Source organism: Brachyistius frenatus, unplaced genomic scaffold (assembly GCF_029030835.1).
Source record: "Brachyistius frenatus isolate BFR_SWC_R1_liver_20210118 unplaced genomic scaffold, ASM2903083v1 Contig_39, whole genome shotgun sequence".
NCBI lineage: Eukaryota > Metazoa > Chordata > Actinopteri > Embiotocidae > Brachyistius > Brachyistius frenatus.
This window is the reverse complement of record NW_027210638.1, coordinates 3,130,219-3,272,251: the sequence shown is the minus strand read 5'-3', so window position 1 is coordinate 3,272,251 and position 142,033 is coordinate 3,130,219. Positions and strand designations below refer to the sequence as shown.

At 40.0% G+C, this 142,033-nt stretch overlaps 11 protein-coding genes across 18 annotated transcripts; 7 read left to right on the top strand and 4 right to left on the bottom strand.

Moving 5' to 3' along the window:
* Nucleotides 1-36,273: 36,273 nt before the first annotated feature.
* arsa (arylsulfatase A) lies at nt 36,274-40,084 on the top strand. Its single transcript, XM_069702058.1, has 8 exons — nt 36,274-36,576; nt 37,263-37,503; nt 37,619-37,837; nt 37,942-38,111; nt 38,434-38,558; nt 38,934-39,061; nt 39,150-39,252; nt 39,362-40,084. Exons 1-8 carry the CDS (start codon nt 36,356-36,358, stop codon nt 39,655-39,657), a joined length of 1,503 nt encoding a protein of 500 aa, XP_069558159.1. The 5' UTR covers nt 36,274-36,355; the 3' UTR covers nt 39,658-40,084.
* mapk8ip2 (mitogen-activated protein kinase 8 interacting protein 2) lies at nt 40,078-68,555 on the bottom strand. Of its 3 annotated transcripts, none has more exons than XM_069702055.1 (14): nt 68,067-68,555; nt 56,381-56,486; nt 49,785-50,024; nt 49,593-49,671; nt 48,999-49,202; nt 46,298-48,551; nt 45,952-46,160; nt 45,242-45,317; nt 44,330-44,502; nt 44,130-44,239; nt 43,879-44,001; nt 43,677-43,747; nt 43,488-43,586; nt 40,078-42,669 (listed from the first exon to the last, which is right to left on the bottom strand). In XM_069702055.1, exons 1-14 carry the CDS (start codon nt 68,129-68,131, stop codon nt 42,597-42,599), a joined length of 3,882 nt encoding a protein of 1,293 aa, XP_069558156.1. In that variant the 5' UTR covers nt 68,132-68,555; the 3' UTR covers nt 40,078-42,596. The 3 variants fall into 3 exon arrangements, with proteins under 3 accessions (XP_069558156.1, XP_069558157.1, XP_069558158.1); XM_069702056.1 differs by having other exon boundaries at nt 49,101-49,202; XM_069702057.1 differs by lacking the exon at nt 48,999-49,202.
* Nucleotides 68,556-70,377: 1,822 nt separating this feature from the next.
* On the bottom strand, nt 70,378-74,298 carry LOC138622904 (zona pellucida sperm-binding protein 3-like). Its single transcript, XM_069702054.1, has 8 exons — nt 73,831-74,298; nt 73,589-73,707; nt 71,638-71,741; nt 71,358-71,535; nt 71,121-71,238; nt 70,945-71,027; nt 70,694-70,863; nt 70,378-70,498 (listed from the first exon to the last, which is right to left on the bottom strand). Exons 1-8 carry the CDS (start codon nt 74,278-74,280, stop codon nt 70,434-70,436), a joined length of 1,287 nt encoding a protein of 428 aa, XP_069558155.1. The 5' UTR covers nt 74,281-74,298; the 3' UTR covers nt 70,378-70,433.
* A 1,825-nt stretch (nt 74,299-76,123) lies between these two features.
* Nucleotides 76,124-78,550, top strand: LOC138622903 (zona pellucida sperm-binding protein 4-like). The gene is made up of 8 exons (XM_069702053.1): nt 76,124-76,630; nt 76,732-76,916; nt 77,002-77,099; nt 77,272-77,429; nt 77,509-77,701; nt 77,783-77,972; nt 78,074-78,149; nt 78,384-78,550. Exons 1-8 carry the CDS (start codon nt 76,150-76,152, stop codon nt 78,467-78,469), a joined length of 1,467 nt encoding a protein of 488 aa, XP_069558154.1. The 5' UTR covers nt 76,124-76,149; the 3' UTR covers nt 78,470-78,550.
* Nucleotides 78,551-79,816: 1,266 nt separating this feature from the next.
* Nucleotides 79,817-87,751, top strand: chkb (choline kinase beta). Its single transcript, XM_069702052.1, has 11 exons — nt 79,817-80,362; nt 80,934-81,042; nt 81,259-81,372; nt 81,883-82,016; nt 82,105-82,209; nt 83,506-83,564; nt 84,609-84,696; nt 84,852-84,960; nt 85,785-85,885; nt 85,985-86,066; nt 86,218-87,751. The coding sequence occupies exons 1-11, from the start codon at nt 79,848-79,850 to the stop codon at nt 86,272-86,274; spliced, it is 1,473 nt and encodes a 490-aa protein (XP_069558153.1). The 5' UTR covers nt 79,817-79,847; the 3' UTR covers nt 86,275-87,751.
* Nucleotides 87,752-87,964: 213 nt separating this feature from the next.
* Nucleotides 87,965-93,137, top strand: LOC138622790 (kelch-like protein 42). Of its 2 annotated transcripts, none has more exons than XM_069701843.1 (9): nt 87,965-88,085; nt 88,233-89,175; nt 89,273-89,461; nt 89,560-89,744; nt 89,837-90,188; nt 90,312-90,457; nt 90,589-90,743; nt 90,958-91,115; nt 92,506-93,137. In XM_069701843.1, the coding sequence occupies exons 2-9, from the start codon at nt 88,924-88,926 to the stop codon at nt 92,686-92,688; spliced, it is 1,620 nt and encodes a 539-aa protein (XP_069557944.1). In that variant the 5' UTR covers nt 87,965-88,085; nt 88,233-88,923; the 3' UTR covers nt 92,689-93,137. The 2 variants fall into 2 exon arrangements, with proteins under 2 accessions (XP_069557944.1, XP_069557943.1); XM_069701842.1 differs by having other exon boundaries at nt 90,312-90,481.
* Nucleotides 93,138-93,448: 311 nt separating this feature from the next.
* On the top strand, nt 93,449-101,260 carry cpt1b (carnitine palmitoyltransferase 1B (muscle)). Of its 2 annotated transcripts, none has more exons than XM_069702048.1 (19): nt 93,449-93,592; nt 95,363-95,515; nt 95,719-95,858; nt 96,057-96,228; nt 96,409-96,510; nt 97,002-97,139; nt 97,228-97,305; nt 97,560-97,667; nt 97,797-97,842; nt 98,050-98,245; nt 98,331-98,516; nt 98,610-98,715; nt 98,802-98,918; nt 99,041-99,205; nt 99,320-99,454; nt 99,939-100,091; nt 100,194-100,307; nt 100,420-100,512; nt 100,637-101,260. In XM_069702048.1, the coding sequence occupies exons 2-19, from the start codon at nt 95,375-95,377 to the stop codon at nt 100,769-100,771; spliced, it is 2,325 nt and encodes a 774-aa protein (XP_069558149.1). In that variant the 5' UTR covers nt 93,449-93,592; nt 95,363-95,374; the 3' UTR covers nt 100,772-101,260. The 2 variants fall into 2 exon arrangements, with proteins under 2 accessions (XP_069558149.1, XP_069558148.1); XM_069702047.1 differs by having other exon boundaries at nt 97,758-97,842.
* An 84-nt stretch (nt 101,261-101,344) lies between these two features.
* On the bottom strand, nt 101,345-110,493 carry sephs1 (selenophosphate synthetase 1). 2 transcript variants are annotated; one of them, XM_069702051.1, is made up of 10 exons: nt 110,469-110,493; nt 108,162-108,284; nt 107,957-108,053; nt 106,544-106,647; nt 106,233-106,340; nt 105,288-105,442; nt 105,103-105,193; nt 104,904-105,003; nt 104,029-104,241; nt 101,345-102,618 (listed from the first exon to the last, which is right to left on the bottom strand). In XM_069702051.1, exons 2-10 carry the CDS (start codon nt 108,255-108,257, stop codon nt 102,404-102,406), a joined length of 1,179 nt encoding a protein of 392 aa, XP_069558152.1. In that variant the 5' UTR covers nt 108,258-108,284; nt 110,469-110,493; the 3' UTR covers nt 101,345-102,403. The 2 variants fall into 2 exon arrangements, with proteins under 2 accessions (XP_069558152.1, XP_069558150.1); XM_069702049.1 differs by lacking the exon at nt 110,469-110,493 and adding an exon at nt 108,634-109,723.
* Nucleotides 110,494-111,116: 623 nt separating this feature from the next.
* On the bottom strand, nt 111,117-116,233 carry bend7 (BEN domain containing 7). Its single transcript, XM_069702046.1, has 10 exons — nt 115,895-116,233; nt 115,265-115,342; nt 114,826-115,179; nt 114,478-114,594; nt 114,045-114,397; nt 113,272-113,379; nt 112,984-113,101; nt 112,778-112,891; nt 112,432-112,473; nt 111,117-111,981 (listed from the first exon to the last, which is right to left on the bottom strand). The coding sequence occupies exons 1-10, from the start codon at nt 115,956-115,958 to the stop codon at nt 111,923-111,925; spliced, it is 1,407 nt and encodes a 468-aa protein (XP_069558147.1). The 5' UTR covers nt 115,959-116,233; the 3' UTR covers nt 111,117-111,922.
* Nucleotides 116,234-117,519: 1,286 nt separating this feature from the next.
* Nucleotides 117,520-123,886, top strand: prpf18 (PRP18 pre-mRNA processing factor 18 homolog (yeast)). Of its 2 annotated transcripts, XM_069702063.1 has the most exons (11): nt 117,520-117,695; nt 118,287-118,364; nt 118,613-118,639; nt 119,844-119,945; nt 120,036-120,149; nt 120,538-120,684; nt 120,863-120,931; nt 121,230-121,370; nt 121,464-121,535; nt 122,627-122,782; nt 123,409-123,886. In XM_069702063.1, the coding sequence occupies exons 1-11, from the start codon at nt 117,630-117,632 to the stop codon at nt 123,487-123,489; spliced, it is 1,053 nt and encodes a 350-aa protein (XP_069558164.1). In that variant the 5' UTR covers nt 117,520-117,629; the 3' UTR covers nt 123,490-123,886. The 2 variants fall into 2 exon arrangements, with proteins under 2 accessions (XP_069558164.1, XP_069558165.1); XM_069702064.1 differs by lacking the exon at nt 118,613-118,639.
* A 3,668-nt stretch (nt 123,887-127,554) lies between these two features.
* Nucleotides 127,555-136,432, top strand: LOC138622908 (uncharacterized). 2 transcript variants are annotated; one of them, XM_069702060.1, is made up of 5 exons: nt 127,555-128,247; nt 130,845-131,021; nt 132,669-132,878; nt 134,646-134,826; nt 135,367-136,432. In XM_069702060.1, the coding sequence occupies exons 1-5, from the start codon at nt 127,762-127,764 to the stop codon at nt 135,543-135,545; spliced, it is 1,233 nt and encodes a 410-aa protein (XP_069558161.1). In that variant the 5' UTR covers nt 127,555-127,761; the 3' UTR covers nt 135,546-136,432. The 2 variants fall into 2 exon arrangements, with proteins under 2 accessions (XP_069558161.1, XP_069558160.1); XM_069702059.1 differs by having other exon boundaries at nt 127,557-128,247; nt 134,646-134,859.
* Nucleotides 136,433-142,033: the final 5,601 nt, after the last annotated feature.

Below are 142,033 nucleotides of genomic sequence, written 5' to 3'. Positions count from 1 at the left end.
TGTATATTTTCTGAAATATTCCTGTGATGATGTTACTTTGCTAAAGTGCATTTGGCATTCAGTGGTAGTGCACTGTCCAATGATCCCATTAAAACTCCCTAAAACCTAGGATTTAAAGATACACGCTGCGGTTTTGTTGCAGTGATCGATAGAGCCATTAAATTTCCTCTCAGTGCACAGTTTACATCTTTAAACTCAGCAGTGAACTATATTCCCTCTTTCAAGTAATATTTAATAGTGACATTATTTTTCTTCATGCGTGTTAAAGTATATCATTTAGAAATGATAATGATTATTCATTGATTGGATTATTTGGCAGGAATACTTGAATGAATTTACTGTCAATGCAGAAGATTAGGGACGTGCAGTGTAACTGATAATCTGTTATACATTTGCCATGAAACCCAGTTGTGCCACAGGAGCTTCTTACTGTCTAATGAGATTAAGTTACAGGTGTGTTTGCTGACCACCTACAGATTGTAAAACAAGCACACCTCTCTGCCATTCAAAAAAAAAAAACCACAGTCATTGCTTCTCTGCTAACTGGGTCAGTCATGTTAATGAACACAGAGTTGTTGGCTAGCTCTCTGAAGCTCATGCTATTGCTGTGCTGCTAACGTGCTGCTTCTGTGCAAACAGTGTCAGATCCAGCGAGTATTTTGTATTTTATTGTCAATTCTAAGGATATTGTATACGTTTTATGTTCATCAGATAATGTGAAGGTTATTTACTGTGGAAGACTCCATGTCATGTAACTTGGCATGTACATTTTTTAAAACTTCTAATGATCTTTGATATTTGCCATGATCACAACTGACAGGGTTTACAAACCATTCTATTAGCGTATGGAAAAACATCTACTGTATTTCATGTGATGATTAACGTCTCTGAGTAACAATTCCAATTAATTAGCATAATACATTCAAGTCAAAACAACATACAGTGCACCAACAAGAGACAAAACCATACATATTAGTCATGGTTTAGATTTCACACCACTGACATCATCTATCAGAATTTGTGCACAAAATAATAAATAAATCCAATGTGAGGCATCTACAAAGTGAGATTTCATTGTTATTCTGAACATCAAACTGTTGTACTCACTCTGTGAAGCGCAGGCTACTATTTCACTGGAGGTTTGGAGGCACTGTGCAGTGTCCCCACAGGCTTCATGACATCTCTGCAGCTGATTTTCATACTTGCATCCAGAGGTGAACGTGACGCATCTGAGGATATCTTGACCCTATAAAGTAGGGAACACATTTAACCAAGCTTATGTCATTTACACTATTGCAATGATTGAAAAGATAGAAGAGAAATGATCAACGTTTTAGTAACTAATTCAGTGTATGGCTGTGACCTTTGGCCAAAGTTTTCACCTGACCGAGGTACTGCTATATTCTTCGGTATTAGAGATTTCTCTTCTTTCAGATACGTCATATCAAAGAAACCACAGGCGTAAATAATTAATCAATTTATTAATTTCACTGCTCTGTTAAGCTGCCAGTTGGCTATGCCAGTGAGCCAGCATGCACAATACCTGTTACACCAAAACTAAATGCAATACAGCCTTCATTATTGTTATTAATTACACCTGGTTTTGACTTTGAAGAAAGTTTGTCTACTGTTTAAGTACAACAATATAATAGGAGCTAAATAAAATGTTCTCTCTCATTTTTCACTGTAGCTACAGGGCACTTATTAAATAAATTAACGTTAGGTGATCCTTCACAGATTGAAACAATTTAGCTGAATCATGTTTCTTTTTCTACGACAGCATTTATAAAACTGTTAGCTAACCGGGAAACATTTATTTTGAAAATCTTATGCTCAGTTCGTGCAGGGAGGATGAAAAAGAACTGTTTGACATGCAGAGAACCCTCACTTCTTAAACAATCAAACACTTTTGGGGATGATTTGGAAAACCAACTTGTGCCTGGCCTTATTGGCCAACATCAGGGGCAGAGCTCACTGATTCCCACGTGACCGAAAAGGAGCAAATCTCTGCAGCCAGCTTCTAAAAGTTTGGTAAAAAGCTTCACAAAAGAGTTGAGGCTGTTATAGCAGCATATTAACATCCATGAGTTTGAACGACAAGTTTAACAATGCATTTGTTGATGTATTGTATAGCTATAGTGTTTTTGCAATATTGGAAAAAAAATGTGTCCTCGCCCATATGTTAACAATGCTTTACTTTAGCAATTAAAATGAATATGAAAAAAATAGAATTAGTTTAAATTGTAATATTTATTGTACTTACAAACACGCAACTTAAAAGCTGTTTAAGAATGCCTGTTTTATTTTTCAGTATTCCTTTCACCACATTTCAACACTTATGGTGCAGAAATGTTAAAGGGCCTCAACAAATATCTTCTCATTCATACTGATTAGGGTATCGTTGAAAACATTAGTCTCAGAGTGCTACAGTATTGATGAGTTTGACATGAAAAAATAGTAAGAAAAGTGAATCTTTGCATCCACACTTGCCTTAGCATACTATTTTCCCTCTGGTTGAAGGTAGTTCCCATTAAAAATTCATAAATGCAACTTTCACCTTAAGAAGTGGAATAATCTGTATACAGTACACCCCTGCAGCTGAAGTCATTTATCTCCTCCTCCTTCAAACTTCTCTTAGATCAAAGAGACCAACTTAGAAAAACACAAATGTAGCTGCTAGCCTGCAAACAATATCCCTGAGGGCACTGTAGTGTATTAAGTTGAGTGCTAAGTGTGTGTTTGTGTATGAATATGAGACTGTGTGCATTTAAGAGAGCAACAGACTAAAACTAGAGAACACATGCTGGGCAGAGGATGAATTTTTGCATTTTAAGTTGATGCCAAAGTCAACAAGTACCAGGTGTCACCTGAATACCTTTTAAAAAACATTACAAAAACAAGAAGAAGGAGCCATCACAGTCTCCCTATCATCAAATGGTCTGTACTTATTAAGCACCTTTCCACCAGTTTTTGCAGTCTCACTCAAAGTTCTTTACAATTTGCCTCCTATTCACCCTCCCCACCACACACACACACACACACACACACACACACACACACACACACACACACACACACACACACACACACACAGTTTCCATTGGGAGCAACTTGTTATTTAGTGTCTTGCCAAAAGATACTTCAGCATGTGAACTGGAAGAAGCGAGGATTGAACCATCAACCTTACAATTAGTAGGCAACCCACTCTTCCAGCTGAGCCACAGCCACCTTGTATTCACACTGTGAATACACAAGCTGAGACAGTGTTATTATTATCTTAAGCAGCATCACCCTGTACAAAACAATGCACCCCGGTCCACACATGCAGAAGGAAAGGCCAATGCCATTCCCTTAATTCCTGTCTACCCGAGCAGAACAATGAGAACGACTGACCTTGACAAAGACGATGTGAACATAGGGTTATTGGGGGGTCACATGTAAAAGATGGGCTTGATTCTGCCTGAGATTATAATTCCCCTTGGGTCTGAAGGCAGCCTGAGGTGGGCTATGGGAGAATATGATGCCATTTAAAAACTATAATGACAAGACACACAATGCCCCCTCAAACAGCTCATAGCGACTGAAATGATTGAAATGCACTGTGTCATATATTAGCCTATCAGGCCTTTAGTACTCAGCCAAGCTCTGGCTCCATAAAGCAGCAGAGGGGAGAGGTTGGCTCTCTGAGTGGTTTGCTGCTAACCAGTGAGTCAGTATATGGAGACAGATGGCTGTGAAGGCCCTCTGTTAGCCTTGGCGACAGAGCCTCAACAATAGATCTGCGATGTGGCAAGCTGGTTCTCTGCTGTTCGCTTCAACAAATGGGACTACTAACACAAACACAGATACAAACATTCTTCTGTGGTGCCTTGGCAGGGGCAAACCCACTGGGCAGTCCCATAGTCCACCTCCACACCCCACTGCTGCCTTTCGCCTCTTCTCCTAAGTCCTCTCTGCTGGACTGTTGCCCAGCAAGCACTGCCAAAGCCTTTTTGAAGCAATAGCAAGAGACAGAAGAGGCAGCAGTATGAGGATGAAGTTAGGTGGCTGTGGCAAATAGGTCCCAAGAAGGGAGTTAATAGTGTAAAACCCAATCTATAGAGTTGCATAGATGAAGGAAGGAGATGGGCTTGATCAAAACACAAGAACTCAATAAATTGGATGAATTAATTGGATTAATTATCCATGCTACCGTTTGTTAGTTTAGATGAGTTTAGACAGGAGAACATATGGCATTATTTATGGCCTGCATTTTGGAAATCAATTTGTCATTTTCTGTGAAGTGAATTACTGCTCGAACAAACAAAGCCTGCTGTGATATCACAGTCACTGACTTCTAATGCACCTGTATGAGTTCCAAGAAGCAGGTTTTACTGATCTAGAAAAACGATAGTGAACAAACTCTCGGCCTGCAGGTGTTTTTACATTAGTAATCTTTCCAATTGAAGCTAAAAGTCAGGTTTGTTTTACAGTCGTGTTTTACAAAACAGTATTAACTACTTCTAATTGCTACATTTAAAAGACAATATATATATTAATAGTTTTAACACAGCCTTTAGGAAAATTGAAAAGCGTATTTTTAAAGATAAACATAAAAACAGGTTTCAATCCTGTGATATTTTAACAGAGGAGCTACCCTTTAATTACTTTGGATTATAGCCTGTTGCTTTAATTTGTGCACTGTCAAATTATGGTAAATGGTCTGTACTTATATAGCATTTTATCACCTTGGCGGTCTTTAAAACCTTTCCTGTTTGCCTCTGATTCACCCAATCACACACATATTCACACACCAATGACGGCAAAGCTGCCATGCAAAGTGCTCACCTGCCATCGGGAGCAACTTGGGGTTCAGTGTCTCCCCCAGGGGCACTTCAGCATGTGGCCATGAGGATCAAACTGCCAACCTTTTGATTAGTGGGCTCCCAGCTCTACCATCTTTTTAGAACATAACAGTTATTTCAGGTGGACTACTACAGCTGTATAGCATATTTACTCAAGTTTATTAAGGATTATTCTCTTTACAAGTTCTTTAAATGAAGTGGGATCGCTGTTATTTATTTATCTGTGAGCACATGAGAAGGATAGTGTTAGTGGTGAGTGTCTATGCAAAGGATATTGATCAGTTGTTGCCATCTCGATAGAAACAAGCATAGGCAAGATAACGAGACACATTGATCACAGCAAACAGGCGAAACCCAATATCACATGACATCCTCCCTCTGTGATGTTTATATTCCACGCACAGCCACTGAAGAGACAGACACAGAGAAAGAATTAATGAATGGAGAAGGAGACAGAGAGCGTGACGACAGACCAGCATGCAGATTAGGAAGAGAAAGGTGGAAAAACAGAGAGAAATAGTTGACTTGCACCTGGCAGGGAGAGATTGATTAATTGTTTGTGAAGATGGAGAAAAATTGAAGACTTAGTGGAAAGGAAACAGAGGAATAAAAAGACGGATAAGATGATTGCTTGACTGATGGTGCTCTGGGTATGTAGTTGTAGGTACAGCTAGGAGGCTGATAAATATGAAAAATGTGTTGCTTAAAGTTTAGAAAATAGCAGAAGGCTGAAGGATGGGATGTAGGAGAATGAGAGACAAGCAGGAGAGAAAGTGAGGGTTCTGGGAAGGAAGCAGAACGAACCAAATCACAGAGTTCATCTCCTGGCTTTAAACCAATCCATGTGTCTTCCTCCGTTAATCCATCATCAACTGTTCTCACATCCCTGCTGCCACACTGTAATGTGTGTAGTCCTTGGTGAATAAACAGCCTGATAAATGAAGGTCGAACCCGGACAGAGTGTCCACTCTCACAACTGTTGCTGTGTGGCCCTCAGGTCCGAGTTAACCATTTACTGACTATCTGCAGTGTGGGATTTGAAGTCAATGTTTGAAGAGACACATTTTGTCCCATCTGTAGAGTCACTTCATTTCATATTTATATGTTTGGATTAATTCATGTAAAACAGATTCTGCTTTGTGTCCACCTTGTCTCAGACACACTGCAGTGTTTATGATAGTCAGTTTTGATAGGTCTGAACAGCTGGTGGTGTAAATAAATTGGATCACACTTTGTTTCACGGTGTGTTTGTGCCTGAGTGTGTTGTGCAGAGACAGATAGCTGGTGGTGCTGTGTGGCTCAGGGTTCAGCCATGCAGAACATAGAAACAGTAATCAAACAGAAAGGCAAAAACAAACCACCATGACTGGCTACACCTGCTATCACACATTTGACTGGGCTTCAGTCTGCAACCCACATCAAGGATTTGCTATGCAAATAGATGTAGCACCCTGGGAATATGGTTAGCCATTAGTGAAGGACACCCATTTAAGAGATTGTGGGGTTTGGAAATACCACAGAGCTTCCCAAAGAGACTTTTGACAATTCAGAGCTGTATGTCAGACAAGATAGACAGACAATATTAAGTTATGTGTCCAATTAAACGGAATGAGGAAATGCTATGTGTTTAGTTAATTGTTTTATAAACATTTAGTCCAATGCCAAATTCAGGATTTTCTCCTTTGATTTTTGGGAATGCAATCAAACTATTCAAACATGTGGCTCAAGTAAAGACATTTTACCATACTGAACTTTTCCCAATTACATTTCATGTCACTTTTTTCAAAGCAAATAGCAACTACATTATAGCATTGGAAAAGTTGATGGAATATACATGAAGCTCAAACTTTATGGAGCTTGAATTCAATGTGTTGAATTTCATGTCTTTAATCCTACAAATATTTGTTACATAGAAGCAAATGAATGGCTTAAAGGATAAATGATGAACACAAAACCCCTCTGAGCCTTACTGCAGTTAAATATTTATTTGTACTGGTACGTTTGGAGAAAATTCTACATTATGTACTGAGCTGAATTCTTTTATGCACAAACAGCTCTGTTGTTTCAACCATGTTTACTGTTGCACAGTTTGTCTGAAAAAAAAAAAAAAAACGCCACCACCACTGGAAGAGCTGAACCAAACCAACTCTGACACGGCTGTCACTAAAGCCAATAAACAAGGCTAATATCATGCTAACACATCCACAACAACACATTCAAATTCAGTTACAGATGCGAGCATACACGCACGCGGACGAGCGCATGCATGCGCGCACGCACACGCACAGTCTCCCTTTCTACACCAGTGATAATTGCTGATTAGCCTTATCAGCATCATCAGTCTTCAACGTATCACTGAGGGGTAGATTACACAGACAACCATACCCATGATGATGATAATGGATGGAGAGTACTCATCATCACCCATGAAACAGATTCTGATTACTGTCATCATTAGTTATGATGACTCAGACTGATTAATAATTTAAATAATCAAGTTGATCAGTCTAGTTAGATTACGATTCTTATCAAATATATTCCCTTTGACGAAAAATGTTTTTCTTTTGTTCCAAGTGTTGACAACATATTAGAATTAGAAAATTTCCGTTATCTTGAGTTTTAATATGTTTGAAGCAAATTCAAAATGTGGTTTCAGTTTAAACTCAAATCACCTTTTCTAATTACGATTTTAGAAGACACCATTACTTTTAATGAGTCCTTTTGTGAAGAAAATGTGTATGTGCATGCTTATGTGTAAGTGTGTTTTGTTCCTCCACTGACAGATTGTTTAACTAGCGGAGCCAAATGAGGAGCCTCCTCATTAGCCTCATTACGCTGAACCCTTGTTTTGTTAATTGACATAAAAACAAGCACTTGCTCATGAAAGAGAACCTGCCAGTAATCTACTGTCTCCACCCCGTTTGCTGGCCTGCTATTCAGTATATGTATGGGTGTGTATATTTTGTGAATCAGAGCCAACAGATCATTCAAGCTTTGAATGGATTCTTCATTCATCCCAAATTTGTTGAGCTTCCTTGCACTTCATTCATGATTACATCTACACAAAAGGCAATGATTTCCTGAAAACTTTAGGAAAGAATCAAAGAGTAAAGTATTGGACAGATGACGGCATAAGTTAAAATGATACTTGATAAAGGATGAACCAAATTCCTGGATGGCAGACAGTGATCCCAGACCATTAAACACTGAATGCAAGTATCTTATATAACCACAGTACTGGCAGAAATAGACAATAATACAGAGAAGTGAGCAAAAATGAACATTTCAGCCATTGTAAAAAGGAGAGTTGTTATATATTGCATGTCGTGGGTCAATATATCAAATAGTCTTTTTTCTTGATTTACCCACTTGGGAGCATCTTATTCTACTGAACATAAGAGGAAAGCATGCCTGCTGGTAACCATGGAGACCCCACAACATTTCTGAGCGCGACAGAGCTTTTATCAGACATTTTCGCATACAGTGCAAATGACTCCCTGCTTTGCAATTCTTTCTCTCTCTCACACACACACACACACACACACACACACACACACACACACACACACACACACACACACACACACACACACACACACACACACACACACACACACTGAGGTACAACAGATCTCAACTATGAGCATAATATGCAACTGATTAAGGTACTGATTTCCATTTGGAAATCAGGTGATATTATTTGCAGTACAAATAAACCTGCTGTGAGCACTGTGCATACACCCATACTGTAGATACAGTACTGTATAGTCTGATGAAGAAAACATATTTTAAACACACTTACTAATCTTTGATATACAGTTTATATATATATATATATATATATATATATATAGCATTTACATACTGTCTCATCGCTACCTTTTGGTCCTCTGCACAAATGTTCAACGCTGCCATTGTTCTTCGTTGTCTTACTTTCCCAGACCCACTTTCTTTGTCTGTGAGCTCACCGCATACCAATGTACCATAAAACACTCTACTGCAGCAAACTTTTGAAGAGGACTTTGAATGATTTCTCCAACAAGACACACATTCAGAGACACATGGGCACAGGCTGGACTGAATACCCTCCCTGGGACTTCTAACAGCAGTGTTTGATTTGTTGTGATGGTGACAAATACATAGAAAAAAGCCCTGGAGAGAGAAGAGATTTTAGTGGGAAATGTTTAATCTCTTTCACACGTTGTGCCAGATGACAGTGCACAAAGGCGCGCACACACACACACACACACACACACACACACACACACACACACACACACACACACACACACACACACACACACACACACACACACACACACACACACACACACACACACACACACACACACACACAAAGCTCATGCTCAGAAATTGATGTGAACAGGAAGTGAAATGGCAATTTCTCCAAAATATATAGTGATTGAACATGGAATGATTTATTATCGTCCATCCTGACTTGGGTAAAAAAAAAAAAAGGTGACTTTGTGCAACTGGATAAAGAAAATGTGATGGAAGAATGTCACGTTGTGCTAGCTGGTGTTTGACTGACATTTCCTAAGCCTCTCCAGAACATACAAACAAAGCAACCCTTCGGCAATATCGACCGACACGTACACATACACAGACAAAGACAGACATGCAAACCCAGAGACACACATAAACACAATGACACGAAAGTCCTGCGTGATAAGGAGGGTGAGTGACTGGCTAAAGAATGTTTTTGCCTGACATCTGAAGAGATTTCTCAGAAAGGGGGCGATAAAGACAGCGAGAGAGAGCTCAACCGGTCTGTTTGTCTGAACAAACAGAGCAGATCGATGAGTCCCAGTTTGTTTATCCACCTAAAAAAATGCTCCTGTAAGAGTTGTAATTGCACATAGGAATACTTCTCTTTAAATACTACACTTAACTACAATTTGCATGGATAGTTGTAGGCATATTTGACAACAGAAACTAATAATCTCGCAGTTTGATCTTTTGATCCAAAACAATTCCAAAATACGACGTTAGAAAAGTCTTCATGTTGACTAGCTACCACATTGAAATGCTGCTAAGGTGTTAAGGCACTGTTAGTAACAAGAATATATATTGGCACTTTGAAAAGACTCCAAACAAAATTACCATTAGAGAGCAATTCAAATGAGTTTATTTTGATGATACCACTTGCATTGTCATTATGCTAAATTTGCATTAATGAATTTACTACTTGTTCCACCCCTGAAAAATGTTGGCAAGAGAATCTGGTATTAAATAAAAGTTAAAAAAAAAAAAATCAAACAAAAACATTTACTTTGGTGGTTCTTATCTCTCGAAGGGTGTTGATTGTCCGAACATCATCTGAGTGGCCCAGAGGTTCAGATGTATACCATTTAGTTGCTACATATGTAGTGCAAATATGGCTGTGGACCATTGTAACATATCAAGAAGAAGATGAATTAAAAAAAAATCTGTACATGAAAATTAGGTACAAAAGGGCAAAGCAATAACTCTTTGGTGCTGCTAACACACAGTCAAGTGAATAATGTGTCTCCAACATGCACTGCTCTGGCAGCAACCTACTGAAACATTAAGCAGAGTTATCTAACGGAAGAATTATGGAGTTGTTGTGGCAGCTTTGGGTAATCTTGTCCTACCAAGTGTCCATCTTTTGTTACATCTCTAGGGAAATGGATATCAAGCTCTGAATCATCCCAGCAGGTCCTGTTACATAGACAGATAAACCTGTCCTCTGACATCTCCCCTGTGTATCTGTGTGTACGTGTGTTTGTGCTGGTGGGTTGAAAATGTCTGCATAATGCTGTATGCTCTTATGGCTGCCAAGCATTCAGATTACTGTCTGCATTTGTGCACGAGTCCTGTATATACAAATTTAAAATAATGTATATGTACATATGTAGTATAGTGTGTGTACCTTTATTACTTATGTTGTGGGAATAGGTATGTGTTTAAGGCAGGCCTTCTACCTTTTTTCCTCCGATAGCTACTTTGAAAAAATGAAAACTTACTCATGGAGCTCTTGGACACTGTAGTAGTTATTTACATCACTGAGCTCCACCAAAGCAGCGGATTAAGCCTCTTCTATGTAATCAATACCAAAATCATAATGAACACACACATATTTAACGGGAGTTATTGGTTGGAGATCCCTGGTTAAAGGTAATTACACTTTGTGTCACATTGCGTGGAGTCGCCTCCCTTCTCGGGAAAGAAACAATGTCCCTATAGCATAAGTAATACAATTTTAGATTTAAGACTTGATTAGGTTTAGGTTATGGTATGGTTAGTTTTAGCATAAGTTTGGGGGAAGAGTTAGAATTAGGCAAGTTGTGGTTATGGTTGAAGTAAAGATAAGTCTGAATGTAAGTCAACGTCCTCTGAAGTGATGAAAACAATTGTGCGTGCGTGTGTTCATTTATCCCCTTGGTTGTCGTCGGCAGAACCCCTATCTGAATCTTCATGCTGGTGAATAAGCTTAATAAAGTCACTGGTCCTAGCAGTCCAGCTCATCAAAGACTACCAATTACCATCCACAATACAAAGCCTGTACTGAGGTAAATGGATGTGTAGTTCTGCTTCATATCCTTTCAGCCAGGGATTGCTGGTGGAATTGTGCACTGATGAGTCTAACTGGGCTTTGATTAACCTGACTGGACTTTAGTAATGAAAGAGACAAAGTAATAGTTGAAACCTCATTGAGATAAACACTACATTAAAGATGTCAGTACGTTTTCTGTATTTGTAGAGTCGATTGCGCACCTGTGACAAACACACGTATTTATACACAGTAATTAAATAAACACTCATGCGCAAAATATTGCTATGGAAGGCCAAAGTAGGGAGGGATACAATACCTCAAGGTCTCTTATCCTCTTCTGCTCTTTTTCTGTGTCTTGCTTCTTGCTGCAGAGCTTTCACCAGGTCGCTATGGAAACTTAGGTTTTCTGCCAAAATCACTTTCAATGCACCAGATCTGACATTCTTCCCTTCTCTATTTCCTCATTTTCTCTCTCATCCCTCTGCCTTCCCTCCCTGTTCTCACCTCTCTGTAACTCACCTGGTTGTCAGAGAGTGAGAAGCCTATCAGTAATCGACCTGAAAGTCTGGCTGGCACTCAGTTGAGCTCACGTAGTCCTCAATATTGATCTTCCTTACCCATCTACCGATCTCACAAAGTGGATTAACTGTTTGTTCGTGTGTTGACTGCCTGTTGTTTAATGAAGAGATTTAAGATACATTCTTTCCTGGCAAAATACATATTCAAAAATCTTGTCAATGGCATTTTTTGTAGAATTTTGATAAAATTATGTCTACTGTATCCACTTTTATCTAAGTAATCACAAATGAACTTTATTCAGAGAAAAACATGCTCATACAAACAGACTTACACCACAAACAGACATAAATGTCTTTCTCCCAACTCACATACAATATACAAAGAGCGTATGTTTGATTCCTTTTAGGTGTTTAATTACCTGTGTTAATAAGTGTAATTGTGTCAGATATTTGGGGATTAGAATTCCAATCAAAGTGTGATTATTAAGGCGTTTCTGCTCACTGGTTTTCTGACTGTCGAGGGTCTTTAGTCCAATAGGGAAATCAAATTGCTCCCTGGAAACCAAGCAACCTTAACATCACTGACAATATTGGGACAAAGTATAACTTTTATTTACTGCACTAATACAGCTCAATGGAACTCAGAAAAATATCACAATGTTGAAAACTAGCCACTTTTGATTATGTGTGGTCCATGTAGACACAAAGAATGTGTCTTTGCATTTGCAATTGTTAATCTGTGCACTACAGATAAATTGTTTTAGCACTAGGCAGCAAAAAAAAAAGCTGACTACCGGTTTGCATTCACATTTGCTCAGCCACTCAGCCATTTAAGGGTGGACCAATCACCGATTAGTGTTGGTGATTAGGTGCGATGACACCGAAGTCAAGTGTTTGGTTCTAAATGTAGTTCCAGCAATGGCAGAGTTTTGGCGTGCATATGGTGGTCAATGTCGACTGTCAAAGGGGGCTCCCATAATTTCAAAATTAACACAAGGTCCATGGTCACTAGGATGTAATGACTGGAAACAATTTCCTATTGAGCTTACCAACACTAATATATTTACGCAATGAATTTGGTTCTGGTAACACCTGGCTATAGAAAAGCCACATTAAATACAAGCCGAAATCAATCTCTTTCTTGTTGTGTTAATACACATTGAAATTCATATTGTAAATACACACGCTCTAATCTGTGTTCCCTTTTTGACATATACTTGCAAATGACAATTAAATTGAATTTCTTGGATTTAACAAGGTGATGTTAATGGTGATGTGGTTTTGTGAGAAAAAAAAAATACATTCGTCACCTTGCTCAAAACAACTACATGGCTACAAAGAACAGCATAGTAAAAGGAAATGGAAAATAAATCAAAAGCTCTGTGCAACAAAAAAGAACTCCAGATGAAATTATAATGACTTTGACTAACACAATTGCTCAATCCTCACCAAAGTTTACATATTTTTTTCTTATAAACCCACAAAATATCTCTGCAGCTCCCACAAGTCACATCACCAAGTATAATTAGTCCTATCTGAGTATAGAAGTTCTGAAAGTTTTAACAGAAAAAACTTTTCAGTGGCCATTGTGCTCTGACCTCAATGTCCAGGGCTGTCACTTAACAACAAATGCTGTACAGGACATTTAGAGGACAGAATCAGACTGAAGGACACACTTAATAAAAGACACAACAAGCGCTGACCTACACATGCACCAAAACTTTTTCAAGGAACATCTGTTCCGAAAGAAAACTACAGACTGAGGTCAATGGCAAGACAGACTGACTGAATGCACACACAGAATCGCACCAAAGTGTGTGCATATGATCCTCTTATATATAAGTATGTATGTATATATATATATATATATATATATATATATATATATATAAATGCACATAAGAGGATCATATACATTCACTTTCAAAAGCTCTAACTCTTACAGCAGCCACTCTAACTACATGTGTTACATATACCCTTACAAACAATTGGCTTGAATTCTGATTCATAACCTTTACCCCATGGGAAACCATTTTGCTAATGAGGTCTGGAAAATCACCCTTAACATGCAATAATATTTCTTGGTTTTCTATTGTAGTATGGCAGGGTGACTTCACAAGGACGAGTCCTCTCTCTCTCTCTCTCCATCTGTCCTGTCCTGTCCACTGTCTCCCATCTCTATTGCTTTGTCTTGTTTTTTTTCCCTTTTCTCCCTCATACACACACAAAGAATCGCACCAAAGTGTGGTGCCAGGAACTAATTACTCATCCTATAAGCCTTCCTAGTTTGGTGGTGTTGTGCCTCTGAGAGTTAGGAGAAGACAGCGATCTGCTGCCTCTATCGGGATTGTCTGGACCCCTGCCTGGCGACGAGATGAAAGGCTGAGACCTCTGCATGCATATGTCTGTCCAGTGGCCAAAGCAGACACAAACAATGAGGTCACAACTTGGGCCCAGATCTGATAAAGACAAATGCATCTGAGAGGTGACACTAATTAATCAGGATGGTGGGATTGTGTTTGCTGTGCCCAAAAATACAATTCAGAGCCTTTTATCAGTCTCAGATTGTGAACATTTATTCAAAATTCAGTGAACCAAAAACCACTGCAAAAGCAAATACATGTAGATAAAGTTATAAAAACAAAAAGTGTTGAAAACAGCCTTTTAAAAGAATTGAAGGAAATCTAGAGATTATCGCCCCATGAGACAACACTAAGCATCACTGAGTCATCCAAAGACACAGACACATTTATTATTATTATTATTATTATTATTTATTATTATTATTATTTATTTTCGCAGAGAAACTTTTTGCAGAGAAACCTGAAGAAAAAAAAAAATCCATATCGGAAGGCCAGAAGAGCAATAATGAGTTTCTCTGTTTTCTTTGTTTTGGGCCAACAGCTGAATCGTGAGCAGAGTGCGTGTGCTACCAGGCCACAGTGCGGAGAAAAAGGAACAGCACGGATGAGACACATTTTTACTGCAGAGGACAAGACTTCAAAGACAAATCCTTAGAACTCAGCTTCAACACTGTTAATTAAGGTAATTTTATTTTGAATAAAACAAAATGATTCAATCAGAAAGACAATGCAATCTTCAAATTCCTATTTCTATAGTCATTTTCTTCCATTTATAAATGGCTGAGCATTGTTAATATTGTTGATCTTTAAAGTGTAACAACCATGTTGTTTTATACGCACTCACAGGGTTCTTGCGATTGCATTTACTTCAATCTGTGGTTGTTTGTGGGCACATTCATACACAACTGCTGTCCGTCTGCCTGCCTGTACTTCTGTCCGTTTCTATAGGTTCCTGCCTATCCTCTCCATCCGACGGGTTTGATGTCCGTGTTGCAACCTCAAAGACAAACACTTTCTATCCCATTTCTATGGGTAAAAATCTCAGGAGCAGAAACTGTGAGAATCAGAATTACCTTGTTCAACTTCACTGCAGCATGTAAATTGCAGCCCCTCAATCAATGTCCAACTGTGCCTTTTTTTCATACCCGAGCCCAACAACACCGAGACCAGTTACTTCTTTTTGCATGTAAACAGCAGGTTATCGCTGGTACGGAGCCCTCTATCAGCCGAGAGCTCAGCTTCTCACTGATTAAAATGGAGCTAATTAATAGAGTTAACCACTGAATGCTTGGGGCTGCTAATAAGACTTCAACAGATTGATGAAAAAGTTAACCGTTTAAAACAACAGTGATTAGACATTGTAGCCTTAATTTTGTACATAAAGCCTGATTGAGACTTCAACACTACAACTCAGTCATTCTAAGCAAAGGTGCAGCAGGTTCACTGAGTCAAACATGACATGCAAAAGGTTTTAGCAGTACATTATAAGATAATCCTCCTCACCTACAGGTCTATTCGTGATGTGGTAAAACATCAGAATAAAACTGGTCAAAGGAAGATTCATCTAATTCATCCTGGTCGTACACCGTTGAGTCAAAATGAAAATATCAGATAAATTGAAGCTGTAGAGTTGGAGATGTTTTGCCACTCATACAAAAGTGGCTTTCATGTCCAAACTGAGGATGCTCAGGTGCGTGGATAATTTTATTTGGACTTGACAAACCAGCCAGGGACAAACAACAACTCCTCAACAACCCTGTGTTATGCAGAAGAAGAAGAGGCAGGGCAACAACCACTCACACACTGCCACTCGTAGATCGGAGGTCTCCGTGCGAATAACTGTACGAACCTTGAGGAAAAACTCAGCCCTGCTATCTACCATGGAGTTTGTGTCTGTCTATGGTGTTGTGCCTGCACTACATGTTGCAGAGATATTCCAGTGAACAAACCGCTGAGGCTCAGAGGTGTGTGAAATGCCATTACATACTGCAGCAGGGTGATAGAGCACCAGCCGGTCTTTTTGCCTGGCCCAACTTATGTTGTGCTGGTGTCACGGCAGGGAGTGCAAGCACCTGCATGAAATAAAGCCAAGGTTGTGCTTTTCAGCTCTACCAGCACAGGCAGATGGCTCAGCTGCTCCTAAACTTACCATGGACATTAGGCACAGTCACATTTTACACAATCTATAAGGTTGGTGGCTCCACTGGGGTCAGTGGGTAGAACATCACAGCCAATTAGGGGCTTCCTCCGCCAAGTCTATCACATATATAGGACTTAAAAATCACAGATTCATCTCAGAGGGATTTAAAACCTGAATAGATTACAAGCAACATGCATCCTTTTTTTTTGTTTTTTTTTTATTTAGACCCCGTGTGCTCTTAAACCTTAAACCTAAAAAATAACCTTTCTTCTTTCATGTTTCTGATATATATATATTGATATATATAGATACCATGTCTGGTACAGACATCCCTGATCTCTGAATCCAGTTAAAAAGGCTAAATTTGGCTTTGATACTGTGGACACTGGAAGTTAGTTTTAAATGCCAATACTTAGAAACTACAGATTGCCACAAGCTCAATATGGATTATATATCAATATATTGATATATATATCAATATATTGATATATATATTGATATATATATATTGATATATAATCCATATTGAGCTTGTGGCAGATAAAATCTGTAGTTTCTAAGTATTGGCATTTAAAACTAACTTCCAGTGTCCACAGTATCAAAGCCAAATTTAGCCTTTTTAACTGGATTCAGAGATCAGGGATGTCTGTACCAGACATGGTCTGGGGTGCCCCAAGGGTCTGCTCTTAAACCTATAATAATTTTGCTACTGTTAGGCTTTTTTATTTTTATTTTATTATATCTCAAAAGCTTTATGCCATTAAATGCAAGGATGTCTGGGATTCAACCAATGTAAAAGACTAAATGCATGAAAGCCATGACAGATTGGACCCTGCGTCTTTTCAATGTGCTGAAAAATAAACATTTATAAGAGCTGCATAACTCTCTCTGCAAGTGGATCTTAGAATTAAATGTAAACCCTTAGTTATTACATAGGTCTTTCTTTCTTTCTATGGTGAGGGTCAGGGTTAATTCTGAATTTTTGTGTCCATCTAGAGAGCTGCAGATTGATCAACGAGAGCTGTTTGGGTGTTCCCAGGGCCCAGCTCAAAAATTAAGGGAGACTGAAATGTCTGTATATCCCTCATAATTTTTTTTGAATATTTCACCTTTGTCTATTTTTGTTTAAATATCATTTCCTAAAAACAGCAACGGTGCTTTACTCAAGTGCATTTTTGAGGTCATACAAAATGTTAAATGCTGGATCTGTCCAAGCAGAAGGAGGGACACAGCCCAGACACATAAGTGAAAGAGATGAAGAGACCAAATGACAGTGAAAATGAGAGGGACAGCAAAGCTGGTGGCAAAGTCAACACTGTCATTAGAGTGACGATTACATCAGCAGCAGGGGTGAACCAGGGAGCAGAGACACTAAACACCGCAGAACACAGCCAGGAGGCTCTGACGCGACCTTCATGAATTAACCACTCAGTACTCGCACGACCCTGCAAAGCTAACGGTTAAACTGAAAATGGCATTATAATGACTTTGATAGGTAACAGTGGAATCAAGATACAAAAAATTCTGTAATTTCTGATATATTGCTATATTATGTGACTGAGACGGTAGAGTGGGTTGTTCCCTAATTGTAAGGTTCACAGGTTTAAATAAGACAGGGTTCATCGTTGGCATCTGATCTGGAGCCCGTGATTCTAATTCTATGAATCTGATAAATGTCATACGTGTAGGGGTGTACTTATTTTTACAATGTGACTGATCGGTTTACCTTTTTTATATAATGAAAATGACTATGAAAAGTCATTGTTATGCATCAGTAGTTTAAGCATATAATTAATTGTATCTTTAGGCAGCGTTTCAAATGAATGTGTTTGCTTTTTCAAATATGTTGAAAAAGACAAAGATTTCTATGGGAAAAGGAAAACGGGACGATAGGTACATTTGATAAAGATGTAGTTTGTCATTTCCATTGTGTGTTTCTTTATGCTTGCACCACATTACATTTCAGTAAAAAACGCACGTATTGCATTTAACTGACAGCTGGAATTACTAATTACTTTGAAGACTGAGATTCAAATAATATGGTACATAAAAACAATGAAAAGGGCCATTCTGCTGCTTATAGAAATGAGCACTTTTTACTTTCAATACATTTTACTGGTTACAGTTCTGTAATCTTTCTGAATTGAGGGATTACATGTATAATTTATGCGGAGTATCAAGTATTTTTACATTGTTGTACTGTTTAAGTAAACAATCTGCATACTTCATGGTGTATAGATTGTATTTACCGCATCATGATGTACTGCTATTCTAATAATACATGTTACATTTTTTTAAATAACGAAATGAAAAATCTGAACTCTTATATACAATATAAGAGCTAGCCTAGTTCTTATGAAAACATCACATTGAAGTACATTTTCCATAAACACATTTTTAAAAGTTGCCCTTGAACATTCCATAAAACTTTTAAGAAGATAAATCAAAGTGCACTTACAGTTTGTTTTCAGGTGTAATACCAAAGCTGCATGACGTCCTGAACAACTATGGATGCCCCAACACCTCAGCACAATGCTGCTTGACTCATTTCAGTGCTCATTTACTGCAGGCCAAAACCACGTCAAACAAAGCCTCAATGTAGTGGACGGACGGACGGATGGACGGACAAATACACACACACACACACACACACACACACACACACACACACACACACACACACACACACACACACACACACACACACACACACACACACACACACACACACACACACACACACACACACACACACACACACACACACACACACACACACACAGCTTAACCTCCTACAGTGATTGACCAGAAGTTCACTGACCTCAGCGCTGGTGTTTGTGCACTTCTCCATCCCGTGTTTGTAACATCAGTGAGTGAGGTGTAAGAGAGACAGAAACAGGGGGGCCTGAAAGTGACAGATGAAACTAACTCTTGCCTCAAAGTGCTACACTCATCCTAGATTGGGGGGAGGGGGAGAGGGGTTAACCACAAACCGTCAATCATTCTCTGCTCCCCCAATAGGCATATTTCTGTCAGTGAGAGATGAAGGGGAGGCAGCTTCAGAATTCACCTCGAGTCTTCATGTCTACAGGGAGAAACTCCATGTCAGATGGAGGGAGAAATTCTTCTTTGAGAAGTCAAAATGCTTGTTGTTGAGCTGAGAAAATAGACAGAAAAAAAGGATGTGAAATAAAGCTTGTGCATATTCATGGTACTCAACTCTTCTCCAGAGAGGACGGTTTGTCATATTGTTCAGACATTCAATAATTTTACCCCATGAATTAGCTTTGTTTTCTGTAATTGCTTGGCAACTGAGAATAAGAAGGTTGTAGAAACTACAAAAAGTTACAACAGTGGAGATGGAAGTAAAACACAAGTAAGAGGAATGTATGTACATATTTGAATAAGTGGCAGCAGCTTCAAAAGTAATTTATTTGTTACACTTTATAACCGCTGATGAGTGTGTGCGTGCATGTGTGTCTACAAATATATGAAGGCCTATCTGTATCATGCACTGGGGCATGATCATTTCCTTAATCATGGAAGGATTCTCAGAGGAAGAGACTTTAATATAACCAATTACTCTGGCTTCCACATTAACGATGACAGATATTAGTTTGGGAGGTAGCAAAAGCTGCAAAGACATCCTCCTTTATTGAGATACAAAACTATTGAATACCGAACACACTGCAGGATGTCCTCATTAATTTAGCTTTTTTTTTAATTTTGGGGGGAAAATGATTGGGCTCTTTCTTGCAGAGTTAAATGCGAAGATAAACACCACTCTCATTTTTGTAAATGTAAAGTTACAGCTAGACGATGGTTAGCTTAGCTCAGAGGTTCTCAAACTGTTCAGACCATGGAGCACTACGTACCACTGCAGATCCAAAAATATATATCTAAAAAAATATATATATATACTTATTTAACCATGTAATGGCATCAGAAATGCTAAATAACAACAACATGGGCTACTGTTTTGAAAACAAAGACTCCCTTTACACCTATTTCTATTAAAAAAAAAAAAAAAGGTGCCACTTGGTGGCTCAACTGCAACTGTTCTTGTCAGGTCCAGTCTTGTCTCCTGACTCAACTGTTTGGAAATTGACACTATCTTTAAATGCCACTCATCCTACTGCTGAAAATAAATGAATGAGGAGTTTGCATCAGTAGGCGTCAAGCTAATGTTTGTGTTATGCTGTGTCAGATGTGATGTGACGTTACCCCGCGTGGCTAAACAGTGGCAACCTTTTTTCGAAAACATTTGAATGATCATAACATCATTGAAATGTGATGTGTTTCTGTAATAACCATTGCGTGCGATGAAAGCAAATAAGGGGATTTCCCAAAATGTCAAATCTTTTGCTCAAAGATATGAAGTAGATTAAAGTTGCTCTCTTAAAACATAGCTTAAGCCACATTCTTGTATGACACCGACAAAAATTAAACCTATATTTCAAATCACATACCTACAGTATATTGCTATTTTGAGAGCATAAGTACCATCACGCTGTCAAGTTTGTACACATGCAGTATACTGTGATGGTGAACTAAAAACCATTCACATTTTCAGTAGGAAATCCTGAACACTTCTGGTTGCCATCATAGTCACTGTACTAGTATCGGATAAAAGTCATCAACATGCATAGCATGGAGAGCATGAAAACGTGTTAATTTCTAGGTCAAACAACCAAATAAAGCCGGCAGATGTGTTGGCAGGTGATGCATGCAAATGTAATTTCTGGTAATTGCACAACTGCCGTGTGCGATTTAAGACAACATTACACTATCAAAATGTATGCACAACACAAGTAAGTGTTATAGCAGACAAGTGTAAAAACAGAAGTAGGAGAATTGAGACACTGCCTCAGTTCATCTGAGGTTGCCCAGTGTTTAAGGGGAAACACCCACAGGGGATGCCGCTGTGCAATTTTCTTTTGTGTGTGTCGTTATTATAGACACCGTTAATTTCACATATGCTTTTAATTGCCAGACATTTTCTATGTGCAGTTGCCTCCAAGCATTCCAAGTAACATCTTGTTGGTCTGGTGTGAGATTTAACAAGCTGTCTTTAGGCTTGCGAGTGACCACGGAGATGAAGAGTTATTAGCGTTTCTCTGTCTGTATCTCCTCAGTTCTTCAGGGAAAATGTCATTAGCATTTCTCCCCGTGTCTGACAGGGAGTCAAAAGAGCATCTGCCTCTGTTCTGCTGGGATCACGTCCTCTACCACTCATTCCTCGAGGCCCTCAATATTACTGGGCCATTGCTTGACCTGACTGCCATTCATTAGGGCGATCACAAACATAGAGGTTCTCTGCTTTATTTCAGTGGCATAACATGTGGGTCAACGACAGCCCTTTGTAGTTAGGGGACTTGCGATATTTGTGGGACAGATGTACAGATCTAAAGGCTTTTGATCACCTTCATGGCTACACTGCCAGCACCCTGAGAACCTTTTGCTGAGAACAGAGAGATGGATTCAGGCCTGATATGACTCAGTCGCTTGTCCCTATGCAGGAGCAGGAACACCAACTGGCAGACATCTGGACCTGCATGCACAATTATAAAGCTCTTTAGGCCCTGTAGGTTTTATAACTTTTTGAAAGTGATGTCAATTAAAGTGTTTATGGTAAGCATTATATATATAGGTATATATATATATATATATATATATATATTAAGAATTCTTTGCCCTCTCATGACTTGAGAGCAGAAGTATCTAAACTTGATTAAGAGCCAGACTAATATTGTACAGCCTCGAAAGAAAACCCAACAATGTCCCTTCTACGACTAATGTTTGTTTTACCTTGAAACAGCAAAGCAAAACAAGTAGTACCATGATTGTCAAAGCCTTTTGACTGACAGTGTAATTATTAGAAAATGAAATTCTTCCTGTGGGGATGTGCTGCTTGTTATTGAATATTTTCCACTGGCTGCAACAAAGTAGAAAGTAAACAAAGCAGTGAAAAGTTTTCAAGTTCTCATAGGTCAGAGTCAGGTCAGTCATTTCCCCATTTATTTCTGCAAAGAACAGCTAACTGTCTCCAGGCTGTAGCTTCACATTTAGTAGACAGACATCAATTTTATCCAACTCTTGGTACAAGAAAAAATAAATAAGCATCATTTAGACTGTCGTGTACTTTTGTTGCAGTAATTCATTTCCTTTGTTACAGTTGCTGCAAATAAAAATGAGACCTGAGCATTTGTCAGCATTATACACACTTCAACTGCTTAAGTTAATCTCAACTATTCTCTTTTTGCTCACTCTCACTTTGAGATTCTAACAGATGTGACACATCCGCCAAGAATTTAGCTAATTCAAAAGCTGGAACCAGCCAACCAACCACACTGTAGGCATTCAACATCTTCTGCGGCGCCCTCACTTCTAAAAGAAAGCACTTCATTTGTACAAAGTATGACAGAATAGGCCTGCATGCCAGATGTCTTTATGCACACTACAGTTAGTCAACGCCACCACTTGAGATGCAAATGCACTAAATTAAATGCCTTTTCAGAGGAAATTCCAACAATGTATTTACACAACATACGGCACAAGAAGATGCACATGCTGTAAACAAAGACGGGTTTGAATCTCACACCAGAAAAATAGCGTGTAAGGAAGCCATATTCCCCAGTTAAATGTTAGCAAGTTGTGCTTCCTTCAGCAGTACAGGAACGCCAGAATAAAACTCATGGAGCAAATTCACTGATATCCAGGTTGAAGAGAAACGCAAACACACTCTCTTACGTGCACGGGCGGGTAGGAGGGGGGGGGTCCAGTCTGTAACAGGGAGTTTGGTACGAGCGGAAAAAAGTAGGTGAGGGTAAGGGGATAACACATGCGTGTTTGTGTCCTTGTGTCTGCATCTCTAGTGCTGTGTTTGTCACTCACTGTTTCTGTCAATGTGCCCAAATGGTCCCAGCACCCCACAAATACTCTTGGCAGCTCCTTTATAGCAATGACAGCCTCATCATCTCACCTGTGACAGTGTAACCCCCCTAACAGGCACGGAGTGACTCCTGTTTGTCAGCTGCGTGTGATGCAGTGTTGTAGATGCACCTGCAGCTCTGTGCCAGTGTGATCGACCTCCGTGCTCCACGATACACTCCGGCTAATTGAAACAGATGGAGGAGTTGAGGAGGGCGAGGAGAAGCTCTAGGGGCAGCAGTGATGAAAGGAGAAAAGAGGTACAGAGCATGTTGAGGCCGCCAGGAGACAACGCAGCGAGGACCAACTCGCTTTTCCAGTCCGTGTAAACACACGGTATTTACCAACTGAGGATTCTTAACCTTGTAAAGTCTGATAAATGAATACTACATCTAATTCTAAATTGTTAAAAATTTTGACATTTATTGAACTCCGATAGAGTTTTTCTACCTGCAAATAGTTTTCTAAATGTATTGCTCTTCAGCTGATGTCAGTTGTGACTCTGTTTTTCCTCGATACTAAAAATTATGACTCAAATTGTTGAGTTTTTCTCCACTCTTATGGTTTCACCTTTTACCTGCTCCCCCATGCAGAGAATCTATCATTTGCACCAATTATGGCAGACAAGGTCATAAAATTGTTCACAAACAGCAAGAAATCCACCCTAAATTTCTATAAAGATGACATTTCAATCTTGAATTGGTTCAATTCAAGTATTAAAACAAAGAATGCCTTTTTTAAAACATTTAATGATATATTATACCTACAGTATTATATTTGATAAAAACAATTTGAACATTACAACATAATAAAGAATGGAATTGTTCCTAATTATACACTGCTTCAATGCTGCAGGTGCTAATCTTAATATATTTGTCAAAAAAAATAAAGACAAATGAATCTCATCAATCTTTCTCAAAATTAGGAAGAATAAACTTCATGATCAAAAATTGGTTAAAAAGCAACATCTACTGAGTGCATTGTAATTGTAATCCACTAGAGGAGAGTTAACATGCTCCTGGCAGTTTTTCAGCTGATAATGAAGTCTCAGAAATGTGCTTATTAAATATGATGCTAATGGCAACATGTCTGAGCTTCTTGGTACATACTGTAATAAAGATTACATTTTTTACAGTGAACATTTTCTGAAAAGGGAAATCAGATTGCATCATCTGCTGACCCAAAATTAGTTTTTTTGAAAAGTATTTTTCATCATTTTAAATTGCCCAAAAGTTCTAGTCCTCCTAAAAGAGCAACTTGGGAAATTTGTGGAGGGAAAGTCATGGAGCACCACTTCCTCTCGCTTGGTCTCTAGCTTTCTTATATATTAGTTTTCCTACTAACCTAAACAAAATCATGGCCTGGTTTGTTTTCAGTTCCTCCGCTGCTTCTTTGTTGTCCTTGATTTAATAGTAACACTTGGATATTGCATTTTTTGTGAGGGATGTATGTTTTCTTCTGGTGCTAATATTATTACACCGCTTCCTTTATTGAGGTTACTTAAATATTACAGGGTTCTGGGAAGGACATTGTTGTATTGGCATTTGTCAGTCTTTTCTACTTCTGCTGGTCTCTGTTCTGATATAGAATTATGAATATGATTACTAGTTGCCTAAAATGTACATGTAAGCAGAATTTAAACATCAATTGAAGTGTATTTTATTCCTCAATAGTATATATAGTATGTCAAAGGGCTTTACAAGCTTCTTATAAAAAAAATTAAAAAAGCAACAGCTTTTCGGCTTGTTTCAAGCTGTCCAAGAAGAAAAGAGAAAGCAAAAACCTAAATAAACCTTCAGCATGAGATGAATTTGCAAAAATAAACTAAATTGTTAAATAAATGTTTAGTTTAGTAAAAATACAAAATAAAACAATGGGATTATAACTGCAACAGGATAATAATTAACCTAATGCTAATGCGAGCCATTTAAATTCCATAAATGCAATATTGGACAGGACTAAAAAACAATGCCACCTAATGCTTATTGATGTTTGGAAAGTATAATACTGGAAATCCCTTTTTCTAGTTATCTATAAACTTAATAAAATGACAGGTCAGTAGCCTCAACACTCATTTGTCTGTCGCTCTGTCCTACCTGATGAGATGGCCCCCGACAGGCGGAAGAAACACTGTCGAGTCCCACCAACAACTATACTTCAGACGTACACATTAACAAAAGTACAGAATGATTCTGTTGTGAAAAAAATAGCAAACTCCAACCACCATGATGAAAGTTACTGTACTCTTCTGAAATACTGGGGAGAATGCGATTCCCCTGCAGCTCTCTAGGCAGACGCCTGAGAAAAATGTGACTGCTGCTCTCAGACTGTAGATACAGATACTCTGTCTGTTCCTCTACGTGTGTGTGTGTGTGTGTGTGTGTGTGTGTGTGTGTGTGTGTGTGTGTGTGTGTGTGTGTGTGTGTGTGTGTGTGTGTGTGTGTGTGTGTGTGTGTGTGTGTGTGTGTGTGTGTGTGTGTGTGTGTGTGTGTGTGTGTGTGTGTGTGTGTGTGTGTAAGGATGGTATAACGGCCTCTCTTTGTTGTGCACGGTAAGAGGATCCTGGCCAGTGAAACAATACCTGACCATTCAAAAGGAGATGAACAGACCTAACTGAGTCGCACTGAGCCAGGCCAGGCCAGACCAGACTGAGGCAGGGTGTGTGTGTGTGTGTGTGTGGGGGGGGGGGCCTGAATACGTCCCCTGTGAGAGGAAGGGGGGAGACAAGCCTTTCAGCAACTGGCCAGTGATTAGCTATCAGTTTGCGTTTGTGTGTCCATGTGCATGTTTCATCGTGGGACGGATTCAGAGGTCCTCTTGTGGAGTTGGAGGGGATGATATAGCTGGGGGTGGAGGGGGGGGTGGAGGAGATGAAAGTGGGAAAAGGAAATGGGGTGGACGGAGTGAATTGGATCACTTTTTACCTGCGTGCAAACTCTCCCTCTCTGCTGACGTAATCCACACCAGCATTAATAATTGAGGAATTCTGTGTGTGTGTGTGTGTGTGTGTGTGTGTGTGTGTGTGTGTGTGTGTGTGTGTGTGTGTGTGTGTGTGTGTGTGTGTGTGTGTGTGTGTGTGTGTGTGTGTGTGTGTGTGTGTGTGTGTGTGTGTGTGTGTGTGTGTGCGCGCGCGCCTGAGAGGAATCAAGTCAGTTTATCTGCACTGTACAGTAAATATATGCACCCCGTGTTTTTCTATCCGTCTATCTTTTTCCCCTCTGAAAGTCAGCAAAATTATGTTACTCTGCTGGGCAATTTACCAGATTTAAATTAAGTAAATAAGGGTTTACTTCTGATAAATACCACTCTGAAGCTGCAGCATGAAATCTTCATCAGTACAGTACTTCGCACCAACGCTTGCTCAACTATCCTAATATTCCTTCCACTCTCCCACCTGAGAAGGGCAGTGGCCGTCACTCATGTCAATGAGATGTCTGGGTATTTAACAGTCCATGAGTCAATCCACTTCAGCTTCAAATTGATCTCATCTCAAATGGAGCCAAAAAAGACCATTTACATATTCATGGCGAAACAGGACAATGCTGACTAAATCGGACGAGGGTCACCTTGAAGGAAAGCTGCTGCTGATTTCAGCTGATCAGTGTCAAGTGCTGTCCATATAGACAGAATAAGGCAAAAGGAGAACAGTTAATGGGATATCAGCACACAGCTTGCATAAAAATTAATGACTTTCCATGTGCAATTATATGATTTGCTCCCTCTTCAGTGAAATATTTAGTACAAAGTGTAGTAATTCAGGCACTACTGTAATGTGTAGGATTCTTCAATTATTACTAATGCATGAACAATTCATTATTATAATTCTTTCTTCTTAAGCCACTTTAAACAAGTGCACCTCTCATCACCACTCTCAATAGACCTCTTTGAAAAGGTTTTTATACTTTCACTACTTTATTCAAATGTTCATTTTTCTGTTGTATTTTATTTGACAGTTGAAGACAAACGCTTGATGTAGATATATAGCTGTTTCACCAGGGACAATGCCAAACTTTGTTGTCATCAAAGCAGATCATCAAAGAAGACATGGCACTAGCCTCTGTACCAAACAGAAAGAAAGCAGCGTATGAGTGTGTGCAGCTTTGTGCGTGTGCACTTGGCTACAGTAATCTCTGGCAATGACGGCAATTGATCATTTGTGCTTAAAATTGTTGCACGTCAGCATATTTAAACAGACAGGGCTTTTGTACATAAATAAAAGAAAACTTTTTAAGTGTAGAGAAGTACTAAAAGGGCATCTTGAGACTCACTTTGAAAACAGGTATTGAGTTGTGGACTAAATACAGTATTTGTGGCGATGTAGCAATGAGCTATAAGTAAACCAGGATTATAAACATGGAGGGATTAAACATCAAGGTGTCAGTGAGCATTTTAACCCCAGCTGCTCCTACTTAGCTTCTTAGTCATGAAGGGCAGAGGCGATACAAAGTCTGCCGAGTCGCTAAAAACGAATTCAGTTTGACAATTGAAAGTTTTCTTGACTACAGCCTGTGAATGTGATGGCAGATAAAGCCTAAATTTGAACTATGACATTCACACCTGCAGTAGTTGTTCAACTCCAGTCGGAGCGCCGAGTCACGTCACAAAATATGAAATGGGCAATGCTTTAAAGATCTATGAAACAAATGAAAAGCAGCTGCAGCACTGAAAGACAGACAGTGTAGAAAGAAAAGGAATAGGTTTTATCGAGCGTGACACAGAGAAATGGGATCTGGGTTTGTGGGCATTGAAGTGGTAATTGATTCAAGGCTCTAGATCTGCCTGAAGGCTCACCCCGGGAACATTGTTATATGGGAGCTGATATGCAACACGATAGCTTAAATACCCATTTGACAGAGTGAGATTCAGCTCTGAAGAGTCACTCCTGAAACTGATGTGGCTAATAGCTTGCCTTGCAAGTTCAGAGTCAAAACTGTAATTAGACAGTAGTTTTGTATTGCTATACTTGTTAATTCATTTACATCCCTCTCGTGCTTCCTCACCAGATGAATTCCATGTGATTACAGTAATCTGGCAGTGGAAGCGGAAACAAGGTTGACGAGCGGTACTGTATTTCACTGTGAACCAAATTAGAGCAGGGATGGTGAACCTCATGCAGCTGAGAAACATTAATATGGAAATGTTAAAAAAAAATGTTTTAACCCATTTGGCATTGATTAGGAGTATGTAGTCAATTAACATACAGTCTATAAACAGTATTTTTTTCTAAAGAAGAGATAGACATTTAATATGTTAATGTATTTGTCAAGTTTAAAGTTACATTCGCAGAGCACTTTATTTGGAACAACAAACATTTTTACAAAGCTTATCCGAAAGGTAATAATTCCACTTTAGGGAGTGCTGTTTGTGCACTGGAACACATTATATCGAAACATGTTCCTCATATTTTTCCTCAGTCATATATGCTAGTGGACAAAATATTAGGATCGCTTAAACTATTTAAGCTTGACATAGCTTTTTTGCATTTTTAAAACATCTAGATAAAAACCAATTAATCTTACACACGTGTATTAACAGTTAATAAATATTTAAACACTCTGAAAGCATGTAATCGTGTTTATAAGGAAGGTTATTGTTGAGAAACACTTCAAATGGCCTTGTTCTCATTACAACGACATTATATTAGGATATGAACAACTTACCGCTAATATAATACTCATATGCTTGATAATAAAAAGAGTTAAATTGTTGCCAATTAAACAGCGATTCAAGTTCATTGTAAATGAAAATGTTAACACATACTGCGTCACTCCATCTTGCAGTTCACACATAGAGTGACTATTTGAAGTCGCTTACCTTTTAATTTGCATATTATCTACTCTTTACCTTTATCAGATCCTCCCCGTCCCCAGGAGAAGCTGCACAGGAAACCACATCTGCCGACAGCTGATCCACATCAACTTTCGGATGGAAAAATAATCATTAAGTCAGCTCATGCATTTTGCATTCATTAACGTTTGTGGCTCCAAAGTCATTAAGAGTGATCGGGTCACATATTGTAACCCAGCAAAGCACTGAAGCTGCTAATGAAGGCCTGAACAATCTTGTTTACATCTTCTACTGAGAAATAAATTCTGTTTGTCAGAGTTTGACATCAGTTTGCTTGTTTGATGAATGATAATTCTTACACTGTCTGTGAATGTGCTTTTCCATTGCACAACATTTACAGTAAAGGAAATGTGCATTCAAGTACTGGAAGTCAGAATTAATGAAATCCAAACAGTGTGTTAGCCATGAGAAGATGGGGAAGAGCATGGTGCCACTTGGGGGGCTGACGATGTCTGTTCCAATTACAAATGATGACAATGCAAAATTCAAAACAGGAAAATAAAAGAAATTACCATTCACTTTCAACAGCAACATTTGCATGAATATGGAAACAGACATGAAGAACTGGTCTTGGTGATTTTACACTCTTGGCAGATGATAATAAATTCAGACAGACTTGTTTACAATCAAAGCGGAGAGTTTTCTGTCCCTGAGGACAAGCTGAGCCAAAGCACATCTCAAGGTGAGCGGAACCGGAGAGATTCTGGGATGATAAAGCTCACCATCCATACGCATTTCTTACGTTTATCTCATGGAACATTAGTCTGATTTTTTTTTTCTCTTTAGCTTAGCTCTTAGTGTACATCAGCTACCTCATAACCCAACAAGTGCAGCAGAAACTCCATGTTGAGTAAATGTTATATCTTACGAGGTGAAGGCCCGTTCCTCTTGAGTCATCTCTGTATCTCTCAAGTCCGTCTGTCTGGATGACGAGAGCAGAGGTGATGCAGGAGTCAGCCTGAAAAAAGAAAAAGAGATGGGAAAAAAAAAACGCTTGTGGAAGCAGCTTTGCATTGTGGGAGCAGGTAACAGCCAGAGGATCTGTGGGCATGAGGGCCAATCAGAATGCCTTTTTTTTTTTTTTTTTTTTTTTTTAACATAACCAGGCAGGAAGTTCCTGCAAAGGGTATGTCATGATTAGGACCAGTTTATCATAAAAAAAAAATTTTTTTAAAAAGCAGGGACAGCACATGTTGGTGGTGCCTTTTATATTTGACAGTCGATGACTGGGCATGTGTGCATGTGATGATGGAGCAAAAACAAAATGACAGCGACATTCATTTTGACTGTAATGTCTCTCCAGTATTCCTGTGCGCAGATGACACAAAGAGAACATTTGCTCTATGTTTAGTACAATGAGAGCTTCAGTATGAGAGCAGAGAACGTCGACAAAAGCGCATATTACCCCGGCAGGCCCTCAAACATTTATGAGTTCTTCAGCTCATGTTGCTCCGTGGAGGCCTGTTAGATTTCATTGCATAATTCTGCGCTATGTTCCAGCCTCTATTGTACCAATGAACCTGTTTATTTGCCAGGATGTTTTCCATCACGGCTCCCACAGCTCACAAGCCAGAATAACAATAACATTTTATCATTGGAAGTCCTATTTGATCCCAACTCTTACAGCAGATTGTTACAAAATGGGCTTACCTTACCTTCATAGTGTATTGAATGTAATCTCGCTATTTAAGCTAAATTAAGCTTTTATGATTCTCTAATATTATACTGACAGTATGTGCAATAACTACCATTTATCACAGGAAGCACAGTTTGTGTTGAGTCTCTAATGAAAACCACAGGAAATGAAACTATATCAGTGTCATTTACAACATGGCCTTATTCATCACAATCACCGCATCTTCTCTGAGGAGCAACTTCAAAGGTGTTTTGGTGCATGGTGCTCAAAATGCATTCGCATGACGACTAGATAATGGAAGGCACGCTCATTTAGAGACGCTCTGCTGTCGGGGCAGAGCTAAACTAAAGTATTAAGAGCTGTCCATGGTTCTGAATTATCTGCCGAGTTATCCTCACAGCTTCCTTTCTCTTTCCTGATGCCCTCGTCCTTCCACTTCCATTTTATGCTGCATCTCTAGACCTCCATTAACTGTATCCTTTCTCTTAAGCGGTTTGAAAGTTGCCACAGGAGCAGAACAGACTAAGCAGAAGAGGAGATTTCAGGGAGAGGCAAAGCTATAATGGCCAGTGTGAGGAAATTACATGATGATATGAAGGTGCAGCTTTAATGTCAGACAGCTAAACTGCAATTTAACATGTGCTACAGGTACAAATCGTCTCCCAATGGTCCTATTACTGCTCACTGGATTGTGTAGCGTAGAGAGATTAGACTCAGCAGAGATTGTCTGTGGAACTAATAGTGAAAATCCTCTTTTTCCTTCACAGACACTGTTAAGATCGAAATGTTCAAGGAAATGAACGGAAAAGTGATCAGATGGCGCCCACTGGTGCTAAAACAGCTTACCTGCACCTCGTGCAGCTGATTCACAGTCCGGAATCAGAATCTATTACTGTAATATCCTTTAAAGTGGAACTAACAGGTACAGATTGATAATATTGTGTGATATAGCAAACTGAAGATGAGAAGTGCTTTTTCACAATTGCTTGTTGGTGATTGTTTACTGTTGGCCCAGACCCCAGTTAAAACTTCCTGCGCATCTTGTGAAGACCAATAAACTAACAGAATGTGAAGAAAACCGAGTAGCTGACTGTTAAGAACAGAAGTAGGAGAGGGATGAAGTGGTGAGAAGAGAAACTGTCCCCTCAGGTCTGATTTCCCTCTCTCCTTGTTGTTATCCTGAGGGAACACAGTGGATGGAGGGATTCACTGTCGTACCATTCAGTTGTACCTCACCTCCATCTTCCCCAAGCTCTCTCGCATTACATGCACGTGCAGCTCTTTTTCCAAGTCCATGCACACAATCACACATCTTTCCCACACACTGTAAAAGCAGATGTTCAAAGCAGAAAGCTGCCCACCCAAGATTCACACTTATACACACACTGTCATGGGACATCAACTTGTGTTTTTCCTGGCAGGATGACCCATTTTATACGAAGATGCCCAAATTTCAAACCCAAACAAATGCGGCAATGCCATCATGAGGAAACAGTAAGACAACATAGCAACTGTTGCTTTGCTGATGTAGGGACACAGACACCCCAATCAAACACAGCTACTTGTTCCGCTCTGTTTTTGTCAGACAACAGCTTTCATTTACGACCAATAAAAGGTCAGAGCAGTCATCTTCTACTGAATTACAACGCAGACCGGGCAGTGTTGCACACAGGCTGTCATTTATCCACAGCGGCTCTCCTCATTCTTCTGCAAAGCCATTCGATAGCTGTCTGAAAACCACCCCAACAAGTCATTAGTGGTGCCAAAACCTTAACGGTCATTATCAATTATTTGCTCCTAATGGTGGCTGCGTCTAAGTATTCCATTACAAGCTACTGCTCCAATGATTCGTCGTATACCTGGGGCTGTATTCACAAACATTTAAAAGGATACGCAGAGCTCCTCACTTGGGCTACAAATTTGTAGCAATGAATCCAAGCTAAGGAGTGAAATAGGAAATTTCTCAGAGCAACTCTGAGCAAAGGAACAACAGAAACTTTTAGTGAGGTGTGGTTGACCCTTGCTGCTAGGTATGAGGCAACCTTTTAAAAAGTATAACCGATTCATGCGAAATTACAAAAAAAAAAAAAGAAACGCACTCTGTGATCATGACAAAATGGACAGCGATCTGAAATGCGTCTCAATATGAGGCTGTGAAAGTGCTGTAAATATTTGTGATCACTCTGTCGATTGAAGGCTGTGACAGACCCAACTCTTCGCCGCTGCACTGTTGCCTTTTTTTTTTTTCCAAATGCCAAATATCTAAGTGCTGTGATGCAATTCTGTATCCTGAGCACGTCTCGCATGAGATTGACCACAAACATCACTTTGTTTTACCTGCACACAGTAGGTTTTTTTTCATCCTTATCTTCTGTGTGCACATTTACATTTGTGTGTATTTGCCCTTTTCAGTGGGTGAAGTATTGTGCAGATACACCAATTCGCTACAACATCTAGACCACAGACAGGTGAAGCATCAAGTATGATACAAAACAGACCCGCAATTGATTAATTAACTAATTTGTAGTGTTGTTGGGCGGCAGTGGGTTGTAAGCTACAAAGAGGTCTCCCTAATAACATTTTGTCCCCTCCCATTTAAATAAATTAAGGCCAACCAAATATTTGGAACACCTCTAAGTATAACCCAGTGCAGTTTAACAGCACCATAAATTACAGTCTCCAAAATGACCATTAAAATAAAAGAACACCTCTCAATCACATTGAACAACTGAACATTATAATCCTTCATGAACTAAAGATTTGTTGCTGTATTGGTTTCACCTGTCATTGGGTTTAATGTTGTGGCTAATCAGAGCATACACGCAGACATAAATACACAGCTACACACACACACACACACACACACACACACACACACACACTCAGCATGTACAGACAATGCTAGTTTTGAAACTCAAAATAAAGACAAGAAAACCACCAGTGGATGGTTGAATAATGACAAACAGCAGAGGAAAACAGCTGATAAAATTGTAGGACACACACGCACGCACGCACACATCCCCACAGACAGGTGGTGAAGGTGCATGTATTTAATGTACTCGTGTCGTCTCTCCTCACACACCGCTATTTAAAATGCAGGTAGCGCTCTCCTTTTTTCCTTCCCTGTCCACCTCACTGAAAAACGGCTCTCGCCATGCATAAATAAATAGGCGCGGTCCTCTTTTCTACGTTACAAAATCAGCTGTGACGCCCATTTCTACTCGTGTACTTGCTGGCTTCTGCAGCACCGCGCCAGATTTATTTCTCTTGTTTGCGCAGTTGGACGTGCGTCGGGGTTGAATCAGTGGCAGAAACCGAGGTTGCCACAGAATAAGGAAACTCTCTAAATTGCCACAACTCTAGTCAAGAGGCAGTAAAAAAATTAAAAATTAAAAAAAAAAAAAAAAACACCAGATGTGCAGCATGCAAGAACAGCTCAGGACCTTCTGGGCCCGTTACCGTCATACCACTGAAGCGGAGTCTGAATACGCGCACTTCTTACTGTGTCATATTGACATTGTTTTGGAAGCATTTTCGAGAACTGTGCATCTGTAACTAAACACACAAAACAAGACAGGTGTGTAAAAAAAAAAAAAAAAAAAATTGCCGGGAAACTACATAATGGCACACACACAAAAAAATTTTTTTATTATTATTATTCTTCTCTGATTTAATTGGCGGGTCGCAACCAACTTGAATAGGTGCATAGCGCCACCTACCGGACCGGAGGGTGTAGCTTCGGTGAGGAGAAAGAGAATAATAATCGCTTTCGTTCCAAAGCCCTGTTGTTATTCAAGCGATTATTATTTTTTTCTCCTCAAAAATAAATGGACTATTTGGAGGCTTTATCATATATAAAAACTCGTGAAAGTTTTTACACACATCTCTCCCAAAAAATTTGGTATTCTATTGGAGTCGCGAGTGGGCTTGTTGGCGCCCCCTAAAAAGATGCTCCGTCAGGACAAATGGGGGTGTGTGTGTGTGGGGGGGGAGATCAACCCCCAAACCTTCTGGCTGAGAGGCAGCAGTTTTCAAGGGGGTCTGCAGTGATATTAAATATATTCCTGTAATGTGTAGTGTATGCAAAACTTTTTCAATTCTTCCAAACGTTTCAACTTCACTAAAAGTTGAATCACCGTCAACAGGCCAAGGTGGAATCTGAACCATTAATAGCAACCTTTGGCGAAGTAGAGTCTTTTACCTGTTGAGATAACCAGACTGTCGGTTGAGTCTCTGGGATCTCTGAGTGAACTCCGCGGAAACACTTTCTCTGCCGCGATTCATCCCCTGGTGCTGAAGATAGTCCAGCGGTCTACAACGCTGACTCCGAGCTGGAAAGGACATGGGTTCAAACCCCGCCAAGGTAACACGCATGATTGACGGTTTACCCGCCGAGGTAACACACGAGGTCCACGGTTTACCCGCCGAGGTAACACACGAGGTCCACGGTTTACCCGCCGAGGTAACACACGAGGTTCACGGTTTACCCGCCGAGGTAAAACACGAGGTTCACGGTTTACTGAGGGCAAGTCCCCTTAATAATCCACACGGTTCACAGAATCCCTCTAAGGGTAAGCCACATGGTTCACGGAGGGTGACACCTCCTAAGGCGAGTCCCTCTAAGGGTAAGCCACACAGGTTCGGTTTTGTACGTGCAGTGGTGACCAAACCAAAGGTCAACTACAAAACAAACAAAAAATAAAAGTCCAAAAGTGACTTCTTTTTTCTTTTCTTTTTTCCCCACATTTCGGACAACACAGTGGCGTTAGAGCAGATACCTCACAGTGAGAAGTAACTTGAGGTTAAGGTTGAACTTGCAGTTTTAATTCAATAACTGTTTTAAATGATGATAATAATAATATATTTTATTTTTTTTTTTTTTTATTTAAAAAAAACATGGAAGGAAATGAAGTACACGTGGTCAATGTAAGTGAAGGATTTCAAAATAAAACTGAAAGTGTTACGGGGTGTGACAACACCTACCTTCCCATGCTAGAAAGACACAGGCCTAAATCATTTCCCTGTAACAGTTTCCGTCAATATAAAGTTTTTGTGACGAGTCCATGAATTCCAATTCATTTATGAAATTAACTGCAGTTTAAATACACAAGACAGAATCATTTTTTTTTAACTAAAAGCATGCCTAGGAATGTAAGAAATGTGGAAACAACAACAAAAAAAAGCAGGGGCTTTATAAATACATTAACATATTAACTGTTATGCAAATAAATATTAAGAATGAGGGAAAAACGTTTGAGCACTATTGTTAGTTCTTCATGATTAATAACAAGCAGTTTGTACAATCTTCTGTTGTTAGTATGAGTAGATGAAATGAAAGCCCCGCAAACAGAAGAACAGGTAACTTTACCTGCATTCTGCGGGCCGACACCACGTGTAAAACTACATTTCCTAGCTGCGTGTGACGTCAATAGCGCGCGACAGTTTCCTCGAACAATCGCGTGACGTTTTGTTTTGGTTTCCCTGTACGGAGCTGGCTGTTACGACCCCACCTTCACTCAAACGCGTAAGACGGCACAGGATGGGTTACAGCCGCCTCGCCGTGTTGAATATTTTCCTTGTTTGCACCTGCTCGGCTGCACCGCCGAATTTCGTCCTCCTTTTCGCGGATGATTTGGGCTTCGGGGACTTGGGCTGTTATGGACATCCCAGTTCACTCACTCCAAACCTGGACCGCCTGGCAGCAGCAGGACTCCGCTTTACAGACTTTTATTGCACCAGCCCGGTCTGCTCGCCGTCCAGGTAAGAAGAAGGACTTATTACTACCGTACAAACTAATACGTGTGAATGCACCACCATCTCTTATTTAAAAAATGATGCAGTCGACGATTAAATATACACTACAGGAGCTATTAAGGCTGCAAATCACAATTATTTGTATTATCAATTAATTTGTTATCCGTTATTGTTATTTTCTCGATTAATCCAATAGCTGTTTGATTTGAAAAAGGTGAAACATGTCGGACCAGTTTTCCCAAAGATATAGATGCGGCTTAAAATGTCTTGTTTTGTCCCGTCCAACAGTCCACAGCCAAAAGATATTCATTCATTTAGTTTAGTTCACAAGTGATTAAAGTAAATAGATATTATTAACATTTAAGAAGCTGGAATCAGAGATTTTAGCATTACTTTATGAAAAGAAATAGACTTTAAAACTAACAAAAAAAATTCAGCAAAATAGCTGTCACAATCAACTAATCGATGGACTAATTGTTGCAGCTCTAAAGTGGTTAAATCTGCCTTACCTGTCCTGCAGTTTTCCATTCTTCTTCCACATTACTGGATGATTTAATGCAAAGGTCTTCTTACTAAGTGAAACAAGAGAGAGTTCACAATGGCCCTGTGATTTACAGACATTATAGTCTGCACTTTCCAGTCCTGACTTCCTCTCTTAATTTACAGCCTTGTTTGTAATAATTGCTTTGCAGGGCTTCATTGTTGACAGGTCGCTATCAGACACGCTCGGGTGTCTACCCAGGAGTGTTTTATCCAGGCTCGAGAGGGGGTCTTCCCCTGAATGAGACCACCATCGCTGAAGTGTTGAAACCTCTGGGCTATGCTACTGCTGCTGTAGGGAAGTGGCACTTAGGATTTGGGGCCAATGGGATGTTTCTTCCAACCAGACAGGGATTCGACCAGTACCTGGGAATCCCTTACTCCCATGACATGGTCAGTGTTGAAGAAAATCTTTGAAGGCACTTGATAAAAGTAGCTTCCTGAAATTTATTTTCCGCATTATTTGGAATACTATCTGCACACCTGTCTCCTTATTTTTTTTTCCCAGGGTCCCTGTTGGAATCTGACCTGTTTCCCTCCAGATGTGAAGTGTTTTGGATTGTGTGATATTGGCACTGTGACTGTCCCACTGATGCACAACGAGGCCATCAAACAGCAGCCAGTAGACTTCCTCAATCTGGAAAGGGCTTACAGTGACTTTGCAACGAGTTTCATTACCACATCGGCCAAGAAAAAACAACCCTTCTTCCTCTACTATCCCTCCCACGTGAGCAACATGTGATAAACATAAAGCAACATGATGAAATATACAAAATAAACAGTACTTGTAACTGAAATCAAACTGTACATAACATCTACTTCCTCCTCTAGCACACACACTACCCCCAGTATGCAGGTCCGGGAGCAGCAGGGCGGTCTTCAAGGGGTCCCTTTGGAGATTCTCTGTTGGAGTTTGACAACACGATTGGAAACCTGCTGACAACCCTGGAGAAGACGGGAGTGATCAATAACACACTGGTTTTCTTCACGTCTGACAATGGGTTAGTTCTCAGCTCCAGTTTGTTTTTCAGTGTGTGGGACCGGATCTATAAATTTTATGTCTCTGTAGTCAGTTTCATTATTTCAGTGATTAATTTAAAGATGGTTATTAGGAGAAATGTTTACAGGGGTTTATGAGTTCAATTATTATGCTGACAATTAATATCCCTCCATAAAAGCTGTGGTACAGAAGTGTGTTTTTCCTCTGTTCAAAAGTTAAGTGACACAATATCTTTGCCCTCTTTTATTAGATGTATTGCCTCCTCATGATAAGGATTTGTTGTGCTTTATGTAATGGTGTATTATCTCTGTCTCTTTGTGTAGGCCTGAACTCATGCGCTTGTCCCGCGGAGGCAACTCTGGCCTTCTGAAATGTGGCAAAGGCACCACATATGAGGGCGGCATGAGAGAGCCAGCCATCGCCTACTGGCCAGGGACCATCAGGCCAGGTCAGGACACAGCAGTGGTCTGCAGAAAGTCTAGACTGAATGACAAAGACAAAAAAAAAAAACCTAACCTAGACCTTGCTAGACAGACTGCTGTTTGTGTACATTTATCATTTTTTCCTGTCAAAGACAATACTGCTTCTTTTTTTTTGGGGGGGGGGGGGGGGGGGCTTATTTCAGTTGCATATACTAAACTTTACCTTTGACCATATTCAAAAGCACATCTAAGTTTCCACATTGCATTTTAGAGATCTATTGGTCTCCTTTTATGTCAGTATGAAAGTAAATACTAACATAAAAACGAATGGAAAACCACTGTCATGTGCCTTTTTACAGACTCCTGCTCTTTTTGCTCTTCTTCTGAATACATCTCTTAAGGTGTGACTCACGAGCTGGCCAGCACTCTGGATATCCTCCCCACCATCACAGGCCTGGCAGGAGCTAAACTACCCCAGGTGACCCTGGATGGGGTCGATATAACGGAAATCCTTGTCAACCAAGGAAAGGTAGTGGCATTGTACCTCACACTCTGTAGAGATTAGAAAATAAATTATGAAAACCAAACTAATTATTATCTTTTATTCTTTTTTGCAGAGTAAAAGGGAGACAATGATGTTCTACCCCACAGATCCCAGCGAAATGTATGGCCTGTTTGCTCTCAGGATGGGGAAGTACAAGGCCCATTTTTACACTAGAGGTAGTAGCTTTCATATACAGAATAGAGAGAAAGTTTAAACATCTAATATAATCACACGCTCAAGAATGAGGTAGTTTTGACTCCTTCTTGTTCATATGTTTTGCATCAGGTGCTACACATAGCGGTACCACCCCAGATCAAGACTGCCCGGTGTTCGCACTCCTCAAGGCCCATGACCCCCCTCTGCTTTTTGACCTGGAGTCTGACCCCTCTGAGAACTACCCTCTTCCGTTGGTGGGAAGACCCGAGCTGCAAGACGTGCTGGGGAAGATCAAGACAGTCAAGAAGCAGTTTGAAGCCTCCATGGTGTTCGGAGAGAGCCAGATATCAAGAGGAACGGACCCGTACCTTGAGCCTTGCTGCAATCCTCAGTGTAACCCCAAACCCAGCTGCTGCAGATGTTAACGGGAAAAATGTTCACAGCAGCTAATGGAGACAATAGGAGAGAGGCTGGAGGTACAGAACTGATTTTACCTTAAAATGGTTGCTTGGTGAAAGCTCATCCATGTGATGCTGAGTGTGTGATTGCACATTGCTGTTTGCTTTAATTACTGTTCAAGCTGAAAAGTAATATCGCAACCTGTTTCCTCAATGAGGAGATCATTTAAACGTTGACATTGCTCACATTTTGAACTAATGAATAACAAAGCACTGGATGTTCTTCGACTACTTGAATACGCCTTGTTATTTGACTTGTAAAGTAATTTCCACCTCAAGAGTCTTTACAATCAAAAACTTGAACAGACTTAAAAATGAAAATGTTTTGCAGCTCATTTCAGTCAAACAGTCACAAATAGATCTGAATAATAAAGAGAACAATGACGGTTTCGGACATCAAGCATATATTTTATTCATAAGACCAAACCCATGACAAGGCAGAGTGATTTTTTTTGCCGTTTTTTTTGTTTGTTTTCCCTTGAATTTTACAAGTCCTTGTTTTTAAAGATACAAGATAGGATATGTTGGTTCTGTCACATACTGTTTTGCTCTAAGTATACAGTGAATCTCATTAAAGTAATAAAGACAAAAGTTGGTTTAACTTTTAATGTATTTTTCAGCGGCTATATGGGACTAGATCATCCTCAGAGGTTGTTTTGTGTAGCTGTGTGAAAAGAAGGGTTTTATCTAGGCTGTAACAAGACTGAAAAACATAATCAGAAGCAAATAAATACAGATCAAAGATGGGCCACACTGTTGGAGCTCAAAGGTGATTTCTATAATGGGCAAGACACAATAATAGTTTTCCAGTGGCAGCTGACTCGGTCACTATTCAGCTCTAACAGCAGATTGGTCAGATGTCTGGTGGGTGTGTCACACTAGTGATGTCACATCTCACAAATGCGCCCTAAATGTGCTGCTGAAGCCTGTCTGCAGAGAGTTATGGAGTTGGCAGGAACCCAAATGCCACCCGTGTGACAGAGACAGAAATAACACCTTGTGTCGGAACATAAGACACTGAAATAAAATTATTGCAGATCACAGATATTGACGTGTCTTTCTTTTCTTTTAGGGGTTTTCATCTGGTTGTGATCTTCTTTTTTTTTTTTTTCTTTTTAATTAAATGTACATATTCATTTCAATAACATACTCAACATAAAGGACACAGCACTATTTTAGATTTGCTATTGTATATACATGATCTAACTGACAGCGATACATATGTAGATAATAACCCTCCTGCCATGTCAACTTTCAGTGAACTGAACACTGAAATCTTGCAGATCTGATGCATTTGTCCTGGCGGGCTGTGACTAAAAGCAGCAGAACAAGATGCTAAACAGTGTCTGAGAGAACGATAGTGATGGTTGGGGGTCATAAACCTCAAAGCCAGAAATTTCAGATGACAGATGACTACTGACTGCCTCCTTTGTTAAATATACCCCCTGCTCTATGTAAGGTGCTAGACTGTAAGCTATGGTATGATACTACAACCCCACAGTAGGTTATTGTGTAACGCGTGAATGAGGCTTCAACCTTTGACCAAACTAAAAGCAATGAATGAATGCGGGAACGTGTGATAATCCCCATAATCGACCGCACTTAAAATTGGGATGAAAGTCTGACCATTTATATAATAACTATAAAACCTCCCTTTTAATGCTTTATTAAAGGTTTGATTCCACTGTGATACCAGGACCAAGAATTAGCAGGACACTCACTGTACAGTAGGCACACTGCTGTGTAGTATTACTGACATGCAGCTACGGGTCAATCTAGTCTTTCCTTTTCCATCGTTGAAACTGCCAAGTCAAAAGAAAACGGAGACTAGTACATCACTGAAAACCAGAGCTAAACAGTCAGAGATGTGAGAATATGGCTTGTCTGAGGGCCTTTGCTTTCTTTGACCTAAAAGTCTCATCAATTATAGCAAAGCATACAGTGATGTACGATGTGTAAGTTTAACAGTTGGATGACTTGCTTTGAAAGCTCCCCACGATAAAGGTCAACAAGCAGTGCAACTTTGAGTACTGGACAAAAGTAAAATGGTTCTGTCACATCATTCAAATTTGCTCACAGCTACTGCACCTAATCTGAATAAATTATCTGCAGCACTAATGACATTCAAAGTTCATTCCAAGTCAGTTCTTCTAAATTTGCACCTGCAGTTACCCCTGTCAGAGTGAGTCATTAATACCCACATCAAAACTAAGAACAAAATCCCAACCATCGGTCTCACCTGTTTCTTAATTAGTCTGGATGAGGCGCCTGTATGTCTACTTTCTATACATGTATTTACAACACACATTACGTCTTGCGCGTGACACAGGGGTAAGCTTGAACCAAAAGACCTCTCACTGTACTCTGTCTACTTTGCTCTAATGTCACAATCAGTAGAAATCAAAATTAGCAGTCAGTATTGAACAAAAACTTATATACAGATAATCTAAATGTCAACCTCTTGATTCTTCACCAAGCCTGTACTGATTGTTGAGCTGCTTGCCATTCACTTTGATAAGTGTGTATTTCTTGGTGTGTCTGTGTGCAGTAACCCTACTAGCCATGCATTGAAAAGTGATACAGCAGTAGTAGGTATATTGTTTTCATTTCAAAAGAGGAACTTTTAAATAAACAGGTGCTCAGCGTCTTAGTTTTATATCATAGAAAAAGATAACAGAAACAGGCAATCAATCCATCGAGATCATGGAAATAAACAAAGAAAGAGGGATCAATGAAATCAGTCAAATGCCTAGCATACTGTAGAAATGAGGATCCCTGTGTTAGAGGGACACAGAAGAGGATTTTTACAATGGAGCAAAAAAAACCCCACTGACAGCGCCCTCTGGTGGCAAACTTGATGAACATACACAAGCTGTAAAGGAAGAAGGTTGTCATGGTAACTCTTCTTACTCCAGGTAGATGTCCTCGGTGGGGCAGGCGTACTCCAGATGTTCTTGGTAGTACTCCTGGAAGGCTCGTCTGTGGAGAAGGCAGACATATGAGAACTTAACATTTGCCTGCGGGCCAGTACGAGATATTATTCGATTATATTTTTTACAGTCATTCTTTGTAGGTGGTACAAACAAAAGGAACATAATGATAGAGAAAATTCAGAGCCACCAGGAGGCTTGGAGTTTGTTTTATAAGTTCTGCTTTTGTGGTTGTGTCCACAGACAGCAGTGCAATAAACTGAAGAAGCCCATCCCATACTCTGCTGCCTGCTCTTAATCCATCCACAGACGGTGAACTACCTGCATCTTTAATTATTCAAACCCAATATGGCTGAATAAGACATGACTAATCCTACAGTCATTTAACCTTACACACAAGCCAGTGGTGGAAAGCAAGTGCGTACGTTTACGCAATCCCTCTAAGTACAATTTTGGTATTTGAGTATTTCCATTTGATGCTACTTTATACTTCCACTGCAGTACATTTCAGAGGGATATATTGTACCTTCTACTCCACTACATTTATTTGACACCTTTGGAACCCTTAAGATTAAGATTTGAAAAAATGTATAATATAACAAGCTAAAATGCAACACATTGAAAAAGATTAAACCAGGGTTTCCAGCCTTTTTTTCTTCTAACATCTTAGAAAAATAAGTATAATATAGTGTAAGGCTGGGGAGCAAAATAAACCTGGATCACATATCTTACCGCACTCGATGGATTGGAGGGATTTGTGGTATAGATGCACTTAATCAAGAATCCAAAATATAGTCATTACTATGTGTTTGATAAGTGGTAATTGCTCTGTTGATAACATTGATAATAATAATAATTTGGACGTACCCGACACACTCAGCTACAGGTCGCATAGACTCCTGGGATACAAACACATGGCAAGCAAATCTATTCAGCATCGGGTGCTTAGTGATGAAGCCGAAGTAGCTGCAGAGAAGAAAACAATGATGTAATCACTCAGATGTTCCACTGTACACTAGTAACAGGAGATGAGAAGATGAGTATGATCTGCTTTACCAGTTGTTCCTCGGATGGCATCCACAGAACGAGATGTTTTTCATCTGGAAGAAGTGACTACATCTGTCATACTAAAGATGGAGACAGATGCAGAGACAGGAAATAGAAAAGAAATGACTTATCAATGCAATATTATTCCATACTTAAATGAAAAATGGTTAATTGAGCAATTTATTGATTAGTTTATTTGTCTATACTGTACCTCATCAAGAGTGTCATATTCATCCTCCAGGCTCATGATTAGTTTAACTCCTTGCAAGCTAATCTCCAACTCACACAGAGATGGAGGCCGTACATGTACTGTCCGTTTCCGTGATATTGCAATCTAACAGACAAAAATTGTGTTTAAATCAAAACAAACACACCCTACTGGTGCATACTGTATGTAAATCTATGATTGTGTTTGGTTTGTGTAAATTTTACATGGTCTTTGATGTTTTCCATTTTGTTTACCTTCTGCATGGCAGCGCAAAGAATGCCGTTGCCTTGGTGATAAGGTACCTCAACAGACCCCAAAAACTGAACGCTGAAAGTCTCAATCCATGCTGGGTTCCTTTTTATTCCTAAATAGTGTAATGCAGAGAGAAAATGTGATATTTCTGGAATTAACAATGAGGAAAAAACAAAAGAAGCGGATGCATCTTTCTACTCACCCAGCTGCTCCTTGGACTGGCCGATGACCTCGTGGGCGTAAAAGGCAGGGAAGATCCCCCTCTCCCCTGTCCGCATGTTATAGCCTCTGTACCAGTAGTCATCCTCTTCTTCCTCCACATATAAAGGGTCATCCACGTCCAGCTCCAGCTCATCTGTATGTCTGGGAATGAACCTGAAGAGGGCAGCAAAGAGGCAAAAGCAAAAAAAAAAGAAAATAGTCTGTTAAAGGTTATGTCCTTACAGACATCTTACAGACATCCTATAGACCGAACTTCATTTGATGCGGAAGCATCTTGCTTGGGTTTCGGGTGACTCCCAGAGGGTAGGAGAGAGAGAGAGAGAGAGAGAGAGAGAGGAGTGACGAAACAGCTGCCAGAGAGAGACAATGGGGTGGAGAGAGGAGGACAAAGAGCTCTAAATATGAGGACCTGCTGAACTAGGCGGGTGGTAAAGCAAATGTATAGAAACACATATACGTACAACATGTATGTGTGTACATGGGAGGCGCATGCAGCTTTTTTTCTTCTCTCTGTGTCTCTGTGGCTGATGTGATTATTTGTGGCCAGCCTGCAGCTCTGAAGCCCAGCTGTCGCAAGGACATCTGCCCTCCTCCCAAACATAAGTAGTGATGCACTGATGCTGCATGACCCCCCCCCCCCCACAGCAAGCGGAAGAACCATGAAACAAAGAAATATTGTTTTATCTATCTACACATGGGCTTTTTTTCCCCAAAAACAAGATAGTAATTAAGCAATTGTAGCAGTCACTCCAGTAATTCCACAGTTTCAAGAAGCAATAAAAACAACTCTTATATTTTGCATCTATTATTATTAATTTGCCTTTTGTTGTCATTGACATAGGTCCGTCCTTTGGTTGAAAAAAAACATTGAGTGCACTGTAGGTTGTCTTACCTGTACACTGCCCTGTGGGTCTGGTCCCTCTCCTCTCCATTGATGGTACAGGAGAAAAGTCCAAAAGATTCTGTGCCTGCAAGGGAGATTATCATGAGTAGGACCCTCATTATTTTTCACAAACTACTTTATACAAACGAAATATAATAAATCTTGAAAACAAAGTACACCGAGTTCCTTTTATTATTTCTTTATTTTTCTAATCTTTATATTTGCTTGGGGTAAGTGTATAAGTGTAAGTGTAAATGAAGTCTAACTGCATTTGTCAAAAAAGAAATAGAAATGAAAGTCTTTCTCGTGAACCTTTTATTATGCTAATCACCCGTCATTAGAGATATAAATCTTGAAAGCAAGAACAGTGATTGATGATGGGCTGGGAGGCAGAGCCCTCCCATAGGTCGTGTGTGGGCACCCTGCCATATTTAGATCACATGTTAATGTATCATGCTGACAGTGATGGGTTTAACCCTATTACAGTATATTCATTCTGAGGACTTAGAGTGGATAATTTTAGCAATAATGCTGCTGGAATCAGTTTTTTTCAGGTTTTGGACAGAGCCAAGCTGGCTGCTTCCCCCTGCTTCACTATACTAACTATTTGTTGTTTTATATTTAACTGACAGATTTTAGAGTAATCTCAATCTTATTGAAAACCTCTCAGCAATAAATAAAAACAAACATATCTTCCAAACTGAGAGCAAAAGTCTTACTGGAGGAGCGGGATGTGCTGTTGACGAACACATTGAGGAACTTCTTGGAGAATGGGAGGTCGGCCTCGGGAGAGGAGTCTTCAGAAGAGCTGAGGAGTTCTGGCCTCACCTCTTCATCATCACGACCGTAGCCCACCTCACCTGTCCTCAAAGGCTCCTCGTCACATAGAGTTGAAAGCTCACTGTCATCACTCAGAACGGAGGTGCACCTGAGAGGACAAGACAGTTAAATCTCAAATCAAGGTTGGACGATTGCAAGTAATGTACTTGATAAACTAACATAACGCACAACGTAAAGAAGGTTGTGGTAACTTCACAGCTGAAAGAAACACATGTCAGAGCATACCTTCTGAGGCTGACAAGTTCCAGTGTAGTATTCTCATCCACCACTAGTGTGTACTTCATGGAGTCATAAGCGAGTTCATCATCTTCAGTTGACTGCCTCAGAGCCAGTTCTTTCTCACACAGTGGGAGGTCATCTTCAGGTAAGGGATGATGTTGCACACTGGAATCAATAGGTGGTGAACAGTCAAGCTCCAAGTCACTACCTCTATAAGACTCCTTCCTCAAGCCACCTAGGTAGGGATAAGAGTCCCCGTCGTCCTCCTCTTCATCATTGTCTGTGGAGTAGGTGAGGCTGAAGCAGCGGTTGGTCTGAGCAGTGGGTATGTCGAGTGTCAGGCTGTGTTTGACCTCGGTGATGCGCTCAAGAGAGGCTGAGGAACGACTCGTTGGCCTTGGCTCGGTTTCTCGTCCTTCATCCTTGTCGCTGACTACACTCTCACTAAGGCTGGGCGAGTCCAGATCCTTCCTTCCTTCCAGCATCATCAAGTCATTATTGGGCTCTTCGTCTTCCTCTGGTCTCCTGGCATTCTTGGATGGTTTGTCTGTGAAGAAGTTCTTGTCACAGTCTTTAGTGGTGTACAAGGAGTTGAAATCTGTGGTTCCCCTCTCGTTGTTCGCACAGCGCTCTAAAATCAGCGGGGTTATGGTGTCACCTGTGGGGTTGCTCATGTAGAGATGGGGACTTATCACAGCTCCTTCTTTGGAAGACTCCACATTCCTTCTCCTCCCTCCTGGGTCCATCCTGTCCTTTCTGTACCCTTCACTTTCCTTCTCCTCTTCCTCTGATTCCTCCATCGCTGCTTTCTTCTCGATGTCTTCTTCATTGAAACTATCTCCGTCTCCGATGTCTGAGGATGGTGAGATGGTATCAGACACAGACACCTTTCTCTTGAAACACTCCTCTGGACAGCTGATTGGGTACGAGCCCTCCGATATCATCCTGTTGACTAAGTTGCTGAGCAGCCAGGGTGAGTCTGAGTTCTCGCTCAGGTCATCTTCACTTTCTGATTCCGAGTCTCCCTCACTTGTTCCATCATAGTCATCTGCATTTGGCATTAGCCTGGGTCCCACAGGCAGGTAGAAGGAGCGTTTGAAGCTCTCGAGGCTGTGGTCTGGTTCGATCTGGAGCACCATCTGTCTGGACATACTGTCCTCACAGCACTGAGCTGGAGGCAGAGTCTCATCTGGGTCAGCCTGGTGCTCGCAGGACAGCTCATCATCCACATTCTGCAGCCCCATCAGAGCCTGATCATCGTCATAGGACTCAGGAGGTAAAATAGGTGAGTCAATAGGGGATGGCGTAGCGATGGTGGGAGAGGGTAGAGGGGAAGGAGAGGGCAGAGGTGAGCCTTCTTTGATTGGATCAGGCTGACCCAGAAATAGAGATGCTTTCAGTCCAACGATTCCACTGTCCTGCTCTAACTCCGTATCCGGGTCCAGTTCCTGGTCTGATGTTGGTGAGCTGGCCTCCTCAATGGAGTTGGTGAGGTGAGATGAGCGTCCACTGCTACTTTCATCACTTGTCAGGTCCAGCTCTGTCTCTGAGATAGAGGAGATCATGTTGGAGACCACAGGACCCCCACAAGCAAACGCCGCCTCCAGCTCCCCTTCAATGTCAGAGTCAGAGCCCGGAGAGCTGAGGTCCTTGTCCTGGTCCGAAGTCACATAACCCCGTTGGTTCATATCCGCTATCCCTGGGTCTGAGGATGGAGAGGTGGAGTCGTTAGCTGCCGCATCCATGGCAGAAGCTGCTTGACTTTCTGAACTGTTGGACTGGTTAAGAATGCCTGAGCGGCAAGATGACAGATAGCTGGAAAAAGACGCAGGCTCTGAAGGTTCAATGCAGGGGAATTCCACGTATGACGACTGATTCTCCTTACACACCATGTCGTAGGTCTCCTTACACATGAACTCCACCTCAAAGTCCTTCTCCAGCTCCTCATCAGACAAGGGCGTATCGGCGCCATCATTCGCTCCCATGGGTGCAGTGGATGACAAGCAGCGACTGGTGCCATCTAGGTCTAGGTCATTCTCCGGCTCCATACCCGACTCGCTGGTGATCGTGTAGGTGTCTGTGGCACACCGGTTTGAGTGTTTGTGGTTGTGGTCGTTGTTGAGGTCATGGTCCACCTCTGTGTCTGAACACTGGGAGTGTTCGTCTACAGACGGTACTCTGGTTGTCTGTATAGAAGGGTCTGCCTTTGGCTCAGTGGCATCACCAGGACGTGGGTAGGACTTGTGCTGACCAAATGAACCTGTAAAGATAAATAAAGGTGTGGAGAAACAGAAAAGCACTTAAAAGACTGACAGTGAAGCATGGCATAAGTGATTATTGAATAGATGGTAACGACAATGCAAAAAGAAAGACAGATTGGTGGAGTTGAGGAGGCCTATGCAACAATTAAAGAGAGAAGATAAGAATAAAGTATCATACACAGAGTTAAAGGTTCAGGCATTTACTAATTCTTAATCAGCTAAAAATAGGATGTACAACTGTAGGATGAACAAGTTCAGCAAACTCTTATTTATTAAAAACTCCCTGAGTTGTACGAGTGCAAATGAGTTTGTAAAAATCGACATGACGGTGTTTAGCTGAACTTATGCATCACTGGAGTCCAGTTCACATCACATGTCACGTCACAGCACTAACACTGATGTCAATGGGATGAGCTCTGAGCTTGCTGGGCTGGCCTTCTTGTTACCGTATTCGGGCCTCTCCCGCCTGTTGCCCTCCATGTCGCAGAGGAGGGGCCTATGAGGAGACTGGGGGTTCCCGCCCTCCCCTGCCTGTTTTGGTGGAGTACCTTTGCTTTGAGACCCTGGGGCCTGGGTAACTGGAGAGGCTGGGCACTGGCCTGTCACATGGGTACCATCCTCCAGACATGAGTGGGTTGGAGACAGACGGCCTGGAGGGACAGTACATATTTACTTTATAACTGCGCATAAAGCCTGCAGTTAATAATGGCTTAGCTTCGTTTAAAAGTATCAATAAAACTGCCAATGTTTGACAATTATTTAAAAAATGAAAAGCCTTAAGGTATTCAGACAAGAACCTTTAAATACTGTTAGACCTAATATAACTGGGTCAAGGCATTTTCATAGACATACAATTTGTTTTTTATGGGAATTGTGTTTTCGTGATAATGGAATGAAATTGAATGGAAAACAAGAATACATTTAATTTTAGTCAAAATTAGCACTATCTTGCAGAAGGTATCACATGAAAGGACAGACAAATGTACAAATACAAATGAAAACATATATCAGTCCACATTGATTAATAATCATGCTCTCACCCTGTGAGGCTGGGTTACGTAAAGAGTCCTGCCAGCTTCCTTTCTTTGGGGATAGGCTGCTGTTGTTGTTCAGTGAATCCTAATGAGAACAGAGGTGACGATATTTAACAAGTTTGTGTGTGACTTTTACAAAGACTCAGAACTACACATAATCTGTGTTTTCTGTGTGTTCAGGCACTTCAGTCTGTTTACCTGTGACACAGCGGTGGTGAGGTTCAGTGTGGTGGGTCGGCTCTTTAGAGTGCCAAGAGTAGGAGAAGGAGGAGGGGAGGCTGAGGGAGACGGGGGCGCGTCAGGGTCCACCTCTTCATCCTCTTCCTCTTCCTCCTCATCGTCCTCATCTTCATCGTCAATCATCTCAAACTCTTGGAAGTCATCCTGGAAGGAGCAGATTGGGTGGTGCATGTCACTTTTCTCCAGAATGAGGGAGTCCTGAGAGCAGAGGAGAGAGGGAGAGAAAGAGCTACTTATGGGGACTCAGGATAAGGTCAACTTTGATCAACTTTTTCACACACACTGAGCGTAGCTGGGATAATAGCCACTCTAATCAAAGCATCGTCTGTTCTGACAATAGAGAAACAAGCAACAGAACAAGCCTGTCAGAACAAAACTAGGAGAGAGCAGATGGAGAGCAGATGGACAACATGCAACATAATGTTCTTTGATTACAGTAAGGGCGTTTATGAAACGCAGACAAACACACAAACATCAAAGCAGTCAACCATGCAACAAAGTTTACAGTTACAGTGCATTTTGCTGACATGTTCTGAGCTCAGTGTGGCATGGCCTTAAGTGTTTTGTAACATTATATTTATTGTGTTTCACATTTAATGAAATAATAAAGAAATAAAAACATAAATTCATGAATACATGACCAACTAGAGCCTCATTAGTAAAAGTCAGGTACAGTCCGCACCGCTACTGTACTAAATTTATAATCTGAGTTTGCCGTGTCTGCTTAAATATTTGGGGAGTACATCTTTTGATATACATAGTTTTTCTACAAGCACACACAGTAAATTAATTTACCCACTGTAAGAGGATCTTTTTTTTTATCCAGCTTTACTTTATACATTTTTTGCAGCTGTCATAGCCAATTTAAAAAAAAATTCTATCAGAATTATATTTAGGATCAGCGAAAGAAGAACTATGGATAGTAACAAACTGAGCTTCATTTATATTATATTGTTACGTGTATTTTCTAGGCTTTCCCACAACACTCTTAGTTTTAAGCATGACCAAGTTGCATGTATGAAACATTATTAAAGCACTCTGGTGTGTAGTAGAGTCTGTAAATTATTTTAAAATGTAAATGTATTAACCCTTTTATTGCATTGATTGGGACTTGGAGTGAGGAGCCCCAAATTGGTTTTTACCATTTTCTTTAGGTGATAGTCCTGTTGTTTGCCTTTAGAAAATCATTAAGTATAAATATCTGTTTTGTATCCAACCTTTTTATGATAACCAGCTCTAAGGTGTATAATTCCTGCCTTTGTCATCATCAGCATTGTTAAACATTATAAAAGGTGACAAGGTGGAAACAATTACGTCACAAAATGTCAAGTCCAATTGCAAAAACGTTGCAGAGAGCAGAATCGAGAGGTTTAGAGGATGGACTGTTCACGAGAGAGAGATAGTGAATGTGTAACAAACCAGGATGGAGGGCAATGAAGTGAGGGTGAATCATCATCTGAGACATTTCTCAGGTTTCAGCTGGTTTACCGGAAAGTCGTGCACTAAATGATTTAGAGGTTTGACAGACCACACCCTTAGGAGTGTGTCTATGTTGTTGTGCAGAATGTTTTCCAGATACAAAGTGTATCAATGGCGTCAAAGATCTATAAAGCAGGTTAAATTCTCAAATAGTTGTGATGTGCAAACAACTTTAAAATAATTTTAAACAGTCATTCAAATAACATTTTTATGCCAAACCGTAATGAGGTTATCTCAACAACATGTATCCCTAATATGGCACAAGAATAAGGAAACAAATGTGACATCACAGCGACGTCATCTCTTTCCCGAATTAACCTGACATGTTGCTCATGCTAATATCATTAAAATACGTGGTCATTACCACATACGTTTGTGATTTATTTTTTCCTCATCATCTCTTCCCTATTTGACAATGCAATTCCAAGGATTGAGTTGTCTGTTTTTCCATTTTGAACAGCGCAGCATTTACCCTGCCTCTCAGTGCAGCCTGTTTAATGGAGGAATCAGAGCTCGCTCTCTTGCCCATCCACTACACACAATTCTGCTGACGCCTGGTGCATCGACTTTATGGCACAGCAACTAAAACCAACACTCAATCTATTACCAAGAGAGTGCACATACAAATGTGTACTTATATCTAATTAATATATCTATATTTGATGATTTAGCTTTTAAAATGTGAGGGAATGTTTGGAAACGAGACATTGTTCTCAACACGAAAAAAAACTTTCAGTCACACATTGTATGCACTCTCAGTTCACAATCTACTGGAAAGACTCACAAAGCTGTTTCCTTACACTGACTGACCCATTATAATCCATCACTCCGGATATGTGACCTAAAACTCCATGACAGTGTAAAAATCCACAGATCCATCAGTGGGCTGTGAAAATGCCACATCTGCCGGGGAGAATAATCTGCACTGTCAGGAGACATCATTCAGCAAGGCCACCTGACAGACAGGCAGGCAGGCTTGAAGAAAAAAAGAAAAACTATAAATAAGAGTTGTGTGTTGGCAAGAATCGATCCCCATGGTCTCCAGTTCCCAAGGACAACCCATTCAGTCCTGTGACTCTCGCTCATCTGTCACCAAGCAGACTTAGGCAAGCATGCTCTCCTGCAAGTGTTGAGGGGGGGGGGGGGGGCTTGTGAATGAATTTAACCCTTTTATGCTCTCACAAGCATCCGGGTGCTGATGGATTCAATGTAAATCAAATTCATTTGAGTTCAAAATGGTACAGACACAGACACTCCCAAAGCCATACAGATATCATTTTTAAAACAACTCATGACAAACTACTACTATTGACGTTCATTTCTGCTCTTTAACAGCAGTTCGAGAAGGGATATTGGTAAAAAAAAAAAAAAGAAAAAAAAGAGGCAGAGCAGTTTTTTGATTTCTAATTAGTAGAGCACAGGCTCGTTAAGCATTGCTAATTCTATACCTACTGTTCTGCTGCTGCTGCACATCTGAAGATCAGTGAGATGGCAGCTCCACTATACAGCACTATCTCTCATCACCGGTAGAGAGAAAAGAGTCTTTGGGTTAAACTGTGGGGATTTCTTGTCTACCAAGAAAAGCATTAGGGAAACTGAGGACATGATCTTCAAGTGAACACTGGCTTCACAGCTTTGCAAACGAAGAGAACGCCAGAGACACATAAATCTCAGAGAAAAGAGGCGGATGCTGAGAATTAAGTGATCTTTTAAGATCTAACGGGGAACAGGTGAAAAGAAAACAGGAAGGGTCGATTTAAAGTGCCGAGCACCTGGGGAGGAGACTCCTACTGATCATAAATGCTGAAATGAACAACTGCTGTAGAGTTTATGAGCAGGGCTTATATGATCCTTTATTCTGTGGCTGAGATATAGTGTCAGTTTTTTGGCTTGAGGTTGCATTTAGGAGTCTTTTCAGTGCATAAATTGAGGGTGCAGCGCTGGGATCTATATACATGTAGATACATGGTAGGATTTATCGCATTAAAAAGGTGATGTTAATTCATACTTTTCCCCATTCTTATTTCTAAATTACACATTTTCAATCGGGGCATCAGCAGCATTACAAGAAGTGCTCATTCTTTCTCCAACAAATGACAAGATGTTACGCCCATGATGCAGAGCAGCAGCATTTGGCAGTAAGGAAATTAAACCCAGTGAGAGCGAGAAAGACACACAGATGAAAAGTAAACGCACAGAAAAAAAAAAATTTCAAAGGTTGTGTTTGATGAGAGAAGACAAGAGACCGAAGCTGATAGTTTTTATGTTCAGTGTCAGATTCTTGAAGCTACAGCATTTCATCTGAAAACAAGAGTGTCGCCTTTTTGTTGTTCAGCGTTGATGTGCCAGCCCTACATCAGGCAACATCATAAAGTCAATAGTCTTAGTGCTTTTTGTAGAATACTTAGGCATTACTATTAAAGAGCAGACAACATCTATGTTGTTGTTTTTTTATGTATTTACTTTGTGCCTGTGTGTGGGTTCCTGTCTGCCGATGCAAAGCCCGGATATAGTTCATAATCCTGCAAGTTTTATGGTGCTATGTTTGAGAGATGCTGATTAATTGAGAGCACCTCGTGAGTGATGGCCTCCATCTATCAGTGTATCTGTAAATGTCCACATTTCAAACTCGGGTGTAGCACCACAGCTGAGGCACAGACACGACTGCTCTGTCAAATACTGAATTATGCATGTGCTCATGTGGTTCAATCAGAGCTCTGGAGAGACAGAGATGGCTATTAGAGAGACAGGAAGTGAAGAATCAGGGGCAAGACGAGGCGGAAAACAGCAGGGTGTTTTTTTGTGTGTCTGCGAGACTCAGAGAAGAGATTTATGACCAAAAACAAGGAGAGGTACCCGCTGTTGTGGTCTCTGCTTGTTATTTTGATATTCTGGGTTAAAACAGTAAAGGTCAAGGGAAACAAAACTAATCTCAAGCTTGAAAACATAATATTAAACCTAATACCTACTGACATCATGGATAGTGGAAAAGGACATCTCGGCCAGAAGTGCAGCAGCACTTTGGCATTTGGGCACCAATTACCATTCCCTCAGATTCCTCTTTGATCTTTAATTGCCTGCCTTCAGCTACAGATGAGAAAATAAGCTACTTAAAAACATCGTGTGTGTCTGTTTGTTTTTGATCACATGGATATGTGTGCCATGGTCACAAAGGCAAAGTACTGATCTAAAGGGTTATGCAGATTAAGACCTGAACCCCATATCGAATTAGAATTAATCAGAGTTGGGGATTGGGGCCAAAGGATAATCTCACTGTTTAGATTGGCTGTTCTTCCTAAACATCAAAGACATGCTGCCCTATATGACCAAATCATGCTGACATGAAAACCAAAAGCTTCTCTCTTCATCAGCAGTGTGGTGCACGAGGGAGAGACTGCTGCTGCAGCTGATGAGCTGACAAAGTGTCACATGCACTGTACTGATGCAGGCAAAATCAAATACCATGTGAAGGACTGTGTGCATGAAATTCTCTGTCTCGCCTTTCTTTCTCTGTTATTTAAATGCGCACACACTCAGAGGGCAACTGGGTGTGCGTCCTTTCCATCCCATGTCAGCGAGATTACTTCCTCTGGGCAATGATGCAATGTAACGAGGACCGACACTGTCTCTGCCCTGTGATTTCTTGTTTGTGAAGTGAGCAGTCAGGGCTTCTGCTGATGTGTATTTAAACACATGTGAGAGGAAGAGAGGAAACAGAGGACACCGATGCAGGGTTTATCACCGTATGACATCTCTGGCATAGAAGAAAAAAGCTCTTTGAAGTCCCTCTTTCTCTGGAGGTCTTCTCACATGCAATGCAAAAACAACTCCGTTACAGAAGGGCTTTGCTAGCTCTTCATAATGTGTTTTGTTGGTGGATTAAAGTCGAGCAAGCAAAATATCTAGCACAGATTTAAGCAGAGAGCTTAACCCTCCGAACCAACCATCCCTGAGCTAAATCCCCATTCCCAGGCACCTCGGCAGGAAAGAGAGAGAGAGAGAAAGCGTAAGTAAAGGAAGCTTTAAGGAGGAAAGGGGTTGCAGAGAACAAGGGAGGAGGGAATGTGAGCGCTGTCTCTAAGCAACGCACTGCATAGGGAGGGAAGGGAAGACACTTGGGAAGGAGGGAGGGGGGAGGGGAGAGGAGAGGAGGGAGGAAAAGAGGTTGTCTCTGCATAGCAGCAAACTGCACTGGGTCACCCATCCTGTGCTGCAGCCGTGGCTCAACGCCACCAGCATAAAACATTTACATCCCACAGGATGGACAGAAACAAATAGAGAGAGGGTGGTACACAATAATAGTTCTTAAATTGTGTAATGAAAGTCTAAGCCGGTCAGACATGTGGGAGCTAATGATTCAATTATTTGCGTATACTTCTTAACACAGTCGCTTGAATTGTGATTGGAAGCGCTGCTTAGAAGCATCCGGTGTGTATGATGCATGATGATGATATGATGACAGCACAAGGAGGGTGACTCGTTCAAAGTAATGCATGTTTCTCTTTTTTTTTTCCTGATGTTATGGATATCTGAGGCTTATGGTAATTACTGTTATGACTGCAATGCTGGTAAGCTAGGTAGCTGGTAGATAAAAAAAATTAAAAAAATCCAAAGCTGCAGAGATGCTTACATAAGGAATCTGTATGCAAATAAGCCGTTCTCAACACTAAACAGGTCACTCTCGTCTCGTTCTCATACATTTAAATTTGTTATGTCATTGCACTTCCCTCTCTCCTGCTGTTATCCCCTTCAGGTTGTCATTAATCAACTAGGATCAGTGGTCACTCATAGCAACCACAGAAGAGCAACAACAGATGGACGAGCTCTTTGTCTATAGAATTATTATTAACAATATTTAGCAAACAAAAGTGTATATATAATTTAACTTAAGGTTTTTAAAGCAGCTGTCTGCAAACAGTGAAAAGCCTTGCAATGTTTAACATGTGTAACTGCTTAATGGGAATGCAGAACTCATGCAAATCACTGTTTAGCATGTTTACATACCACAGACACAAAGCAATGAAAGGGTAAAATATCTATAAAGAGAACAACAGAAAAAAAAAACAGAGCCTTACCTTCTCATATGGATCAGAGTCGTAGTTGAGTCCAATCCCACAGTCATCTGTGATTTCAGAGAGATCTTCATCATCAAACTCCTCCAGGCTGATATCGTGGGCTGGCCTGGAAATACATGAGAGGCAGTATATTCACTACATGTTATAAAAAAAGAAAAATGATATCTGCATTATGTCTCCTTCATCTGTGAGCACTCAGCAGGGAATTTCTCTTTGATCTATGCCCACTCGCTGAACCCTGTTCTGGGGGAAACCCGCTCTAACGCATGGACTGTCAGGCTTTGTCTGGGTCTCAGTCTCATGTACTGGACACAAGCAGACACACAAATACCCACTATCTTCTCTTATAGTATCCCATACTTACAAGGTGCGATACAATTCAGGGAGTTAGCTGAATAATAGCCGCAACACATAAATCATTGAGATTGTGGCACCAATATTTCAAATTCAGCTAGTTGAGTTTTACTGTGTATAGGTGATGCTGTAAAAAGAGTTTGTTGCTTCTTACACCTTCGAAACTTTCAAAAAAAAAGTTTTGAAACTTTCATTTACAGCCCCAACACTCTCCAGCGGCGAAGTGTTTATGTTTCAGTAATGAGCCATGGCATTGGAGGTTTTCTAGATTAGACTCCATCTCATCTTTGCTCCATTAGTTTCAGCAGGCTCCCAGTCCTATAGCAGTTGCCTTGCAATGTGTTGAAGGAAATGCTGCATTGCAGCTTTCCTGCTAAGAAAAGGACACTCCACATATTACGTATGGATGCAAGCTTACATCACACAGTCATATAGGGGTCTTTTCTACACAATGTCGTTGGTCCCATGAAGCAAATGAGGACATGCTGATGCACCTAAAAGTAAAACAAAAGGGGTCATAGAAAAGTCACTGCAATCAGAGTGCCCCCATGCTACTGACTGGCATTAATGTACAGTCAGGGACTGAAAAAAGTGGGAAAACAGAAAACTTATCATGGGGGACATATTGCATATTATTAAAGAGGTTGTTGGGGTTATTGATAGAGGAGGAAATTAAACTATGAAGAGAATGTTGTACAGGGAGTAAAATTGATGAATAGTCATAAACAAGTCATTTTAATTGGATGTTCTTAAGATATATAATCTGTATAGTGATGTTTTAAATAAAAGGACTCAACAACAACAAAAAACAACATTAAATTTAAACAACATTAAAAGTTTAGATAAGCTGAACAGACTGAAAACTTTTGATAAAGTTGTTTGTTGTAGATGCTACCGATACTAAACTCCAAATGTAACAACATTAATTTTCTATTTACTGAAATTACAGTTGTACAAAAAGCTTGACCTGCTGTTGATATTCATTTCCTGAAAGTGCACAATTTCAATTGATTTAACAATGTGAACCACAACTCAATCTTTATAATGTGTTTTCTATTGAGGATTTTTGGCTGTGTTTGTGGCGTTGCTATCACAGGAGGTGGTGTGTCCTGAATAATTGTTGGATGCTGAGTGTAGTTTCTCAGAAAAAATTAAATAAGGATTATTATGTCTGATATTGATGAATTTGTAATAAAAGTCAAGGTTGAAATGGGCATAAACATGTTCCGCTCCAAGCCGATCCCGCAGTGGTGTGTATGGAGGAGAGATCATGAAGTGTCTTGTTGCTGTGCTGGTCTGAGAGACGCCCGCTAAAGGAAACGTCAGATAATTGAACTACTTTTCTATCTGAGAATCTTAGTTAAAGGGCAACTACTAAAGTGACTGAAAGTGAAAGCCTCAGGAAGTCGAAATTCTTTCTCTTATTTTGCGTACCCCTGTCCTTCCAGGTGCTGTTTGCTCTGCCAACCTGTGGGTGGACTCTGTAACTGTAACACACAGGTCTAAAGTGAGTACAAGCTTTACTCTACCAAATCCTTCAGCTGTCATCTCTTCAGAGCATATTTACATGTGAAAAAGTTAGACACTGGATCTTTATAGGTTTGGCATGCAGAAATTGCAGTTTGTCATCTGCTGCAGTGTTACTTAAAATTCAGCCCGTGACTTCTAGAATCAAGTGAACTGTCAGGTATAAAGACAGGGAAATGGCTCCAAAGGTTATCTATTTCATTTATAGACACACTAAGTTCAATCCGCAGGGGCCTTCCACCTACACTGCTTAGGTTTAGTCATTTTACCTGCCTTGCAGAGATGGAAGCCTGTTTGGATTCTTAGGATTTGATATTGTCTAAAGAAAGAGGATAAATGCCTGCGGTCTCTCTCTCAGTGCTTTGGGAAATCACCGCTCACCTCTGAAATGGCTAGTTAACTCACAGAAAGTCCAGAGGTTCCCGTGAAGAAAACTTTATTGCTAAGCCAATTCTTAACAAGGTGTATTGGAATACACCTTTGAGTATAGATTTGCATGTACAAGGGTTGCTGTGGTTTTTGAAAGGATTAGAAATACACAGCATATAAACCAAAAAAATTTAACTGATTCCCTTCTATGACTCGCATTACCTCAAGTTGAACAGTGAGACACAATGGGGCCAGGTAAGAACAAAGAAATGACTTATTTCATCAAAGCAGACATAATTCAACAAGAAAATCCCCACTATGGATTTGCAAGAAAATATAACGTGCCTACAGTATTTCAATACAACTAATACAACTCATTTTAAAGTACAGCCTTTGCTTAGCTTAATTGTGGACATAATAATACAGGCACTCTGAATGCAGTAAATTAAGCACAGGCTCTGAACAGGTGAAAGCCAACACCTGCTCTTCATTAGCCTCAATTAGCACAAGTAGCTAACTATAGTGGACATGAAAAGAGTAACAATTAGCACTACAATAGAGGAACATGTACATAAAACTGTATTAATCTGTGACGTAAAGTACTTCCAGACCAGTGGATGCACATAACACAGAAGACATCGGCAGTAACACCTCATTTGAACTTGTTCGTAAAAAAATGTGTAAAAAAAATAAATACATAAATAAAACTCCAATGTGCCTCATCCGCTAACTGTGTGACTTTAGATCATGCGTATGAACAAATGATGACTATCTAGCTGTCTTAGAAATATGTAAACACACACCTTATAGCATATTAAAATAAACTGCATTCATTAAAAAAGGATTTAGTGAATGACAATATTGAAAACCGTTAATTTACTAATCCATTGACCACATGTATTAAATAGGCTAACCATTCAATTGACGCCATTTAATCCATATCAATTATTCTCTTAATTGAAATATTCACATATATTCACATATTACACAGATAATTGCAAATACCACGTTAATTCTGAAATAAATTACCTGCTGCTATACTCTTGCTGGATTTAATCACTTTCACCTTCATTTTATGACATATTCCGTTTATATTGGATGTTGATATGTTAATAATTGCTGCCAGTGTCGCGTCCTGGCCTCAGATCAGGTGCTCCTTGTCCTCCACCTGTTTCCTTCTTTAATTTTGGTCTGCGATACGTTTCTTTGCGTCAACTTTAATATCGAACAATATTTTTAACCGTAGGCTATTTTATTTAGGTTAATTTCACCACCTTCACTTTTAAGATCATATATTGGTCATTGTTAGGGCTAACCATTCAGCATATGCTCCTGTGATATTTGTTAATACCTCAGTTGTAGTGTAGGTCCATAAATACGTTGTTATTAATATTTATTTTCATACAAAGTGGGATGTAATATCAGCCCTATGTTGGAGACAGTACAGAGGTCAGCTGTAATTTCAAAACAGGACTAGCTGAAAACATTTTGTCCTGCAGAGAAATGGCGGGTATCATCAGAATGGGCGAGGTCTGCTGTTCATTACGTTGCAAAGCGATCGGGAGTTTGGGAATTATTCATTTAAGAGTTGCAGGGGTGGAGATGGACGTTACACAGACAAGGCACCGACATTTTAAGAAACCTCAAGTCGTACAGTTTCCGGAAGTCAAACCCAACAAACAAACCAAGCACATCAGTTAAAAAATACTAGTATTGAAGTTGTCCCCCTTTTTTTGATTCACTTTTTGCTGGCTCGACTAAACATATTTGAGACACAGTAGGCTACTTGTACTGAGTATTACTTTTCTATATCACCTTAATAAACAATGTCTCACAGTATAGTCAGAACTTTTTGGTGGTCCAATTTGACAGCCACCCTGGCCTGTCCTATCCATCCATCTCAGCAGGAAGACAAACCCCTTCTGTGGACAACATGACAGCTCAAAACCTGCTTGATGCCAATATATTCACTTCCTACTTTTTTAGGTATAAGTTGACAACAGCTTGTACCAGGGCCAGATCTATTAGATCTCTGAGACCTACTCGAAAATTACCTATTACCTATGTGCTTATTAGCCTATAATTCACAAAGAAACAACTTCTGAAATGCCATTTCAGATAAATGGGAGAATGGAAGGCTACCAGTCCACAGTGCACACTCCTCCATGCTTACAGCCCCAATTCAGCATGGCACAGACAGACAGACACTGGTGAAGCCACCTCTATTATTCCTCTTAAATGATATGGTGCCTTTGCCAGCACCATTTAAAAGTCATGATGACAGGTCAAGGTCAATAACAAAAATACATACATTATAGGTGGAGATACAGGAATGTAATGAAAATATGTACAAACTGGACCAGTTTGTTTTAGTTCCTCTCAAACAGTTTCTCCAATAGGTGGTGGACTGCACCCACATCAAAAACTCTTCAACTCCCAGCAGCGTTTCCTTCTCTCTGTCCCCTTTTTACATCAATCAGGTGAATTACGACATGAAATGCATGCATTTGTGTTTGCTTTTTTCTGAACATCTCATGATTTTTTTTGTGAGTGAACAGGAGACGTGTTGCTCAGAAAGGACAGTTTTATCCAGGACCGCACCAACATCCATGCTGGTTTTGCTGCAGCTGTAAATGTCCTCAGTGTAACCGAACCTGACCATGAATCTCATCAGATAATAATTTTGTGTCTACTTAAACAAGAACCTGTGGCTTTGGTACATCTTAACATCTTCTCTCAGATTATTCCAAACAATCATTTTGGACAATATTGCTTTAATTGTTCAACATGTTTGTCATGGTAAACCTCGGTACAAATTACTGTTATAAGTCTTTTAAATGTTCAAATTGGTATATACAGATTCGTATATTCAAAAAAAGATAAATGTGAGCCTGAAAATTCAAGAGTGAAAATGTTCTTTTCATGTTTCATTTTGCTAAATGAGCGGCCATTATCCTAACAAGAGCAGGTCCTAGACCAAAGGCAATAGAGTTTTTTTTACCCTTTATAATTAACCTTAGTCCTGTGTGTGTGTGTACTTTTGACATCTATCTTTGTGAGGACTGCTTTGAGTTTTAAACCTTGGAAATGAGAACATTTGTGGAAAGTAGGTCAATCCTCACTTTCTGACACACCTTGAAAGAGTGTAAATGGGGTTAAGACTTGGATTTAATGTTTAGGTTAGAATACAATTTAGGTTAAAATTAGGATTGGGGTTAGGCATTTAGTTGTGATTTGTAATCTTAGGATATGGGGAACACACCATATGAATGAATGTAGATAAAAGTACAAGCACGTGTGCTTGGATATGTGTTTTATTTATTGTTCAGGCACACTATTAATGACAGTTTTACACTATATAAACCAACACAATAACAATGTAAAGCCAAAAACTACCATTAGAAAGTGTACCACGTTGGACTCATTCATGGACTTGCAATGTAACAACTGGTGCCAAGAGATTGTGGAGTAATTTCCTGTCTGTCAAAATAAGTAAAATAGTGTCTTAACCAAAGCTTAGGGAAGAATGTGATTAATAAGCTCTTTAGGGAAGCTGTATTTGGAAGTGTAGGTATGTGTGTGTGTGTGTGTGTGTGTATGATTCACAATGGAAAAACATTACACCAGTGAAGCTGTATCCAAGGCAGTTGTCACCGCCACACAAGGGGCACGTTTTTGCATGTGAATGTATTGGAACTGAAGGATACAGCCAGAAAGATAGGTAATCAGAGGAGTCGAGTTAAGAAGGAGGGAGGAAGATGAAGAAGGAGAAATGTTGAATTTAAAGGGTATAAGTACATTGGAGAAATATAAATATTTGTTTCCTTATATGGCACAAAGCATTTTTTTTTTTTTTTTACAGAAATAAAATCAATATAATATATTTCCTGCAAAATACATTATTTCTTATCTTCTTTCTAATGATCACAACATTAGAAATAGTAGTTTTGATTTCAACAAAACATTTTCCCTTTTAATCTGGCCAATCCATAGTAAATATAGTCAGTATTTGAATTAGCACAATGTTGGGGACATTATCATTGAAAAACCTATGATTTTTTTTAAAAAGTACATTTTTCAATGCTGAGCTCCACAAATAAATTCCATTCTGTATTGGGGTGAAATCAAAAATCTAAAAGACACATATTCAAAAATCTGGAGGAAAAAAAATCCTGACAGTCTGCAGACCCCAAAAGTAATTGAATTCATATATGTAATTGGCCCTTTATTGTTGTCATCTGTTTTTCATAAATTTTTCTCTTGTCCTTGAACTCTTTTGTGGTTGTCTTGATTGCTGCCCATTCAGCTATGTTTCCTGATTCCATTTTGTTGCCTGTTTGCTTTGTCACAACAGTGTCGCCCCATTTCCCTTAAACTGCAAAATGTAAGAAATGTGTCAGGAAAAGCTGCAGATAGAGAGTAATGTCGACACCAAAGGCCATTGTCCTCTCTGCATATTATAAAAACACACAAAACTTAGATGCTCTGCGTCCTTTTCTGTAAGATTTTGTAGTGTTTTGAGATAGAGAGATGCAGCAATCACTGCAGTGTTGACATTATGTTGACAGCTTCCAAGTAAGCGTACAAGGCCTGTCGCATGTGGGTTGCTCAGTGACGTCACTCGCATTAAGTCCACCTCTTCTTGTTATCATTCTTACTAATTAGGATTTGAAGCTGAGGCTTTAGAGGTGAAGAGAGAATCATCACCCCACAGCACCGATCCTCTACATCACATCCATCTCCTTATTGGTACATTCTGAGCAAAATGAAATTCCTTGCTGAACGAATCAAGTCAGCACAAAATTACCATCACTGATGCTGGTCAGGTTGCTGCAATGGCACACCCAGATTCAAAGCCACTGCTAAGGTTTTGCGAACATGTCCGCCATCATCTCTTTTTCTTTCTACCCCTGCTCAGATTCAAACTATCTCTGCAGCCCACATTTGTTCTGACAGTTATTCTCCGTCATCGCTGATGCTGTCGTGTCCAGAGCAGACTTTTTCAAACCAGCACACTGTCATCTGCTGTCTGCATATTCCCACATTCACATTCATGTCCTCTTTGTATAAAAATATAAATCTGTGATCACACAATTGGTCACACTGACTTTTACTTTTAATAATGTATGAGTTATTATTTCATATGAAAGAACATCTGCACTGTTTAAAATGTACATATAATACAATCAATTTTAGACCTTTAACATTTAAACCGTTAAGTATGTTTTAAGCATTTAATTATAGATTCTGAAATGTGAGCTTAATGGATGTAAATGTTACTTGCAGTCCTTTTCCTTTAAATAACTTTGATCACACCAACGGAATATAGTAAATTCCTATTAAATAGTAAATATGCAAGAACAGCAGATGTTCATTATCAAAATAAAGGAATTCTAAAGACATTCTAATGACAGTGTTACAATAGATACAGCTGCAAAGGGGGGATGGGATGGAGGGTCTGTGGTGTCATTAATCTGCCACGAGCACCTGCTTCACAGTGACATCATCTTTAAAAGCCAAGGACATTGGATGTGGTTGCTACTGACTCATTAACAAGATCATTTCCCAGGCCTTTCCACCACCATCAGTCTCCAGTAAAGTAGAGACACCCCCCCCCACACAAAAGCACTCCGGTGCACACACACACACACACACACACATATGAGTCATGCGTTTATCCTAATGAAGAACTCTCTCTTGTCTGGGTTAGATCCAAATGTAAAGATCACGCAATTTTTGAACCAAAGGTGTTGATGATGCATCAATTGGCTGCGAGCAGATGATTTCCTGTAGATTTGTCTGGATTTGGATTAAGGAAGTCATCGGATGTAAAGCCAATGCTTTTGTTAGATTGGTACCAGTCATTGTTGTCATACTGATGGAAAACAAATATTATGGGCTGCGAAAATATGACTCCTCATTTAATCATTGTGAAACGGAAAAACAAGCTATAGCAACAGTTGCTGGAATAATTGACAAGCAGAAACATGGCAAGTGATGGCTGTAGAGAGAATGTGGAGGAGAGAGAAGAAACAGAAAAACACAAAGAGAGATAGGAAGACAGCATGGGGGAGATAGCGTTGGAACGCTTAAGCTAAAATGGATCTGTATTTGATTTAAGCCTCTTACCCTATGGTAACCATACCCACCACTACCCCCCCCCCCCCCGCACCCATCTCCGCTTTCTCCAACTGCCTTCAAAGAGTTTGAAGGCAAAAGATGGTGAGATTCAAGGGGAGAGGGATATAAGGGGGAAATCAGGAAAATGTTTACTGGAAATACTCTTTTTGAAACATTGATGTCCTACAATGGAATACAGCTGGGGTTTAATACACTTTGATGAACTCTGAATATGGTGCCACAGATGTGGAATCTAAAACTTTTCAGATCCACTGTTGAATCTATGGCGGGAGCAAACTTGTGTTTTCTTCACTAATTAATCTTTAAATACCTTGCACTCTCTTACTAAAAGTTAAAATCAACTAAATATTCAATGACTTATCATAAAAGACAATAAAAAAGGAAAATACTTTCATTTAAGGGCTAGAAAAAAAATAGAAGATTGCTATTTTTGCTTCCAAATCAATTAATTATTAAAAGGATTTGTTTTAACCTTTTTTTATTGACTAATTTATTAATATTTACATTCATCATTTCAGACTTTTTGGTAAACTTTGCATGTATTGTAAGTATAAAATTATGAATAACTTATATTTAAGAATAATAAAAAGGACACATTAGGAAAAAAAACACAAGGGCTGGCATTCAAACAATCAAGGCCATAGTTTTCCCAAAAAGATAACATATACACATGTAGACTGCAGACTATATGTTATTTAGATAGATTATAATGTGAAGGTAACTGAAAACACAACAGATAAATAGAGAATTGTTAAAGCCAAAGCTAACCATCTTTGAACTGGATCCAAAAAAGGACCTGAACTCAACACTGCATGCTCATAGCATATCAACAACAACAACAAAACTTCCCACAAAGCCTCCTGACGCCGCAGCAAATCTACCAAACACAGCACAAACCCTCTCACAAGATGCAATCAATGAATTCCAAGGTTCTTGGTACCAAAAGAGTCTTCACATTTTGATACGCTAACATACCCTTCAATAAACCACAGCAGGGAATATTTATGATGAAAAACCTTGATCGAGTTTATTTCTACGTACATATTTCTGTAAAATGAAGCCTTGATGGAAAAATTATGCTGAACTGAGCACAGTGAACTTCTACACAAAAGAATAATGTTCACTGTGACTCTTTGTAGAGAATGGAAGGCATATACTCCCATATTTTACTTTTAGCAATAGGAATGAAATGTAATGCAAATGAAATTAAATGTAACACTGATTGATTGGTGAACTAGCCTCCTCTTTTAAAGTTTTTTTTATTTGCAATGGAAAGAGTGCTCCTTCAATGCGTGAGAACTTATATTTATATGTCATAAATTTCTGGAGCTCAGAGGAGAAAAATGGTCCCTCTTACGGATTATGTTCCCTATTGGAAAGTGTGTGGGTTATGTAAGGCAGATTACCGTACCACACCATCACACCACTGGTGGCTTCGTTCATGAATCAGTCACACACAGAAGCACAGAGAATGACACAACACACAAAAACACACACAAAGAAATGATGAGGAAAAAAGGACGTACAAATTCAAATAAACAAATGTGTGCAATTTCACATAAACACAAATGTACACATACGCTTGTTTTTCCGTTATCCTTCTCATACCAGTATTTCATCAGTCTGGTTTGGTATTTTACAATCCAAAACTGGTAATCCATAGCTGACCCAAAATAAATCCAGACCACTTCTTTAATGCCCATAAATCTACATGACAACAGTAGAGTGAAACTGATCCGTCTTCACCTTGTTCAAATAATAAGGGTGATGCAATCAGCACTTCACATGTCTTTGGTGGTCTGTAACAGTGGCTTTATGATTGATAACTGATACGTAAACTGAAAAGTGCATTTGGAGTCAGTGACACAATGTACAAGCAGGTCTAAAGTGTGCATAAAGAAAGATGAATACACATTATTCCTGTGGTACGATTAGCTTGCTCAGTGCTCTTTGCCAATGCTGTAATTTTAAAATATTGATGTCATGGCCAAAGCTCGGCTCTGTTATCTGAAATAAGGTCACTGCTCATCATGCAACAAAATCAGGTACATTGATCTGATATGATGCATCCATGAGATTGAACTACAGTATGTAACTAAATCCCACATGAGAACATGTTGTGGATATGAAATCCACAGGGACTTGCTAATGTGATTGCCTCTGGAGGACATGAGCCATGTGGAGGCAGACACAGGAAAGATGAAAAGCTGTTGCATTATATGTATTAGTGCAGAGAGCCTCAGCAATCTTGATGAATACATCAAATATATACTATACTAGCATATAGTGTTTCTTTTAATCATTTTCTTTCTGGCACTCTATATGTTAAAATTCACATAGTATATCAATATAGTAACAGCAAGACATTACAAATAATTGTTTTTGTTGTTTATTGTCTGGAGGGTTCATTCTGCTGTGTGTGTGACAAGGAGTAAGAACTTAACTCAGTGCCAACAGGCAGGAGATTATTACATGGAAGTAGATACACAATGAAATTTATCATATTTCTACTACATTTTATTGTGCCTTCAGCTCCAGGGGGAATATTGCAGCTCAGTCCACACAATTTCATTCAACTATCACCAAATGCTGTATCTCCCATCTTGCCCAGCTTGATTTACATCCATAAACCACTTACACTACAGAAAGCCAAAGCCATGCCTTTTAAACATAAAGAACCTTGGAGAGAAAACGGTAGCTTCATCACTGATTCTGCATCGATTTATTGATCCCTGCTAAGTGCCAGTAGAATCCCCACACTATTGTTCTTAGACAAGAAGAAAACGCAGAGATTTGTCGCAGAGGTCACATTAGAGGCTTAGAAACATCATCAATTTCAATAGGACTTCCGTAAATCATTGTTCAGCAACATGCCCTTGCCTGGGTTGGACTCAACAGGGCGTGGGCCTCACAGAGAATGCGCAAAGCGGGTGACTGTCGCGACAGCTGGAGATCAATCATTTGCCATCTATTTTATTATATGCCCTCCTTTTCTTTTTCAAAAAACAATCATACACCTGTCTTTTCACTTGTTCTTCGTCAAGACATTAGTTCCAAAACATAAACAACCAGCTACTGTTTGGTTGCAGCACCTATAGGCGCTCAGAGAAGCAGTGGCAGGCCTTGCAGGTTATTTAAAATATCTATTACTTCCCAGACTGAAAATATGCGTTTGACTGCACTCATCAAAACTGATCGAGATGTTTCTTGCCTCTACTGTCCGTTTCCCCTCATGTTAACCGTGCGCATCGTCCGTCATCATCCCTCCTCCGTCACTCTATATGTAAGCTCTTACCTGCAGCCAGGAGGAGAGAGGGAATGGAAAGTGGATAGGGAAAACATCTCAGCCCTGTCCGCCATCTTCTTCCACAAATGACTCAGAGCGACTGCAGAAAATCACGGATGGAGCGCAGTCCATTCACAAGCACAGGGCAGAGGACGGACGCGGCCGTGGGCTGAGGGTTCTCTCTCTCTCTGCGGCCCCACAGATGCCCCCCCTGGCCGCAAGCCTTCAATCAGACGAGCCTGCTCAGCACCGACAAATCTGCAGTCAACCATCCACACAAGCAGGGTAGGAGGGGTATCACGGCGGAAATGATCGTCAGGCAAAGTACACCGCGCAGCGGAAAATCCCGTGTTCCCTCGCTATGTCCACACGAAGCGTGAAGCGCGCAGTTTGTGACCGCAGCCTGCGTTCTGCTCGCCAAATGTCTTCTGCCGCGATGGTGCCTGTGACACACAACAGATACAGGCCAGCAGTGCGGAGACTGGCAGAGACAGAGGAGGAGGAGGAGGGGGGGGGGGTGTAGAGCGGAGACGGTATAACGTCAGTGCCGTTACCGTATGAGCAGGCTGTCCTGAGTGGATGCGGGCAGAGACAGAGCCTCAGCTACAGCTTCGACCAGCAGCAAAACAGAGGCGTGGAAAAACAATACCCGTTAAGTTTTTTTTTTTTTTTAATATGAAATTACACTGACAGTGATATTTGCAATGTGCTTAACAACCGCAGGTCCGCGGACCAGCCAGAGGTACTTGAAGAGATCTGGGGTTCCCCGGAAAATACTTGCGCTTCAATATGAAGTCCCTGTAAGATGGGTAAAGTATATATAATAAGGAAAATAAGGACTCTTTTTATGGATTAGCTTTTGTTAATTGACCCCAGTAGCACCCTGCTTGTGTCAGCCATTATAATCACGTTGACCATAAACAGAGGTTACACAGCAAATAGGTAAAAAAAAAAAAAAGACAGACAAAGGCAATGAGAATGAATTAAGGGTGTGCTAGCTGTGCAACAGGATATTAGCCAGGAAACAGTTGAATACAGCGCAGAGGACGACAGAAGGGAAGGATTTAAATAACCTGTGAATTCTCAGGACACAAATAAACGAACGAAATGGAACAAAATATGTTCGATTTTTTTTTTTTTTTTTTTAATCTGGAAGACATGTCTTCCAAAGAAAATACATAAAGTTTATATTGGCATCACTTTTCGATGATCAGAGGCTACAGTTTTCCTTCCTTTCATTTATCACTGGAACACATCTTAAATCAATACTCGTCACTGGCTCATGCTTTACTGCGCAGGCCCAATGTGGAGCTGTCCAATGCCGGTGGTGCTGAAACTCTGAGCGTTGCTAAGCTGCAGTTCACCGCTTGTGCCACAGGAGGGCGGTAACTTAATGGTAGCTTCACTTACCTGAACGTTAACATAAATATATACATTTTATAAATTGTATTTATTTATTTTATTTTATTAATTCATATTTTAGTTAAACAAGAAGCAAAATCAGGGATACTAGCCTAACTCAGTGCTGCATTAATTCTGTCCATACTGCATGTATAAAATATTTCTAGTATCACAACTAGGACACTGATATGTCATACAAGGCTTAAAATGTGTGTTCTTTTAAGGTTTGTTATTGGTTATTGTTTTTATTATTATTTATTTATTCATTTATTTTATGTATTATATTTTTTTTTTAGTATGAATTTTCATTTCCAGAATTCATAGACCATTTTATTATTCTGTATTAAATTACCTTGCATTAAGAAAATTATGAAAATGTTTCCAGTGAATGACACAAGAATTTCAAACTGTTGCAGTTTTATTTCCTTTAAATGGACACTGATATGTCATACAAGGCTTAAAATGTGTGTTCTTTTAAGGTTTGTTATTGGTTATTGTTTTTATTATTATTTATTTATTCATTTATTTTATGTATTATTTTATTTTTTTTAGTATGAATTTTCATTTCCAGAATTCATAGACCATTTTATTATTCTGTATTAAATTACCTTGCATTAAGAAAATTATGAAAATGTTTCCAGTGAATGACACAAGAATTTCAAACTGTTGCAGTTTTATTTCCTTTAAATGGATCGAGTAACAATCTATGAAGTGGACAGGTGAGGTCTGTATGTTACATTTATCATTACACAGCAAGGAATGTAAAGCAAGTTACATGTTCATGTTAGGGACTTCTTATTTGTTACAGTCCTATTATGTTTTTATTTTTTTTTAAATTCTGATTACATTTAATGAAGTATTTTTATTCCTTGTTTAAGCAGAACTACCAACAAGAAGCAGGATAATAACATACAGGCAATTATGAACCAATGATAATGTTTATTTTTATGATCATTGCCATAGCAGAAAATTGTGTTAAACGATGACCCTCTCTCCAATGGAGATGGGACCCATGGTGACATCACCAACCCATTCGATAGCTGAGAAAAGAGGGCAGAAAGCATGTTATAGTAGGCATCAAGTTGGTTGTCTTACAACACAGGCAGGCGTACAGGAAGAAGCTAACTTGTCCGTGTGGGAGTTGTAAAATAACTTCAACTCTGATGTAATGAAATGTTGTATTATGTTTACTATTATATCAAATACTTTAGAAAATCGATTTTTATATAACATACTTTCACTTTTAGATGCATCACGGATATTCCTCCCATGATGCTTAGGGTGTGATCCACTGGTGCCGGTGGCAGTACCCCAGGGGCCAGTTCCTGTTGGACTGCCAGGTGCTGGAAGTCCAGAAATCTCACAGGAGTTACAAGCTAAATCAGCTCCACTGGCCTCCCTCCACCTAGAAAGAAAAATAAATGTAGGCAGCAAATACAATTATAGTTCTGCAATCATTAACACACAAGCACACACCCGGACTCACCCGTCGATGTAGGAACAAGCTCTGTGTTCACTGTCAGTGGAATAGGCAGCAGATGTTGCTTTCAGCTGGCAGGTAATGTAGAGCTGTTGGAATAATAGAGGGTGTGTGGTATTATTAGATGCTGCATTAGTAGTGTAGCAGAAAGGTCTGACATAATTAGACTTGGAGGAGCATACCAATCCACTGTCAGAGCCCTGGAACCTGAAGGCCTCCAACTGGAACTGAAGCTTGTTGTCTACAGTGCGGGCCATAAACTTTGAGGCACAGCCTGTGATCCTAGCATCAAGGAAACACCTGCGCAAAGGAAAAACATACAAAATAACATTAGAGATAGACATAAATGTTTGGAGTTTTTGCAATAATCTTTTCTTATTGTACAGAATAACTTCAATTAACTCATTAAACTACTTTACCCATGGTTCGCAATGAAGGCATATCTGGGGCTGGAGGGTGTATCATATGTCAGAGTAGCGACACAGTTGTCCACATAAACACGGAGGGGTACGTGGGAGTACTGCTTGATGGTAGCCTCGATGTTAATCATATCTCCCAGGAAATACTGGTAGCTCGGCCTCTGATGAAGCCAGTCATCTGTGAAATGAATATGGTATTTTAATATTGTTTACAAATGTACACTTTGTGGCACAGGTGCGTACAAATTTAAATATGTGGATAAATTGTTCTTAAACCCACCAGTCATGAGTGTCAGGGTGAAGTATAAGAACTCCTCAGCCATCTTGACGGCAGAGAATGGGACCCACAGGGGGTCGAGAGGAAGGCTGCTCACGTTGTGCTTTCTAAGTGATTAGACAAGTTTCCTTAAAATGCAGAAAACTAACGTAATCCTAAATCCTGAATAAAGTTCTGGAATATTATATTATTGGATTTGGTAAATCATAGTTACTTTTTATCTGAGGTCGAATGTGACCGATTATACTGCATATTAAAGATGTGGTAAAGCAAATTCCATGATTTGCTTCTCAGTACATTATATACGTGTGAAATGAGTTGCTGAAAGCATGTGCAAAGCTAGAAAACTTTGTCGCACTGAAATGTGGAGTTAGACCGTTGAACAGTTTCTCGCCCGTTTTCAGCTCAGGTTTTGTTTAGGCGGGGCTAAAAGCCAACCTACCTACCTCACAACAACCTATCTACGTCAGACCACAGACGGTTTATGTAACCTTCTGCACGATGTCTCCCTCCACCTGCAAGTACATCTTTCCTTGAAGCAAGAACCTCCAAAGCAGCGCCGCATCGCTATTTAAATGTCCTACTGATGAAGGAAAAAGAGGTGGATTGATTTCATGAAGAGCCTCGCTAAAGGACACTTTAGGATTAACACCAACAGCCGGGTCTGCACGGATCATTTCATGGCGGATTGTTTCACCAACTTCTGCCGGTGACGGACGGAGTTCACGGACGCCGCCGCCGGTTCACCACTCAGCGTAAGTTCTGTGTGCTTGTTATAGTTATACCAGATAACTTTTCCACAGTAACTCTGCTATATTTAGTCCGCGGTGCAAACCTCTAACATGATTTTACTCGGTGTAGAATAACTTTATTTTGGTGAAATGGGAGATAATGTGCTAATTAGCTTCTATTGAGCTCGTAGCAGAATTCAGAGGAAAATGCGTCTCAATATAGCTCCGATAAGGAACTATAATATATGTAACTCTGTATTTTACATGTCGGGGTAATGGTAAACATGGACCAGAGGAGATCTAGTCCTCCCGATTAATGAGGGTTGTTGTTTTTGTACTCCGGTGTAACGTTACAATCAGCGACCCTCTCGGTTACATGTACCGGTACCGGTCCGGATAAACGAGCCCGACTACATGTGCAGGAGGCTGCAGAGAGCAGGTGGAGGAGGAGGGACATCAGTGGAAGAGAAAGACTTTTGGCTTGACCTGAGCAGGTTGAAAGTTTGAATTGATGTAATGTAATGAATTGACATGTGATGTAATGAACTGACGTGATATAATGAATTGACATGTGATATAATGCAGTCGTTACAGAACTAAGGCAACTCCTCGGCTCTCATTATCTCCACTATTGTCATGCAGGTCGTTAGAAGTAGTTGGAGAGCTCACTGTCTGCTGTCTCTGGTGTCCAGTTTTACTCCTGTGTTACAGATCAGGGGGACAAGCTGGATTTAATTGCATCTGTATGTTTCACTCATTGGACAAATAAATTCTAATTCTATTCTGTTTTCCCAAAGCAGGCTGCTCCATCCACCAGAGAGACAGAGTGCCAGCGGGACATCATGCATAAAGTCACCGGAGAGGCTGGATGTCAAACGGACCGCTTAGTGGGGAAAAGAACTGCAGCCACAGGACTGTCATACAGAACACTGAACACCTTCCAGCGAGGGGGCGGAGCTTCAGCTCCTTCAGGGGACACTGGGGGGCAGTCTCAGAGCAGAGAAGACTGATGATTTTCTCACCATTTCAAACCCTAATTTAACAAACTTGTGTGGGTTTTTTTCATTCAAATTTGGATGGGTAGTTAACAACCCATACTTCTGTGGTGTGATGAACTTAAAACTCATTTTCATTTCTACTTTACAGCATCTTTAAGATAATTATCTTATTTCATTTGTTTGTGTTTTGTTTATCAAAACACATCTTACTGACAGTCTACATACCTTGGGTAGTGGCATTCCACAACTACAGCAGCTTTGCTGGTCCTCACAATGGGAGAACCACCCATAGGTTGGGGATTATAGTTCAGAGTAAACATGTAGATGAGTGAATCTTCTGTCATCTTGAAAAGAGATCAATAAAAACAAATAGATTCATAAATGAACATATTTCCAATAGATTAAGTTGATATTCTATAGAATGTGTTTTTTTTTTTCCCGTGACTGTATTTCTGCAGCGCGCTTACCATTAATGAGCTACCACAACCATGCAGTGCAGATGCAAAAATCAACACTTGAGCATTACCATCCTCTGCGACAACACCACAGGCTCCCAGGGTAAGGTCAGCTGGATTGATGAACTGGCCACTCCCAAACATGTCCTTCTTGACCTCCACATGAACATCTCTCTCTTTGCACTCAACAGCAACAGTTGCAGCAGGAACGGGATGTCTCATCTCGAATTGCACATCAGGTTGGGGTTCAGACCTGGGATCTTCAGGGTATGTCCAGGTGAGTGGTTTTTCAAACGTCTGTTTATGCTGATAGGGGTCTTGAGGCACCTTCCTGGGCTCTTGTCTCACAGGCGGTACAGGCTTCTGGTACTGAGGACTTGCGGGCTTGTAATGCTGAGCATCACAGAAGCTGTCAAGCAAGGCTAGCACCACCAGGCAAACAGCCGTACACTTCATCACCATGGCTTCACAACAACGAGTGACCTGAGGAACTGCAAGGAAGGTGGAAGTGTGCACCTACTTTTATAATCGAGTGAACCTGTTTACTTGGGTTACATTCCCGCCCCTTCAGTTGGCCAGTCCCCTAAAGACTTGACAAGCATAAACCTTGGGCAATAAAATGATTAGTTTAGCAGTTGTTGATCAAAACCTAAGGCAGCCTCTTCACTTGGGTTTAAATTCTTCATTCTTTTAGGCATCAAATGTGTCACATTTTTTTCAAGCACATTTTCTTCAAATAAGTAAGAAAAGATATACAAATAGTTATACAAAAATGTAACATGGACTCAGGAGAAACACCGGTCACATAAAAGTTGTGTGGACCTTGGGTTAGATTTACCTGCCCTCAATATGTCAGATCAACCTCAATATTTTGCCAAAGTAAATTTTGTGCAGGTCTGCAAATCAATATAGCTCCAGCCATTATTTGTATTTAGCCACCAAACACAAAAACAGAGAGAGGACACGTGTCAGCTTCACCTGCAGTGAGTCCAGTGACGCTTTTAAAAGATCAAATGAGATAAAACAGGATAAAACAAAGTGTTTGAGGCACGAGGCAAAGTAAGGAAAAAGCCTTTATCTGTTTTTTATGTACTTCAGCATATTGCTGTATTGGTTAAGGCAATGGCCGGTTTCGTCCAGATAAGAACCCTGTGATGGGTCAGTTAGATTTCAGTTTAATGTACATTGTCTCATTTTTCTAAAAGTGTCTGAAGAGCATTTTTGTTCTTGTGAGAGTTATCACTGAAACTTGATGATAATTGGTCAACACTTTGATTCAGATTAATCCCATCTTCCTCATTCCTTATTCCTGCATATTGTCATCTTTCCACTATCTTCATTTGAATTTTTATTTAAATGTATTGTAATTGTTTTTTTTATTTATATTAATGAAATCTTTACAAGAGATTTTATTTGTCTGTTTGCCCTGTTTCAGTATAACATAGTGTATATGTACATTGTATATGAAAATAATATTTTACAATACAGTGGAGTGACCAGCTTTACAGCCCACAAGTTATTATTCTACAAAATAAATCAATAAGTCTGTTTTGTACATCAACAGATTTGTCATTTTGTCACAACTCCAATTCAAGTGGCCTATAATTTCATATGTACAAAAATCTTAGATTTGAATTTAAATAATAAAACATATTTAATATTTATTTAGTTTGAGTCACACGAATTGTCACAATGTAGCCTATATGTTTAAAAGTCAAAACTAAACTGGCGACAAAAAAATATTTGACACTATTGTCAGCAGAATATTGAAAAGGTTAATATACCCACAGATGACCTGCTTATTCTAACCATGTAATTTTATGATAGAAAAGGGCTAGGCTTTGTCATGTTGTAGATTTTTAGCAATGTCAAACTCAACCATAAGAAGAGATTTGTGTTTCCAGTGTGACCACCACAGCAAAGGTCATACAGACCCTGTGAAGGTTCTTGTTTTGAAATTATTCAAACAAGATAGAATGTATTCATTCAAGATCAATAAAAACAACTATAGCAAACTTGCTATAGATAACAATCAATAAATTTCATATATACATGGTCTAATAGTATGTTTACTATCTAATACTATTTATAGCTACTAATGCAACATGTCTGTGAAATTGCTGTAATTTAGTCTGTGTTTACTTTTTGACATCACTATCACTAACAGACCAACCAGTAACTGGAGCCTCTGATTGACAGCTGTGGACAGCAAATAGGATGGGAGATATCAACAAGTCAACATTACCCATACCTTATAAAAGTCAGCATATTTGCACCACAACTGTCACAGCATTCTAGTGTTCATTGCAAATCACTCTGTGCTGTGAAACCATGGCTATGAAGCGGATTCGTTGTTGTCTTCTGGCAGCTGGCCTGCTTGACTGTCTGGCTGAAGCTCAATACTCCAAGGATCCCCAGCAGCCTAAATTTCCTCAGTACCCGGCAAACCCACCCTCACCACCAGTCTATATACCTCTGGCGCCCCAAATACCTCAGCAGACGTACACACTACTGAGGCCCCAGTGGCCCCAAGCGCCTCCATGGCCCCAGCAGGACCAGCCGCCTCCACGGCCCCAGCTGCTTCAGCCGCGTCCACGGCCCCAGCCGCCTCCATGGCCCCAGAAGCCTCACACGCCTCCACAGACCCAGTATCCCCATCCGCCTAAAGAGCCACAGATTCCAGAAGCATTTCACACTTGTGAAGTGGCTGAGATTTACAAGATACAGTGTGGCGTCCTAACCATTTCTGCTTCGGACTGTCAGGCTATAAACTGCTGCTTTGATGGACACATGTGCTATTATGGAAAATCTGGCAAGTCTTTCTTTTTTACTCAGAAATTTACAGTAATAGAAAACTGAATTGTGGAAGAGTACAGCATTAGATTAAGCCTTTTTCTAATTTGTTGCTCTCAGTGACTCTTCAGTGCACTAAGGATGGCCAGTTCATCGTGGTGGTGGCCACAGATGCCACCCTACCTAAAATAGATTTGGAATCAGTTAGTTTCCTTGAAGCTGATCAACGCTGCAATCGGGTTGGCACAACTTCAGCTTTTGCCATCTACCAGTTCCCTGTCACTGCCTGTGGCACTATCATGATGGTAAGATTTATAACTCATTTAACTGGATTTGTATTCATTTTTGTCAAGTAATTATACAAACTGAAATACTGGCATCATACTGTAGGAGGAGCCTGGGGTTATAATCTATGAGAACAGGATGTTCTCCACATTCGAAGTGGCCATTGGACAATACGGAGCCATTACCAGGGACAACCACTTTGAGTATGTGTTTTAATGTCTTTTATGCCAAGTACTCACAACATAGGCTAAAATAATACTACAGACTTACAGAATTCAGTTGTATCGAAAACACAGATTAGGCTTCATATTTTACAAGCCAAACCTCACTCAAAGTATTTTCTGAATGACTGACAGACCTTATTTCCTGTCTCAGTCTCGTTGTCCAGTGCAGATATATTGGCACTTCAGTTGAGGCTTCGGTCATTGAGGTTGGCTTGATTCCTGCACCACCCCCAGTTGCAGCTCCTGGACCTCTGCGGGTGGAGCTCCAGCTGGCCAATGGACAGTGTACTATGAACGGTTGTTTTGAAGGTAAGTGGGAAGGACATGCTTTGTGCAAGTAATCTTTCAGCAGCAACTGTGTCACCAATCACCTATTTTGTTTGCACAGAGGATGTGGCCTACACCTCCTTTTACTCTGATGTGGACTACCCTGTCACAAAGGTCCTCAGGGATCCTGTTTACGTTGAGGTCAGAATGCTCGAGAGGACTGACCCCAACCTCGTCTTGACTCTTGGAAGATGCTGGGCAACGTCTGGCCCTTACGCTCACAGTGTTCCTCAGTGGGACCTGCTGATTAATGGGTAAGAGTTGGTCTGAGTTAGAGAATTGAATATTTCATTGTTTTTATATTTTTGATGCTATACTCTATACTCTTCTAACAGTTGCCCCTATCGTGATGACCACTACCAAACAACTCTGGTCCCTGTGGATTCCTCATCGGGACTCATATTCCCAAGCCACCACAGGCGTTTTATTTTCAGGATGTTCACTTTTGTTTCCATTAGTCAAGCTAATCCTGGCAAGACCAAAGTAGTTGTAGATCCAGAGGGTATGCAAACTCTGAAAGAAAAGGTACCAGATCCAACTATAAGCCAAAAAAGTTTGGTTTTTACATTATTTTAATATCATTTTGCCAACATATTTGAAAACAATATTTTTTTTTTTTTGACCAGGTGTATATCCACTGTGATGTGGCTGTGTGTCAACCTTCTCTCGGAAATAACTGTGAACCAAGGTGCTTCAGAAACAGTAAGTGGTTCTTAATTCACATTGACACAACCAACATAGTGTCTGACTGCCTTTCTCGTGTTTGACTAAGTTGACCACAAGAAGCTAAATAGATCATAGTCACAAATGCTACAGTTTTTGATGTGGAGATCTTCAAAGGTCTTGGCTTAACATCTTCACCCGAGATTGCCGTCATCTTGTGTCATGCTTACCTTTCTGTCTGACTAATTGACAACTACCATCTTTTTTACACAGGGAGAGACATTGCTGCTTCTTACCAGAAAGACACAAGAGCTGAGACCATCGTGGTTACCAGTAATCCGATTTTCATCATTGAGTAACAACATCCAAAAATAACATTCTTATCATGTTCCTGAGGCTTGACTAAAAATGACTGAGTTTCAAGTAAATCTTCAATTTGCTCAATGTGTTGTTTGTGGTCTCTCATGAAACCTCGTTCAAATACATTATACAGATTATTTTAATTACAGGGAAGCCTAATTAAACAGGTTGCTCCACATAAGTTATCATGCAATATGGATGGTTAGGAAGACTATTGAAAGTAAAAAATAAAAAAAACTGTGGAATTGTGCAATTTCTTGCAAGAGGCTTGGAAACCATCGACATTTCAAGAAAGCTGAAGAGAGATCATCAAACTGTGAAAGGGTTTGAGAGTGATTCAGAGCACAGATACATTTGGTCATATAAAGGCTTTTTAAGGAAAGTTTCAGTGACAAAAATGTATCAAATTAAAAGAACAGCAGGCACTGTTGGAAATCAAACAGTTCACCACTAAGCAAATATCACTGATATTAAACAGGTAAGAGGGGGCTTGGAAACATTCAGAATGAAGTTTGAAGTGATTTCTGCAATACATGTGGAGTTCCTAACTGACATTTTGAAGTATAAAATACAGTATAAAAAAGAGGAGTATTACTGCATGATGCAGTAAGAGAGTGACCTCGAAACAGCAACTATGGGACTCAATGTGACATCCTCAAATTAAACTGGTTTACAAGCTCAATGGATAAGAAAGTTGCTAAAATGAAGAGTTCCTCATCTGTTTATAGGCAGCTTGATCTTTAAAGAGGCATGGAACAAATACAACAGCTCATGTTTTGAGTTGAATTTTTCAAACTTAATTCTGAATAATAAACTTCAACCATATTTATTGCGATCTTTTCAAAATATGATACAAAATTGGTTGCCATTATCAGCAGGCAATGAATATAATTCACATTGTAAAAAAAACTGAGAAGGGAGAATCAATCTTCCATTGAACTGCTTAAAGCAACACTGGCAAAAAAAAAAAAAGAGGAGGACTATGTTAGGCATTGAGTTTGTTTAAGACCTCCCTCAAACCTGAAAAAAAGTTCTTAACTTGTAATGATCCAGCTCATGTTGACTCAGGCTCAATCAGAGAATAACCCCCCCCCAAAAAAAGCGGATTCATTTCATTCTATGAAACTACAAAGGTCTACGCCGCTGTCAAACATGGGCTCTAACACTTCATTTCCCAGAAACCTTCAGCGAACAGGAAGCTGACGTTTAGCTTTACTACCAGGAAATGACCAATGAGAGTCACATGTGTGCGCGAACTTGAATTGCGATTGGACGTTGAATACTACATTTCAGCTCAATCCAAAATCACTGGTTGTGCGCTTGCCAGGAGGATAACTGCATATGCATATTTGATGCGTGCGCTATTAACCGCCTCCCATGCGTCTCAGACCATCCAGCCATGTTTGGCTCTTCCGGTTAAGTAGCTTTACCGGCGAACTGCGTTTGTCAGCGAGTCCGTCCTGCCGCCTCAGACCGACATTTCACACCGGTGTTCCTCTGCTCTTCGCCCGGAAGCTCACGATGCAGTCCGGTCGAAATGTAACCAACAGTAGCAGCGGTTTTGGTGCGGAGGGATTGGGCAGAGCAGACAAGCCGGGGTCGGGGCTTTACAGCGGCAAAATCCCCCCTGTCCCTGCGGAAGACCCAGGTGCTCCGGTGGAGAAGAAACACGCGGCGACTGCGCTTATCTTTGACGAGAGGTACTTAAAGACCCCGAGTCCTCTGTTTGGGGCCAACTGTGATGACGACTCGGAGGCAGAGTCTTTTCGGGATGGGAGAAGCGACGAGGTGGACCGGGATACCAGAGGCAGGGCCTATGCCTGGTGCCGAGACTTCTTGTCAGGGTCGTGGAAGACTATCGGAGAGAGTGACTTTAAAATCAGCATCGTCAGGTAAATAACGTCACTTGAGGATGAAAGAACAACTACCTCCTGATCATAATCTGAGGAGGGTTAGTCTTTTTTTTTACACACTAATGTGTGTCCACGGTCTTCATTCACGGCCATCATACGTGCACTGCCGTTATTTTTCACATCCCATAACTGTGCCTCTTATCATTTGTGAATTAAATTAGCCCCATTTTTGGTAACCTCTCTGTCATGGTGTTGCTGCTGTCTGTCTGTCATATGCGTTATGATATCGATTCAGCGTCCATCTAGTAGGCCTATTATTATAGGATTCCCATTTATATGAGTAGGGAGTTTCCAACTTACTATTCACTATGAACACCTTTTTTTTTTTTTTTTTTTTACAGAAGGTAGAATCAGCTGGATGTGTGTGTGTGTTCCCACTCTGAACCTGTTCTGCACTGTTATAAATTGACTTGGCAGATTTCCTGAATGTAAACACAAGGCAATCCAAGCAACATCTAATGTTGTTGGTTTTTTTTCTGGCTAATGTACAAGGTTAGATTCTGTAGTTAGCTTTGCTGAGATGTGATAACACTGGTATTATGTTTTGCAGTGGTGGGCTGAGTAACCTACTGTACCTGTGCTGTTTGCCTGACCATGTGCTCTGTGTGGAAGAGGAACCTCGCCAGGTGCTCCTCAGAGTCTATGGTGCCATCTTACAGGTCGGTCTGTCTAGTATGGTTCCTCAACAAGCTTTATTTATCCATGAGTGTGTGTGTGTGTGTGTGTGTGTGTGGCTGTGAATATTTAATGATGAGAGAAGAAAACGATACACCATTACTGTAGTCAAGGGGCTGTAACCCAATGTCATTGTTCTTCCCATACAAGTGTGATCAAAAACATGATCTGACTGTCTGTCTGTCTGTCTTTTTACGCAGGGAGTGGACTCTCTGGTATTGGAGAGTGTGATGTTTGCTATTCTAGCGGAACGAACACTGGGGCCAAAACTTTATGGCATTTTCCCAGAGGGCCGCTTAGAACAATACTTACCGGTATGATACATGATACTCGCGTCGGTGCTCGCACAATTGTACACACAGTGGGTCTCTCCTGTTTTATACTGCTGACATATATGGGCAGAGATATGTGTCACCAAGAAACTGAATTTCAGTCATTTTATATTTGAATTACTCAACGTGAATAAATGCCTTATATATTGAATTTGAATTACATAATTTAAGTTTTCATTATTTAACGTGAATAACTGTGTTAGAAACGGTATCTGTATTGTATGATTTGAAACTGCAGTTTGGACAACAATTGCAATTACCGGTAACTTGAAACCAAGTGCAATATTGTGAAATAGAATTTTATTTGCTCAGCTCAAAGTCTGCCAATATATTTCAGGGTTTTTTTCATGCAACGATGCGAGTTGAGCAATTCAGTGATGGACCACAGCCCCCATTACAAAATATTTGCTTAAGAAGCACATTTTTGTGTCAGCTTATCCGTCCCGGTGTAGTTGTTGAAGTGGTCATTTCCGTGTGTTTCTGTTTTCCCAGAATACCCGCATGCGCACAGATCAGCTTTCAGAACCAGCCATCTCGGCTGAGATCGCCACCAAGGTGGCACATTTCCATGAAATGGTTATGCCCTTTAACAAAGAGCCCAAGTGGCTGTTTGGGACCATTGATAGGTAAGGACATTATCACTGTCTCTCTCTACTGCTATAGCAGTTTGTTACTTTTTCACTGTGAAATATACCGTTTTTCTGCTGTTTTCAGATACATGGATCAAGTGATTAATATTAACTTTGTACGTGAAGCACATGTGAAGAAGTACAAGAAGTTGATGAAGCTGGACCTGCCTGCTGAGCTGAACAGCCTCCGGTGAGTTGGGGCACTGTATATGGCATTGAGTATCTTTTGTACATTTGGCTCACATAAAGCCTTAAAGATTTGGTAGGTATGGATAAGGAAAAGTTGGGAAATCAATCCCCTTCCTCACCGGGGTCATTGAAACACGGTTACACTAAGTGCCAGCTAGATGTTTTGTCAGAGCTATCTCACATTACCAACCTTTACACATGGATTATAGAGTGACAGGTCAGCATGTTCAAGTTGTCATGGCACTGGGACACGACCAAAGAACTTCCAGTACGGTTGAAAAAACATAAGGAGAGAAGAGAAACATTGTGTGAGGGAGAGTGAGTGAGGGTTAAATCCACTGAACGCTCTCTTGTCCGCTGGCGAGGTAGCATTTGGATTCTGAAATGGGAGTCACAATAAATTCTAAAATCTTGTTACAGTTGTGGTCTGTACATAAATAACTTCAGCTGACTTAAAAGCTAAATGTCAACTATCGGTATAAAAAATTAAAAAAAATGTGAAACTGATTTCAACAAATATTTAGACAAGTACTTTATATCCTCACCACCAGACTGATAAGCTTACCGATAAAATGTGTTATTGTTTTAAAGTATTGTGCTAACAGTTGCAGTTACAATGACGTAGAAAGATAATTTGTTACACGTATAAGGCTGTCAGGTTTATAGCAGGATATTTCTTATAAACAAGAGTTTAATCTTGGGGACGGGGCTAGCTGTGTTTTTATTTGCAGTCTAATGGCTGACCTTTGTCCCAGTGCTTCCACGCATGCACTGCCGAGTCCTCCAGACACTCTGACCTTAGAACCAACACGAGAATCGGACCCGTGTTTATTGTCTGTGTTTATCTAGGAACACATGTATCTTGTAAATATGTTGTTGTAGATAATCTTGGTGTAGGAGACGGATACTCTGAATGGCCTCGTACACGTTCACAAATCCCTGCTAATCAGAATCATGGTGAAACGTGAATAGTTACCCTAAAGTGAAAAGTGTTTTGGTAATATAGTCGTAGATGGATGCTGTTGACGAATGAAGAGTAAAATTAGAATGGGTGTTGTATAATGTAGCTTGTCTTAGATGGAATATTTGTGTTTTGTTGTGCCAGTATAGTTTTGACAGATTAGGCCATCTGTACTTTTATAATGTGTACTATAAGTAAATGTCTTTTCTTTGGACCGTAATTCTAAATTGTAGTATCAGAGTTACACTCGCTGCAAATGCAAAACAAACCCATTCAAATCTCTCCCTTTTCTTTTATCACCCACTCTGTTCTTCTTGCTATTGTTTTACCCAACAGAGCATTACTGGCAGCAACTCCTTCACCAGTGGTGTTTTGCCACAATGACGTCCAAGAAGGTAACACCCCCCACCCCACCACACACACACACACACACACCGTCCTCACACCTCTAGTGTGGTCTGATTGATCCACCCTCATGCTCAACTGTCACATGTCCTAGGAGACCAGTATATTATACAAGTCAAAAGGGAAGGCTGGGGTGGTGTAATTAAGTGCAAATAAGTCACTAAAGCAGATGAGGTGACAGTCAGAGATTCATGGTCCTAATCAACGGGCGTCTTACAAAAGAGGCAGCCACCTAAACTGAACTCGCACTACGCAAACCAAAGCTTTGAAGACATCTGAACGTTGTACTCGTATAGCAGCCTCCAATCTTCGGAGCGGTTTTAATATTTTATAACCTGCTTACTTTGGCCACAAGGAGCATTTGCAATGTTTAAAATACATTTTAGGTGATAAGGCCTGGCTCACAGTTGGCCTTTCAAGTCATCCTAAAGGTGTTGGGTGGGGTTGGATTCAGGACTCAAATCAAGTTCTCCGACACCAAACTGGGGAACATTTGTGGGAGTGGCTTTGCACTTCGGGTCTTGGTAAAACAGAAATAAGGGATTTTGCCACAATGTTGCCACAGAATTGGAAGCACACTGTGCCGTTTACTGTAAAATATCACTGTATGCTTCGACTTTGAAACTTACCATAATTGGAACTAAGAGACCAAAGCTAAGAACAAATTTTACATTTGGACGTGCCACATATGTCTGGCCATTATTTATGGCAAGCTTTGTCAATTACTAATCTTACGCAGTATACTGTGTGTATTTTAAATTAGTTCTTTATTATGTGTAAAGAAATGTGATTCCTGCGTTAGATGTTGTTTATATACCATATATACCCCCTTAAATTACACGAGCACACACACAAACCACTCCCAAAACCACCCGTATGCGGTGACCAGGCTAAATAGTTCGGATACTTATCAATATAACAGACATGCCACTTTTCTATTTTGTTAAAATAAACCAGTGCGACTGTAATCTTGAGAGTGTGAATTATCAGTGTGGGTGATGGCCGTTTTCTCGATTCTTGTTTGGCTTCTGCAGGTAACATTCTTGTGTTGGAATCCAGGGACCACACCACAGCAGAAAGGCTAATGCTCATAGACTTCGAATACAGCAGTTACAACTACAGGTAACCTGTGAATCATAGATTTGGTGTTAAGCGGTTTGTGTTTTGCTTCAGCAAATGAAATGAGGCATTTGTCTCTAGTATCTGCGTCTTTTGTTACAAGGGGAGTGGTTAAGATTGTGCCCTTGTATATTAAGGTGTATTAACCTTTTGTTTAGGGGTTTTGACTTTGGCAACCATTTCTGTGAATGGATGTATGATTACACCTACAACGAGTGGCCCTTCTACAAAGCCACACCGGAGAACTATCCAACCAGAGAGCAGCAGGTCAGTCCAAACATATTACATCCAAATAAAGGTTACCCACCTTTCTTTGACCCTTGCCCTAAGAAACCAATTTTAACGTTGCTTAAACAGTCCATTGTTTACTCCTGCCGCCCTGCATTATGAGGTTGCAGTTTAAAAGTTTAAAGTCAAAATGCAAAGGTGCACTTTACTGTGAAAAGTATATAAAGTACTCTTGTGCATATATATTTTCTGATATACAGGAAGAAGTATAAGCACTGATAAAATGGAAATTAAGATTTGACAAGGAAATATTTAGTAAGTCAAAATTCAAACAAACGTTTTAGTTTAAACATTTTATTGGTTCATGCTAGATTAAAGAAAAGGTCAAATAGAAAATGTAAAACAGTTGAGTAAATATTACACCTGCAATTACATTCATTATAAGCATTAATTGCGTCACATAAAGATTGTGTGCTTCATGCAGAATCAGTGATTTCAAATATTTAAAAAATTAAAACTTTCACAGTTGTGGTATCACTCGGCAACAAACTATTTGGATGTATAGCCAGTTACATACTTTTCTATTCACTTCTCCTGCTAAAGCTCAAACGGATACAAACCACAGTGCTGATCAAAGATATAATGTGATCTCTTCTGGGGGGGGGCGAGACCTTGCAAAGCGTTCAAGGTATGCAGTGCCATCTAATGGTAAAACCTGGTAATGCAATTTGTAGCTCATGAGAGGAATCTACCATCAATCAAATGCTGCAGCACAATTTAGTTAAATGTAAAAAGTCAATCAGCTACTGACATGATCACTACAATCAATAACATATTGTAAATCATTTTGCTTTTTATTCCAGCTTCTTTTTATCAGAAGTTATTTGGCAGAACAGAGAAGGTACTCGGACATCGTCGTGGACCAGAGACAGATCGAGGAAGATATGATAATTGAAGCAAACAGGTAACTGTGTGTTACGATAAGTGGTGAACGTCTGTCACTACAAGTTATAGCAGGATTACCTGAACCCTTACTTCCTATCATTTTTGCTTTGAACCGTAGATATGCATTAGCATCGCACTTTCTTTGGGGGCTGTGGTCCATCATTCAAGCCAAGATATCCAAGATTGAGTTTGGATACATGGTAAGGTTTTTGTTGTTGTTGTTGTTGTGGCCAGTCCGCAAACTACATTTAATATAGTGACGCGAAAATGTTACACAATTACATATTCTTCACTCTACAGTATTTATTGTTCAGGTTGCCTGGCCTCCTAGTAAACTGTACTGTTTTGCAGGACTATGCCCAGGTTCGTTTTGATGCCTACTTGAAGCAAAAAAGACTCTTCACCTGAATTCCACCCCATCAGAATGTAGCGTTTATCATTCTTCAAGCTGGTCTCTTGTTTCTTTCAAGATGTCCTATTTGAAACTATGCAGGTCTACCTTTTGTAAAAGGTAGACATTTCTATTTCAAGACAATTCACAAGTACAGTCTGAGACGTTCAGCTATCCATTTAATTGAAGCACCAATCCCCATAAATGTGGAATGTAGTTGGAGCTCGTATAGCTCTGGAGCAGAACGTTTTTTTGTTATTTATGCGTATCAGCCATTTTATTTTAGACACCCCCCCCCAACCTCCCATTTTTAGATGCATTTTGTATCTTTGGACCACTTTTCGACATTGGCAATTCTTTGGGTGTGTTCTCTCTGCATGTCAGAGGTCAGTAATGGCCAGTGCTGGTTGCCAGTTATTTTCAGACTGTAAATTTTACTTAAACACTCATTTTGGTTTACTATACCAGTGCTATCATTTTCAGCATGGGAGGCTTTTGTGTAAGCTTTTGCTTGCGTGTTTTTTAGTCATTCTACCTCACTTGTCGCTTGTGATGTTTGTTGTGCAGTAGGGTGCATAGATCCCACAAGGGCTGATTGTAATGGTATCCTGTGAGGGAAGAACTGAGTTAACCTCTCCAAATGTTAACTTCTCTACATGTTAACTCCACCTCATCTGTCATGGGTAGTTTGTACTAACGATCATGTGAAGAAATTCCCCTTCAGTTAATTCCTAAAGGTCAATAAAGGTCAAAGCTTCCTACATTCAACAAATATTATGTGAGGGCTATTTTATACCATATTACTGTAGTCAATAGTACTGTTAACCACAACAGTTAAATAATGTTATTCTTTTAAGTCAGTAATATTTAATCTTGACACCACTACAGACATCTGTAATGATCAAGTGTCTGCTTACATTTTATTCATCTTGTTTTACCTCCAGTCATCTTTTTATCATTGTCTGCTGATGTCTGTTATTCAAACTTTTTTTGTTCTTTGTAATTTTTTGTTGTTAGTTTTTCTTTATAAATAATCATAACTTCAATACGAACATCTGACACTGTTACCTTTTGTATAATGGTAACTAAAATGTCCATCTGGCACATGTATCTCAATGTTGAGCTAAAATATTCATCAATGACTGAAATCTTAGTTGGAATCACGTGACTTTTGCTGTAACTCATTTGAATGTGAAGCGGAGTTTTTGACAGTTTTATCGAAGTATTGTTTAAATCCCCTAATGATGCCTTATGTATGACTCCTGAGTTAGGCTGAATGTACTGGGATTAATGACGGTCTCCATGTTGTTGTCTTACACATACCTACATCAGTTCTCTCATGAAAAGAAGCTTAAGCGTGACTCATTAACTACCTGTAGCAGATTTTTAAAGCATCGTCCCAGCATGGTTTCATTTTGTTAAAGCCTGTCTGTATCATGTTAGTCCTTTTTGAACTCTTAAAAATGTGACTTAAAAGCCAATAAACATATGTGCTTAAAATCTGTCACTTCCTCTTTTTTTTATATATATATATATATATATATGTTTTGATGTGTTTTACGCAACATTAAGTTACTCTACCATATCTGCCATCTAACTACAAGGTAATTTGAGTGGCCCATGATGACGTCTAGAGCAGAGTGAAGACCATACTTGATCCCGGAGGGAGGGCGGTTCCACCTCCTGAGCCGAGAATAGACGAGCCAGAAGGAGCTGCACTGTTTGAGGGACACTTTTGAATCAACTGGATCTATTGCAAAACAAACAGGAGTTCTGTAGTGGAAGCCTCAACCTTTCCAGACTTTTGTTCACCACGCTGATTCTGTTGGCACGTATTTGCACGTTTCAAAGCTGCTTTTGAGTTTGTTTGGTTAAAGGGCACGTGACTGTGAGAGCTGAGTTGGGGAAACAGATGAGTCGGCAAAACATGGACTGAAGTGACTGTTCTGTCCTCTATTTTTTTTCCATTTTGCAGTGGTTGTTGGAATTCTTCAGGAGGCCTGTCTTTCCTTATATGGTGGACTTGCAGTGCCAATATGAAGCTGTGATTGGACCAGTGAGTCGTGGTGGAATGTAAATAAGCACATTTACTTATTGTACCTGGGTACAATTTTGATGTTCTTCTGCTTAATTATTACCTTCTTATGCAACACTACTTCTACTTCATTATATTTTAGACACAAATATTGTACTTTTGTACTCCACTAGATTTATTTTGAAGCTTTGCAGTTATTTTGCACATTTAGATGTGAAATCTAAACAACACATAAATGATGCTATATTATTATAGATTAATTATAGATTAAGGTAATTCAAATTAGATCCAGCTGCAACATTAAGGTGATGTACACGTTAATGGATCCATAATTATAATCCAATAATATATGCGTTTCTGAAATGGGCCATTTTGCATAATGGGTACTTTTACATTCAGTATTTTAAGTACGTTTTGGGGCTGATACTTTTGTACTTTTACTGGAGTTGGATTTTGAATGCAGGGCCTTTACTTGTACAAGAGTATTTATACACTGTAGTATTGCTACTTCTAAATATTTCTTCCACAACTGCCAGTGAGAAGTGCATCTTAAGGCCTTTGAGTTTTTATAAATACTAAAAAAAGCTCAAATGGGCTAAAATTAGTCCAAACAACACACCGTGTCAGCAAGATGAATTCTCTCAGGCAATATTTTATGTTTCTCTTTGAGTGGATAACCTCGTGGGTGACATGTGGTCTTCGAAGACTTTTGGGTGTTTTTCCAAAAGTCAACAATGTGATAGCATCCTCCAGTATCACAGATAGAGGATCCCTCCAAGCAGACTCAAAGGAGTGGAAAGCCAATGAGGCACTGCGCACATATCACCTTGGCAATGGAGATCAAACTAAGGTTACGATCCAAACCAGCACACATGCCTTTCATGTGAGTACAAAACAAAACACAATTCTCCCAACCTCACTGGTTAATCAAAAACGAACTGAAGGAAAACAAAAACTTGGTTTAATAATTCATTTTAAAGGTGGACCTCCAAAGACTCTCAGACTGCAGCGAGTACTTCCGAGCCTTGTCCCAATCCAGAATGAGGGAGACCTCGGAGAGCCTAATTCACTTGGATCATGTGTCCTCTTCTACCTTCCACAATTTCCTTGAGTTCTCCTTCAATAACAAATTTGAAGTCCCTCAGGAAGAGTTGGCAACACACATCCAGGTATACAGGCATCTCGTTCTTCCTTTGTAAATGCAGTGATGTAACTTGACCTAACTCCAGCTGACAACCTCTTGCTTCTTCTCTCTCTGACTCTGGAGGTCAGCAGCTATCTCCTAGCAGAGGCCTTCCTCTCAAAGTGCCTGTCAGTCCTTGCAGATGAGCTCAGCCCATCTAACTGTTTGTCATTCCTGAGTGTTGCTCAGGAGATCTTCTGTGTGGAGCTGAGGATGACAGTATTCACTTACCTGAGTAAAAACATGCTGGAGCTACCACACATCATCAGGTAATGCTTTTTTTTTTTTCCTCCTTCCTTGCCGGTTTGAAGCATTTGAAACATGTTTGTCTCTTGTCATTTGAAACCAATTCATCCTTCAGATGCCTGAATGAGGAGGAGAGGGAGGAAGTTGTCCACTTGAGGATACAAGGAGACCGACATCTCTGCAGCCTTAGGAAAGAGAACCTAAGTTCTTGGAATGACCCAGAAACAGAACGCGCCCGATACGTATATACTCTGAAAGGGTCAGAGGACGCCGGAGATTGGCATCCAATTACAGAGCTTCCTTTTAGGGCCGATAAGTGGTGCTTAACTACAGTGGTGCTTTATAACTACCTGTATGTTATTGGAGGGTACAGGCACCGTATGAAGAAAAACTGGGAATTCAGAATGGCTTCCTTTAGGTATAATCCCTTCACTCATACATGGGTCACCACGTCACCGCTCATTAAGGTAAGGTGGTCTTTCAGTTTGTGTATCAAGCTAATGCCTGTCTTACCCAAAATCCATTTCTCTTGCCTTGCCTTCTGCCATCAATAATACAACACTAATGAAGACTGTCTGTTGCCTCCACAGCACAGAAGACACTTCAGTGCGGTGGCCTGTGAAGGCTGTATTTATGCTGTGGGAGGCTGGTACTTGGACTCTCTGGTGACTCCGGACTCCCACACAGCTCTCTACACAGCTGTAGAGTGCTACGATCCATGGGAGGACACATGGAGGTTTGTGTCCCCCTCTTTGTTAGTGTAAGACAGCTTGTGGGTTTGGGGGACACTTGAGACATGTTTTTATAATTGATGTTACCCCTTCATGAAATGATCCTCCAGTTATTTGTATAATCTCTGCCTTACAGGTTTGTGTCCTCACTGCCACTCACTGACTTTCAGTTCACCATGTCCTTGTCCCATGATATACCTCTTGCTGCTAGCCTCGGACAATGCATCTATGTGTTGGGAAGCATACAGAGGACTGGAGAGAAATTGTTGCTGCAATATAACACCAAGCAAGGTGAAGAAAGTCAGAACAGCAATGTCCTGTTTGGCAAGAGGAACAGGGTTTGATTTATAACCCAGACTGCTCATATTTATGTGTGCACTTGTCTGCAAACTGTCTTCTCATTTGCCTTCCGCTCAGTTCACCCCCTTCAGATTTACAGTTTCCAAACAGCTCATCTGAATGAAAAATGAAAACGCGATGCTTCAGTATTCTCTTTGTTTATTAGACTCGTGGTCTGAACTGCTTCCCACCCTCACCAGAGTTGATGTAGACCTCCCCACTCTTTATTTCCTCGGGGCCACTGACAGGCTGCTTGTGGTCGGTGGGAACAACTCAGAGAACGTGGTGACATCATTCTGTGTGCAGTCACAGAAGTGGGGACAGGTAAGCATCTGTGGTAAAGCCAAACTCAGGATGCGCTAATTACTTCCTCAAATTAGGACAGCACTTGGACCATTTACCAATACAATGTGATTTATCAATACACAGCACTGTATAGCTGCAGATAATTCAGAGCCATGGTCAGTGCCATAGATTCAAACTTGCACAAACTTCAGTCAGATAAACGATCACTGGGTCAGGTAAGCTAGACTAATGTAATGTCGCTAGTCCCCAATAGGTATTTGACACTGTTAGAAAAATTACTCAGAGGCTGTATTCAAAATCAAACATATTGGACATTTATTCTTGCAAGAAGGAGCAAAATACATGTACACTCAAAGAAAGGTGTCCAGCATTGGTCGAAGTCTCTCCTCCGTAGTTCAGATTATATTCAATGTGACAAACAGCTGACAGTCACCCCCACATCCTCTGTATATCTGATTTTGTAGATAGTACCGAGTGAGGTCGTAGGTCACAAGATAAAGGCACAGAGACGTCGTAACTGAGACTATAGAACCATGTTGTGCAACAGATAAATGACTACATCTTTTCGGAGACAATAGGAACATGTTGTGCAACAGATAGACCAATATTTGACAAGTATGATGAGTTCATTATTTTTCCATCAGACACTAACATCTACCTGGCATTGAGAAGTGGTGTCTTGACTAACTCAGAAACAATTGAAGTAAAATTGAACAGTGGACAATTTTATTGCCCCATAGCAATAACACAACCTACACAAGGCTAACTTTTAAAAATAACAAATAAAATAAGAAAACAACAACAACAAAAATCCTCCTTGTGGAGCAATTCTCAAAAAATGCTCCTGTAAATTTAGGGAGCTTGAAATCCCAAAAGTTCAGTTCTTTGTCCTGCATATGTATATTGTCCCCAGAAATTAGTTCCTTGGCCTTATGTGTGTGTTTGATGTAAATTACTATGATGACTTCTACCTGGGTAGAGTTAATAGTTTGTATGAGTTCTTAACTGGTAACTGGATGAAGGAATTGAGCTATCAGGCATCCTCTATGGACAGATCCTTTGGTGGGCCAAACAGGTTTCGACCTCACAAATTCCTCCACATTTTATCTGCAGTTTTGCAGGGAATTATATGCAACTACATATCTGAATGACATTGGGTTTTAGTAGCTTTGTATCTTATATACACAAGCCCTCTGCCTCTGCACTCTCTCTGCTACGAGGTGATATGTCTATGGGGTGGCAGATTAAATAAGGAGATGCATTTTAGTCATCCTCCTAACAAAATTGCATCACTCCTCAAATTACCGACTGTGTGTATGATGAGCACAAGGATGTCTTTCATCTCCATGCCTGGTAGCTACTGTTAATTAAGATTTAGAATGTTTTTTTTTATTCTCTTTTTTTCCAGGTTCACAGGGCTGAGAAAGTGGCATTTGCTGGTCAGGGGACAGTTGAAGGTGACCAGGTCCTGTTGCCAAGTATAGAGCACAACTCTATCGTAAGGATGGATCTCAAAACTCTGTACATCAGAGCTTTACCACCTCTACCCATCTCCACCCGCTATGAGGCTACCTTTTATCTTCATTTCTAATGTTATGGTTAGCTTCTTCTTGGCACATATTGTGTGTCTGTTTTAAGTCCTTCTCAAATATAAGATGATAAATTCCTTGACTGGGATTTGTTGGTGGTGAATGGTGGATTTTCCCAATCTCTTGGGCTTAAAATATCAGTCCTATAGTTTGAAGTTTGTGTCAAAGGGAAGACTATGTTTAGACATACTTAAAGCACCGAGTTATTCTTGGACAAAAAGAAGGGAGCATGACTATTGTGAATTTAAATTATAATTGAACCTCTGAATTTATTGGACTCTTTTTTTTTTTTTTTTTTTCATGAAAATGGACTTGGTTCTGTCTTTGGACTAGTCTATTCTGCATGCATTTTCCCATGTTCACCTTTGTATGTGAAAATATAAATATAAATGGACTCTTAAAGGTTCTATATGAATACGTTTCCTGAAATGTAAACCCAGTCCAAGACTGAAGGTGTTTACTTTTTTGGTTTGTTTTCTTTACATTAACTATACTTCATCCTGTTCATATCATTCTTCTCTTCCAATCAATCTTATCCCCATAGATTATATTTTAATACTATATTGGAAATGTGCTCGTATACTCAGTAGGTGAAATGTCACATGGCCCTCAGCCACACAGCACTGCAGCAGATTCAGTTACGTAGCGGCGACCTCAGCACACGAGGTTAGGCTCTGTCTATGTTTGGTGTCTTGTTACAAAGAGAAGCATGTCACCGGTGGAAGAGGCAGAGAGAGAGAAGTGTTTGGTGGGGGAGGTACTATGATCAGCACCTGAGGAGAACCACTTCAAGAGCACGAAGCACACAAGACTGAGCACAGAGGATTTTCACTGCCCTACAGACGCAAACCAAAGTCACAGCTTTCCTTTGCTTGAGTGGATTACACTGACTTTGGTCAGAACGAGGTAAAGTATGTGCCTGCTAATTATTTGCGCATAGCTTGTGTGCTGTATAAACTCCATGTTGTTTTTTTAGCAGACGAGAAGATGCTGAAGTATTGACATAATTAAGTGTGTTGTTTTCATTGTATTGAGCCGTGCATGTTAAAATAAAAAAAAAATAAGCAGATGAAAATCATGACGAGGAAGGTCAATGACAGAGACTGAAATCTGTAGCTATCTGATTTTGTAAAGATTGTGCTGCAACAATGATGGCTAACCCTCAGTATATAATACCAAAGGGTTTTTGCATTCTTTTGAAGCTTCTGCTCTGTGTTTATATTTTCATGCCCATCTGCGGTCTGTGCACATGCGCTCAGCCGGTGCACCACTATATCTGGCCATTGAACTTTGTCCCAGTTGGTGACTGCTCAGTCAAATGACATGGAAAAAGAAATACTAGCCCTACCCCCCTAACTGTTATATGGAGCAGTGTGGGAAGTCCAAATATTTTTAATGACTGGACCCTTTTAACTTTAATATATATATATATATATATATATATATATTTGCATATAGACATCTGTAATTCCTATATCAGCGGCCCACCTTATCACATTATGAGCAAACAAGACAAATTGGTGCACTTTCTTTCAAGCAAGTGTCGGTCACATCTGTGAAAGTCTTTTTGGTCTCTTTTGGAGGTTAATATGTTTGTTTAACAATAGTGAATAAAATAGCCAATGATGAGTCAAACCTGGTGAAAATGATGACGTTTAATGACAAAGGCTGAATGCTAAATTCCATAAAGAATGTTTTATTTAATCATTAAACATCAGAAGGTATGGATTGTTGACAGTAAGATCTTTGAAGGACAAGTTCTAAGACATCACACAAAAACTAAATACTGTAGATGCATTAGAGGGACTTAAGAATGAATGAGCCTAAGTGTATGATGTCATACATTTTGTATAAATTCTAAAATATTAGTTTATGATAAGAAAATGTAACATTATGATAATGTGTTATATTACAGCTTATAAAATAGGTAAACATTTATGGGTCCAGTTTGTAGGATTTAGGGGGATCTATGTTCAGAGGTGGAACATGATAATCATAAATACTTTTTCATTAGTTTATGATCAGCTGAAATGATGAATTATTGCATTTTAGTTACGATGGAAAGAAAAGATTTGTCTCTTCCTCTTGTTTGCATTGTGGCTCCAGAAAGTCTTGTCAAGCAGGCTCTGAAAAATCTCTTTTGTTGTCTGTCTTATTTGCAAGTGATTCCTTTTGTTTTACTTTCCTCATCTAATTGACTACTCCGCTATGTCCTTATCTTGTGACCTACACCCAACTCAGTATTACCATACGAAAGCAGATACAAAGGGAATGGGAGTGACTGTCAACTGTTGGTCACTGCTGGGGGGAGCACTGCTGCACACCTCTCTTTGAGGGTGCATGTAGTTGCTCCTTCTTGCAAGAATAAATGTCCGATGTGTTTGATTTTGAACCTAGCCTCCGAGTAATTTTTCTAACAAGTTACCTTAGATGGAGTCCATTCTCCACATAGGGAGTGAGTCCTCTTCCATGGAGCCTCGCATGTTGAACTGTCATGTTTGTGCTGTAGCCCAGAACGGCCAAGGTTGTTGAGTTGATTATAATCTGCAACTTCACCACTAGAAAAACCCTAGACTGCTCCTTTACTGCTTTAAAAAAAAAAAAAAAAAAAAAATTAATATATTGAAACACACATTATTAAGAAACCTGAACGTTTCCTATTACTCTCCACGTTAGTGACAGACAGAGATGGCTGAGGCTCATCAAGCCGTGGGCTTCCAGTTCACTGTGCGCCCAGATGGTGTTGACCTTAAACTGAGTCAAGAAGTCATCAAAAACATCTACCTGTCAGGAGTGACAGCATGGAAGAAGAGAGCCATTCAATTCAAGGTACAAAAGCCAGCACTTCAGATCTTGCTCCAATAATCGTGTTCACAGATGTGGAGTCACTGAATAAGATCCGAGTATAGCATTTAACATCTGTTTAGACATTTTCCATTGTTGTGCATTTTCTTTCACATTGTCTGACCAGAGCAGACGCGACAATGAGTAATCTTGTGTTAATAGCTAATCCTATTATTTTTTAATCACAGAACGGTGTGTTGGCTGGAGTCTACCCTGCCAGTCCATCCAGTTGGCTGATAGTTGTGATTGCCATGATGAGTTCCTTATATATCCACATAGACCCCTCATTAGGAATGATTGATGCCATCAAGGAAAACTTACCATACAGGTCAGTGATCCCTCACAGCCCAGTAGAACCATGTCATTCATTGTTGTGGTTCAGTTTATAAGTACTGGACCTATAGGTATGTCAGAGGAGCTAGACAGTGAATCAGCAATTTAGAAATAAAATTATTTTGCATTTTACTTTTTGATTTCATATTCACTCTGTTGTTGACAATAGCATTGTTGTGCTTTTCCTGAGCAGAGACGGTATGTCAGTGCAGACCCAAGCAGTGCTGAGTTCCATCCTGTTTGCCACCGGACTGTGGCTGTTCCTCATCTACCTCTTGAGATACACTCTCAAAGCCCTGCTCTCCTACCACGGGTGGATTTTTGAATCCCATGGAAAAATGAGCACATCCACCAAAGTGTGGTTGGTATGTATGTCTCTCTGCTTTTCACTGAATATTTGCTTGTACTATTTGTGCCAGTGAATTGTCCGGCTGCCGGTAAACTGTCCAGTGCTGAGGGTGTGGTTGATTCCCAAGTATCTGTCACAAAGGATTATAGTATACAGTACGTATATGAAGGTCTGGTCATAATTTGTTTGTTACCAGAGCCTGGTAAAGATGTTCTCTGGACGCAGACCACTGCTCTACAGTTTCCAGGCCTCCTTACCCAGGCTTCCTGTGCCCAGTGTGGATGATACAATTACAAGGGTATGTATTAACACAGGGTATGTATTAACACAGTATTGGCCTTACATTACCAGAAACACACAAGTTAATTGTGGCCTGGTAATTTTTTTTAAATGAGGGACATGGAAACACATTCTGGACATCATATTTTGACTATATTTAGAGTAGTGACATAACAAAACTCATGCTATGTGTTTTTTAAGTAAATTACCTGTATTGTCATTCAGTTCTCACACCCATATTTAAACCTACCTATTGTAGCTAAACCCACACAAACAAAGGTTCGACAGATCAGCCTCTATTGCTCCAGCTGTCCTCTTACACCTTGTTGAAATTGTGTACAGTAGTGCAGTGGTTAATAAAAACCTGGCACACATCTGTAGCTGCAGACCTGTCCTGGATGTCCTCCAGGATTTCTGTGTGTGTATCTCAGCAGCTCTATTAAATCAGGTGTGTTTCTACATAACAGTTCTCCATTGCCCTGACAATAAACATTATATATTTTTTCACAGTACCTTGAGTCAGTGCGTCCTCTGCTGGACAGTAAACAGTACAGCCAAATGGAGATTCTGGCCAATAATTTCAAAGATTCCAAGGCAGCCCAACTGCAGAGATACCTGATCCTAAAATCCTGGTGGGCAACGAATTATGTGAGTATTGTTTACACGCAATACATCAGTGGAAAACAAATTCACTTCAATCTAATGTTCCACAACAATGACTTGTTTCCTTCTTTAGGTAAGTGACTGGTGGGAGGAGTACATCTACCTCAGGGGCAGGAGTCCTATCATGGTCAACAGCAACTTCTATGTAATGGTAACTGCAAAAGATTATTTATGCAATGTATTCATCTTTTTTTTTAAATTTATCTATAACAATACAAATGTTATTCAGCAAAAGGTAAATATAGTAAAATACAATGGACATTATGAGGAGAAACACTACCCAAACAAATTCAACTTCACCTTTCTAACTTTCTTAACTACTTAATTATAGTTTAGAATAAAAGTCAGATTTATATTTGTGATCTGCTGCCTGTTTTTAATGGTTTGATATTTATTTATGTGAAGGACCTCTTGTACATGACTCCAACACACCGACAGGCTGCACGGGCAGGAAATGTGGTCCACGCCATGCTGCAGTACAGACGCAAACTGGAACGTGGTGAACATGCACCGGTAGCTTCCTGTTACACACCTTTCTTTTTGTTTTTTATGTTTTCATTGTCTTCCCTTAACGTTCAGCTTTGTCATGTTTCTACTTCTCAGCTGAGGGCCTTATGGACTGTTCCTATGTGTTCCACTCAGATGGAGAGGATGTTTAACACCACCCGCATCCCTGGCATTGAAACAGGTGAAAAACTGTTCCAGCTTGCAGCAACAGTTCAAGTAGTGAATCAACAATTTCCCGAGTTAAAACCTTCCAGCATGCTGCACATGTGGGCATATTAATGATGTCACAGAATGTTTTCTATCAGCTTTTTAAAAGAAAGCGATGTTTGATCTTTAATCCTTGTTGGCACCTATCTGATATTCTTTTGTGGCCCAACAACCCCTGCAGATATTGTGCAGCACCTGACTGACCGCAAGCACCTCATTGTCTACCACAAGGGCCGGTTCTTCCAGGTATGGCTGTACACTGGAGGGCGCCACCTCTTACCAAGTGAACTTGAGACACAGTTTCAAAGGATCCTCAATGACACATCAGAACCCAAACCAGGAGAACTCAAACTAGCTGCCCTGACTGCAGGAAACAGGTATATACAAACACTATGTCACAGGACACATATTCACTCACGTCCAGTAGATAATGAGAGTAAATTGTTTCACTCTCACTTGTAGAGTTCCATGGGCTCAGGCTCGGATTAAATATTTCAACCAAGGAGTTAACAAAGTGTCGTTGGATGCCGTTGAGTCCGCTGCTTTCTTCCTGACGCTGGATGATGAGCCACAGGGTTATGACCCTGCAAAAACAAATTCCCTTGATAGTTACGCCAAGTCTCTGCTGCATGGAAAATGTTATGACAGGTAGGCAAGGAAGATAAGAGATGGCATTGGGTATTCTTGTCTTTTCGTGATTTGGTTTCTGAAAAAACATTCTTCCTTCCTTTTCTTTTACAGGTGGTTTGACAAATCTGTCACCTTGATCTCTTATCCAAATGGAAAAATGGGTGTAAACGCTGAACATTCATGGGCTGATGCACCAATTGTAGGACACATGTGGGAGGTAATACAAATATGCTCTGATGTTGAATGTTTAAGCAGTGATTTAAAGTGTGCTGATTGCTTCACCTTAAATGTCTGTGTGTGTAGTATGTTCTTGCAACCGACTGCTTCCAACTTGGCTACACAGAGGAGGGACATTGTAAAGGAGATGTGAACAAGGGCCTGCCTCATCCCACTCGACTACAGTGGAAGATTCCAAAGGAGGTACCGAAAAGCTTAACACCTGTGACTGCCTGCGATTATTTGATTTGCTCTTAAGGATTTTATGATCTTTTAGCTCTGTTTCCAGTCCTATTAGCATTTCCTTTCGTTTTCCTCTCTTTTAGTGCCAAGATGTCATTGAAACATCTTACATATCAGCCAAGCAGATAGCTGATGACGTGGACTTCCATGGCCATCTGTTTACTGAGTTTGGCAAAGGCCTGATCAAAAAGTGCAGGACTAGCCCTGATGCCTTTATTCAACTGACCCTGCAGCTGGCACAGTTTAGGGTAAGCCTTCCATCATCCACTGAGTTGCTGACAATATTTTTCATTGTTGTTTTGTAAATATTTAATTTCCACCGTCCACCGCTATTAAATGACATCAAACCCTCTGTTTTTTAGGACCAGGGTGTGTTCTGTCTGACGTACGAGTCATCAATGACTCGTATGTTCAGAGACGGACGGACAGAGACGGTACGCTCCTGCACTTCTGAGGCTGTTGCATTTGTCAGAGCCATGGAGGACGCAGGTGCAACGGTATGCAGAGCCCACATGACACCGAAAGTTAATTACAACAAATCATGAATGCAATATAAAAAAAAAATCCATCCCAACATTTGTAGTTGTAGAATCACAGGTGAGAAACATTAAAACACCTTACTGGATGAAGACATTTAATTTTTTTTGTAGAATAAATAGACTTTGAACATGTGGTGTGATGTGTGCGCTGTCAGGCTCACAAATTTAGTGACATGGTGTGTATGTGCACATCTGCTGTAAATATGAAAGGTCACATTGGGTCACCAAGACCTAGAGGCAATGAGTCTCAATCTGTCAGTGCCCCCAAACTTTGAACTCTCTGATGTTCTGGCAGGATGAAACCTGGCACTTGTGTTAAAAGATCTCAGGTCATTTTAAACTTATGTTAATGTCACAGGTGTGATTTATTTTATTTTATTTTTATTTTTTTTGTGAGAAAGTGAAGTTAAATTGTGTGTTTGCCTGTTGCTTATGTGATCAGACTCCCCAGAAACTCGCCCTGTTCCAGAAGGCAGCCGATAAGCATCAGAACATGTATCGTCTGGCCATGACTGGCTCTGGTATCGATCGTCACCTCTTCTGTCTCTACATAGTGTCCAAGTACCTTGGTGTTGACTCGCCATTTCTTACGAGGGTCAGAACTATCATTATCATCTATGGTTTCTCTTGTCACTTTATTGGTTTCTGGTTTCACAACTGTTCTCTTTTCTTATCTGCTCTTTATATTTGCTTTCAGGTGCTTTCAGAGCCCTGGAAGTTGTCTACCAGCCAGACTCCACAGCAGCAGCTCAATTTAGTTGACATCAACAAGTTCCCTAAATATGTGTGTGCTGGAGGTGGATTTGGCCCTGTAAGTGTCGCTTTAGAGCTGTGCAAACTTTTTACAGTCATACTGTTCGGTCCAGCTGTCCTGATCTGGGAGAGCTGTGTAGAATATAAGAACATCTCTTGTATATCTCCAGGTGGCTGATGATGGTTATGGTGTGTCTTATATCATTGTTGGGGAAAACCTCCTCACATTCCACGTCTCCAGCAAGTTTTCATGTCCTGACACAGTAAGAGCCCAAAATGAGAGCTTTGCATATTATATATCCACCTGAATACTGTCTATGTTATCTTTACAAACTCAATACTCCTCCTATGTCTGTCTTCTCTAATTCCCCTCTCTGTGCCCTGCAGGATTCATACCGATTCGGTCAGCACATTCGGCAGGCCATGCTTGATATACAAGCACTTTTCAAGCCTGCAAATGATAAGAAGAAAGGAGAGCATGCAAAGTCTGTGCATGTGGAAAATGGGAAAAAGCACATATAACAGACAGTACGCAGGATTTGGAGCACATGTCACATGTCTCAGTCTTTGACATGCTTCACAAAACAAAGTTCTGGTGACAGGTTGCACTTATGATCTTTGTGCTTTTCTGGTGAGTCACATTATAGGAGCTGGGCATTCTGCTCAGTAAGACAAAAGGAACAGTTTAGTCCTATTTATCTATCTATTTATTTCTATTTATAACGTGCTTCACAGAGCTGCTTTGTTTGCTGCTGATCTTTGATGATGGGATATTTTGTTTTTACAATGGTTCTTTATCTCCTTTAAACATTTTCTCCAGAGACTGTATATAAATCTAATGTAATGTTTAAAAAAAAAAGTGAACTAAAATATGTATTTATGGTCTATTGTTTGTGCGTATGATACTTGTAAATATATTTTACTGAAGAATTCAGTACTATGTTTGAAAATCTCAGATCAGAAAAACAAATTAGGCCCATTTAAAATGTATTAATCATACTGGTAACTTTGCTGATACCTATTCGACATTCTTTACAAATGTAAATAATTGTATTGTTTTCTTAATACATTAAAAACAGACAAAGAGAAACAACGTATTATAAGATAAGTTTATTGTAGGAGGTGGATGGAGATTATGTCCCAGCTATTAGGACAAACATAAATGATCTGACCTTTGACCAGCTGGAAGCTTCATTACTGCGAGTCAGATTGCTCTCAGTGCATCTTCTGGCAACATTGAGAAATAAAAACTAAATGCACCAGATCCTGAACAAAGGCAACAGGCTCACTGATTAGAGCACTTGTTGACAAACGACCTTGAATGCTCTTTTTTACGTCTTGTGATTAAAACCCATCATATTACCTTAAATATGACATTTTGAAAATGCAGATGGTGTACGGTTTATCTTCTTAGGGTTATTAAGATTTCTCCTCAACTATACTAGTACGCTAACTGTCAGTTGTTTATGTGGAAATCAACCTGAAGTTCTATAATGTGACGAGATCATGTCCAATTTAATTTAGCTGGGAGTACAAACCATCTTCTATTTGGATATTTATTAGTTTATGTGGGGACAATACAAAAAGTCAAATTAATAAAAAAAAACAAGCCATTCTGGTCACACTCGTTTTCTTTCAAGGCATCAGTTACAGTAATGAACTAAAACTAGTTTTATAACTGTACAAAGTGAATGGACAACAAACAAAAACATACACAGGTCGCTTGTTTGATGAGAACAACGTTAAAAGAGTCAAAACAGGCAACAGACCCCGCACTTCCAATGATTCAAAATGAATCAACAGTATCAGATTATTATCTTCTCATTCATCACTCTTTTATCAGAAGCTGCCTGCCAATCAAGCACATTTAACATAACAGAATACAGACAAACATGAAAGGCAAATGTATTTGAAGTATGCTCTATTTCTTACCAATTGTTATCATGGGGATACTGCAGGTTGCGTCCACTGGGTGGCGACGTGCCTCCTAGGCCACTGTGTGGGGCTGCTTTCATGTTACGCCAACCCAGTCTGTTCTGTGTTCATACTATTTTGTGTACATCTTTCAACACTCTAGGATGGTTTTGAAGTTTATATGTCTAAAATCACTCGACAGAGCTTTTGGGTTCCGGTCTATGATGCAGCAAAGGAGGATTAGGAAGTTGCACCGGGTGTTGGGTTGACATTCTGCGTGGCTGCTTGTGGTGCCACCTCTATGATTCGTGGTTTGTCAATGATGCGGGCAGTGCGGTTTCCTTTCTCTACAATCCCGATGATCCACGCTTGGTGGCCCTCTCCGTATTTTGGGGATTTGATTTCGGCACAGAAGCGGGCAGCCTGCTCCCGAGGCAAACAGATCAGCAGGCCTCCTGAAAGCGCAAGGAGAATTTGTCAGTCAAGTGTCTTAAATGATGATTATTTTTTAATGTGTGACAATACTGGTGAGTGTCCATCTCTCTTATTATTGGATCCAAGTGTTGCCTTTGATACCCATACTGTTAAACATTGTTTTTAATTGGTTGACATGTTTAATAGAATTAGAAGGAACTGCGGGGCAGTGGTTCTCATCCTATCTTTCTGACTGATGTTATTTATTTTCTGCAGGAATTGTGGCGTCTCTCACGGCTTAGATCTTTTTAAAACGTTTAATTTATTTTTCTTTACATTGGCACAGAGGCGACACTTAGTTGTGACTTTCCCTTCAAACCAAATAAATTATCCAAGTTAGCTATCTCACAAGACTGTTGTCAAGGAATGGATGGCACAGAAAGTCAGACAAAACAAAATGATTAAGAACACCGATAAAAAGCAGAGCTGGATCAAATTTCAGCATTAACTAGTCACATTCTCAGGACTTCTGATCAGGAAAAACATATAACATTTCTATAAGTCTTGCTTTTTCCCAGCTAAAACATTAATCAATTATGTTCTATTATCTTTCCCCACGCTTTAATTATTCACATTTTATTTTACTGCAGGTAAATTACTCAGTTTACCCACCTGAATATATTATCCCAGTGGTCTTTTCTGAAAACAGCTTCAGTCTACAACTGAAATGAACTGGCTCTTCTTTACTCGCTGCATCTAAATACAGGATTAAATGGAGGGTTCTGGTATCAACGTAAAGGCTCGCTTTAGTCAATAGTTCCTGCTAGATCACACTAGCCTGGCTGCACTGACTCGCTCACAGCTTCAGTTTTCTTGGCTGTGAATACAGTCTACAACTCTATTAGTGTTTTTACAGCCACTCTGAAGAGCGAACCAATCGGCGAGCAGTGTCGGTGGTTAACCGCGTTTGTCCCGCCCATCTTTCAGTGTAACTGGATGGCTTGTGACAGTGATGAGCGCGGCGTCAATATTTTTCAACTCTCGCTGACCGGACAAAAATCACAGATTGTTTGGCGTTCAGCACAGAATAAACGGTCAGCGCCTTGTCAAGCTGCTAGCTTTCATTAAAACAATTTAAGAAATATGCTGTACTCAGGAAAAATCGCTTTGGTGGACAAGGGCCAAATGTAGTTGCAGCGGTGGATGAGTGTCAGGCGGTTTCGGCGCATGCTGATTGGCTGAAATTACTTCGAGGTCTTCACCCAGTAGGATGCAATGACTGCAAACAATCCCCTGCGGATGGTGGCCAGGCCCATATTTACATAGTGAAATTGGGTCTTGTTCTTCTCAGGCCGAGATCACACAGCTCCACTCCCGTGGTAAAACCTCAATCTCCGTTGTTGTGGCCATGTTGCTTTATGTTGTGTATTCTATGATTTGTTTTTAATCACCTGATGTTTCAGGGCAGGTGCCGTGCATCAGTCCAAACATGTTCCCACAGGCCTTGGACACGGCAGCCATCTTGGCGAGCACTGGGAGGTTGTGGATGACGAATGAAACTTCGCTTCGCTGTTGTCGTGCCAACGTCTGCGCGTGGCCAAGGATGCCAAACCCTGTGATGTCAGTGGCTGCGTGAGCGTTGAACGTGTGCATGAGACCAGCAGCTACAAGGGAAGACAGAGAGAGAGAGAGACAGGGAAGACACTTAGAATTATTTCTGAGTGATTTAATGGTTAATTCTACTCTGTTTTCATTGCTGAGTCACTGTAATCAGCAAATATCAATTCTTCAGTATGTGGGCCAAAAAACTTTCGCAATCTTGATTGGAAACAAATAACCATCATGTCTGAGGACAAAGGACGTCATTCATGTATTAATTCTTATTAACTTCTTAAATTAATAAATGATCAATTAATGCAAGACAGAAACAAGGCATTAACTCGAGACCACTGAACTAACACTTGCAATTTTTCAGAGTGTGCTGTAAACAAAACTAAAGTATGTAACTTCTGTCTCTAATGTAAGATTATCATTTGATATTTTAAAGTTATCCCATGCTTTTTTTTTATGGGTGAAGTTTGACATTATTATCAGAAGCTGATGCCATTATTATTATGCCACAGAGGGTGTAATACAGCGTAGCTGCTGCAGAGGCTGCTGCTTATTACAAAATTCAACAGGTCTTTGCCCAACTGCTGATGTAGTTATGCTCAAACTAACACGGTTATTTAATTGAGAAATAAAAATGCCAATAGCAAAAAGTGAAAAAAAAAAAAAAAAGAAAAAAAAAGAAGGTAAATTTTAGACACACTGATAATGGTTTTACCTGTCCTGTTGAGCCGGGCCATGTTCATCATGGCTTCATGGTAGGCCAGCTCTACATCTTCCTGGGTTACCACCAGTTTGATCTTGTTCCACTTCTCAGGCTGAGAGATGAAGAACACATGTATGACTAGTTTAATTAGAGAGTAAAAAAACAAACAAATATCCAAACAAAATTATTCATGAATGAGCGACAGGCTTACAATATCTAGCCACTGGTGTACGGCAACAGCCACTTGTGTTCCAAGTGGTTTGGTCAACACCAACACATCTCCTGGCACTGCATTATCTGGCCTGATAAATGTCACAGATGGCATCATTATGATTGTTTCTTAAGCAGCTAAGAGAGGCACACAGCAAAAGGAAGGAAATAATAACTTAACCCTACATGATGAACTCATTGGGCTGGCAAACTGTTGTAGCAACTCCTCCCATCACTACCCAGGGGTTGAGCACCGTCTGTCCTCCTGTTACAGATGTGCCTGCCTCCTCTGATGCATCCTTGAATCCCTGAATGATCAGTGGGATGACTTTGTCTCTCTCCTGTAAAGAAGCACAAATGTCAGAGCAGAGACAGAACACAAAGCAATACGATAATAAGAATTAAAGATGTCCCGAGTCATCTTGTGCCAGCACAGAGGCTGATACAGGCATATTTTAAAACAACCCAGATTATAATTCAATCCTTACATTATTGTACTCTACTGTGTGTGTCCGTCACAGCCTGCTACCGTGCGCTGTGCTGCCCCCTTATTGGCTCTACACTGCCAGCATAAGGAAGTAGACTTTACAGTGTGTGTAAGTGAAAAATCACACCGCTGATTGATTCTGTTGTGACACCCAGATTGGAAGAAATTTGATAATACACTTAGCTACCAAATCTGTTACTTTTTACGTTCTCCACCTATTTAAAAAAGATCAGTACATAAAACATTCAGAGGGCAGCTTCTCATTTTAGCTAGACCCCATCGTCACTTTGATGGTTGTGATAAACCAGTCACATCTGGTCACAGGTCATATCCACTCTTACTAATACTTGGTAGCACTTCGATCATAGGTCATAAAAATAAGGTGAGTCAAATTTAGAAGGCTACAACTGTTATTTCAGTGTGTGCAACACATATAGTATTTAATGAACAGAGGCAAATCTAAGTATAAGATCGAACTCCATATTAACAATTTCCAACACCTGATGCCTAAAAAAACTGGAGCGGAAGATCTGTAATAATAATAATAATAATAATAATAATAATTTCCATAACGCTGTTTTCTTTCATATCTATCAAGCACAAAATTTGATTCTCAGAAATTGTATTCAAATGACTTTTCTTACTTTTTCTGACATTTTGTTGCTGACTCCCAGAAGCATCAACATGTTGTCACACTCCGTCACTCCCATGGCGTAAAGGTCACTTAGAACATTGGCACAAGCAATTCTTCCCTACAAAATAGAAATAATGAAAATTAAGCACATAATGAATTGTTGTGTAAAGTAGTCTTGCATCTGACCCAAAAATAACAGGTGAACAAATAGTTACTTTAACAGTGACATATTTCCTGTATACAAGACCTGTATATTCATATAGATAGCAGAAGTACCATATTGGAGCAAAAAGTAATGTCGATGAAAGAGGCGCTTAATACCATCATGTAGGGGTCATCCACAATGGGGTAGATGTAATCTGTCGTCTGGACCAGAGAAAGGCCTCCGTGTCTGAGGGGGATCACACAGGTATCCATGCCTATGCCTTTAAAAGTAAAAGAGTTCTCAAAGACTTATTCTATAGTTTTACATGTGCTTGGTGTGTTTTATGATACTGGACACAGCATATGGAGTATTTTATTGGTGTCCTTTGAAGCCGGAGGTTTTATGTTGGTGCAATTGTGCAAAAATTCCATATTAACCTTTCAGCATATTGTAATTTAGGTGGTCTGAGAGAGCACTTGACTTCTGCACCTCCTCTCTGCTCTGTATTCAGTCTTTTGAAAATCTAGTTTCTAGCTGTAGTATGTAATGTTGGGCCAACCCCTGATCATTTCAGAGAGAGGTCATTCCAACTGATTATCTACAAATGCAGACACATGTCTCATCAGATATTATGCCTGATTTATTGGAGGAAAATCCTGGGGGGGAAAGTTGTTATTACAGCATTGGCAACAACTGCCTCCACTGCAATGCAACCAAAAAAAAAAGGGGAAGAGGGACTGATCAAAAAGAGAGTCTGGCAATAAAAGGAACCAGAGGTGTACAGTGCCAGAACTCTGTTCTCGGTTTAATCGCTGGGAACTGGCGGCCTCTCTTATGCGCCTTCCCAATGACAGCTGCACAGAGGGCCGGGAAAAGGGCATACAGGGCTGGTAAAAACTTTGTGGACTTTTCTGACAGTTCTCCAGGATTTTTCCTGGTATTCCTGATGGCAAGTGAAGCACTGAGCGCAATAAAACTCCTGTCAATATTAGCGAAGGGATACAGAGTTGGAGAGAATCTGCAAGTGAAGCGTGTTCATATGCCCCATGTGTGGGAGGGGCTTAGGACAGACATTAGAGAGGGTGAGCTGCAGGAGGAGGTGTGCATTTTGCAATAGTGGCATTTTTTTTTTTTCCTTTTCAGGGACTGCCTATCCCAGCCTTAATTGAGACAGAAATTAAGTAATCAAATAAAACCTTATTTTAGTGCGTCCACACACTGTCCATTTCAGAACTGAAGGTCAGGTTTTACTGAACAATTTTAAAGCAAAGACAACTTTTGTACCCTGATGTGCTCCAGTGAGGGGAGGAAACACACACTTTAACTTCTACAAGAAGCAACTATGTTTTCAATGCCACCACAAAACTGGTTTCACCACAGATAAGAATTCCTGTCACACCTTGAAGAGTGCCCCATTAAAACATTTCTTTATAACTTATCTTAAGTAATTCGATATACTCATTTATATTAATTAACATTTAGTATTTCGCAAATTTCTCATTGTGGTTAGAAGAGCTGTTGTTAAATTAAGAATTATTACTAACAACTATTTGATTTATATGCAATTGTAGAATGAAGATCATTGTTACCTAATCGAGGCATAACTGCCCCCAGAAACTGTTCATCCTCTTGATAGTGGTTCTCCTGTAGGGTTTCTAGCAGTTTCTGTAAGACATCTTGTGGGACCTGTGATCAGAGAAAATTACCACAATTTATTTCTGTTATAACCTTTTCTTATTAGGAGGGAGGCTTATTAATCTGTGCAAAGACAATAATGCATCCAAGGCAGTCAACCTTGCAGCCTGTGCCCTTGAGCTCGGCAAAGCGGGTGAGCCTGAAGTTCTTGTCCAGCTCATAGCTTTCAGGGTTAAAAGACTCCCTCACGGACATGTCTGAAGAATCTCTGGGTCCTCACCACTAGCAATGACAGGAGAAAACAACAAGACTGGTGATTAGAAACAGTGTGTGGATGTCACAAGAAAACAGACTCCATATATCAGTTCAATATCCACACTGCAATGCCATATACACATCTGGGCTCCTTTGTAAGTAATTCAAAGTGTATCAATATAAATACAACATCAGTAATATTTGTGCAATCTAAACTGCCTTGAATCCTACCTTTGTACACCTTATATTATTTGTAGGACTGTCAGAGAGCAGTTACTTTAACTCTTGTTGTCATCTTTCCCGCCACGACTAACCATTATTGTCATGACAAATAAATCTGCCAACTCTGTATGCATCGAATAATTCATTGTGTCACCTTTAAGAGCTCCTTGTATTGACGGATCAACAACCTAAGAGGCAAAATGAGAGGCTGAAAACAGGAAAGAATCGGTCGACAAAACTATTGCAGATTAATTTTCTGTTGCTGTGCCAGTTTAACTAATTGACTAATTAATGCAGCTCTCTTCGTCCTTATTCGCAATGATAGAAATGCCTTAAGAGCTGAACCAACACTTAGTCATTTTTAATCAGTGTTTTGTTGCTAATTTTTTTTTTTGTAGCACCTTACAAGAGCAACACAATGCCAGACTTTACTACGAACATGACCCGAATTCAAATCACAAAGTCTCCAACATTTTCTCAACAGTAAATAAAAATTTTAAAAAAAATCCACTGCCACGGGGTTTTCTGCAGGTTAGGACACAAATAAAGAACAAAAGCAATCAAAGTGGGGTTTTTTTTTTTCATTTTGAGGCGCAACATTTATTAAATAATGTCAGTGTAAAAAGAGCAGTAGGGGTTAGTTGAGTTTGAGGTGCATGCTACTGTATGACATGTGTGACAAGTTACAAACTGAGCACCGCACTAAGGCTGAAAATAAGTCTTATTTTCACGACTGATTAATCTGTCGATGACGTTCTCAATGAATCGATTTGGCTGTTTGGTTGTTAAAATGTCAACCAGTTAACCCAAAGCGCGGCTTAAATGTTGCGTTTTGTCCCGACAACGGTGCACAACCAATGGATATTCCGTTTATTATCACGGAGAACTAAAGGAACCCGCAATATCCATTTCATTCTAGACGCTGCAAAAAGACACTTTTACCCTTTTTTTTTTTTTCCATTTAATTTTTTTTTTTTTTACTGAGATTGCAAAATCAAATAATCGCTGTAACTCTACACAACGTGCTGTACAAGTCTCATTCACCCCACTGTGCCAAACATAACCCCCCCCCTCCCACTTGGACTGGTGCGTGCGCGCTAAACTACTCATAATTTTTGAGTCGACGACGCGCGATTACTTGAAAATTTGGAAGCCCGTCGCCACCTGACAAGAGAAGGAGGACGACTTATTGGTTTACTCCAAATCCCGGTCTGTAGTTTAAAACTAGCGAGCTGCTGAAGGGGGGGGGCTCTGCGAGTACACCGAGGTAGTGTTCAAGAGACGAAATGCTCCCAAGTTCATTCAACCCTGAGGCACTGGGTTGACAACATTAGCGGAGACCGGACATTAACATCTGTTCCGCGTGATGTGCACTGTCGGGAGCTACACTTTTGAGATGGTGATGATGATGATGATGGTGATGATGGTGACGGCTACACCTTCCACGTCTATTTGTTTCGCTGGAAATGCAGTTTTACGATGTGGTGCTAGCTCTCAGTTGCTAGCAAAAAAAAAAAAAAAAAACGCCGACCCATGCGTGAGGTGATGAGCATAAAGCGGATCTGTGCAAAAACACCGAGCCGGGAGAGCGTCCCCGTGTCCCCCCCCCCACCCCCTCTCCCCCCCGGGATCTGCGAGCCGCGACGCCGTGAAAAGCCAGCGGCGCGCATTAACGCCTTGATGTGATACATTGTTGTGGGTCACAGTGGCAGCTCGGCGCACACGCAAGTTAAAAAGTTGCCGTGGAGCGCCGAACAAAAATGTCGGCGGCGGAAAAAATTAACCCTTTCCTGCCCGCTGCCATGCGATGTGTGCAACATCAGAGTTAGTGTCAATAAAAAAACGCCAAAGGTGCTGCTTGTGCAAAGTTTGTGACGATACGGTGCAACAGAAGTGTTTACAATCGCCCTAGATGCAATTTTAGGACCAAAGCGGAGTTATATTCTTGCAACATTTCCCCTTTAATTGCCCTGACCAGTTTATCCTTACCAGCTTCACGTTAGCGGTGGATCCCGACACAAGAGCGGGGACAGCTCCAGAATGCATTTGGGCCCGAATCTGGCGTCCTCAGACAGTGCCTGACCACAAATGACATGTATTTGTCTTCTAACTTTGGACTGGGTGACAGATAATTCAGGATATCGCTTAGAATAAAATATATTTTAATTAAAATATGTATCCACTCTCACTTCATCTAAATAAAAGAACTTATGGTATTAAATACGAAGAGGAAACGAACCAGATCTCAAAGGGTCCTCTGTCCGCACGGTGGCGGCTTCAACATCCCCTTTAATGAGCTCTGAAGTCTGGCAACAAAATCTCTACAATGGAGTGTACCTTTAATTTACTGTTTTCCCTCCAACTGCACCTACCACAACACAACATTGCTTGGCAGCAAGGGAAGGTACTTAAAAAGGATGACATTTATAATTTAGAGTTTATTTTTTGGTAAAAAAAAAAAAAATTTTTTTACATTTGAAATAATATTTATTACACTGCTGTGTTACACTACAATGTTTGTTGTTATTTAGACCTCAAAGATGTTTCAGGCAGAAATTCATCCTGTATTTAACCTAGATTGGTCTAATTTCTTTAGGTAATAATACTGTTGTATAAAAAAACGACACAAAACCAGAATTGTCCAGAAACTATAATATTTAATGGTGCAGACAACTATCGATTTCATATGCACATTGATCAGAAATCAAAGGAAAATACATAATTCCATCACAATATTGACAACTATAGCATTGATATGCATAGCCAGCAGATTCCTATAAAGAAAAAAACATTATTCATACAATATATTTTTATATTTCCCGTGAGGTGTAACCTCTCAATCTATTTTAATTAGCAAAACTTGCCCAAAAATACATCTGATATTTACTTTAGGATGTTTGGAAATAAGGTGGATGCTGCACTGCACGTTACACCTACTGAAGTACTGGTCACTTAAAGGCACAATTCACAATGGACAACTTCCTGTAAAATGGGATTTCTGCAAAATATATGAAAGCTATACCATTACAGGTCTGTGTCTCTTTTGAGACTAATAACCCCTCCTGGTTATGACATGAAAACTAGGTGAGTATTTTTTTTTTTAAGGCTTTTCTCTGTCTACAATGTAAACAGTAATTCACTTCTTTCATTTCTTAATCATTGTACAGTTAAATGTTTACTGGCTCAAAATCCCACATTGCAGTGGTTTAATGTGTGCCCACGAAAAATACTTTAAGACCACAAATATACAGTGTGTGGTGTATGTGTGTGTGTGAGAGTGAGAGAATATCATTAGGCTTCATATTCATCTGGTCCTATTGTTATTTCCCTTTACATCCATTGCACATAGCAGTTAACAGCTGAAAAGGAAACAAGTGGCAAAATGCGTCAAGAAATAATGAAGACCACTAATCTGCTGCAAGGCCATTGTGGCAGACATTGAATCAACCATTCATGTTTACCACAGTTTGTTCCACATTTGCAGGCTTGTTGTAGTCACAACCTATAAAGGAAGAAATAAAACATTGTTAAAATGTAATATGACATTACCAGAAAAAAAGAAAAAAACTCAATTAATTTGCGTGAGCATGCAGAGCAGATTCTGAAACACTATTGTGACAACTGGGGTGAAATATAGAGGTGAAAGAGGCGATAAGGTGCATGGTGTGAAGATAATTAGTTGACATTTTGGAAATCTGTGTGAAAATGTCAAATGTCACAGTGACAGCATGACAAGGACCTGCAAGCCAATGAAAGAGCCAGCGACACCAGTTTATGTGTGTGTTGTGACAATGAAGGGGAAAGAGGTAAAGCCATCGTGTGCTCAGAGGGAGGCTGATGGAACGATGTTGTAAGATGGAGCGCTGAGGTGAGGGGATACAAAACAGTAGAAGTAGACATATGTGGGTGTTAACTGTCTATATGTGTGAACATTTTAATATGAGGTTAATACTTGTGGACGGTCCATTTGAGGCTTCTTCTGCTTCTGCAGCATCTGAGGAGCCAAAGGAAGAACAAGGTTTACATGACAAATTGACAGAAGGCCTTCTTCTTGACTGGTAAATATACTAATTTACAAGTAAATGTAATAATAGTAATAATTATAGCAAAGACTTTCTGGAGCATTGTTCTTAAACTATGTTCACAGAAACCTTTCCACAATAAAAAATTTTTTTTTTTTTAAATTAAATAAAAAAAAAAAAAGATTGTTTAGAACAAAATTAGATCAAATACAACATAAATATGAATAAACATACAGTATAATTTATATTTCTGCATATATAAGTTTAGCAGCCGACCTCTTTTCAGCCTCCTCCTGGCAAGTTTGATCTGATCTTGAAGGATCTGAACCCAGTCTCGTGGTCCAGGCAACTTCTCTATTCTGTGTTCAGTGCAGTATTTCTCTGTAAACACTACACACAATTCACAAAGTTTCTTCAGAAACTGTTCTGTACTCTGGTACAAAAAGAAATGATAATACCTTTTGAACATTTCTCTTCCCTACCTTTAATGGCACCCACAATGTTCTGGTCCAAGCCCTTACGGTTATCATTGAGCCCTCTCTTCCTTTTACCATTTGGCAAGGAGTTAGCCAGGGTAGTATCATCAAAGAAGGCACATACCTAAACACACAGCACCGTTCTTGACCAAGCAACAACTTTACATAGTAAAGTAAATTATTAGACATCTGTGTTTCTAATAAATGGAAATATCTAGTCACATAACTATAAAATTAACCAAGATCAGAGGAGCATTGAATCTGTTTAAAAAAAAAAAAAAAAAATCAGCACACCAGTTTACGGAACAGCAGGCTCCCAGAGCGTGTATAGTTGACTAGAATTGAGTCTAGCTGGGCCTTTGAGATAAACACATCATAATCCTCTGCGAGACGCATCTCAGACTGCAAAGGAATCAAACAACACAGTGTTAAATGTGAAGCATTATGAGAAAATGATCAAACTGCTTAAATTCAGATTTTAAAAAGAACAAGAGAGAACAACTCTGTTTTGTTCAATAAAAGTCACTACCATACTTGCTTAACTGTTGATGTCATCGTGAAAAAAAAAAAAAAAACATGAGGATAGTTGCACAAAACTTAATGTCACGTCAGGGAAAACTAAGGTTTTACTTAGAAATAAGCACGTCACTTGACATATAGGTAGGAGCCTTCAACATAGGCACAGAACTAATGAGTTTGAACTTTCTTAAATGGAGTCCAAAATGCTAAAGAGGCAACTTTAAAAAAAAATATAAATATAGATTTTCTTGGTTCTGTAGGGTCATAGATCTGTAATAAATGATCTGGAAAATCTGAAAAAAAAAACCATTAGGGCAGCATTATTTAGTTGGATGAAATCAACATCCACCCTGCAAATTCTCAGATTTTTACATGTGTAAATTTGCATATTAATTCATAAAACACTTAGGTACAGATTAATGAGAACTGTTGCTGTGGAAGACAGAGCACAATACACTGGAATCATTAATTGGAGTTCAAAAGCACAGTAAACACACATGGGCACATGTTGCTACATACTGTACATGCACACTAACATACAGATTTACCTCTAACGCCTGATGTTCCCTTAGTTGGTTCAGGAGAGAGATGTGTGTGTTGTTGACCATCAGTAAATCATTCTGAGGTTGCAGCAAAGAAACATCAGAGGAGATGAGATGAATGCTGGATGTAGATGAGTCTTGTTGTTTCTTACATTCTTCTCTCTTCCCAAATTCTGCAGGGCCAGGTTCAAGCAGTGATGCTTTCAGACAGCTAACAGCATCTCTTTTAGTGCTAGACACAGTCAGTGGAGCCCCTTTATAGAATGGCCTCCTCTTTCGGGGCCTACGACGAGGAGACGGGCTCGGGCCGAGACGGGGTTGGCATGGGGATGATGGCTGGTCCGGCCTTTCCAAGGATGCTAGAAAACGACAGAAACAATTTTTTTCCTCTCTGTCTATTTGTGTGTGTCTCTCTCTCAGTGTGTATTTGTGTTCTGACCTTTTTGTGTCTGCATCAGCTTCCTCATGGCACGCAGTTCCAGCAAGATAGCCTGCAAGGTGCCCTTACAGTTACACATACAGCAAGGGGTTTCTGGTACAGCAGGAGGGACCACATCTGCTTGAAAAGAGGGGGGGTGTTAGTAACTCAAACACGGGTGCAATGCGCTTTCATGTGATATCTCACAACAAAAGTGTGTATGTGTGCATGAATGTTACCTCTGCACCCTTTTACAACAAAACCCTTCTGGTGTTCACCACTCTATTTTATTGAAACCTATTTTTGTCTTTAGGAGACTGAAGTTGTGTTTTGTAGTTTTTTCTTTTTTAACATATACTGGCACCCTACCATTTGCCTCATCCAGTTTGATTAAATCCTTTGTGTTGTTGAGGATCCTGAGGGCTCTGGAGCGGGTACTGTACTGGCCACAGCCTGGACCTTTGGGGATGGGGGAGGCTATGGATGAAGGTGAAGGCTCTGGGTCCCCTGCAGAGTTCAAGTTGTTGCTCTGGTAGTCCTCTGACACAAGAGACAAAAGTGCAGGCTGATGTATCCAGTTTGGATGTCTATCCTGCGGCTCCTTTGTCAAGCGGTCCTGCTCTGTTCCAACACGCTGATACACCCTGCCGGTCTTATCGCTCAGGAGTCTCATCATTCCTGTGATTTGCCTTTTAATCTCCATGCCCTCGTCCACCAGCCAAACTACATTGAGAGAGAAAGGTGTGGGTATAATTAGTGATATCTGCCATGATATATGATAAAGATTAATCTTTAAGATTGCTCATACCATCGGGCACAGCAGCATCCTTAGGTTCGCCAATGGCATCTTTGTAGCTGGAGTTCATCATATGTGAAGGGTCAAAATCTGCAAGAAAAACAGGTTTTGTTACAGCTGTGAAATACAATAAACCTGTGAGACAGATGATGTTGCGGCCTTTGTAATGTTGAAGCTTGTGCAGGCTGAGGAGCTGTGATGTCAACCAAGGCAAACCCCCCCTCCCATCCCATGCAGAAACCACCACCTGTAGGTGGTATGAAGAAGTGTAGTCAGAAGAGGTAGTCTGAAGCTCACAGCTTCAGCAAAAAGTGAACAGTTGAAGCTGCGTGTTACACGTCCAGAATGCGCAACATATTTTTACATTTTGGACTAGTTGCTCAATTAATTCACTCTTACAGATCTATTCGGAATGAGCCATGTTGAGGCTGATGGCCAGGACATTTTTTTTAATTTTTTTTTTTTTACATGTGACTCTGGAATCACTGGAGTTAGCTGCTGGTTGAAATCGAGACACAGACTGGGCATTGTCGTGGCCATCGCTTTTGTTTACAGAGTCGTCTCTGCTGGCACACAGCGCCAGACAAACACCCAGACACAGACGCGCGTCTTGCAAGGTCTAACATTCATTCAGCAGCCTACCTTCATCCGTGACCAGTTTAAAGCTCTGCGACTTTCTTCTCCTCTTCCTTTCCCCAAACTCCATCTTCCAGGGGAATATTCTGTAAGTCGTGCTCGGAAAAAAAAATCGGTGTTGAGAGAGATGGAATCAGTGACTAGGATGCACTCAGCGGAATCACTCTCCGTCCGCCTGATTAATCAGTTAAATTTCTCCTCGGGCTACGCTACAGATCCTGTTAACGGCAGATTTTCACCGTGTTAAGCTTAATTGAACCGGATAAATGCTATTGTACAATCCATTCCCTCTCCCAACATGATGCTGATTCGTCCACCTCTCCATGTAAATAAATTAATGACTTTAATATTAGAAATTCGTCACATATCCCTTTGCGCCACCTGATGGTATGTTCTCATCTAAAAGGTCGAGTCAGACATTTGCCAGAAAGTGTACTGCTATTTGAACAAAAACAGAAAAGAGACCAGTATTGAGGCATCAAACTTACACTTTTTTCTTCTCAAAATAGTATCATACAAATCTGTTAATATTACGTTAGTGACTGTATTTTATGTTGAAAGAAACTACCCTAATGTTTGAATAAAGGGAATAACATTAACTCTTATTGAAATGCCATATCTAATGCAGGACTCAGAGTGCAGACCTATTAAATGTGTTTAAATATTATGGATATCCATATCCATCTGAAACTAATGCAATGAATCATTGTATGCATTTTTTTTCTCTCCCTCCAGTCGTGAACTTGCCTCAGGTAACTAGGCTCTATAAATTATGACTCACTGCAGGTAATAGGAGGTATTGAGTCACGACAATTGAAGGCCAGTTATGTCTATTGTTATTTTCTTCAATCTCAAGTAAAAATTTAGTTTTGGTAATTTCAGAAAGGTCACATCACAATTTGTATCCCCAATCTTGGAGAAGAATATAATCATCCGACATTACCTTTGAAATCACCTGTTATATCTAGAACCTGCTATCTTGCATGTATAGGGCTGTGCATGTCGACCTTGTTCAATAAATTGTAATAATTACCCTCAAAAGTCAAACATGAGAAGTTTGGGTAGTTAAATAGGCCTACATTATGCTCATGGAAAAGAGGTTGAACTGCTTTGACCTGCTGAACAATATTGACAATTCAGAACAAACCACAACCTAACACAAAAAGTTAAACCCTGTAACAGTTATGCGTCAAAATAATGTATAACATTTTGTGATTATATTCTGAAATTTTAAATTCATACCTGCATATGTGTATTGAAAAACTAAGCTATAAATAATTATATGTAGCCTATAAAATTATGTATATGACAAAATGTCTATAGTGATTTGAGAGAAGCCGTAGGGCTGACTGCAGTCACGGTTTTTTTTGTGTGTATCCTTTAGGATTGTATTTAATTAATGTAATCGTTTGATAACGTTTATTGTATATGTGATAGTCGGCTATATCCATAACATTATGAATATATGGCAAGAAGAAGAACATTTTCACTTTTTGATATCCTTTTTCTATTCGTGTTAAATACCCTAGTTGTCATTATAAAGAGTCAGTTACTTGCATTTTGTTTTTATCATTTTATTTTGAAACAATTAACAAAATAAAATAAACCCACGTATTGTTTTTAAACTGAACTTCCGTACTCCGATCCACTTCCGGTTTAAGCGTGAGCGTGTTAGCTTCGTGGCCTTATTTGTGATCATTCGCAACAGCCGACTAATAATATTCCATGTTGCTGTTCTGAGATGGATATACTTAAAGCAGAGATCGCAAGAAAGAGGAAACTCCTGGAAGAAAATCAGCTTATTGACGTAAGTATCTGATTAAGTTGCTTGTTTTTATTCGCGTGGTGATTTAGCCCTGTTGCTAAAATGTTGACTAGGTTCGCCAGCGTTAACTTATAGTTTAGTCGACGCTGTTATGATCGTTTCTTACCCATATTGAGATATATATACCCTCAATATATATATATATATATATGCCCACATTCAGCAAAAGATGAATTCTTAGAATCGGGAGAAACAAGCTTTGTTTGCATGCTTACGTTTGGGTGTGTTGTCACTTAAAAGAGACACTTAGTTCCTGCTGCTGCTTAAATGTACTGTGTTATAGTGGCCTTCACAATTGTGCAATTTACTGCAGGAATGTCGTATTCAGCTGTGTTGGTTTTTAACAGAACTTTCCACCTAATAAAATGAGCCAACTGCATGTTAGTCTGATAGAAAAATGCTGCTAAACTACTGAATATATAAAATATATAGAAATAGCATGTGGTGACTTTCTCGTGAGATGTTACGCCACCTCGGGCTTCACCACCAGTTTGATCTTTTCAATTGTGATGTAGACAAGAGTTTGTTTCTCGTTTGATACACAAGCTAAACTAATTATCTCTCTCTTCGCAGGACTCCAAGAAATTCTTTAAAAGGTCTGATCTTGCACGCAAGGAACAAGAAGACTACTTCAAAAGATGTGGCTATAAGGTTGATGTCAACATCACTCTCTATATCTCACGCGCTCTAACATGCTCAGAACCATCCAAATCACTGCCTTTCTTTAGTTTTTATCTCGTGTTTAATATGACGCTCAAATAATAGTGTAGTTCAACTTTTTTTTCTCCTCAAGAAAACAAAGTAAGATCAGGTGTTGATGCTCAGGTTTACATTAGTGTCTGTGTCTGTGTTTACTGTGCTGTTTCTCCCCAACCTGCCTCTGCTGCCTGCATCTGTAGGTGCAGAGAGAGACTCCCGAGAGCCAGGTATGGGATTGCACAGTGAAGGTAGCAAAACAGGATGCATGATAAAAAAGGATAAAACACACTGTGTCCCGAAAGCTTCCTCTTCCTTGGCACCCTTTCTGAGAGTTCACTTACTGTAAGCCTGTGAGGATGAAAGCAAGAATAACATGGTGGAGACAACTTGATGTTCCAGTGCGGGTTGTTACAAATGACCCCATGAGGACTGGAGGTTTTGGTATAAGATGCTTGGATGAAGTCAACTCTATGAGTCAGTAAATGTGATTTAATTGATTACAATACTCCACCATTGTCAATATTTCTGGCTTTATATATATATATATATGTGTCACAGTCACTCTCACAGTGATGTGTTATAATCATTTGTCAGAAAGCTAGGAAACAAGGAAAGGAAGCCACCAAGCCAAAGTGGGACACAGCTGCGATGTGGATTAAAGCATGGGATGCTGGACTGAAATATAAAATATTTTTTGTTATGAAGCTGTGCTTCTTATTTTGCAAATAATTTATGACAGAAGCTTTAATATTTCAATCAACTTTAAGTGTTCCCCGGTTTGCACTGCCTTCTAACAGCTGCTCTATGGAAAATTGCATTTCTGTTTTACTTTGTTCAAGCCATAAAACATCAAACCTTTTTAGCTTATTATTTTTATACATATGTAATACACATGTTTATTTGAGCAAGAGCCATTGTTTGTTTGGTAGGCTTTTTGTCACCGTTTCCCAATTGTTCTTTTAGATTGTGCTTCTTTAAATCACAATCTAAGAGTGCTGGGATGCATGTGCCCATGACAGCATGATACTGAGTTTTCCCGTTGCAGAAGATATTGAATTTGTTTTTTTCTGTGATTAGGCTTGAGGTGTTGCAGCCAGCATTCAAATTCCACTAAATGAAAGTTACGTAATATATGAAATATTCTATTTATTTTCCTGCTATTGTGTGACTTGTCTTTATAGAAGAGCTGCGGGTCACATGGGGATGTGAATGTTTGCGATTCAACTCATATTAGTGACACACATCCTCTTCAATCCTGAGGTCTCATCTTATGAAGACATTGTATATGCTTCAACACAGCTGTATATGTTTCATTTGCATGGGCCTAGAAAGAGCAGTGTTTTGACATGATCACATTCTAAACCTCCATGTTACCTTCACATCCCTTTGATAATGTCAGTATATTTCTGTTCCATCCATGTTGTTCTGAAGATTGATAAAACAGAGGACGATGAACCATCCACTTCAGCTACTCCAGTGTTAGAACTGGAGCTGACAGAAGAGAAGCTGCCGATGACACTGTCACGACAGGAGGTAAGTCAATATATGACTTCAGCTCTTTAGGCCTTCTTGCCATACAGTATTACATGTGAAATATGCCTTTTGATCGCTCTGTTTGCGTAGGTTATTCGACGGCTTAGAGAACGAGGGGAACCAATCCGATTGTTTGGAGAGTCGGATTATGACGCCTTCCAGAGACTCAGGAAAATTGAAATTCTCACCCCAGAAGTAAACAAGGTAGGACTGAGTGTATCTGGGAGTGGAACAGAGCATGCAGCATCCATGTTCAGAAAGAAAATCACACTCTGAACCTCTCTTCTGGAAAATTCACTACTGTTACAACCTTTGTGTTAACGTGCCTTCTACTCACGTACACAAAGCATTACTTTTATATGAGCTGTCCTTTTACAGAATCATCTTGTTTTGTTCCGCAAAGCTCTAGACAAGGTCTGTGAAGTAGTGATGCTGAGTTATATTTCAACACCAGAGTTAATCACGTGTTCTTGAGTGAACGAAGGTGGAATTTATGGGGTTTAAAGTGGTCGTCATATTCAAATATTTAGGTCAAAACAGTTGATCAACACTTTTAAACCATCTTGGTCATAATATTTGCTACTGTGTCTAGGGTTTGAGGAATGACCTGAAAGCAGCCATGGACAAGATCGACCAGCAGTACCTGAATGAGATTGTTGGAGGAACAGAGGCGGGGGAAGTGGACACACAGCATGACCTGAAAGTGCATGAAGAAAACACCACCATAGAAGAACTTGAGGTATACTGTAGTTTGCCAGGGAGAACTCTTGCTAGATAGATAGTTATTCAAAAGTTGACCGGCATCAAAGAGATACCAAATCTGATTAATTTGGTTCATGTTAAATATGCTTTTTAAATGTTTGTCAGTCAATGTTTGGGTTAATTCTTTGCCTCTTAATATTGAAATTATTCCCTAGGCTCTTGGAAAAACCCTGGGCACAGGGGATGATGATGGAGACCAGGACGTTATCGATAAATTCTTGAGGGTAAGGCAAGAAAATCATGTTCAACCTTTTCATGTAGAGGGAGCTGTTGGATAAAGAATGTTCACACCACTACTGTTGCTGCTTTTCATGCTCTGTTCTTTATTCATTCACTGTTGAATTGTTTTGATGTTGAATGGATGAATGCATTGTTAGTTTGATGACAGGATGTTATTTATGTTTTTTTATGTACTGTGATGCATTCTATCCAGAACAAGAAATCATTATCTGACTAGTTATAGTCACCAGTTCAGTTCACAGACACATTTTCTTAAAAGCCACGTTTCCTGTTGGATTCTAGTTTCTTCTTGGCGTTTGGGCCAAAGATCTGAACAGCCGAGAAGACCACGTGAAGCGCGGTGTTCAGGGCAAGGTGGCCAGTGCAACACACTCACAGACCGAGTCTTACCTCAAGCCTCTTTTTAGGAAGCTCAGGAAGAAGGTACGTTTTGTGGAGAGATTAAAACAAGCTGCAATACGCGGCTCATCTACATGTGAATTAAATTTGTCTTATTTCATTTTTAATCTCTTTCAGAATTTACCAGCTGACATCAAAGAGTCAATCACAGACATCATTAAATTTATGTTGGAGAGAGAATATGTCAAGGTATGTAAATGTCATCTAATACCTCCACACAGGTCACGTCACGTTTTTGGGTCGTCCGCCCATCCATCCCTTTTCTCGTGAACACAATATCGCAAACACGCCTCAATGTAATTTCTTCAAATTTGGTACAAATGGTTAGTTGGACTCTGATTAGATTTTGATGACCAAAGGTCACTGAGACCTTTTACAAAACACATTTATAGCCCTACAACATTCCACACAAATGTTTAATCGGATAAAATGATTATTCACTCTGACAGAACTAAGCAATATTAAACGAGAGGGTGTGCTTTAACGTGTGCTTTGCACCAATATTACACCCTCGAGTTTAATGTTGCGTTTATACACCAAGCTACCATCTAAATGAAATATGTCATCAAAATGTATTCATTTTGTGCAATTCGCTCTCAAAATATAAACCCTTTTGTTAGTGTGATCTCCCATTTTCATGGCAATATTAACAACTGCGAAACAATCAGTCGTGTCAGTAGAAGCGACTGTAATGTATGCGGCGTTTACCACTCCAGGAAGTAGGCCGACCCTTTAGTAACGACCTAGCGACAGAGACGAGATCTAGTCCGTTTTATTCCTTTCTCGAGATCGTTTCTCAAACTGAATAAATACAGCACATAGTAACACAAAACTATTAAGCTCGCTCAATCTTGCAAGTACCCGATGAAATTTTTTTTATCGATGGACTCGTATTTTTACGATTTCAGCACCGTGTCATGTGTTAAAACAGCTGGTCAAGCTAGCCGCCGCTGGGATTTGAAGTGTTCGACTGTCGGTGATGTTATGGTATGGGTGCTCGGAGCAACAAATTTGTCCCAAAAGAGACCCAATTTCACCAGATGGGCCACATTTAATGGGCCTATAACAAGTATAAACAACATTTTATTGCATATTAAATGAGTTTCAATTCCAATTGTATATTCCCACAGAGAAGGCGGACTGATATTTCTAGTGATCAGCAGGGTGCCTGTTATGCTGATTTGAGCACGTTCCACATGCACAGTTGACCAATCAGATCGCTGGGTTGGAACTACTTGTTGTAGTTACTACGTTTAACAATCTTGCAAACTTTCTTACAGGCAAATGATGCCTATCTACAGATGGCCATTGGTAACGCTCCCTGGCCTATTGGTGTGACTATGGTGGGTATCCATGCCCGTACTGGACGAGAAAAGATCTTCTCGAAACATGTGGCCCACGTTCTCAATGACGAGACGCAGAGAAAATACATTCAGGTGAGACTCCGAGATGATTTCCTCCAAATGACATCTAAATCTTTATTAGGTTGGCATTTGTTTTCAGGACAGTGTCCCTCATTAAATTTCATAAGAAGGCTACAATCTAATAACCACTGTTATATCTTTATCATGATCATCAGTGGACATCATGTACACATGTTGCTCAGTTACATATCTACATTGTTCCATGCTCAGTGATAAATCATCCAAAAAAAATCAAGATCATTAGAAAATGTTTAATATTAGTATAATGTTTATTAATATAATAAATACTTCAGATTTCTTATTATTATAATTAATTTTTTTTATTGCATCTATGTATCTACTGGAATGCTGTAAATATTACAAATAGATTTTAATATAGTTTTTATATTACTCATTAATACTACAATTTTGCCTGTATGTCTAAAAAAAAAAAAAAAAAGCTCTAAAATGAATGTTGAGTCGATTTAAGAAACAAACTCTTTGGCATGCCTGGTAATAATTACAACACCCCATATTTATTAGGAAGATAGATTCTACCTGACCTAAACTAAAAATAAGATGTAGTTGGCCCTTTTTTTTTTTTTATACATTTCATCCACAGTTAATTATCCTTGTTTTATTTGTATTTTTCTCTACAGGGACTGAAGAGGCTGATGACGATCTGCCAGAAACACTTTACAACTGTTCCATCAAAGTGTGTGGAGTACAATGCTCTTTAATTTGTGACTTAGGCCATGGCTATCCGGTCCATTGAATCACAATACAAAGAGAGGAATTTTTCACAGCCGCTCATTTATGGTTTCTATTGTTGTGGCAGAAAACACCCCAAATCTTTCTATATTGTTTATTTACTGCTGAGGTTCTAGGATATAAAAGATATTTCTTTAATATCGGCTTACATAAGTTTTCAGTTATTTCCAAGCTGTGGCAGGCAGGATGTTATTTACCAAGGTGGTATACATTTTATTACTCCTGAGATCTTACACAAATTATTAACATGCTGTAACCACAACAGATTCATTTCTATGTACATATTTTTAGGACATAATGTTGTAACTTGTTGTCAGTGTCTCGCTGTACCATCTCAGTGAGAAAATAAAATGTGTTTTTATTGTACCAGCTCTCCGGATTGATAGTTTTTGTAAAGTGCTACAACAATTTCCCCTTTCAAGATAAAAAAAATTCTGTAATAATCAAGATTTTTTTCTCTGCAGCTGGACTGTTGAATGGGACTATTTTTAGTCACCATAGTTTGTTTTGTCATGAAAAAATGTTTTTCTCCAGAGGAGAAAGTATCTCAACTAAAGGACTCTCACCAGAGTTGTCTTAAGTAAAATCTTTACTGCCCACTGTGTTACTTACGAATTCATTAGGAACGTACTTATTAGATATAAATAGATGATTAAGGAATGTGTCCTCTTATGTGCATGACTGGACAGCAATCCAAAGCATGATTTAGACATAAAACTAGGTTTGCATCAAACTGATTGCTGATGGAAACCTTCCAGTAGTTTTGCTAAGACGGTAACATCGAGCGTCATACGCTGACCTTATTACACTGAGTAACCATGGTGATGTGATGTGCTCCTTTTGGTGATAGTATGTTCTTGGTTGCCTGAACCCACGTCACCACCGTTTCAGTCTGTCAGCTCTGAACACGTCACTCTTTGGAGACGCAGCTGGGCAGGTTGACAGTTGGTAGTGCAAATACCGTGAAATAGTGCTTGATTTTCCTCGGAACTTTCTCACTTTCAGAACCCACATCTAGTCGACAGCAAAGATGACAGTTTCCTTTTAACAGCTAAGGTGGAAAAATATTTTAAATAAAAAAAATAACTTTATCTGAAGTCATTGCATTTATCCATGGAAGTTTTTATCTACCCGTCCTTGAGATAAAGTGAGCTGAATATTTTGGCTTTTGTCCAGTCTAATCTGATGCGTCACTGTCAGCAGAGATGTTTGCCAAGGACTTAAAATGATGGTCAAATGAAAAGTGTTTGCAGTTCATTTTAAAAATAACAAGAGACTTCTTTGTGTCCTATCATACCCGGGGAGTTGTGTTATCTCCCAGACCGGTAGTCTGACCCAAGAGGGGATAATTAATTTTAGGAGGAGATGAGAAAAAAAAATTGTTGAATTAATATTCAAAGTTAAAGAAAACCAGATTGTTAAAATATCCAGTGGACAAGTAGAATACTTGAACCAACACTGCAACATTTATGTAGTCATGTTTGGTGAGAAAAACGTTGGTGTTAGTCAGGCAGATGCCGAATTGATCAGCCCAAAACACATGCAGACACAGTGGACGGTAAGAGAAACATGTTTGGTTTGTAGAACAAGCACAAAGCACAGTGGGGGAGAGATTGTGCAGGACGGCTGCGAAGGCTGAGCATAAAAACAATTGCTTACTGAAGGGAACATATTAGATTCATAGCTAACATGTTGGACTTCCCCGTTCCTATCGTTGATAAATTGTGCAGCAGCTCTGTCACTGTCCTTTGTGAAATGTTCTTCGTGGCATCAAAACACGATGCTCTGATTTATGTTAAGTCATTGTTTCTTGATCATCCTCCTCATTTCACTTTAATCCATTCAAATATTCAAAAGACTGCAAACTAATAGGTGGCCTCATCCCATTCTCATGGCGGTGACCCTGTGTGGGGAGATGGTGATTTAATGCTGCCTGAATTCCCTGACAACAATGAGGGTTTGTATTCTTTATGTGGGGGACTAACTTGTTTATTGTCTAATGACCTCAGATCTATGTGCAGCCCCATTACTGGCTCCAAGATGTGGGAAAGCTGTTAAAAAAATAAATAATTTTTTTTTTTTTAATCTGGAGCCCATTTGTTCAGGCATAGAACTGTTAGAGTAGGACGTGTGAGGCATTCACTCAGTCCCATTAACACATTCAAATCCCCATGGCTTCGTGGAAGGATTATCTCCATCGCCCCTGTGTAACTGCATATATTAGCATGCTAATGTACAAATCAAAGCAATAATGTTGTTTAGATGCTTAATCATTTTCTACTTTATTATTTTCATGGTACATTGTGGTAGGAAGTACTTATGCTATGGTGAGATACTACACTCATTTTAATTAAAAATCAATTTCATGAATGCCGTATGTTCAGGGAACATTTGACATTTGTAATATAGTTTACATGGCAAATCATCTTTACCCATCTGTTTTTTCATGTTATTCTGCATCATTAATGTGTAATTAGGGAATATTTCAGTTTATCATTTCATCTCCAGGTGACCACTCTCCTTTCATTACCTTGTAGCCCTGGAAGGGCCATGTCTGTGCTTGCCTACCAGCTTACAGGTTTCAACTGTAATTACAGCTTCATTTCTCTTTTCATCTGGACTGACTGGACTATGATCGTTGCCAGGCACCTGACTAGAGGTGGGAACCAATTACCGGTGGAGGTATAGTGTGTCACTGTCACACCAATATGTCTCTCTCTGTGTTTGTCTTCTGTCTTTCTCCCTTCTCCCCTTTCTCTCTGGATCTTTGGCAAAATCTGGAGTCACTTAAGTGAAGTGATGTAATCACCGCCTTCCATGTGTTCATTTTATTAGCTGGGCTCAAAAGGGGCTTAAAGGTCAGAGCATTTGTTAAAATGTTAAAGTATACGATGAATGGGATGTGTTGGAGTCACTCAGGGAACAAAAGTGATGCAGTATTTGGATGAGAGATGATAATGCTGTCAAACCGTAATAAATATCAATTTGTTTATTCACTTTTTTTGTTTGTCATTTCTTAATGAGTTTATATGAACCATGTCAACCTGGTTTGGACAGATCTCTTGTCCATCATATTTCATTTCAGTTCTGCTGCTTTCAATGTGCCATCATACATCCATTTTCAGAAGCAGCGCCACCGAAAGGCATCTTTTCTTCCAAATTCTCCTCTAAGGAGCCATTACCATGGTGAAATATCTTCATAGCCAGCGCTTAGTTCACAGGAGATAAAGGAAAAGGAAAGAATTGGAGGCCCACAACATTACATGTAGACAGCGACTGCTATGGTTCTTTAAACTGATCAAATAAAAAGGAAATACGACATGGCCCAGAGGTATACAGGAGAGATTAGAAGGCATGTTGAGCTTCCTACGATACAGTACACTAGTATCTCCTCTAAAATTGATATTTTTTCTTAATTGCCTGCAACATTTGACTGACACAGTTGACTCTCATCATTCAATCAAATATGTCACCACCTTTGTAACTTGTCTTCCCTCCCTGAATGGAACATTAATGTTGGAAGATAGCAGTAGGCGTCTGTTCACGTTGTCATCAGTCCTCTGGGGTTATTTGCTGCTGCAGACTGCATGGCCTTGTGTGTGTTTGTGTGTGTGTGTGTGTGTGTGTGTGTGTGTGTGTGTGTGTGTGTGTGTGTGTGTGTGTGTGTGTGTGTGTGTGTGTGTGTGTGTGTGTTGAAAGAGAGAGAGAGAGAATCGCCCCCTCTTGTTTTAGCAACAGTAAATCAATAATTTCTCAGAGTAAAACCAAAGCATGCTGTCCAGCCCCTGCGGTTTACTCTTCAGCATCTCTTGGGTTTTGGGAGAGGACACTCACATGCCCACGGCGAGTTTTCCAACGACTTTATGAAGTCATAGCACTTTCAGAAATGTGACTGATTTTTAGACATATAAAAGCTGCTGATACGTTTTAAACTGCTCATGTTGTGCTGACGCTCTCTGGACACACACCTCACTCCAGGCTAGAGGGGGAGAGAGAGAGAGAGAGAGAGAGAGAGAGAGAGAGAGAGAGAGAGAGAGAGAGAGAGAGAGGGCATGCTGCAAAGACTCAAGTATCAGCTGAGGGAGCGGAGAGGATGCATGTGGCAAGTCGCAGCTGCTCAGGCTGTGGGCATGGATGCAAAGCCCGCTTCTCTCTTATCGTGAATACAGAGGATGACAGGACGAGCTGCTCATTAGCAGGAGAGGATCCAGCTCGGCACACCGACACATTCCCTTCGCGGTATGGACGGGTTGCAGGCAGAAAATAGCGGAGTTGGTGGCATCGGGGAAAACGCGGAGGAAAAGTATCGGGGACTCGCCTATGACACTGCTCTGAGCACTTTGGTGGCGGTGGCCCTGTACGTCGTGGTGAAAGTGAGCCTGGACGGCTTCAGACAGTGGCGGGCCAGAATCTCGGTGCTCATCGTGGGTTCGGGACCTGTGGGGCTGACGGCCGCGCTGGTCGCTGTCCGCTCCGGGAAGGTGCTGAAACTGACCGTGCTGGATGAGAGGTACCGGACCGCCCTGCTCTGCCGACCCCAGCAGATCGCCCTGGATCCCCGCAGCGTGAAGTTCCTGCTGGGACTCGGGGTGGACTTTGATAACATGGAGGGCTGCTGGCACAACGAGCATTTCTTCACCAGAATAGGCGTGTTTCAGGAGTATTTGCTGAGCATCCTGGAACAGAAGAAACGGAGGGTGGACGTCAAAGTACAGCTGGGTACCAAGGTATACCCTTTTTGTTTTTACTGATTTCAAGTTATAGTTTGACAAACCATTATGGATCTTATGGTCTCCCTGTGTAACAAATTTACAGTACAGCACCATCAGGATTTTCACAGTCTGTAATGGACAGATAGATTTAGACTCCTAATAATCCTCCTGTGAGGATATATTTAAACCACACCTTATATAACTTAAATCTGTTGTATAAATCTTTGTTTACATAAAGCCTATCTAGAATACAGCCTCCCAAGAATCACACTATCTCATGTTGGGATGATTGTATACCTTTATAGGCTGTCAAAACCCAATCCTCCCAAAGTGACAGTGGTAAAAAAAAAAAGACTTTGGTGTGAGCCTACTCTCCAGCAGGCGTCTGAAAATTATAAGCAGTGATGGTGACAGAAATGTTTGTCCCTTTGTCCAGTCAGAAGGCTCAGTCTTCTCAGGCTCTTGAGTGAACCTGAGCGGTGATATTGTAGCCTCATGATTCTTTTTGTTTTTCCAGACCCATTTGCTCAAAGCACCCTGAAACATTGGGAACTTATTTTTCTCACTAAACACAATTGTATTCATTGGTAATTGTTCGTTATTTCGGAGCTGTCATCCTTACATTTGACTTTCTGTCAGTCAATTTGCTCATTCACACCACAGATAATGCAGTAAATTCTCCCAAAGCTTCTCCTCACGCAACATTGTGTAATGTCAGACTGAATGCTGCTCCTCAATTGAAATAACCTGTTATGTAAGATGACTTCAAACCTGGGGAGAATCCCTTCTGCAGTTTTTAGGCCAGTAGAAAGTAAATGACAGAATTATAGTAAACAAATTCCCATCAAAACATGCAGCATTATAGCATCAAAAATAAAAATGGATTTCAAAACGCAATCCTATTTGGATTGCAACGGATTTATTTACAGATTTCTACTCGGATTAACAAGAGCATCTCCAAGCCAAATGCATATTAACTGAAATTTGTGTCTGGCACTTGATTTTATGACACAACATCAAAAACACCACACATTTTAATCAGTGCACAATGATTAAATAACAAATGCTATCCGTGTTAAATTAAATAATTTAAACTAATTTACATAGCTATGAATTTGTATTTTATACCAGCCCATCCACCCTCTATGACACAAAATAACCTACTAACACAAAAACTGCACACTAGTTTCTGAAAGAGAGGCTGCCAGTGCCCAGGGAGGGCAAACAATGATTAAATGTTCAGTGAATATTTGTGTCATGGCTGGAAACTAGAGCCTAGACTTTATTACTGCTCCAGTAAGACTGAGTGTCACTGTAGGTGTTTTGACAGTTTCCATTTTGAAGTTTTTCTTTCCTACTTCTCATCAAACAAGAGTAAACTTAATTAAATCTCTTAGACTGTGTATTAGTTGATGTTCCTTGCTGGTTTTGGCCAGCAGCTCTTCCCTGCTAGCTTTTGTCCTCCCTGCTATCCAGTGACTCACCAACCTTAGGAAGATGGAAGACAATGTCAACAGGGTCTTTGATCATAACAAACTTCAGTTTAATTTAGAGTCACTGCCAAGTTTGCTATTTCTTCTTGATTAGGCAGGACAGCGTGTTTGATGACCAGCTATTTTTAACCTGTCAAGTCTGTCAATGCTTCAAAGGTCTGGAATTGCAAAATGGGTCTTTTAAATCACCTGTTCTCCATAATCTGTATGGACTAAACATAGATCTTTCAGGCTTTGAGCCATTACAGCCCTTGTACAGCTCCTTTGTTCTTTCCTTCAGTCTGTCAGTCTGTCCCCAGCTTGCTTTGGCCTGCTCTTTGTTCTCCTGTGAACACACAAGTAGCTAGTGTTTTACTGAGCTGCGGCCATACACTGGCATAATAATAAATCTCTCCGAGACAAGCTACTAAAACAAGCAAAACTTGTGGAGCCCACAGGTGGTGGAGAAAGAAGTCAAGTCTGTTGGCCAGATAAAAGTTGCAATTTAATTGAATCTCCAGATGAATCAGCAGATTTAAGTGAGTTAAATTAAATAAAAATGTAAAAAATGTAATATTTTCAGAAAGTTTAAATATTGATATTGTCATCTGTAGATCTTTAACAATTGACTTGATGAAGATTTCTGTCTGTTCTGTATTCATGAAGTAATTTTTTCTATCAAAAAGTCAAATATTATCTTGTTACCAGTGCCCACTTGTGAGAATTTGATGCTTCTCTTTCTCATACTTGACAGTAAGCTGGATCCCTTGAGGTTGTCTACTGAGAGGCTTAACTAGCTTTTTAAATTGTAACAGGCCATATTCTGTATTTAAGAAGGTAGTTAGCTATCAAATGATAAATAGGTAAGAAAATAACCAGCAGATTAATTAATAATAAAAAATAGCTATCAGTTGCAGTCCTAGTAACCTGTAAAAGGCCTAACCAGGCTATATCAATGACATAGAAACACTTAATGTTGCATAATAATTAACATTTTTGGAGACTCTTAATGTCTTGCAAGTTAACTGCTTTACAGAATACTTATACACAACTTCAATGAAGTAAAAAAATGCTTGCTATCCTCATCCCCATGCCAAATTAGCTGTAAACTCCAATATTTACTTCTTCTTGTTGTTGTAGTTCACAGAGGATTACCTGCGGCGGATTCCACACAACAACTGGCCACGTGTGATTGTGGTGGCTGACGGTTCATGCGGCGACTCCTGCTCTGTTTTGGGGATCAGCTCTGACTACACCGTGGAGTCCTGCCATGCCTATGGAGCTAATGCCACTATAGAGAGATTGGACCAGAGACAGGTACATGCACGCACGCACGCATGCGTGCACGCACACACGCACACACACAATCTGTATAAGCTTACGCAAACACTGAACGATGCGTTTTCTCATGAGTGCACACTGAGACAGTAATAACCAACAGGTTGCTGTTTGTATAAAGAATGAAGGCAGTGGAAGCATATTATAGTGAACGTCAATTTGGTCCTTCTAATGTGTGATCTGAGCAAACAAGTGCTGTGGACCTACCAATAACAGCTAACCACAATATCTGACTCATAAACAGCCAGATTTCAGCAGACTGTTGGATCTCGTCAACACCAACACTGGCCCTATTTTGATTGACTCGTTGAATTTGATAAGGGCAGCTGTTGAGGCAGGTGATGATGACGACAAAGCTTTTGATTCATTACGCCCCACTGGACAGAGTCATAATCTGCTCCCTGCTAGGTGAATATGAATTAAGATATCAAAACATCAGCTGCAATGTTTTTCGCACAGTACACCAAAGGTTTTTTTCATTACGTAAGCAGATGGTTCCTTGAATGATGACTCAGTGATGCTACCATGAGACTCACAAATGGCTGAACAGATAAATATGTAACACTTCCACACAGTAATCATCTCTAAAAATGCCCTAAAATCAATTTGAATAATTATTTCTTTGGCATTCTTTTTTTTTTTAATGTAATCTGCAGATAAAGATATATAAAAAAAAATTAAAAAAAAGACAATATGATTATAAATGTGTAATATGCAAGGAAGAGGTATTGTTCAGACAATCCAACAAGCAAACATCACATTCCTGCTGGTCTACTGAGGTGGAGACAAAATGCAAATTATGTTTAAATCAGTAGTCAGTTCCTGATCCTGCACAGATCACCAGATATTAGTGATTGATGATACTTGTACAATTCATGCAGACTGACTCATATGCATGTAAGGTTGCTCTTTATATGATATCTTATTATAGCTGATCTGCACTAACAACACAGAGGATTAGTTTGAAAGAAGAAATAAACATGTAGAAGTGAAAAGCTTCCAGGGTAATATCTGACTAATATCTGAATACAAGCATATCCGCCCTTCCTGTTTTATATCACCATGTCCATTCATATCACGTTCTCTTTAGTGGCTGCGTGGCTGCCTTTTATTGGCTGATTTTTTTTCTCCGGCTGTTTCCTGTAGTGATTGAATTTACCTCTCAGGATATGACCTGGTCGTCCCTACTGTCCCTTTCTATCGCCTCCCAGTCGCTGCTCTGCTCCATTCCTATCTCCATTGCTTGCCTTAAATGCTGTTTGATTGCTCTTGGCTGTTTTATGTCATTGAAAAGAAAATTGATCAATTCTGCCTTGAGGGAAAATGGGGAGTAACTGCCAGATTGAACAGCAGAATAAAAATCAAGCTATTCTTAATCTCCACTCGAGTGACAACAGCCCTACAGGCAGAGATGTTGTACATAATAGGTAATGTCCTGTGTCTTTCCTCGACATGCACATCATAGTGTGCATACATGTTAAGAACTAGACTTGCTAAGCAGATATATTGTGAATGTCCAAATTATTATATCAAATATAACATTAATTGTTATTACTGGTCCTTACACATGTTATTCTACCTGAAATGATTTGAACTTGGCGTGCTTTATGTCTCTTTTAATTTCAGGTGCCCACTCCTGAAATCCGTGCCCACAGCCTCTACTTCGACCTGTCTGCTTATGGAGTGGAGGCCCTGCGAGAGCACCGAAACCCAACAGCCAAGGCTGGCTTCCACCTGAAGATCTATGGCACCTTCAGAAACCGCTACATGGCCCTTGTCTGCTCTGCCTCTGACACCAAGATGGTTCGCTTCCTCAGGCACACAGCAAACTCCTCTGTAAGAAACTGGTTCCATTCTGGTTCAAATCTGCTCCAGAGCTTTGTTTATTGTTCGCTGTTATGTTAGTGGACTCCAGGTGTGAAGAATATGCAGCTGTATTCCCATATTAATGCAGAGGGCAGATCAATTATTAACTCTGGCCACAGTGGAGGACTGCCTTGCCTGTCTACTTATTTCTCACCTTTCATTCTGCAAATAGCCTTTTATGCACTATTATTTGAATCCATTAGGGTGTGTGTGTGTGTGTGTGTGTGTGTGTGTGTGTGTGTGTGTGTGTGTGTGTGTGTGTGTGTGTGTGTGTGTGTGTGTGTGTGTGTGTGTGTGTGTGTGTGTGTGTGTGTGTTTGTGGGCATAAGTGCTTGTGCGAGAGTGATTATGTCTGTGGACGTACTTGAGTGTCCGTGAGCCAGAAAGAGCATGAGAAGAAGAAATGGGGAAAGAGGGCAAGGACAAAGTAGAACTCTCACATTTGTGTGTGGGTGTGTATGTGTGTGTGTGTAGAGAGGCCATCTGTAATCTGCTGTTACACATCAGTGAATAAATGGAGGACAGAAATTTTCGTTCCTGCACTCAACAGCAGTCTGTGAGTACTGTTACAACAACTTCTCAGTTGGTATTTTACTTAAAGTCTCTAGGTTTTCATGTCAAGGACCATTTTGATCATGCAGCAACAGCATGTAGTGTAGTGCACACAGGTACGTAGCAAGACCATCCTTGGGGCTCTTGTTGCTATGTGGGTGGCCATTCAAATGCACTGTTACTTGGTAACAGTTGACTGTGCAAGCATGGGTCAAAGAAGAGGAGAGTTGAGCAGAAAGAAAACAGAGAGCGTGAAAGGCTTGTCACTCAATACCCACAGTTGTGTAGAATTGATGCAACGGCATAGCAATCAGTGGACAAATTCCTTCTACACTTTTCACGTGTCTATATAGATTTTCTTTTATGAGTCACCTCAGTTTACAAAAGGTACAGTTTCTCTGGAGGAAAAGAGGCAATAAAATCTTTTATTTTGAAAGCGGGACATTGTCTTAAAGTATCACAAGCCCATTAAAAGTCAATGGTGGAATTAGGGCAACAACTAATGATTATGGTGTCGTCTATAAAATGTCAAACAAAACAAAACTGAAATGTGGCAAGCACAATTTCTCAGAGCTCCAAGATGCGCTCTTGTTTTGTTGAATGAACAGTTCAAAACCAAACGATAAATAATTCATACCATATGTGACAAAATTAAGCATTTAATAAACTGAAGTTTTACTTGACTTAACCCATTCATTTCTATATCACAATCGTTCATTTTCTATCAACACATCTATTAATTAAATCAAGTTGGAATCAGTCACCATACATCTCTTAATAAGTCATATCAGTGTTAATATAAAAATGATATATATGTTCCTCAATAGGATCAATGCTTGTAAGTATATTTCCAGTCGTTAATCTTAACACAATTCTTGACAATTTTGCAGATTTTCATTGTAAACTCATTACATGTATTTTGTACATCCAATTATATTATTACATTTCTTAATATTCTCAAAATTTTGAGGGCAGGTTTTTTTTTTTTTACCACCCCAGATGCTCTGCAGTCCAGTCATGATCCAGAATGTTTTTTTTGGTGTTTTTTTTATATAGCTTCACTCTTTTTCCTTTTTGCTAAAAAGTAAAGCCACATTCTAAACTCAGGTGCTTCTGCGGTGCCTCTTAGTTCTATTGTGAATCCATGTTTGACATAATAAACTTTTCCTCTGTTTTGTTGTCCAGATCATGAAGAACATTTTCCACCAGTCCTTCAATGCCTACAAGACAGACATAGAGCCTCGTCTCAATGATGTGACGCTCCACCACATGCAGTGCAGCCGCCGCCTCTTTGAGATTCAGTTGTCACACAGATGCATCAGCGCTGCTTACATAGAGGGGGACAATGTGGCGGTCACCGTGGAGGGTGAGGCAGCACGCGTCCTCAATTTTGACACAGGTACATGTCTATGAAACACCAGTCATTGTGTTGCCAAAAATAGGAAGGATACGTGCCAATATGTGCCACCTCCTTTATTCTTAAGTTATGCTGAAGGTGAGACATAACATCAAAGATCACTATTAGCAGAATAAAGAGGGCTTCAAACCAAGGAGACATTTAAAGAGAGCAAGATGGGAAGAAAGACAGATGCAAGGAAAGGATAAGTTCTTTTTTTTTTATGCGTCCATAAAATGTGTTGATAGATGTGTGACTCATTACTGCACTCAGCGGCCCTTCAGCTGACGCTTATTTGGTTTTGTCTCAATGCCGCTCAATGTGTATTTGTGTACCACTGTGTTCTTTTCTTTTAGACCATAACTATGCCTCCAAGGCAACAGTTTAGTATTTGTGTGCAAAATGAAGTCTTCTTATCCTAAATGTGTGCATAAATGAGATTTTATTGGACGCACGTTCTTTTCTTTTCCTTTCCTTTCCTTTCCTCTCCTCTCCTCTCCTCACCCCCAGGTTGTGGTGTAAATCTAGGTATGCGAGGTCTGGAGTCAATGGGGACGTTCATTTACCGGACAGCCACGGCTGTGGACCAGAATGAAATTCTAGAGGCACTGTCAGCTAAGATGCAGCACTCCAGGCAGGTGGCTGAGACCTTCAAGCAGACAGGTCTGGCTGAGTCAATGTATGAATGAAACCAGAGGAGGACTTGGTAAATGCATAATGCCACCTAGTGGAAAGCGGTGGTGGATTATTCAGTGGGTGTTTGCAAAGAATCATTAGTCTGAAGCAGAAATGGACCGCTAATGTTTGCACACCAAACTGAGCTGAATGAGCGTCAACAGATGGATAATGAATGTAAACATGTATCCATAGGTCTTTGTGACATACAGATCTAATGGGTGTAGTGAGAATAACCAGGGCCAAATCTTTCTGATTTTCAGAAAAAGTGATATATACCTCTCAGTTTGAAAAAAACAAAACATATATTAATCCACTGAAGTAGAGTATTCAGGGGAGAGGAGTCTAGTTTCAAGAGTTGGAACAGAATTTGGGAATACTCTGTAACCCAGAATCATTTCCATCTCCCATATCTTCCCTTAATTAAGGAAACAGTTGACTCCATTTTCCAAAATATATAATAGCTGATTATGTTCAATGGCATGCCACATGTGTTGGTAGAGAAAAACAGAGTATGGCATAGCATCATCAGCTTGAACTGAGAAATGTAGAAAACTATTATTGCCCATGCTTTAACGAAGACTACACATGCAGAATCCGATGACGTGAGGCAGCAGCTGCTCCAAAGTGTTATTATCAAGCCTTTTGTCTGTGTGTTCGTCTCATGATGTGGTGATAATTATGGTGATGACGTTCTTAAGTATTTACTAAAGTGGCCTATTTTTGTCAGCTGCCTTGTAAATGAGTTAATTGACATATTTCAAAAATGCAGGTTACTGCAACGATATTATGTGCCAGCTATATTGTTACAAATTTACAGTATTTGGCTGGTTTCCTTCTTTTATTTTGGTTCAGGTGATCTGATCCTATTGAAGTGCCAATAAAGATGCTGACACACTGATTTGGCAAGAGTGATGAGGATGTTGTTTACTTTGAACTGTTTCATTTGTTTATCAGAGATTAACATTAATTAAAATCCTTCTCATTGCACACATGGCCTTTAGTGACCAGGCTCCATCATATCTAATCAACCTCATGTATCATCCTAATAGAGCACTTTGCTCTCAGAGTGGAGGCTAGAATGGAACGCAAAACTTTCAGTTCCAGGTTCCTTTTCTGTAGAACTAGCTCCCAGTGTGGTTTTGGGAGGCACACACTATCTCTCCTTTAAAATTAGGCTTAAAATGTTCTTACTTGATAGGTGGTACAGTTAAGTCAGGCTCAGGCGTCCCTTAGTTATGCTGCTATAAATCTAGGCTGCAGGGGACCTTCGATGATGATGCTTTGAGACTACATTTTTATTTTTCTATTTTTACTATGTTCCATATTATTTTTACACTGTAAATTAAATTGAAGCGAATTCATTAAAATGCAATTCAATGAAGACTAAAAACAACCAATAATTTCGATTCAGGTTTTAAAAATAAGGGCTCTAAAGAAATCCAAAAGTGTATTTGGATATAGAGATATTGTTTTCATCTCTGTCTCTAAACTGAGCAGTATGCACAAGTGTTGTCAGCATGGTTTCAATATGAAGCAGTAGTTTACTGCTCTCTAGTGGTGTAGCCTGTTGTTTGCATCTGCTCAGTCTCAAACTTGAATTCTTTTGAGTCAAGTTTTTGTAAGTGAAATGATTTGTTTTAATGTAATAATAAAGCGAGTCGGTCCCTCGAAGATAACTTAATTGATAACGGTAACTCACAGTTGGGGACAGAATACCTACCTCCAGGACTTAAGAGGAATAAGGTTAGTAATATTATTGCTCATCTTTAAGCAATTTCTTCTCAGTTTCTCAGGCACAATAATTCCACAGTTCTACTCATACGACTTGTGCTACAGTTGCATTGCTTGATTGCATCAAGCGATTTCTTGAAGTTACAGATAATCAAAATGTGTTGAAGCATTTTTGAAATTCTTTTGACACTATTTTTTTTTAACTACCATCTTCATACTGTAAACACATCCAGTGCATTCAGAGTGACAAGTCTTGTCTTGTCTTGATAAAGCTAACATGGCTACATCAAAAAGACAATAAAGGAGGGGGGGGGGGGGTTGAGTTTCTGATAGTCATTGTTGCCTCACTTCTATGTTGCATTTAAAAAAAAAATTCTGAATGTGAGGATTCTAGAAGAATTTAAACAAAAACTTACACAACATACAGACTCCAAGCAAACAAACGTGCTTGTGGAGAGAGAGGTTTAGAGAGGTGAGGGAAACGCAGATGGAGAACGGAGAAAGGAACGCTGTGTAAGAACAATAACATTTGGAGCAGAGGAGGTGCGAGGAGGCTGAGCTTTGTCTTGGAAGAAGAGTGGATAAAGAGGCCAGCTTCAAGGGCCTGACCTGTGAGCTGAAGGGACAGGAGCAGAACAAAATTAAATCTGTGCTCTACAACAACTGGGTTGGGAAGCAGAAATCAGACCGTGAAACTGTCAAAGAGGAGCCCCACCCAAATGACTCCAAACACTTGCCTTCAGCCAAAAGAGCAAGCTCCAAGTCTGAAAGTATGTATCTCACTTGTATCCATCTGTTTCAAATAAGTATTTGATACGATGCATTTCTGTATACTAATCATCTTTTCTTGAACTAAAAACAGCAGCCACTCTAAAATCCACTGAAAAACTAAAGACAAAAGAGTAGGCCTTCCCCAAAGTGAGAGCCAGGAGCCAGTTGTTTAAACAATTTGACTGCCGCACTACAATGTCCAAAGACAGCATCTTTAGTAAATCCATTTCCAAAATGTCCAGAGAAAGAAACATTCTGGAAGTAAAAGAAAAAGAAAAGAAAGAAGGAAACGAAAGAAAGACTTGAGGAGGAGAGCAGGGCAAATGAGCAAAAAGCCAAGGAGAAACACAAAGAAGACCAATTGAGGAAGGAGAGGCTTCATTTGGATGTGCAAATCCAAATAAATATGACCTTGTAATGCGAGTCATTAACATGCATTGACCAGAAAACAAACAAACAACACTTCATCACTGGCCAAGGAAGCCCAGCAGCGCCTCTACTTCCTCCGCAAATTAAAGAGAGCAGGAGCCCCGGCACCTATCATGTGCTTCTTCTACCGAGGTACCATTGAGAGCTGCATCACTGTGTGGTACGGGAGCTGCACCGCCTCCAACCACAAGACCCTGCAGCGCATAGTGAAGGCAGCTGGTAGGATCATTGGTTCCGCACTCCCCTCCCTCCGGGACATCTACAACACCCGCCTTACCCGCACAGCAGTCAGCATCGTGAGAGACTCAACCCGTCCCTCACACAGCCTCTTCAGCCTCCTGCCTTCTGGGAGGACTTTATTAATCCCCGAGGGGAAATTTCTTTACTACAGCAGGGGGGCTCTCACCAGCAGGCTGCCACTAGCCTAACCGTGAGGTGCATGTTTTTGGATGATGGGAGGAAGCCGGAGAACCCGGAGAGAACCCACGCAAGCACAGGGAGCTCCTCCACTGAGGAACAGCTTCGCCCATGAGGCTGTCAGGACACTGAACTCTCTCCCCCTTGCACCATAAAGTCTGAACTTTTGCACTATGGACCCGTATTTCAGAATCAGAATCGGCTTTATTGGCCAGGTATGTTAACACATACAAGGAATTTGACTCCGGTTGTAACTTGAGCTCTCAGTGTCCAAAAAACAGACAGACATAAATAGACATATAAAACATAAATAGACGTATATACAGCTAAGAAAGAAAGAAATTAAGAAAGAACACCTAGACACCTAAAACAATGGTGCAATTGCACCTAGTGCAAATTATGCTGATGGAGTTGGGTGTAGTGCAAAAAGGTCCAGTCATATTGAACATATTAAGTGTTTAACAGAGTGAAGGCCTGCCGATAAAAACTGTTCTTGTTTCTGGTGGTTTTTGTGCACAGTGCTTTGTAAGCACCTACCAGAGGGGAGGAGCTGGAACAGCGGGTGTCCAGGGTGAGATGGATCTGCAGAGATGCTATCGGCCCGTTTCCTGACTCTCGATGTGTATGAGTCCTGAATGGAGGGCAGGTCGGCACTGATGATTTTCTCTGCAGTCCTGACTGTCCGTTGTAGTCTGTTCTTGTCCTGTTCGATGGCCGAGCCAAACCAGACGGTGATGGAGGTGCAGAGAACAGACCGTATTGTGGCTGAATAGATTTGGATCATCAAACTCCTGGGGCAGGTTGAGCTTCCTGAGCTGCTGCAGGAAGTACATCCGTTGCTGGATTTAAGGTCCTGGGAGATTGTGGATCCCAGAAACCTGAAGGTTTCCACAGCAGACACAGTGTAGGCACTAGATTGTACTTTTTTTTTTTTAATACTGCAGTTAAACGTCACTGTAGTTGTTGTCTGTGTAATTTTTTGTTGTTGTACATGTATCTATACTTTTCTTGTTTTGTCCTTTTATTTTTCACATCTTGGGACTGTGAGAAACAATTTTTCGATCTATCTGTATGTCTGTATGTCATATGGTGGATTGACATTAAAGTTGAAGTTGAAATTAGTTGAAATGGTGGTAGGCCTATGGTATTAAAGGCTGCTGCGGCACTGTAAGACTGTCTTTAAGCTCAATATCTGTACGTTTGGGATTCTTTTACGAAAAGGATTTTCTTTCAGTGAATTGTTGTCAGACTGAGTGATGCAAATTCGACTGAAATTAAGAAAACTTTCCAAATGTATTCCAAATGAGCTGCAGTTGTAACATTAACTGCCATGAAGTTCAGTTCTGTACAGTTGCTAATGTTAAGTTCGATGCAACTATGCATGGAAACTTGACTTTTTAAACACTCATTTCTGTGGAAAGCCATCAGTGACATCACAGTGGGGAGTTGCAATTCTGAATTGGATCTTCAACATATAAAGCACCGTGTCCCAATTCAGTGGCCGCATCCTTTGAAAGCTGCATGCAAGGTGTGCTTCATTCAGCCCTACGTTTTCTACAAAGTGCAGCCTTTAAACAACATCGTACAGTTTATTTAAATAACATTTTGTTGCTCTCAGTAGCTGCCTAAGTGCTGGGCTTGTTTGCTAATATTAGCATGCTAGCTTAGCTGACTAAACAGTATTTTACCTGCAACTTTAGTCTAAATGGTAATGTCCGTTGGAGTGTGATTGTAACGTAAACTTGGGTAAGCTTGTTCTAATTTGTACCTCTGTTCGTGGGGGGACATTTTTTCTGTGCTGTGGTACTATATATTGTGTCGGTCTAAGTTGGAGGATGGTTCATATTTACTGTTTAGATGCTATTTTCCTCAACACAGAGTACTATTGGACTATTGGAATACACTGACTCAATTTTATTCCCACTTTATGGTGTTCTCACATCTGAAAGTTTGGACCAAACAAAATATGAAAGCACCTAAGAAGTGCACATTGAACAGGGACAAACATGGAGGGGGCCCTGGAAGTGGCATGCCCCTAATGGAAGTGCTATTGGAGAGTTTTTCAACAACAAACCTTCAGATGCAGATATCCTGGTCAGTGGGCCAAAGCTAGTCTTCAAAAAAATCTAGAAATATAAGAAATAGGCTCCACAATGAGAACCCAAAGTGAGATATGTTGTTTAATGGCACTCACTGTCTTCATTGTCAGAGGGAATGACCCAACTACCTGAACATGTTCCTTCTGCCCATAAACAGTTCCAGTTTTCCTTACCTGGGCGTATTAGTAGTGAAATGAAAACATTGACTTTAAGCTCATCCCAGCACATCTTCCATGATCTGCCCTAACAAAAGTTGTCTAACTGCACAATGTTGCCCTGTGGCAATGAATGAAAGAAACACAGTTTTCGTGTATGAAAAAACAGTTCTATAGACGATCAAATATAGTTCTTATATACTTCTATACATGTTTTATATAAACTCATTTAAATCAAATTAAACATGTTAAACAGTGACATATATTACCAATCACTGCCACTGTGTCCCATAAAGCTTTGCTTCATAAATGCTCTGCTCCACCCCCACACTAAATGTTAAACCTGCATCAGCTCCTCATTCCAATGGAAACGGACGTGTCTTGTGATAAATGAAAATACAAAAAGTTACGAGGTGGTGTGTACATCCAAAAAGGTGGTTTGTTGCCTGAGGGTAAAACCATGCAGGTGAAGACACTCCCTACCAAAGCTGTTTGCTCTGTCTAATTAAAAACATTCATCCGCTAGCTGTGCCCTACAAGGTCAATAGTCTAGACCTCTGAACTGGCCCCTGCTATAGCACAAGGCCTTTCATTAGATTAAACACAATAATGAGAAAATCTTTTATCTTTGCATATAATTAAAGCTGGGATGAAGGACAACTTAATCAATGATGTGGAATGACAAGTTCGTAAATGAATTAGACCTGCCAATGGGGGCTTGGCTGCGATCAATGACAAATGTTAAGCAGAGATGAGCTGGAGTAACAGCAAGGTGCATCTATCAGTCCAAATAAGCATACTCACGTAGACACAGGTTGATATTTAGCTTGATTAATGATCAACTTCTGCGTGTGTGTGTGTGTGTGTGTGGCATTAAATTGGCAAAAAATACCTGCA

Coding starts and splice junctions, on each gene's coding strand:
- mapk8ip2 (XM_069702055.1), bottom strand. CDS start 68,131: ATGGCGGACAGGGCTGAGATGTTTTCCCTATCCACTTTCCATTCCCTC. Junction 50,025..56,380: donor ACTCTGATCCATATGAGAAG/GTAAGGCTCTGT, acceptor CTCTGCTCTCAG/GACTCCCTCATTCTGGAGAA. Junction 45,318..45,951: donor CAGCACATCCCGCTCCTCCA/GTAAGACTTTTG, acceptor TCTCCCTTGCAG/GCACAGAATCTTTTGGACTT.
- LOC138622904 (XM_069702054.1), bottom strand. CDS start 74,280: ATGGTGATGAAGTGTACGGCTGTTTGCCTGGTGGTGCTAGCCTTGCTT. Junction 71,742..73,588: donor GTGGAATGCCACTACCCAAG/GTATGTAGACTG, acceptor CTAATCACTTAG/AAAGCACAACGTGAGCAGCC. Junction 71,028..71,120: donor AGGGCTCTGACAGTGGATTG/GTATGCTCCTCC, acceptor TTATTCCAACAG/CTCTACATTACCTGCCAGCT.
- LOC138622790 (XM_069701842.1), top strand. CDS start 88,924: ATGAATTCTCTCAGGCAATATTTTATGTTTCTCTTTGAGTGGATAACC. Junction 90,189..90,311: donor CCACGTCACCGCTCATTAAG/GTAAGGTGGTCT, acceptor TTGCCTCCACAG/CACAGAAGACACTTCAGTGC. Junction 90,744..90,957: donor GCAATATAACACCAAGCAAG/GTGAAGAAAGTC, acceptor TTTGTTTATTAG/ACTCGTGGTCTGAACTGCTT.
- LOC138622903 (XM_069702053.1), top strand. CDS start 76,150: ATGGCTATGAAGCGGATTCGTTGTTGTCTTCTGGCAGCTGGCCTGCTT. Junction 76,631..76,731: donor GTGCTATTATGGAAAATCTG/GCAAGTCTTTCT, acceptor TGTTGCTCTCAG/TGACTCTTCAGTGCACTAAG. Junction 77,702..77,782: donor TGGGACCTGCTGATTAATGG/GTAAGAGTTGGT, acceptor CTCTTCTAACAG/TTGCCCCTATCGTGATGACC.
- bend7 (XM_069702046.1), bottom strand. CDS start 115,958: ATGGAGTTTGGGGAAAGGAAGAGGAGAAGAAAGTCGCAGAGCTTTAAA. Junction 115,343..115,894: donor TAAACTGGTCACGGATGAAG/GTAGGCTGCTGA, acceptor TTTTTCTTGCAG/ATTTTGACCCTTCACATATG. Junction 115,180..115,264: donor GGATGCTGCTGTGCCCGATG/GTATGAGCAATC, acceptor CTCTCAATGTAG/TTTGGCTGGTGGACGAGGGC.
- arsa (XM_069702058.1), top strand. CDS start 36,356: ATGGGTTACAGCCGCCTCGCCGTGTTGAATATTTTCCTTGTTTGCACC. Junction 36,577..37,262: donor CCGGTCTGCTCGCCGTCCAG/GTAAGAAGAAGG, acceptor ATTGCTTTGCAG/GGCTTCATTGTTGACAGGTC. Junction 37,504..37,618: donor TCCCTTACTCCCATGACATG/GTCAGTGTTGAA, acceptor TTTTTTTCCCAG/GGTCCCTGTTGGAATCTGAC.
- LOC138622908 (XM_069702059.1), top strand. CDS start 127,762: ATGGACGGGTTGCAGGCAGAAAATAGCGGAGTTGGTGGCATCGGGGAA. Junction 131,022..132,668: donor AGAGATTGGACCAGAGACAG/GTACATGCACGC, acceptor TTTTAATTTCAG/GTGCCCACTCCTGAAATCCG. Junction 132,879..134,645: donor GGCACACAGCAAACTCCTCT/GTAAGAAACTGG, acceptor TTTGTTGTCCAG/ATCATGAAGAACATTTTCCA.
- sephs1 (XM_069702051.1), bottom strand. CDS start 108,257: ATGTCCGTGAGGGAGTCTTTTAACCCTGAAAGCTATGAGCTGGACAAG. Junction 105,443..106,232: donor GCAACAAAATGTCAGAAAAA/GTAAGAAAAGTC, acceptor GCTTCTTTACAG/GAGAGAGACAAAGTCATCCC. Junction 105,004..105,102: donor TACACCAGTGGCTAGATATT/GTAAGCCTGTCG, acceptor TTCATCTCTCAG/CCTGAGAAGTGGAACAAGAT.
- cpt1b (XM_069702047.1), top strand. CDS start 95,375: ATGGCTGAGGCTCATCAAGCCGTGGGCTTCCAGTTCACTGTGCGCCCA. Junction 100,092..100,193: donor ACTCGCCATTTCTTACGAGG/GTCAGAACTATC, acceptor ATTTGCTTTCAG/GTGCTTTCAGAGCCCTGGAA. Junction 100,308..100,419: donor CTGGAGGTGGATTTGGCCCT/GTAAGTGTCGCT, acceptor GTATATCTCCAG/GTGGCTGATGATGGTTATGG.
- chkb (XM_069702052.1), top strand. CDS start 79,848: ATGCGTCTCAGACCATCCAGCCATGTTTGGCTCTTCCGGTTAAGTAGC. Junction 83,565..84,608: donor CCACAATGACGTCCAAGAAG/GTAACACCCCCC, acceptor TGGCTTCTGCAG/GTAACATTCTTGTGTTGGAA. Junction 86,067..86,217: donor AGATTGAGTTTGGATACATG/GTAAGGTTTTTG, acceptor ACTGTTTTGCAG/GACTATGCCCAGGTTCGTTT.
- prpf18 (XM_069702063.1), top strand. CDS start 117,630: ATGGATATACTTAAAGCAGAGATCGCAAGAAAGAGGAAACTCCTGGAA. Junction 118,365..118,612: donor TCAAAAGATGTGGCTATAAG/GTTGATGTCAAC, acceptor CTGCATCTGTAG/GTGCAGAGAGAGACTCCCGA. Junction 119,946..120,035: donor TGACACTGTCACGACAGGAG/GTAAGTCAATAT, acceptor CTGTTTGCGTAG/GTTATTCGACGGCTTAGAGA.